The 137,370-nt window shown below is 40.7% G+C and overlaps 1 protein-coding gene and 1 long non-coding RNA gene across 2 annotated transcripts; one reads left to right on the plus strand and one right to left on the minus strand.

The window, feature by feature from the left end:
* Positions 1-9,524: 9,524 nt before the first annotated feature.
* On the minus strand, positions 9,525-121,664 carry ptch2 (patched 2). The gene is made up of 24 exons (XM_063064464.1): positions 121,244-121,664; positions 119,263-119,455; positions 77,308-77,497; positions 76,416-76,485; positions 73,407-73,498; positions 67,049-67,244; positions 66,055-66,176; positions 60,960-61,107; positions 55,632-55,763; positions 55,315-55,470; positions 55,031-55,129; positions 54,269-54,394; positions 50,950-51,068; positions 49,126-49,531; positions 47,668-47,980; positions 36,651-36,793; positions 35,815-35,995; positions 34,049-34,329; positions 29,136-29,273; positions 28,120-28,262; positions 20,518-20,617; positions 17,754-18,029; positions 16,400-16,954; positions 9,525-15,186 (listed from the first exon to the last, which is right to left on the minus strand). Exons 1-23 carry the CDS (start codon positions 121,382-121,384, stop codon positions 16,400-16,402), a joined length of 4,320 nt encoding a protein of 1,439 aa, XP_062920534.1. The 5' UTR covers positions 121,385-121,664; the 3' UTR covers positions 9,525-15,186.
* Positions 21,522-64,368, plus strand: LOC134354945 (uncharacterized). The gene is made up of 3 exons (XR_010019933.1): positions 21,522-21,646; positions 62,685-62,747; positions 64,001-64,368. It is a non-coding gene; the product is annotated as an uncharacterized LOC134354945 (long non-coding RNA).
* Positions 121,665-137,370: the final 15,706 nt, after the last annotated feature.

Genomic DNA, 137,370 nt, shown 5'->3' on the forward strand with positions numbered 1-137,370 from the left:
GTGTAGGGAATTGCATGGTCATGCACTTTGGTAGATGCAATAAAAGCATTGACTCTTTTCTAAGTGTGGAGAAAATTCAAAAATCAGAGGTGCAAAGGGACTTGGGAGTTCTTGTGCAGAGAAAGGTTCCAGCCCAAAACGTTGACTGATCGTTTCCACGGATGCTGCCCGACCTGCTGAGTTCCTCCAGCGTGTTGTGAGTGTTCCCTAATGATTAATTTGCTGGTTGAGTCGGTGGTGAGGAAGGCAAATGTAACATTAGCATTCATTTCGAGAGGACTAGAATATAAATGCAAAGATGCGATGCTGATGTTTTATAAGGCACTGGTCAGACCACACTTTGTGCTTTATGAGCATTTTTGGACCCCTCATCTAAGAAAAGATCTTTTGGCATTGGAGAAGGTCTAGAAGAAGTTCAGGAGAATGATTCCAGGAATGAGAGGGTTAACACATGAGGTGTGTTTGATGGTCCTCGGCCTATACTGGAATTTAGAAGAATGAAGCCGAGATCTCATTGAAACCTCTTTAATATTGAAAGGTCTAGATAGAGTGGATGTGGAAAAGATGTTTCTTATGGTGGGTGTGAGTCTAGGACTAGAGGGCACAGCCTCAGAATAGAGGAATGTCTATTTAGAACAAAGGTGAGAAGTAATTTCTTTAGCCAGATGGTAGTGAAACTGTGGAATTCATTGCCACGGATGGCAGTGGATGCCAAGTCATTGAATATAACTAACGCAGAGGTTGTTAGATTCTTGGTTAATGAGAGAAGGCAGGAGAATGGCACTGAGAGGGATAATGGAATGGCAGAGAAAACTCGATGGGCTGAGTGCCCTCATTCTGCTCCTATGTCTTATGATCATATTCTACAAACCAAGCATCCATTTTGGATGATTTCAATTTCCCCATTTCACCAGGCACACACAAACAGCAAAATAGGAAGGAGCCTTAAGCAGAAAGGATATTTCCCCGAGCACCTGAAGCCTAAGGAAGCTCAGTACTTTTAAGTGTAAAGCAGTCAGTCAATGAGAGAAGTCTTCCTCGTGTTTTGAAGTTCCTTTTAAAACAAATGTTAAGTGTGACAATTCTTACAGAGTAAAAGTTAATATCGCCTTGTCTGATAAAGCAGTGATTTGTAAGTCACGTAAATTCACAAAGAGAACCTGTCAGCCGGTGACAGGTTGGCCAGGTGATGCGTTCTAGTCTCTGTTCGACCATGTGGGCCTCTGGCTGTTCTATTGCCGTGCATAAATGTTAATCATTATTTACGAAAATCCACCCTGGATGGCAGGGCGAGCAAGTGTGTCAAACCCTCCCTTTGTCACGTATCACAATAAGAGCAGAAACAAAGCTGGAAGGAAATGAGGAGCAAAATGAAAGAGTGAAAAAAATAATTACCCAGAGGGAAAATCAGCTAGTTGTCTGAAATCAGGCGCCATTCTTCACAGCATAATAATAGTCACTCAGCCTGGCCACCCAAGTAGTAATGATTGGAGATCAAGTGTCAGTCTTTTTGTCGTCTCTCCCCTGCTTTTGTTTGGAAGCAAATGTTTGAGACTGCAAGCTGGCTCCTTAAAAAAGATTGCAGCACCTAGATTAAACCATCTGCTTTGAAAGAATGTCAAAGCATGTCACTCACAGATCTGTTTGTTGGGTTAAATTATGTGGCAAACTGCATTTGCTTGCCTTGGAAGTTAGAGAGTCACTTCACTGTGTCTGGATGTGTGTGGGAAGGCGGACAAAGTATCCATTTTAAAAAGGTGGATGTCATTGCCATTGCGGGCACGAGGAAACGTGTTCTGCTGCGCAGAATGAGTGTTCGGAGTGATGTTTTCACTGTAATCGGTGAAGCTTGATTCCTAGGGCAGGCATTCTAAGCACTTCGCCAGATTCTGCTGCTTGCTTGGACAAGGGAAACCAATGCTGTAGGAAATGTCAGTCCTGTTCATGCCATACTTTCTCCTCGAACTTTCTGGTCATTCTTTAAAACAAAGAGCTTTCCCATAGATTCCTCAATGTCTCTTGACCATCTCATGCTCATGGTATGAATTAATGCATTATGGAGGGACTTGGAGAGTATCCACTCTGGGCCAAGGAACTTACATCTACCTTTGAAAGTCAGTTCTAATAGTGAAGATATGTTGCGAACAGCACTCAATTTCCTGGGTCAGACTTTTGTATAATTATTCACAGATCCAAAACCAAATTTAGCTAAGTACACTTTGTATTTGATCGGAAAATTCTCTGTGAGTAAAATTCATAGGGAAGATGCAGTTAAGAGGGAAGTGTTCCAATATAGGTGACAGATATTCCTAAATACAAGAGATTCTGTAAATGCTGGAAATCCTGAGTTCCTCCAGTAAAATGCTGGAGGAACTCAGCTTGTCAGGTATCATCTATGGAGTGGAACAAGAAGTTGATGTTTTGGGCAAAGCCTCTTCATCAGGACAGTTATTCCTAAAGTTTTAGGCAAGTTTCAACAAAGATTCTCCATGAAGACAGAACATTAGTATTAATGGTAAGACTCTTGGCGGTGTGGAGGATCAGAGAGATCTTATGGTCCAAGTCAAAACTGCTACACAGGTTGACAGTGCTGCTAAGAAGGCGCACGGTGTGTTGGCATTCATCAACCATGGGATTGAGTTCAAGAACCATGAGGTAATGTTACAGTTGTATAAGACCTTAGTCAGACGCCACTTGGGGTACAGTGTTCAGTTCTGGTCACCTCACTACAGGAAGGATGTGGATACTATAGAAAGAGCGCAGAGGAGATTTACAAGGATGCTGCCTGGATTGGAGAACTTGCCTCATGAGAATAGGCTGAGTGAACTCGGCCTTTTCTCCTTGGAGCGACGGAGTATGAGAGGTGACCTGATAGAGGTGTGCAAGATAATGAGAGGCATTGATCGTGTGGATAGTCAGAGGCTTTTCCCCAGGGCTGAAATGGTTAGCATGAGAGGGCATAGTTTTAAGGTGCTTGGAAGTAGGTACAGAGGAGATGTCAGGGGTAAGTCTTTCACACAGAGAGTGGTGGGTGCGAGGAATGCACTGCCGGTGATCATGGTGGAGGCAGATACAATAGGGTCTTTTAAGAGACTCTTAAATAGGTACTGGAGCTTAGAAAAATGGACAGCTATGCAGTAGGGTAATTCTAGGCAGTTTCTAGAGTAGGTTACATGGTCAGCACAACATTGTGGGCTGAAGGGCCTGTAATGTGCTGTAGATTTCTATGTTCTATGTTCTAACTGATAATCTGCTTTACTTAATAGAACATGTTCACCTACTAGTTAGTATTTAGTGCATGGGCATTTGCATCAAGGTGGCCAATGGTCAAATGGAAAAGGTACAAGAGCTGGGATTGGTCTACTGAGAAGAAGAAAATTGTTTCCTTAGTGTGTCCAAAGAACTTCTTTGCATTGTTCCCACTTGTCACTGAGAGTTCAGCCTAGAATGATTCCAAGCTTCTATGGCTGTGCTTTGTACATTATTCTTGTTCTACAGAGATTATGTTATGTACTTCTTAACTCTGAAATTTCTTAAGGTGAAACAGAGACAGGCATCTGAAAACACTGAAAGATTGAGAGATTAAAAAGAATGACAGACGAGCACGAAGGGAAAGGAAGTTCCTTGAGAGGGCATAAATCATCAGTAACTCATGGAGTCGCTAAGCGCGTGAATTCCTGTTTGCTGAATGTTGCAGGGTGGAACAAGTCATATGCAGTGGTTGTAAAAGGTCACTCCACAAATTTTGTAGCATGCCTAGGGATAGGTGTCGTAGTGGTGCAGGTGTCCTCATGGTGAATGTTGCATCTGTGCGTGTGCATCTGGCCTTCCACTGACCTGGGTCCTCTGACAGCTCTCCTCCGGACAGCTGGGACAGTGCCCACAAATGCAGTTAATGGCAGGTGTGGCCTGTTAAGCTGCACCAGTTGCTGATTACTCAGGGATGTCTTCTTTCATGTGGTACCAACATAAAAACATGGCATGCTGTGAGGGTGTGCTTTTGAGCAGCCATCCTGTATTTCCGAGGCGGAAGATTGACAGCGTTGACAAAAGTCGTTTACCAGCAGGCTGTGGTGCAAAAGTTCATGTGGAGGCTCAGGAACACTGAGATTCTGTCTGCGGTCTTGTTCACTTATCAGCCAACCAATCAGGGGAGGGCAGGCATTTCAATTGACCTTCAGGCCAGGAGCACTTTCTGAAAATAAGCATTCACATTGAATACATAGAAACATAGAAAACATAGAAAACCTACAGCACAATACAGGCCCTTCAGCCCACAAAGCTGTGCTGAGCATGTCCCTACCTTAGAACTACCTAGGCTTTATGCTTAGCTCTCTATTTTTCTAAGCTCCATGTACCCAGGAGTCTCTTAAAAGACCCTAGCATTTCCAACTCCACCACCGCCGCCGGCAGCCCATTCCACGCACTCAGCAACCTCTGAGTGAAAAACTTACCCCTGACATCTCCTCTGTACCTGCTTCCAAGCACCTTAAAACTATGCCCTCTCGTTCTAGGCATTTCAGCCTCTATCAGGTCAACTCTCATCCTCCATCGCTCCAAGGAGAAAAGGCCGAGTTCACTCAACCTATTCTCGTAGGGCATGCTCCCCAATCCAGGCAGCATCCTTGAAAATCTCCTCTGCACCCTTTCTATGGTTTTCACATCCTTCCTGTAGTGAGGCAACCAGAACTGAACACAACACTCCAAGTGGGGTCTGACCAGGGTCCTATATAGCTGTATCATTACCTCGCGGCTCTTAAACTCAATCCCACAATTGATGAAGGACAAAGCACCGTACGCCTTCTAAACTGCAGAGACAACCTGCGCAGCTGCTTTGAGTGTCCTATGGACTCCCTCTGATCCTCTATGCTGCCAAGAGTCTTACCATTAATGCTATATTCTTCCATCATATTTGACCTACCAAAATGAACCACCTCACACTTATCTGGGTTGAACTCCATCTGCCACTTCTCAGCCCAGTTTTGCATCCTATCAATGTCCCTCTGTAACCTCTGACAACCCTCCACACTATCCACAACACCCCCAACCTTTGTGTCATCAGCAAATTTACTAACCCATCCCTCCACTTCCCCATCCAAATCATTTATAAAAATCACAAAGAGTAGGGGTCCCAGAACAGATCCCTGAGGCAGACCACTGGTCACCAAACAGCATGCAGAATATGACCCACCTACAACCACTCTTTGCCTTCTGTGGGCAAGCCAGTTCTTTATCCGCAAAGCAATTTCCTCTTGGATCCCATGCCTCCTTACTTTCTCAATAAGCCATGCATAGGGTACCTTATCAAATGCCTTGCTGAAATCCTTATACACTACATCTACGGCTCTACCTTCATCAATGTGTTTAGTCACCTCCTCAAAAAATTCAGTCAGGCTCGTAAGGCATGACCTGCCTTTGACAAAGCCATGCTGACTATTCCTAATCATATTATACTTCTCCAAATGTTCATAACTCCTGCCTCTCAGGATCTTCTCCATCAACTTACTAACCACTGAAGTAAGACTCACTGGCCTATAATTTCCTGGGCTATCCTGTCATACTTGACTGGTCCTATTCTCTCACGTCTTATCCTCTTGCTCTTCACATAGTTGTAGAATGCCTTGGGGTTTCCCTTAATCCTGTCTGCCAAGGCCTTCTCATGGTCCATTCTGGCTCTCCTAATTTCATTCTTAAGCTCCTTCCTGCTAGTCTTATAATCTTCAAGACTCCTATCATTACCTAGTTTTTGAACCTTTCGTAAACTCTTCTTTTCTTCTTGACTAGATTTACAATAGCCTTTGTACACCATGGATCTTGTACCCTACCATCCTTTCCATGTCTCATTGGAACGTACCTACTCAGAACCCCACGCAAATACCGTCTGAATATTTGCCACATTTCTTCTGTACGTTTCCCTGAGAACATTTGTTTCCAATTTATGCTTCCAAGTTCCTGCCTGATAGCCTCATATTTCCCCTTATTCCGATCAAACGTTTCCCTAACTTGTCTGTCCTATCCTTCTCCAATGCTACGGTAATACATGCATACTGTTGGGTGTAATGGGAAGACATGCTTTGAAAGGCCCAAATCACTTTACCAGCCAAAGATGCACTTACTGTATATGCATAAAAACCATCAACCTATTTGCCACCGAGTCTCTGTTGAAAGCCGGGACCGAAGCATCCAATTGCCAATTTGTTGACAGCAAATAGCTATGTGATAATGATCAGATGATCTATTTCTAGTGATCTTTGCTAAATGTTAAACATCGGCCAACAGCTCCCCTGCATATTGAAACAGTTGCCATTGAACCTTGTATCTCTCCTGAGCCTTTGTTTTCAGACTTCTTGGAAGGACAGTATTTCTATCTGTGTACATCCCCCCCCCCCCCTTTTGCTGCACAGTACAGTGTTCAGTTTCCTAGCTTGAAACTTGAACCTTCAACTATCTGACTCAGGTGAATGCCATAGGCAGTATACAACTGCGAACAGAGGAGAGATGGAATTAACACAGAAACTGCTGGGAAAATCTTATCAGCTTCTGTGGAAATATTTCAGCTCCAGGACCCTTCAGTGGGGTTGAGTGGAAGTGCAACCACCCTATTAATAACCTCTGTCCTTCCTTTCCCTTCCCAGTTTCCCTGGACCTTACAATATGTGATATTTGTGCCTCCCAATTCTAATGAAGGGTTATTGTCCTCCAGAGTCACCTTTGGAGTACTTCGAGAATTTATTTGACTTTCAAAATTTCAGCATCTGCAGTCTTGCAACCAACGTTAAAGTAAATTTATTGTCAAAGTATGTAAATGTCACCCTGAGATTCATTTTCTTCCAGGCATTCACAGTAGAACAAAGAAACACAAAGATTGTCAAATGACCAATGTGTCAAAGAAGGCTAACTGTGCAAATACAAAACAAAATGATGAATAAATACAAACATAGATACATACTACTGAGAACATAAGTTGTAGAGTCCCTGAAAGTGAGTCGATAGTTTGTGGAATCAGTTCAGTGATGGGCTGAGTGAAGTTATCCACTCCGGTTCAGGAGACTGATGGTTCCTGAACCACGATGAATGATTAATAGTAATACCTCATACTGCTGCTTAAGAACTTCAACTGTTGCAGGTGCATGCACACACATATGTGCACACAATCACACACACACACACTCTCTCTCTAAAGGTCACTAAGAGCTACGCACAAGTGTGACTAACTGAATGTTAATCATGTCAATTTATTTTCAGTATATTTTTCCTTCTGCACTGAAGTACCATTGATGTTCTAAGGGTGATGTGTTTGTAGGCTGCATGTCAGCTGTGGGGGGAATGCCAGGAATGACAGCTAATCCTGCAGTACACACTCGACAACTAATAGAATGCTTCCCAGTAATTATCCACTGCAGCTGTGGAGCAGTTCTGGACAACTGGATGGCATGTAGAGGGTATGCGTTGAAAAGGTCACAGGATACCAGATGCAATAACAAAATGCCTGGCAGTGTGCTACAAGCCAATAATCCAATCAGCCAGCAGTGCTATAAACCATTATATTGAAGCTTAAGCAGCTTTGGAATGTCAGCTGGGTCTCAGTATTCTACACTGTATTAAGCTGAACTTAGTAAATACTATTATTAAATACTGTTCATTGTGTTTTGTTAGGCCATGTATATGCATCAGAGGAAACAAACTATCTTGGAACCTTGATGGCCAACTATGTACAGTTATCCATGAAAGTTATTTTAAAAAAATGTCTGTGGCTGTCTGAATGAGTCCTTTAGCAGGATATCTGAAAATTCAAGTATAGGTAGCTCCAGGTGTACTGTTTCTGGCAGTAGATCCATCAAAGACCAGCGCAGGTGCACCTAAAAAACAGTAGGTGATGAAGTGTGGTGATGTCAGAGGTGCTGTCTTTCAGCTGAGGCCTTAAACTGGGGGGCCTCACCTGCCTCTCAGATTGGTCACAGAGGATCCAAGGACAATACCTTAAGAAATGGTGCTCTGCTCCTCACTGAACCTTCAAACGACTTCACAAATTCAAACATTTCATACCTATTTACTGTCAAATTGGTTTCTGGATTTCCTAACTTTACAGCAGTCATCGAACTCAAAAAGTATTTTGAGGGTAGTGTGTTGGTTTGGGATGATTTGAGGACATTAATCATGGTAAATTATTATTATTTTATAGTACATGGCAAATGGATGACTTCCAAACAAACAATTTCACCTGTTTCTCCAGAACATATCGTGAATTGGAGAGATGATATCACTTTTGCCAGGCAGCTCATCAAGTATAAAGCTATTTGTTCCTGGGCTCTGGGCGACAATCCATCAAAGAAAGCACCACTCATGAAGGAGCTCACTGATCAATCAGCTTCTGGTTAAATTTGAAAAACAGATGTTCCATATGTTCTCCCAACATTTCATCCAATCTCACAAATGGAATATGGAAGAGATCACTGACTTTGAGAAGTTAGCACTAATAGAGATTGTCCACATTTCACTCCCAGGTATTGCGTTTTCATTCTGGATTCTGAACCTGAGCTTCACTTTGCCTTCACCCATAACCAACAAAGATCGTCGATGAGACTGCACAGTACAGATCAACTTACAGTGAAGTGCAAGGGAAACGAGACTATAGCTAGAGATCATGGGTTAAGAGTGAAAAGTAAAATGTATAAGGGAAACTTCTTTGCTCAGAGGGTGGTGAGAGTGTGTAATGAACTGCCAGGAGAAGTGGTTGATGCGGGTTCAATTCAACATTTAAATCATATTTGTAAAGGTACATGGATGGGAGAGGTATGGAGGGCTATGGGACGGGTGCAGATCAATGGGACTCGGCCTAATAATAGCTCAGCATGGGCTGGATGAGTTGAATGGCTTGTTTCTGTGCAGTAATATTCTATGATTCTACATAGAGTAATGTATATCTTTGAAGTAATGTGAATGATAGCTTATGACTTGCGAGGTTACAATCAGCATGTGAATTTGGAGATTTCTCCACAGGGCTAGTATAGGCTTAATATGGGTGAAGAAGAGCGCCACCATAGTGTAATGGTTAGCGTGACACTACTATGGCTCAGGAGGTCAGGGTTCAGAGTTCAATTCTGGCATTGTCTGTAAAGAGTTTGTACGTTCTCCCCACGAACTGCATGGGTTTTCTTCCACGGTCCAAAGGTGTATTGGTTAGTAGGTTAATTGATCATTGTAAATTGTCCTGTGATTAGGCTGGTGTTAAATAGTGGGTTGCTGTGCTTGTTTGATGCAGTATCTCTAAATAAATCTCTGAAAATGAATCTTCAAGTGTTCAGAGAATTAAACAATCATGCATGGTTTTCCTTGCTTAGTGGCTGTACCTGAGAAAAGGAGCAGAAGTTTCTCATTCTGATTTGTTATAGAACGTGCAGGAAAATAATTAGAAAATGCCACATGATGTTTAGAAAAATGCTGAATGACCTGTTTTGAAATCTGATGATTCCCCGAACAGTGTAATAAAGCACAAAGGACAACCGCTCGATTAAATGGTTCATGTTTATTTTTATTTTGTTAGTTAATCTCCTATTGTGCTGGAGACTAAACATGGCAGTATTACAGTCACAAGGAGCAGGCTTATTGGTCACAGTGTCCAGATTTCCAATTCATCACCTCATTTAACAGGAATGGGAAGGGTGTGAGGAGCAGTAACAAGATGACAACACAGACAGTAACAGTTTAGTACACATCCTTCACTCTGCAGATGTATACAAGAGGCGTGCCACCAGACCTTAGTAATGAACCCAATTAACAATATATAATATAATAATATATATTTACTCTTTAAAAATATACTTCAGTCAGATGGCTACTTCTGTACAACTACAAAAATAAAAATTTATATAAATAACTTATATGGCATACAATAGTTTAACTGATTACATATACCCAACAACCAAAAAAAGCCCCCATGAACAGATTAGATTTTTTTCATGTGGTGGGTATATTTTTCTTTTCTACTACAGTAACTACCATTTACAAGATTTTATTTCACAGAAAGAAACAAGACATTTTTATTCTACTGGATCCTACAATTAAAAGTTTTTTTTTTCTTCAACCACCCCCTCACGCTTTAGACAGATACAGCATTTATCCACTGACAATTTTTCCCCCCAATTTGAAGCAGCCCCTTTTGCTTCAACACATTTGTAAAAAAAATTCAAGAGAGAAAACAAAAACAAAATTCCCTGCATTTGTTGGAATGGCAGTGATTAGACCAATCACAGTGCTGAATCCTTAAAACTCTGGATCGGCAATTGGATAAAGGATGTAAACACTGAGCTAGCACCAGCAGGCACAGATGAGTATTTCCGTGCTGCAGTTCCTTTAGTAATTGGCAGGATGAAATATTACAGTTAACAAGACTTCTCAGTGCTCCCTCACTCCTATACTTAAATGGAACACAAATTGTTGCTCTCCAGCCACTTGGGAGAAGAGAGTTTGGAATGTTTTCTTACATCATTACTGTAACTGATGATTGAAATTGTACTTGCAGCTCCTTCCCAGTGGTCCTGGTGGCCCTCCACATGATTAGCGAGATACCAGAGCTAGAACATAAGTTTCTCAAACTGGGATCCTTATAATTTGGGGGGTTTTAGGGGCTGTAAACTCACGAATTTGCCATCTCTGCTTCTGGATACACAATGTATCTTCTGTTCCATTCATGCTGAAATTGCCTTTCAGAAGTGGGATGGAAGATTTTGCATTTTCAGGGGACCTTACATGAAGGAACATTTTAAAACCAGATGACTGGAGGAACAGCATAGAAACAGATTTAATATTAATTAATTGAGGACATTGTAAAAATATTTACTATTCTAGAGTTCTAACATAATTAGTTCTTGTGTCTTATTGCAAGAAATATTAAAACTAAGCGAAAGACAATAAATTATTGTTTTGTAAATTCCACCAATCTTTTAAAGTAAATTGAAAACAAGGATGCATTTAAGTGGATAATTTCAGATGGCGAACAAAAAGAAAAGTAGCTATCTGATGGATCAAGTCTATAAGGGGTTTTAATTTTAAAAGTTCATCCAAGTGATAGGGCTGTTGATAAATCGGTAGTTAATAGGTCCAAGTTACCCAACCTGAGGAAAATTATGAAGGTGTGAAACAAAACATGAAAAAAGGATCAATTTAGCAAAATTAACAGAACTGGTCGTGGAAAAAATGTGGGAAACGGAAGCACTCAATTTCATTTAAACTATTAAATAGTCTGCAGTAAAAAAAAAGTGTGAAATTGCTTGGATTTCTTGAATGGAGATAATTAGACAGCCATCTGTAAGCCCATCATTTATTTCAGCAGAACTCAGACCAGTCAGCACAAGTGATCTGTACTTGGAGTTATGGCACAAATTGCAAAATCAATATACTGTGACATCCTACAGATTTCAAATCACGTGAGTCAATGCACGATCCAGAGCAATATGGTTAAATACCTCTGTGACAAACACTGTTTTCTTTTCCATATTGTACAAAAATATAAATATAACACCACCAATAACAACAATCAACACTATTAATTTAAAACACTTCCATTCATTCATTTTACTGGCAATGAATATCCACTCTCTTCAGTCTGGTTAGAAAAAAGAACACTTGGCACTTAAAATGGTTGCAATGAAAATAATGGCTGCATGTTCTGTGAAAATACGCACTGGGGCAAAAATGACAAATGAAAATAATACGAACATTTAGCATCTCATTCTGTTGAAAGACAAAAATGGGCTCCCTTTGAATTACTCAGTCCACCACACACATTATTCCAATACATCACTGCCTTAGGTGGGAGCAATATCATACAAACTGTTGGAATAATCGATTATTACTATTTTTTAAAGCAAACAAGGTTTGGAAGCTTGCATTTTGAACCTTTTTTTTGAACAGGAGAGGAAATTCAGAACAGGTTAAGTCTGACCTGGGAGAGGAGACTATTGTGCACATCTTAGTAACGGGCCTCATTGCAGCATCAAGAGTTGCCTAGAAGGGCTGCAAACTAGATGCACAATTATTTGCACCAGCCTGTGACTGATAAGTTCTTTGAGAAAATGTGAAGCCAAATGTGAAAAGTAACAGAATGGAAATGGAGTGTTGGTGGAAAATTAGTCCCTTTAAGTGTGCTATATTGCAAACATCTCACACTGATGTTGCAAAAACAGAGAAACTGTTTAGATTAAAAATACTCGAATATCTACTAAGATGGGAGTAAGTATGCAGTTTCTCACAGTATAAGAGGAAAGAGAAGATGTTGTTGGGCTATCCAGTGTCACTAGAATGGAAATAAGTGTCCTCTCCGTCTGAGAAGGGAGTCAAAATGCTTACAAATAGTCCAGTTACACAGAATGAAGTGCACAATGCAACGAAATCTCAAACCCGTTGTGATCAATCATAGTTACCATCATGCATGGCTTACTGGTCATAAACTTATAGCACTTCTAGTAATGGCAAAAGCAATGTTAAATATCCTGAAATCACTCACATTCCACTGAATAATGCTGACAGAACAGCCCAAACTCCTGATCCGGAGCAAGAGGAAAAGTGATGGTGCATGGCATTTAAAGCATTTGGAAAAAAAGGTTGAAGTTGTCCTAATTGCTCAAGTAATTAAGGCACTAACTTGCTGAGCTCTTTAGATCATGAGCTGATCGCTAACCATGCTAAATTAGCTGAGACCATGCTGAGACTGTTAAAATGTAACACAGCTCCCCTCGGCTAGCTGAGGGAATTACATGGAATTCACTGCACAGGAACAGGTCACATGGATGAATGTATTTTGCCAGTAGTGACACTCCACAGAAGCTTTGTCCCACTGCATTTCACCTCTCCTATCAAAATATATATATATATTTCCTTTCTCTCACAGGCCAATCATGATGTCCCTTTTAAACTTGTTATTTCTCTTTTTTTACAGTCTTTATTTACTTTGGTAATTTATAATAATTTTATATCTTGCACTCTACTGCTGCCACAAAACAAATTTCATGCCATATAAATCAGTGATAATAAATCTGATTCTGTTAGATATACAGCATATTGTTTCCCTTTATTTATCCAATATGATCACGTTCCATATTTGTATCATTCTCTGGGTTAAAATAATCAAACCCTAATACTGAATTTATTAGTGACTCTCTTGTCTTCATGGTCTCTCATTTTTGACCCTGTCAGAATTGGTAATATTGGTGTGCCTACCCGGATAAACTCTTCCTGTAATTTTATAGGCCTCCATCACTCAGTCTTCCCTTTTCCAGGGAAAAGCCTGTTCAGTGCAAAAATTCTCAAGGGTTTCGTCATCAGATCATTTTTCAGCAATTTTTGTATGTGCATGTCAGATGAAGAAAGACTTAAGTTTAACTGGGATCTCCACATCTAATAGCTTACTGACACTCTTCTGTCACCAGTCATACATGGAAGAATGCCACGTGGAGGGATGTTGAAGGGGACTCGTGGAACTCTAGCTCAGCAAACTGAAGGACAAAGATAACTTAATAATTCTATGTAGAATTGATGCCTATAGAAAGAATCTAATGATATATGATTTAGATCATGAGTTGATCACTAACCATGCTAAATTAGCTGAGACCATGCTAACTTCTAAAACCCTTACTTTTTAAAACATTATGCAGGGTGCCCATTTTGAATTTTAGTCACATCAATGCTTGACATATATTTTTGGGAATTATGTGCACCTATTCTGAGCTGGAGCTGAGAACATTTTAAATATATAGGGAAAAAAATCAATTTTCAGATGAGGTATTTTATTGATTTCCTGCCCTGTCAACCCCTATACTTTTCCCTGCTTGTGCCCTTGTACAATTTTTTTGTATTAATCATTTTGTCAGGTATGAGCTTCGATGCATTGAATCAAATGCCCATGAATTTGCTTTAGGTACAACAGCTCACCATGACTTCCTCTGAGTAGCTTACATATAGTTTCTCACACCGTTAAAAAGCAATGTCAGTTTCTTTGTCTTTCTTTCCTTCCTGAAGTTTTGCCTGCTGTGCTCTTGTTCCATGCAAGTCAACTACCTTTTACCAACTTGTTCATTGGTTTAACATTGGGCTTGGACAAGTTGTTTGCCACGTTGTGCATCATTGCTGAGCTGAATCCTATCTTCTCCTGCTAGGATCCCCAGATAAAAATGAGTACCAAGGACACCAAGTGCTCAGAGAGCTTAGATACTGTTTCTGTTGTACTATCACCAGCCTTGGTTTACATCAACTAACTTAGCAAATGCCAGGGTTGGGTTTGAGACTGTTCTGAACTGTAGGAGGACGGTCACTAAGCCCATCAAGGAAGCCCAGATTCAAATTTCAGCAGGATCAGCCTTAGTGAGCAACCAAAAGAGCCAACAATTAGTAGCAGCCATTTTGTAATGCAAAATAATGGCTGCCTTCAGCATCACATTGCCATTCTTGCTGCCAACATTCTAGTTCTTAGATTATGATTTTGCTCAAATGCCTGTGACACCATCCACTGGAGAAACTAATTCAATGGAAGAAGGGTAAACAAGCATTCTGCATTACGGCAGAAAGGCTGCCTGTAAATATGGTTATTGTTTAATTATTTTACATGAAATTATAGTCGATCCCAAGCATCTGCACGCACAGGCCTGTGAGAAAGACAAGTCACTTCTGTAAACACCACAATCTGCCTGAACTGAAAACAAAATGTCTTTCATGGTGACTAGGTACTTGCATAGAAAGAAAATCCTGAAAGAATAGGGATTCTAATCTATATAAACTTTTAAGTTTTAAAAAGCATAGCAGCAAAATAATCAAGCAATTATCATTTATCTGTACCCAAAGTTACAAAAATTCTCTTCATTGTACACAGTCTACACATCTTACCATTCATTAGAACTCTGACTCTGAATTTTCCGGTGCTTTACACAGTATATAATACAGAAGTATACAGTACATCATTAAATAGGTTTGTTTCATTTTGATTTTTTTTAGTATTAAAATATATTTAAACACCAACTTAATATTTTAATATAAATCTTCCTGTCTCCATCATGAGGTTTATGTACATAGGCAGTTTTACACATTTCTTGAGCCCAGAGGATGTTGGGATATGGGATGGGATGGGATGGGATGGGATGGGATGATGATAAGGAATACAAGCATTCTTTGGTTGCCACATTCATTTGAGGCGACCTGCAGAAAAAAAATAAATTGAATGCTAAGTATATCAGTGATACAAAGTCGAGCAGTAAAGTTATAACGGATACCATTGCTAATACAGTCCTCATTCTACTTAAGTTGTGTCTCTATTATAGTAAAAATAACAAGTACCAGTGAACTCATAGAATGCCATTAAAAACAAAATTCAAAATTTTTGCTCTCGTTTCTCTTGAATTTGGGCAGAATTCTATTTTGGAATCAGGACTTGACATCTAGTTATTCTATACTGTTGAGATTGATGCATAATCATTTTAAATGACTGAACACTTCTGTGCCACCATGGAAAAAGCTGCAATTCAAGACTTTCCTGAGCATCTCCCCCAAGTAGTACTATGAGGACAAGCAGAGTTATCTACCGATGGGCAAACGTAAAAATAAAATACTCACTGGCAAAATCTACATTAGTGAATAAAATTGGTTAGCACTCATATCAATAAATGTGTGCTCCTTGTGGCATAAACTACCTAAATGGTTCAATGAATTTTATAAGTTTGGAATTGAACCATCCTGTGAACAGTCTGAACTGAAAGCAGGTGGGTGCTTATCAGCAAGGCCATTACAAACTGAATTGGAAAGAAGAGAATCTTCTGTAGTTGTTGTTCCTGAATGCAACAGTCTTGAAATAGAGGAAGATTGCATTGAGTTTGAGGATAGAACAGGACTGCCTTTTATTCACAGGAGTTCAGAAGAATAAGAGGGAACCTCTTTGGCACACACACAAGATTCTATGAGGGACTGACAAGGAAGATGATATTGGTTTTCACAATATTGACCAATATTTAATCCCTTTCTGTAATAGTGGCACAGAAGGGAAATTCTGAGTAGTGCCCAGTATACTTTGGACTTGCAGAAAATCTGGAATGTTGGCATCGCCAACACTAAGAAATGTGGTCATATATTGTTTTACATGGGATGATTCTAGTCCCTGTCTCTGAGGCCAATGGAAATGTAGTGTTTGAGTACATGAAGATGGAACAAAAAAAAAATGAGTGGGTGGGAAGCCTGGGAATTTAAAACAAAGCTGGCGCAGAATTTCAAAAATAAACTAACATTGCAGCTTTGAACCTGGGACACTAAAACCTATTTCTCTTTTAGTCATAATTGATATTGATCAATTTTGTTTCAAAATAGGAAATTTTGAGTTCACTTTGTTTACCTTTAAGTTAAAAAACATTTTAAAAATTACCTAATGCCTTCTTGGGGCTTGCATGCTCTTCACTTCACATTCAGCATCCTGAAGTTCAAAATTCTCCTGTTTGGAGTCTATTGTTTCCTCATGATTCACATATGAGGAAGGTATGTGCAATTCCTCTAAACAGTCTGGCTCGCTGTCCTCAAACCCTTCATGTGTGTATCCTTGAAATGTCTGTGATACACTCGGGTGCAGAGAGAGTGTCACTGATGCTGTGGCAGTCACTGTAGTGAAAGGGTTATTGGATCCAGGCATACCAGTGGAGTATGCTGGAAGTGTAGTCCTAGGCTGGTGAGTCCTACTGTTGCGAGACCTATATTGACTCCTACAAGAACTGGCAGGTTGGATAGGTTGAGCATCACTTCTGCTGTGCAGTCCATTGTTAGAGAAATGTTGCCTCCCTTCTCCTGTGATTTTATTTAAGTCTTGAGGTTCTTGCCAGGCTAGCTGAGAACTAACAGAACCAACAGTAGATCGATGTGGTACTTTTGAGTTTAAATTGTTCTTCTTGTATGTCGAATCCTTAACATCTTTGTATGGCTTCACAACCTGTCGAAGAACATTTTAAAAACATTACTTACGCATATTTTTTCTAAGCAAAGTTTTTTTAAAAAATATATTTATTAGACAGATTTGTGAACTAAAAATGATGTAAAAGGTTTATTAGTCTTTAAGAAATTTGTGTTTGCTTAAGTTTAGTCAACAGTTGTAGTGAAGGTAACTAATTTCCAAAACAGCCTTTCAGTGCAGTGTCTATAGGCTGAATTATCATTTTCTAATAATATGAAGGTTAAAGAAATATAATTATTAGTTCAATGGAATTTTTTCTGTTAATTACCAATGAGGAAATTCTAGCCAAAGTCACTCTATCTTTCCTCAGCCTTCAGAAAAAAAAATGGAAGTTAAAGTGTAACTTGCCATTCACTCATTTAGCAATCGAAGATGATGGCTAGATTGGGGAAATTCTCTGTGGACACCAGCAATGCTTTGACCTGCTTTTTCCTCTGGAGGGCAAATATTCCTTCTCTGTTCTCACTTCCCTCCCATAAGACAGGTGTGTCTGATTTTCCATGAGCAATTTAGTGGAGTAGAGTCTTTCGACAGAATGGAGTAATTAATAAATGCAGTACATTTAAATATTTGAATGCAATTGAAGCATACAGTTTTCATATTGGCAATGTTTCAGTTTCTTTCATTCCCAGGTGGGAAGTGTTGAAATGGACTTCTAATAATGTATGTGTTCAGCTCATTATAAAGCCCAGTCCACTTTTATAGCCCATCACTTTTGACTCCTACCAAAAAGCTGGGGAAAACAGAAGATTATTTGAATCACAGAGAAATTACTTACTGTAACTCGCGGGAAGTTAGGGTTATTTCCAGACTCCACCAGTATCTGTGAGCGAGTTGGTGGGATGATGTATGCACTCTGGTCGAAGTGCGGCAGGTCCTCCTCGCTGATCCCAGACACCGTGGTTTCTGAGTAATATTCGGAGTCGGAAGACTCAGGAAACGTGCTCTGCTGCCAAGGAAATGAATGGACATAGAAGCCATGATGGTTCATGGGTGGAGGAATAGGCTCAGGGGAAGGGGTTGGCAATTGACTGCCTCTATCTGCCGGAGTGACCTAAAGGCAAAAACAAAATCAAAGACTCATTGAATAAAAGTGAGTTAACCTCATAAATTAGGCATTCTTATCAACCTTAAGGCAGATCATGGTTTGGGCACTGCCAAGGCCTGGTTTTACCCACACCTATTCCTCCAGTACATTTCCCAGATATATTTTTGCTAACTTTTTCTCTCTGTTATAGTCTTCTTCAGATTCTGGGCAAAGTCTCTGCTCATCCTTGTAATAAAAAAAAATGCCCTGAGAATTTCTAAAACATGGCTACACCCCGAATGCAGTGAAAAGATCTAGTAGGCAGCCTAACTTCCAAGTGTCCACTGTGGGTATGTGGAAATTCTCCAGGCACGACGTTACCCAATGACTGAATTTAGAAAAAAGCAGTATTGAGATTTGCAACCTTACCCTAGCAGTCCATCAAAATCCAAGTGTTCAGTCTCTCTTGGGATATTGGTTTTGTTGTAGACTCCCTGACCACACTAGCCAGGCCACTACCCAGTGACAAAGTCAACCTGACATGGTACATTCATAACAATTTCTGCGGCATTCTGTTACATTCAGAACAATCTGTATTCTGAAATGATTAGAGCAGTAACTACACCATTGGCTTCGTATGGCCTGCGTACACAACAATGGCTAACTAGGAATAACTAACTTAATTGTGAGCGGTTCAGATAAGGTCACAAATGTAGGAGAGTTTGCAGAACCCCAAGACGTGATTTCAGTCTAGTTACTCAGCTGCTCTGCTCGTTCTGCAGACTCACAACAAACATGGATTTGTAACTCATAAAAATGGTCTGCTTCCAATTATATTAATTAGCTTTTCTGGTTGAAGCCCTTGTTACATGAAATTCAGTTTTCAATCCAAAGAATCCAAATCTTGTTAATCAAACATAAACATGCTTCTAAAATTAGTTTGAATTTGTTACCTGGGAAATTCTCAGATGAATTCTGAATAGAACTTACACTTCGAGAGGAAGTACCGGGAATTAAAGGTGGCATTCAGGAGCTAGTCAGGAACACTGTGTTGTGGGAAGTCTACTTCATCTCCGCTTCTTGTTACACTGTGGCCAGTAGCAGGTTTATCAGACTGCAGGAGCTGCTGCAGTGAGGCTTTGTGTATTTGAGAAAAAGGTTTGATGAGGGAATGAGGTAAAGCAAGTTTGTTATAGTAAATGAGGAACTGAAATATTTCTGCGGCTTCTCAATTATTGAAGTAACAACATAAATTAGGACAAGGTATTTTAAATATTAGAGTATCATTGTAAGTATGAATGTGGTGATAAGAGACTAATTCCAGATGGTATAACATACCAGACATCTGCATCAGGTGTAATGCAGAGGAAGAGTGACCGTGGATGCAAATAAAAAAACATAAACCATTCCGTCTGATGTAAACCTGGTAACTGCTCTAAAGGGAGACGTGGGTCACAGTAAAAGTGAGCTTGCATCAAAAGAAGCTCATTTTGTATATGAATTCTCTGTTAGAGAAGGGCTATGTCATCAGAGGGTGCTGTGTGTCAGAAAGCAGTTTAGGACCTGTGCCCTATATCAAAAACTACGTTATATCAGGTGGTGTCATTGTGAGGGAGGCATGCATTCTCTAACTGAGAGATAGCTTTTCAGGCACAAACTAATTCTGGGAGTGTGTGCCTCAATCATTAGGAAGTCAAGCTTCCTGCATTTAACTCTCCATGCACCCAGCCAAATGAAACCTGCTATTACTGATTAGGATAAAGCTTGAGCTGATGCAGAGCAGATGGGAGACATCCAGACCCCTAAGGAAAATGAGCCTTGCATGTTTAATTTGTAGCATTGGTCAGGTCCAACCACCGATCTTCCACATTTGCTCCGTTCTACAACCACTGCAGCTTCGAACAAGAAAATGTGGAATGGAAATGAGCAAAAGGACAAACTAAATGGGGGCGTGGACTATAAGCAAAGTTAAATACTGACACTAAGAGCTACTTAGTACCAATAATGCAGTTGGAATAGAAGTCTGAATATGTACACTGCGGTGGAATTCAGATAGCCTGACCTCACCCACTGCAGGATGGGCTACACCTTACAGAAAGGAAGGATGGGTAAATACGTATGGACCCTGGGAGGCTTGTAGCTTCTGAATCCTGGAGTGAGATAGTTTGACGGCCTCTCTCCACCACCACAGTGCGTGAAACTTAACTAAACCGCCTTCTCTGTTCTGCTGGGGTTCCTCTTCACAAACAAAAGCCAACCTACTCATTAGGCTCAAGTTAAGCCTGTAGTTGAAACCCAATGTTATCATCAACCTGGAAGCACTTGATGTTTACCTGAGAAGGCTTACCAGAAATGCTGGTTTAAAAAGAACCTGAAATGAAGGAATCTACACAAGATACCAAATCTATGACGTCCTCCTCGGAATACGGAACTTAATGTATGCATTTACATGGAGAATGATTCGTTCTATTCCTGGATCAGAGTCGGATCAATTACCCATGGCAAATGAGCTTACCTCGGCTGGGGGTCCAATAACTGACAGCAAAACAGGAAGGAGAACCAGTCCATTAAGGATACCCAATATTGTTAAGATGGTCAAAACAGCAAAGAAATACCTGCAAACAAAGAAGAATGTACAGTGTGAGAAGATCATCCTTGTGGTTTCATTGTATTATTGCAGTTCCATTTTTCCCCAAAGACAAGAGCAAACCATGGATGAATAAAAATGAAGGGCTATGTGGGAGAGAAGGGTTGAATTGATCTTAGAGTATGTTAGAAGATCACTGTGGTCCAAAGGGCTTATACTATGTTCTATACCATCAAATCAAAACCAGTCGATTAATCATTCAAAACGGCAAGTATTGTATATCAAACAGCAAGGTCAAGAATGGAAAGGATGTAGGTGGGAAACTTCAGAGAGTGTAATGGTAGTTTGACCAAGATCATATAATAGTTTTGAGAAGGAAGTAAATCAGAGGACATCAAACCACCGAGAAGCAGCAGGGGAAATTACAAGGGATTTTACAAAGTGGGGTTAAACATATTACTTGCTGGTTGCCCTAATGAGATGAGCTTGGAGGATTTGACAGAAATTAAAGAGACGGAATTTCAAAATAAGGGAAGTGGAGGTGCTGGGGGTATTTCTGGGTTGGTGGAGCTTACGGAATAGGAACTGTTGGTGTGAATGCACTTGCTGACTGTAGTGTGGGTGGCAGTAGTGACATGGGGAGAGGAGAAACGTAACTCTGCTGTGTCTACGGTGATTAAACAGAGGGCTAGTTAAAATATAAATGTTGCTCCAGGAAGCTGTTGGCACTGCTAACAACTCCCTTGATCATACTCCAAGCCCACATCTCCACATTGTGCAATGAGATGGCATATTCCAAGATCAGCAGCAAGCTACATCTCCTGCACTGGAAGTAAATTGGGAAAGGTTGTGAATAATTATGGCCAATTTCCCGTTTCAGGCCTGCTGGTCTGGAGGCATTAATTACAGAGCAAAGGGCCTCCACAAAAACTCCTCACTGTACTTAGAAGGATTAAGACATTTGGCTCAATTTCAAGTGAAATTCCTGAGCAGGAGGCTTAGTCCTATTCCCAATGGCAGACTCATCCATCATTACAGTCGTGGTACTTCCTGCACTGTGAGTATATGCATGTGTGTGAGAAAGCAAGAGGGAGGGAGACTCAGTACTACGCTTCAGAAAATTCCAGTCTCTTCCTTTTACTAATATCCCAGAAAGGGGAATCCAATTGTCACGATTACTCCTTCCCAGTGATGCTCAATTAAAACTACTGTAAACAATGCAGGAAGGAACTAGAACCTTGCTCTGGGAATTCAGATAAACCCTCTGTAAGTGCAGTGGGATGGTGTGCTGTGTTCAACATATCACAGCTAAATATGTATTCAGAAGCCACACGAGAAAACTTGGAGCAAACTTTGAGGCAATCAATGGCAAATTGTCTATTTAAACCACGCCTTAATAGAGCAAGATTAAAAACATCCTTTATTTCCAAATTACTGCAGTAAAAAAGAAAAGTAAATCATTCAATTTCTTCTTCCTTTTAAGCAGCAATAACATCCAGAATAATCTGCTTTTTAGCAATGAGGTTGAGGAATAAACATTGGCCAGGATACTGGAGAGCCGCTGCTTTTCTTCAGAAATGTACCATAGGATCTTTAACATCCACCTGTGAGGCAGGCCAGGGCCATGGTTCAAATTTCATCTGATAGATGAGACCAATGGATACCGTCTGGTGGAATTTTATTTCCCTTTTGTTGTTGGTTTAATATATCTAGTGTCTTGGCAATCATTTAAACTGTGCAGCAATATTTTTTTCCTCTAAAACACAGGGACTGCTGCAGAAAAGAGAGAACTCGGGCACAGCTGTGGAACAGCAGTAACCTTTCTGCTAGTCCTTACTGACTTTCCAGCTTTAAAGCCTTTGAGCCCCATGTGTGCCGAGGAAGGCCAAGTGTTTATCTAACAACATAGTAAGATAAGCAACAATATACATTACTTGGAATTCACAGGAATGGCACGCAACTCCAATGAAGGCCCAGGATCTGTCTCCCCGCCTCATTGAAAACAATTTTTTTTTGGTTTACGAGTTTCCACTGTGGCTTGGTTATGTCTACGTATGTTCTGGAGAGGAAGGTGGGGGTTGGTTTGTATGTTAAAGGGGCCATGGCATCTATTTTGTGGGGAAGAGTCCAGTTGTAACCGCACTTTGAAGCGATTTGGAAGGAAATATGCTGACGGGGTTTCGACAAGTTTGTAAAATTAATTTCACGAGTAACATTTTGTTACAGTCCTCTGAACCCAATCCACAGCCCATTCTTTGTGCCAATCTTCTTCTTACCCTGTTAAAAAATAGTTGTGGTCCTGGCTTGTAAAACTGCTGATGAATCATTTAGCAAGGGATTCTTGCAATGATATTGCTGAAAAGTCAAACTTCAGCCATGCTTTTTTTGGTCCAAACATAACTAACTCTCAATTTGCTGCTCCATCACTGCCAGAAAATTCACTGGGCTGAATATTCTGCATTACTGTCTTGTTTCTTTATCATTGACTTTCTAATAACACTCTCTAAGCAGACTGAGGAAAATGCCTTGCCCTGGCCCGTTTGACCCCTCCACAATTAGCTAATATCACTGTGGGAGGATTGAGGGTGGGGGTGCAGGATCTGCACCTATGATAATGAGGTTCAGTCTGTCAAATTAGCCCCAACACCAAGGCTGCCTTTTGCTGCAAATCATCAGGCAAAGATGCTTCTACTTCCTGGTGACTGCAATTACCAAAATTCAATTTGGTATTTTACAGTAATGAATGAACATGTTGGTTAATCTCCCCCACCAAAAAAAAACTTAATTGCTCTCCCCCCCCACCCCCATGCCCTCCTAGTACAACAATCAGACGAGCAAGCATTTTCTGTTTATTTTACTGAAGCCAACAGTCTGAAAATCAATTGGTTGGCATGTTTTTGCCAGACCTCCAGGTAGGTAGCATGTCAGAATCCCGTTGTTTATGCCTTATGTAATCTTTTCCATTCTGGCGAAAGCTTGTTGAAAAATGCAGAGTTTGTTCAGCTGTTTATGGTGCATGCACCAAAGAAGAAATATTTACAACAATTTCCTTACACTAACCCACGCTATCTGACTGGCTCTCTAAATAAGACCTCCCTGCCTGAAAGTCTACCTTGTGGTTCATTTAGCTCAATGTTTAAAATAAAAAGTCAGCTGGGGCTTTCAAAATAGTATCTCTGTTTCCCATCAGTTTTAAATGATGCAGAGTAGAAATTCCTCCCGTGCATCCACCCTTCTGCCATTTCTCCGTTTTTTCAATTCTTTTCCTTTATACAAGGGTACAAACACAGAAGCAAGAGCCCATTTCAAGTCTGCTTCACCATTCAATATGATTATAGAAGATCTGACAATAGGCTCCACCTTCCTGCTTGATCCCTAAAACATTGGACTCCCCTGTAGACAAAATCATGGCCATCTTAAAGGGTCTGTTCTAATCACCTAAATGGATAGAAAATCTATCCCTTATCCTCTGTGGCTGCTGTAGACTGGAATTGCACCCAGCCTCACAAGTTGATAGGGTAGTTAAGAAGGCTTATGGTGTGTTGGCCCTTATTAGCCAGGGGATTGACGTCAGGAGCTGCAAGGTTATCTTGTAGCTCTATAAAACTCTGGTTAGACTACACTTGGAGTATTGTGTTCAGTTCTGGTCGACTCGTTATAGGAAGGATGTGGAGATTTTGGAGAAGGTGCAGAGGAGGTTTACCAGGACACTGCCCAGATTAGCGAGTGTGTCTTATGAGGAATAGTTGAGTGAGCTAGGGTTTTCTCTTTCGAGTGAAGGAATATGAGAGGCACAGATGGAGTGGACAGCTATTGCCCTTTTCCCCAGGGAGGCAATGTCAATACCAGACGCCATCTTTGCAAGGTGAGTGGAGGAAAGTTAATGGGAGATGTCACAGGTAGGGATGTTTTATACACGGAGGGTGGTGGGTGCACTGCCGGGATGATGGTCGATACAGAGCGACAGTTGAGAGACTCGTAGTCACATGAATGGAGGGTTATGGGTTGTGTAGGAGAAAAGGATTAGATTAATTGTGAAGTAGGGTGAGATAGGTCAGCACGATATCGTAGGCTGAATGGCCGTCCTGTGCTTACGCTTCTATGTGATGTGTTATCAACCTTTGCCCAACATCATGCAATTTAGAAATCATATTGTAAGAGTATGAAACACCTTAGCTTCAAACTTCTTCTCCCCTCCTCATAGATAGCCAACACAGCCCGAGGATTTTAATTGCTTATTAGTATGTATTACATAACTGACCAGCTATTTTACTTGAATGGAACCAATTTGAATTCACAGAATGCAGGGTCTACATAAATGATAACTGATGTGTTATTGAATTTTTTGCTGATTCTAAAAGTACAATAGTAACCACAATTCAAAAGTACTCCATTGTCTGTGGAACATTTTGGGATCTCCTTTCTTTCATGACATATGGATCCCCACAGTGGTGGCCATATGCCAGTGATAGCATGTTCTTATTTATTCGTAAATCAGAAGGTTGTGGAAGTGTGCCCACACTATGGGACTGTACTGAGAAAGTGCTGAGCTGTTGAAGGTGGTAGCATTCAGAGGAGACAGTGCTTTTTTTCTTAAATGGCCGGACAGAAAAAGGAAGCTCGAGGCCATGCTTTGAAAAAGAAATGCTGCAGTGGTGGTGGTGGGGAAGAGGTTGTTCTCCCTGTTTTTCTGGCCTCAAACAACATCCCATCAAATAAAAAGCAAAAACCTGCAGATGCTGCCAGTCTGAAACAAAAAAGAAACAAAAAGTGCTGAAAACACTCAGCAGCTAGACAGTATCCATGAACGGAGAAACAGTCAGCATTTCATGTCTGAGATCCTCCGTCAGAACACTAAAACAGATTGTATCACTTCTGTGTGTAGTGGTTTGCTATGCACAAATTAAGCTGAAATGTTTCAGGCGTAGCCACTGTCTGCAGAACAAATGAAAATCACAGTCTTCAATGGCTGACATTATGAAAGTTGTGCATAAAGGGAAAAATTCTTTTGCTACATGTGCTGTGAATCATAGAAAAGGCAGCTTAAAATGGATGGAGAAGATGACAATTACATTTTCTTTTTATTTGGCATTGGTACTGCTTTATATCTTAAAATCTTAATTGGCATCTCTATTTGGCAAGGCATCTGGAATAGTTTCAACCACTGAAGTGGATATCTGTGACAGTTTCTAGTTTAGACTTGGCTTTAAGGTGCAAAAAATTTTAGCTGCATTCAGATCTCTGCCTTCTCTGTGAACTGCTTCAAAAAGGTAGCTGGATTCTGTCTGAATGACATGGCTTAAGAAAACATTGTCCTGGTAGCAAATAGTAGACGGTAGGAATTGCACTTCAGAAACTCTGGGTGCCCATCATTTCCAGTGGGTTCTGCCAGAGTTCCAGGAATGCCTCAAGGAATTTTGACTCCTGCAAGTCAAACCACTGGGTGGTCTGGAAATCCATCAAGCAAATATCTACAAAGCAGCATTCTTAGGTTGCCAACTTTTCCTTCCTTTCTAGCTGGTATATCGTTCAAGGAAGAATGGAAACACGTGCAGAAATAAAACAAAAAAATAGCTTACCATTCACAATTATACTTTTAATGTTACAGTATGTTTTAATCTCCGCTCAGGGCAATGGTTTGAGATTCCAAACACTTGTCACAACCCATTCTGGAAGGCAATGTGTTCGAGTCTTATTTTTGCCTGGGAACACTTTTTGACTGGATATCTACTCAGTGTCATAGGTTACATCAAAGAAGTGGGATTGACAGCTGAGTATCACCCTTGCAGAGAGCATTGAAAGGCACTTATATCTCTATCACATATGCACATCCAATCCACATCAGACACTGGACCTCAGTGAGTCTACTGAAAGTATTCTGTACAGTCTTTTGCATCATTAAAGTAACGCAGTTTTATTGAAGTTGACACTCAAAGAATATTTACTCTTGAAATTTTAAGTGAAGTGCTGTAGTAGTTTGAATTCTAACATTAGTTTAATTTGTGGCAAATACAGCATCAGTTTCACACACAGGGAGACCATCCAGTCCATCGAGTTAATGTTTGATAACAATCCATTTAGTCCCAGGCCTTCAGTTCTTCCAACAGTTCTTCAGACTTGTTTACTTTCAAATATTTATCAAAATGCTGTATCCAAATGCTTAACCAATTGAAAAGTTGTATTATTACCCTTAGTGTTAGGTTGTAACAGTCTAAGGATAAAGGTTAGTTCAGTGAACAGATCCCTTTAAATTAAGGAACACTTCTTTCTTTGTTCAGAAACTATCTCCAAAGGCACAAATCTCCTCCAGATTAGATTGGCTCCAGGTGACCTACATCACTTTCCAAAAGAGAAAAGCAATGACTGTGTAGATTTGGTAGTAAATTACTGAGAACCAATCTCAACTGGGAAATACTCGTGGCTTTGATGATGGGAGCTAAACATAGAACAGGAGACAGCTGTTTACTTAAAGGAATGACACAATCTCTGGAAAATTTGTCCTTAAATTGTTACAGCACCTCAAACTGATAGAGTATCATAATTTAATAATTATTTTGAAGATTTGAAATTATGATGGGGGCAAGATTTAGTAGAGGCATACTAAAATATGATTGGTTTAGATAGGGTAACTGGGTGAAACCATTGTCAAGCACAGGGGTGAAGGACAAGACATGACAGGCTCCTTCCAATCCTTTCCAACGTTGGTCACCTTACTTCACTGTAGGAAATGATTCTCATTTCTCCCTTTATAAATTTATCAAAAGACATGATTTGAAGTTTGGAGTAATGTTGGGGAAATTCGGAGAAGAGAAAAATAAAGGACAATCACTCATTTTAATACTAGATTTTTACCTTCTGCTGATTAATTTACTAATCTCCCAGATCAAGACCATAAGACCATAAGACATAGGAGCAGAAGTAGGCCATTTGACCCATTGAGTCTACTCCGCCATTCATTCATGGCAGATCCTTTTATCCCCTCCTCAACCCCATTCCCCGATAAGACCATAAGAGTTAGGAGCAGAATTAGGCCATTTGTCCCAAACAAAATTAGGCCATAAGGCCCTCAAGAGCCCCCATTTTCAGCAATATCATTAAAGGGGGCAAAGGATATGACTGATGAAGGCTTATCACTCTGGAAAGTCGCGTTTTGTTTTAGATGAGGTGAGAGAAATTGAATGTATATAAAATGTTTTTCTTTCTTCCCCCATCATAAGAGTAATTATCTAACGTCCTGAATATTGCCACTCAAGAAACATTCTTGCTCTCAGGGAATATCAATGTACATTGGGTGTAACAGCATAAGAAGCAGGATCTTATGTGTAAGGAAGGGTATACAGAATTAGCTAAGTTAGACGGCTGCTGATTCCCTTAACTCACTCTTTTGTTTGGGGCATTGCAGTTAACAACATAAGGTGCAAGGAACAACAGCTTGGAAAGACTGAAAAATAATCTTTAATTTTTCATTCTTTTTCATGCTGAATAATTACAAAGTAAATTCTTGCAGTAAAGTTTGTCCCCAAAACCTACCTAATGATGAAGTCAAATTCAGAACCAGCCAACATCAGGACCCCCAGTAGTGTAGAGATTGCTCCATCGATCACTGGTGCAAACATATGTTCCAGAGCTGCAGCAGAGCGCATATTCTTGTTCCCAATGGCAGTCAGGAAACCCTGATGGGTATAAACATTGCATATTTATATCACTGACCAAAATGTAAAGGTATTAAATATCAACTTAAACTCACCTTTAACGTAATTGAACAATTAACAGGATTTACTATCAAGATGTTATGTTGTCTCTCAGAAAGAAATCACTTATTTTCACTTATTTTATTTCCAATGGCCATCAATATTTTGTTTCAGTCAGGGCTAAAGTATTCAATTTTAAATATGCACAGCCAGTACCAGTTCACATTGACTTGGACAGAAATGTCCCAAGGCACTTCAGAGAACCATTTCCAATAAAAGTCATTTAAAATCAACTCTGAACCAAGGACAAATTTATCAGAAGACATGATTTGAAGTTTGGTCAATGATATTGGTTTGAAGCATGGCCCCTATGGAGGAGGAGGAGATTTTTCAAAAAGGCTAAGAAGTTTAGGGAGGGGTCTATGATCTAGACAGTCGGCAGGAGAAGCTTTGGTTATCAATGATAAGCTTGGGTAGAAAGAAAGAGAGAGACTTGGATTCATCTACAAAATCTGACTATTGAAAAAGTTCTGAGTCTAGCATTGATATGAACTGGTTAGTAGAAGAATCAGAGGAGAGTGGAGGATAATGTCTTTCACCTGAATGGTGATAGGATCTGATCCACTCCCTGAAAGAGTATTGAGGCAGAAACATCATTGAGTGCCCCAGATGTTCCATTGAAGAACCGAAACCTGGGAAGTGGGTTAAAGATTGGGAGCTCTTTTTCTAATAGAACAAACACAATGGGCTGAATGGTTCCTTCAGTATTGCTTTTTTTAAAAAATGATTTTCTACGAGGACTGGCTGCAGATGTTCTGTTGGCAGGCAAGCACAGGACTGCAGTGATCGACTTACCAGAGCTACATGAACAGTGAATTCCACTCCAATTCCAACGGAAGCAATCAGGATCACTACAGGGATTGCACTCAGTTTGATTCCCATTAGTCCCATGATTCCAAACAGCTCGACCGTCATCATAGCCAAAATAAACACCTACAGATAAGTAAGAGAAGTGAAGGTGTCAGACTTGAATGGGCTTACCTCACTAGAAATGCCTTTGCATTAGTATAACCACCAGGCCGGAGTACCTTATTAGCTAGTTACCACATACAGAAAGGGTTGATGAGTGATTTATTGAGGAGTCAATACATGTAGTCATAACTTCCACAAAAAAAAGTTCAAAGTACAATTACAAAAGGGAAGAAATACTAATAGGTTGTACTAGCACAGGCACAAGAAAACAAATGGAAACATATTGTACTGCAATATTGAATCTGGAGGCAAAAGTACTGAAAATCCCACTGTTCAAAAAAATGTCACCTCAGATCAGATCCTTGGCCAGCAGGTATTGAATTTGCTGAAGTTTGGACTTTGCACCATTGATAACCCCTGCCTGACCGCTGCTATTACAATGCAATCCTTTGAAGCCATAAAGAAAATCGACTGCAAAAAGAAGCCACAAGTGTGGACTTTCCCCAAGGTGAGCTGCATATAACTCAAGCAGGAACAAAGTCAGAATCCACTCCCAACTTTAATTGTTCTTCTTTGAGGTAGTAGTTACGTGGCTAGAAGCCAGACCGGGTAAGATGGCAAACCTTATTGAAAAAGATAGGCTTTTATGACAATAGTTTAATTGTTTGTACTTTCTACATAATTATGTGTGCGACAGAATAAATAGATGCCAGCTCATTGCTCCCCCTGCTTTTCAATTGGCTGACACACAGATGATGTCACAGGTGGACGGTAGCAGCTTCCCTGTATTACCTTTTCAACCAATGGCATCACCCAGTGGGACAGACCACAGAGAAAGGTGGCTAGGTAGGTGGGAGGGATAGAAAAAATAATTATGGTATTAACATCTAAATTACATAAAGGCTCTTTGAGTGTTTGAAACGACAAATAGACCCACTTGTTGGCAAGATCGGAAATGTTTCTTGTAAACTTAAGGATTACTTTAAAGGTTAACTTCAAAAAGTGGGAGGAGAAAGGTAGAAAGGTGTTCCTCCTTGGTAAGAAGATGCTGGAGCAAGGGTTTTGTTTATAGTCTGCGCTTTTATCTTCCGCTGTGAGCTATTTAAATGTAAATTCCTGCAGCACCTCCAGCCCAGACCTGGAGAAGATGAGGACAGCAGCAAGCAAGTATTCACTCTGAACCTTGCTGCCAGCATCATCTGTTAGGCATCGGGTTACAGGGGCCTCCTGTGATTCAGTGTTTACAAGGAAAGTCTACCATCTTTAAACCAAGGACAAATGAAGCTTTTCATTCCCTCCACCGCCCCCCCCCCCCACAGAAACATTCCTCCTAACTCTTTGCTCAGTTAGTTTCAGCATTACACATTTGGCTGCCTGAACTTTAGTGAACAGTCAAAACTGTGTGCCTGCAAGATAACTGGTACTCTCTTTTCTTGGCTTTCCTATGCCTAGGGAACGATAAGATTCTTGCTTTGATGTCAGCATGAGGCAGGTTCTGTCACGCATACCCTGTTGTTTGACTAGGGCAGAAGGAATCACTGATAACTCTAAATTCCTTCCAAACTGAATAGGGTTATTATACAGGGATGAGTTTTCACCATGTTACTGTTATAAAGCATATTGCCACTATAGAAACTCAAAATTAATGGGTTATTTAACATATTTTCGAAGGTACGTATTAGCTGGTGCAAAATGTACTGTCAGAAAATAGGAGGGAAAATATCACAAGCAAGATATACGGGTCTCTCTTTCCCAAAGGTATATATCAACTTCAGCTGTGGCAAATTATAGGCTGTTCTCTGTTCCTCGAGGGAAGGATGAAGAGTGAAGGGCAGCACATCCTTCAGCCCTGATGCTAGAACATGCCGACTGCCAGTGACCAACTGAACAAATAAAAGCTTTAGAATTCCACATATGTTGAAGCCTATCAGCACATGAAGTTGAGGAAGTCTTGGGGGTGGGGAGTGGTGAGTGGTGGAGGGGAGAGGAAAGCAGCAGACTCCTGGGTGGTGGCCACTGTGCTAGGACTGAAATGGAGGGTTGGGCTACTGAAATGGCAAATTAATCACAAGTTAATACAACAAAACAAACATTTTTTGAACATTCAAAATCCCTCAATTCGGTAACATTCCTTCTAAGACAACTCCAGCTACTTATTCTCATCCATTTACTGAATACAGCAATAACCATGGGTACTTTCCATAATAGTTTCTGTTGCAATGTCTTTACCTATTTTTGCATTTGTTACTTTACAAAAAGAACTGCATATAATTTGTTTCATTGGTGGTAAAGATTTAGATATTCTGGAAAATATGTGGAAGGTACTATACATTGTTTTAATGTGTACACAGAACAAGAAGAGGTTGACTGATGTGACTTGGGAACTGCAATGTCTTCCATTTACTCGACTGTTTATATTCCCAAAGTAATTTCAAAGATGAGCCAATGTGCAGTAATATTAAGGATTTGTGAAATGCCATTACAGAAGGCCAAAGCACTTCAAATAACTTAAAGTAAAACCAAATACATTTTGCTGAGTAGAGGATTTACAAACATGGTAAGAGGGTGGATAGATGAAGCCAATGTATCAAAACAGGACAAGGCTATTTAATTTCACAGCTGTTTCCTCCTTCTAGATCTTCTAATGCCCTTTCTAATTCTTTGTGAGTCTCTGTTTCATAACATTTTGATATTGTAGACCAGAGTTACAAAGGAACCAACTGGATAACCAAAGGATTTTGGAGGGAAATAGCGATTACTTTTTAATGGCACTATACTTAACCCAAGATCAAGTAAATCTCTTGACTGTGCTTGATTACACTTGAGAAATACCTTTTGTGTATTTTTTCTTTTGTATAGATTATATGCTACAAGGATAGTCAATGTTACTTATTAAGGAAAAAAATTAATTTATATAGTAGTACCTTTCACAACCTCAGGGAACTTATCTAACACTTTAAGTGCAGTACCTTTAATAAAGTGGGCCTGTAGCTGTCAGTTTGGAACATTGTCCCACAAACTGCACCAGCCAGATTATCTGTTGCCTTTAAAGACTTTTTAAGGGATTAATATTTAGATAGGGCAATGGTTAAAAACTCCATTTTCCTCTTTGAAATTTCCACTCAAGGGTCCAGATGGGGCATCAGTTAAAGTCTCGTCCTCAGTCCTGCATTGAAGGAGGCTAGATTTTGAGTTCAGGTCTCTGGCAGGGCTCTTCAGCTTCCTTCTGATTCAGTGCTACCACACAATTGACACATTTGGCTTTGCAAAGTGTTATGCGTTCTACATTTCTTAGAGTAAACTATGCCTGTCGCTTCCTTTTCCAAGTGAATCTTTTTTTTGGCAATTCCCTCCTAAAGCTCGGCTTACTTTTCATGGTACTATTGACTGAGCCTTGGAATAAAGCCTTGTGGTGACCCCCTCCCGCCAAAAGGCCTCCCACCTCTGCTGCCATAGTCTGTCAGCCGTTGATGGATTGATTTATCACATGAAGGTCAAGCCAAGGACTGCTTTTTTCCCCTGAATTCAACAGAAAGGGATGTGAAAGTCCCCTGAGCACTAACTATTTTATCACTGTTTTCTTAAAAAATTACTTCCCACTGTACTCTATAAACCTCAAACAATATCCCCTACAATTTAATTTATTGGCAACTGTCAGCGATTCTTTGGAGACTAGAAAGGTTATGAAAATTAAAGTATCGTGCTGTATTTCTTTAGAATTCATGTTGTCTACTTCTATTCCTTTTTAGAGCATCAGTTGATTTTTTTTAATAAAGCAAAAGAACAAGATACAGCACATGAATAAATTACATAACTTTTCGTCTGGCAACTTGAGATATTCAAATATTAGATGTTGGGTAGATAAAATGTCGGATCATTGTGATTATTGTGTGTGTGTGTGTGTGTGTGTGTGTGTGTGTAGATAAAGTGCTGAGTCATTCTTTTTTATTTTGTATGTGTGAGAGACAGAGACGGAGAGGCAGATAGAGAAAGAAGGGAGACAGAAAGTAAAATTGAGAGAGACAGACAAAAAGAGAGAGGGACAGAGCAAGAAAGAGATGGAGATGTATGTATATGTAGTGTGTGTGTTGAAGCCAATTTAACTTCTCTTTAGAAAGACTTTTAGTATCCTGAAATCATTACTTAAATGTGTTGGAGGGAGGATACAAGTCCTAACTGAATAATCTACAAACCACCGGATCGATATTGCAAATACAATATATTTAAAGTAAAATATTTGCAAAATAGCACTCAACATTACAAAAACTGTTTAAATAGAGTTCGGTATCTTGGTTTTAGCCTTAAACTCAAGGAATCCCCACTGTGTAATTCACCAATAGATTGGATGTGGTGAGTTTTACACAGTCTCCCACAGACCATAACTCAGTTATGCTACTTCCACTTTTAAGTTATGTGGTACCAAAGAAATGGACCCAGTTTTATTCTATATTGAAAACAGTTTGTTTTGCTCACTATTTTGTCCCTTTTACATTGCTTCCCTTTCAGGTATTTTTTATTAACTTGGACATTTCAAGGCAATCGCAGTGGAAGATAATAGTGAGTACTGGGAAGCAGTTGCTTGTGCAGCTCCCTTCTGGGGAAGAGAACAAAAAAAATAACGTACACAAGAAAAAGGAAGTGCATATCCTCGGCCACAACAAACCATTGCTTTTTCATTGTTGCAGGTGCTTGAGAATGTTAGAATTTGAATATGAAAGCAAACTTGAAAAACACTTTTTTTTAGGAATTTGCAGCCCTTGTATCCATCACATTTGTTACTTATGAGAGGCACTTACAATAATGCCAGCAGTCCAGGGATTGAGCAGCAGAAGGGCACAGACCAGGAATGTGCAGGCCAACACAATGCTGATGGTGAGCAGAAACCAGTGTCGCAGGCCAATGTACTGTTCCCAGAACAGGAAAGGGTAGCCATTGGGATAGCTGAGCACGCCCTTCTTGGAGAATTCCTCACAGATTGCCCTGATGCTCTCGATAGCTTCGATGAAATCCGAGGTCTGCTGCAGGCCAGTCAGGTAGAAAGGAAACTGGGCAAACTCGATCATCTCAGCAGCGGGAACTGGGTAAAAAGGCGAGGAGAGAAACTGTTTAGTAGGAGGAAAATTGATGTAGGCAGGACTCTGTAATGTAGACCAATGGACGAGGATTCCCCCTCTTCATTATAGATTACTTGTATAACCCATATTAATATTTTATTGCTTTAAAGGTGGTAACAACATCACCAAGATTCCACGCAGCACCATTTCATAGAGTCATGGAAACGTGATGAACCTGCACTAACTGGAACAGGTGGAGTGAGAGTGCTGTAAAATGGATTTGCTGTCAAAGCTTAGATGTGGCATGTCACATGGAAACAACTGAGCACTGCGGACGTGACATGACCACTTGGTATGGTCACCGGATGCTCAGGTGACCTCCACAATGGGTCAGAGGGTGTGATTGGTTACAACAGGTGCCGGATGAAAATTAGATAAAGAGGTTTTGAAGTACTGCAGTGTGGAGAAGTCTGGCCAGAGGGGAAAATGGAGGTGACAGAATGTGTACTGAAACAGTCAGCAGAACCCTGATGAAACTGCTAGGCTCCAGCTGTGCTCAGGATCCCTTGGGCCTCTTTGTACCACCCTGCTCCATCGTCTGATGAAGTCAGCTTCAGCTTTAAACTTGGGACACAAGAATAATCTGAGGGAGTTTATTCTCCCTCAGCACCAGTTCATTAGCCTAATCACTGCCTGGAGAGTTTTAATGCAAAGGAAGCAGGCTTTTTCCTCTCAGGTTGGGTGAGGTTAGGACCAGAGGTCATGAGTTTAGGGTGACTGGTAAAATATTTAAGGGGTATCTGAGGAGGAACTTCTTTATTCACAGGATGGTGAAAGTGTGGAACTAGCTGGCAGCAGAAGTGGTTAATGCAGGTTCAATTGTAACATTTAAGAGAAGCTTGAATAGGTGCATGGATGAGAGAGGTTTTGGGGGCTGTTGTCCGGGTGCAGGTAGTTGGGACCAAGCAGAACACCAGGTCAGCATGGACTTAAAGGACCTGTTTCTGTAGTGTAATACTCTATGACTCTAAGTACAAGAAAATACAAGTTCGTAATCACATCAGGACAACACTATACCAATGTATTGCTGCCATTTCTCTAGTGGTTTGGCTTCAAAGCAACGATTGCCTGCGCCCGTGTTGAGGCATATGGAGCCTCTTCCTTCCATGGTGATATTATAGACAATGTCAGACTTACTTTAAAATGAATTCCAGCATGCTTAGCAAGAAAGGTGATGATACCGCGTGTGTGCAAAGGCTGTCATTGTTCAATGGACCAAAGACTAACTCTTATCAAAACTAGCCACTGCAACTGGGGAAACTGGAATTACTAATAGGAATAGACACCGAACTGAGCTTGCTTTCAACTCTATTGATGAATTGTCTTTTTTTTTTCATATTCATGTTGGGAGAAGTGCATCACTACATCTCAGTGTTAAATTCTAAACTTTTGAAGCAAATTTCTTTATTCACTTACACACACATTCTGATGCCCTTCTCAGCACTTACTTCTCAAATTCTCTCCAGTTGTGTCGTATCTGTCGTGAATCCACTCAGGGGGGTGAGGGTTGAAGTTAGCCTGAGATGCAGCATAGCCCAGAGGGTCATTGCTAACCCACACCGTGAGATAGAGGTAAAAGACGTCAGGATTTATGATCCCATCCTCATCCACCAATCGTCTTGACGATAGCTATAATAAAAATGAGGACACTGTCATTGCACCTTGCATGGGACATGACAAACTATTGTATCAGCACAAATGAGCACTAATCAATCTAAGAATTTATGAAATGATTGAGCATGAAAATATCGAAGTCTTCATCTCCTGCACAATTTGACATCTCTTACTTCTTATTTCCCTTCTGTCTAAACACTTAAGTGGTGTAGCAGTAATTTCTATCTTATGCTGTGGTAGAATCGGACTTGGGGAGATAACAGCAGCAGAGCATGATGGGTCCTCACCAGCCATGACAACACTGAATGTCATGAGCCCCAACAGGAGCCACACAATCTCCTCCGATAGGAATAAGACTGAAAAACAAAACAAAGCTGATCTGGGAGATGAGAGTCTGAAAAGAAATCTCTCCAACTTCCAAGAGTGTTTCCAGCAAGTTCTGGGAGCTTACCCTGAGCCAAGATTTTTGTTACTTCAGGTATCTGGAATATTACACCCTCCACTTTGTTCTGGGTGTATTCCCTTAGTAACTTCAATCCCATCTATGCCATTTCCTACTTCAGGTATCCCTGTAATATAACTGGGTGACCTGGTGACAAACTTCAGCAGCTGAAGAAAGTAATACTTCTGCCATTTAAGTTCAGCTCATGCGGACAGACCAAAAACAAACCTGGTTATAGTTGAAGGGTTCCTTCTTGTTTCCTGTCTGTATGAGTAATTTATAGGCAAGGATACCATCTTCTGAACCGTTACGATAACTCTCCCTCGTGATTTTCCCTGTCCGCCAGTCTTCGTCGAATGCAGCCTGTAGCCCTGAGCGAGCAAGACATTTGCTATGAGAGGGGTCCGCAATGCAGTTCTACAACTTCTTAGAAATCTTTTAATCTTTTGAAGAACTGAACATTGTGCAAGAGAAATATGGTCCATCAAACATCTCCAGATGAGCATTCTTTACCTTATTATTGTCAAAACAATATCGATAAACCCTTCCAACTATAATGAAGCTTTTGAAATGAAATTGCCACCAGGTCAAGTATAGGGGTTTATAAAAGTTAACAGGTACAGGAGATTTTCCTCACATTGCTACCAGTACATCAGATAGCAGCAATAAATTATTGCAGGGTAGATTTCAATGATTCCTCGTCACCAGTTGTACAGTAATCTGGCCTAATCAATCACTCATCCATTATATAATAGGCTTAATTGTAATATCACAATTTCAGGCAAGCAAAAGCTAGTCAAATTCTATAAAGGGGAGATGTGGTCCACTCCACTGGATTATGGCTCTAAAGGCAAAAGTCTATCTATAACTTTCACTTTCAATTCATCTGCACCCTTGATTTGTCTTCCTGTCCTGCACTAACTTTAATGGAAGTAACTACAAGCATAAGCTCTCACTGAGAAATCTTCCAAGGCATTGCTTAATATGATCCATGCGATTTTCTGGCACGAGTGTTAGAATGAAGATTTATAGAAGATTATTTTTATTTGTCGCATGTACATCGAAACATCAAAACATACAGTGAACCGCATCATTTGCATCAAATCAAAATCAGCAAGGATTGTGCTTGGGGCAGCTCACAGTGTAGGCAACTTGTCCAAAGGCAACATGGCATGCCCACAACTCACTAACCCTAACCATACAGCTTTGGAATGTGGGAGGAAACCAGAGCACCTGGAGGAAATGAACTCAGTTATGGGGAGAATGCACAAGCTCCTTATAATGTGTCATTGCTGCCACTATAATGTGATACACTAACCGCTATGCCACCCCAATGACACTAATGGGTCAAATTTGAAAGAAAGTATCAAACTTAGTTACTGTGGCTCATGCAAGAACAGACTTATAATGCCGACTCACCTGTAATACACTAATTATACGACTGGGGCAATTAAAGAAATCTTTATATAGGCATCCGTTAAGTCTCGTGAGACCATGGATTTGCGCCTTGGAAGGTTTCCAGGGAGCAGGCCTGGGCAAGGTTGTATGGAAGACCAGCAGTTGCCCAAGCTGCAAGTCTCCCCTCTCCACGACACCGATGTTGTCCAAAGGAAGGGCATTAGGACCCATGCAGCTTGGCACCTGGTGTCGTCGCAGAGCACTGTGTGGTTAAGTGCCTTGCTCAAGGACACACACGCTACCTCAGCCAAGGCTCGAACCAGCGACCTTCAAATCACTAGACGAACGCCTTAACCACTTGGCTACGTGCCAACACTAATCTATTTTACGCAAATCTGATGCTTCAGTCATCCTGCTCCCCCCACCTCACCAGCCGTTACTGATAGTGATGCTTGCTATTGAAATGGCAAAGTCATGCTCCCCCAGTCCTTGACATCCTTCGGCAAAAATCACACTGCTGTTGGAACTGAGTAGGTCAGGCAGCATCTGTGGAGGAAGAAGGATCAGGGGGATGGTTAATGTTCAGACCGCCCATTCGTCTGCCTCCACAGATGCTGCATGACACGCTGAGTTCCTCCTGTTCTTTTTTGCTTCAGTTTACAGCATCTGCAGTCTCTTCTATCTCCTCTGACGTCCTTCACTCTGACAAGCATCAAGGTTTGCCCTATTTTTCAAAAGAATGGCTCAAAGAAAACTTCTCTGAACAATTCAATTGTTCCTGCCATTTAGTGGTTTAGAAAGAAATCCATTTCAAAACTTTGATTTACATCACTGAAAATAAACCACAATTAAGACCCGGGAATGCATGGAGTATATTAAAGGGCACAGTTTGCAAGATTTTTTAAAAAGTTTTAGAATGTTCAATGATATCCTGTGTGGTCTAACAAAAAAGGATATACGGTTTTTCAAATCGCATCAGTCTGTTCAATCTGTTATGGCTGTGACAGATGCATTTTTTTAAAACCAGTTAACTCCATCTGGTAAAGCCTTTGAACATTTCAGTATCTTTATTTCACTTTTATTTTGCATCTGGGTGTTTGTTTCCTCCTGCTAGTTCTATTGATCTGTGTCTCTAAGGCTCCTTGAGTGATAAAATCTTTACACCCACTGACTTAGAGCTTGCTGAGTCAAGGTGAATTGTTTCACCAAAACTGTAGAATTAAACGGTACCATCAGAGGCTCTGCACAATTTGGTGCTAACAGCATTGTTGAATAGTCATGCTGTATATGAGTGACACGATTACTAGAACAGAAAGAGTAGGGTGTTCAAGCTGTGTAAAAAAAATTAAATATCTTCTGTTGTCATGAGCTTATCCTACAGGTAAATCTCCAGAGATGTGGCAATCGTTCTGCTGACTGTGAAGCAAGAGGTATACTTAAACAAAAAAACTGATCTCTGCATGAAAAATGAACAGAGATGGATGTTATATTTTATTCCTTATGAAGATAGTCTTTCAGCCAAATACATTTACCTATTACGGTTAAATAATGGGCTGTATAATGTATACACGAGGAAATCTGCAGATGCTGGAATTTCAAGCAACACACATACAAGTTGCTGGTGAACGCAGCAGGCCAGGCAGCATCTCTAGGAAGGGATACAGTCGACGTTTCGGGCCGAGACCCTTCGACAGGACAGACGAAGGGTCCTGGTCGGCCCGAAACGTCGACTGTACCTCTTCCTAGAGATGCTGCCTGGCCTGCCGGGTTCACCAGCAACTTTTATGTGTGTTGCTGTATAATGTGTACACACTTTGATCATAAATAGACGTTGAACTTAAATTATATATTTTTATTTAATTTGGAGATATAGCAGGGTAACGGGCCTTGCCACCAAACAAACCCACAAGGCCCAATTATACCCATGTGACCAGTTGACCTACTACTCTATACATCTTTGGAATATGGATGGAGATGGGAGAGGAAATCCATGTGGCCATGGGCAGAACATATGAACTCCTTACGGACAGCAGCAGAAGATGAAGCCCAACCACTGGCACTGTAATAGAATCATACTACCATGCCGCAAGAAAATTCAAGGAGACCCCAATGAGGATTACTTGGAAGAACTGAGAATGGGGATGGGATGATTCTAGAGACCCTCAAAGATTTGCCTTTTTTTTTGATGCAGAGCTGCACAGATTCACTTAGGAAACATTGTCCGGTGTCTGTCAACGACATAGGTTCAAAAACCATTGTTGGTAAGACCCTTGGGAGCTTTGGGTCAAGGGTTTCAAGGACTGAAGATTTCTAGCTGCCAGAAACTTCAAATACTAAGTACACTCGGTGACTATCTGAGCTGACAGAAGCTGTACAGAATGAGCATATCTTTCTGCAAAATGGAAAAAGTGGAATTTCCCGGTGGCTAACCATTTTAATTTCTATCCTCATTCCCACTCTGACATGTCAGTCCACGGCCTTCTCTATTGCCATGATGAGGCCACTCTAGTGGGGAGGAGCAACACTCTATATTCCATTTAGGTAGCCACCAAACTGATGGCGTGAACATCAATATCTTCTTCCACTAATTTTTTCTCTCCTCCTTTCCCTATTCTATTCCCCACTCTACCCTCTTATCTCTTCTCCTCACCTACCTATCATCTCCCCCTCATGCCCTTCCTCCTTCCCTTTCTCTCATGGCCCACTTTTCTCTCCTATCAGATTCCTACTTCTTCAGCCCTTTGCCTTTTCCATCTATCACCTCCCAGCTTCTTACTTCATCCCTCCCACCTGGATTCACCCATCGCCTTCCAGCTAACCTCCTTCTCCTCTCCCACCTTTTTATTCTCGTATTTTAGACCATAAAATATAGGAGCAGAATTAGGTCATTAGGCCCATCGAGTCTTCTGCACCATTTCATCATGACTGATCCAATTTTCCTCTCCACCCCAATCTCTTGCCTTCTCCCCATATCCCTTCATGCCCTGATCAATCAAGAATCTATTATACTTAAAGATTTGGTCTCCACAGCTGCCTGCGGCAAAGAATCCCAGATTCACTACTCTCTGGCTAAAGAAATTCCTCCTCATTTCCGTTCTAAAAGGACACCCCTCTATTCTGAAGCTGTGACCTCTAGTCTTAGATTCTCCCATCATAGGAAACATGCTCTCCATGTCCACTCTTCACTCTTCCCTCTCAGTCCTGATGAAGAGTCTCAACACGAAACATTGACTGTTTATTCATTTCCATAGGTGCTACCTGACCTACCGAACTCCTCCAGAATTTTGTATACATTGCTTCAGATTTCCAGCATCTGAAGACCTTCTCATGTTCAGGCCTAAAGTCTGTAGGCAGGTATAATGCAGAAAAGTACCTTGTAAGGAGAACATGCATATATGTTGCAGAGAGCGAGAGAGGAGAGAGAGAAAGAAGAGGGAGAAAGAGATAGATAAAAATCAGGGTTGTTGTACAGTGCCACTTGGAAAACAATACCAATTCACATGAAGGAAGCTTTGAAAAAAAGTTATTATAAAAGAATCCTAATCTTCAGCCTTGTAAAGAGATGCCAATGAGTGTCTTTAGTTACAGGGCTAAGGTAGGGTAACGCTCCGAACTCATGCATGGTCTCGGTAGAGTGTTGGCTGTTTGGCAGAGAAACTCTGCTGAAATGTAAACACACCTTGTCATTCAATCTCACAAATGCAATCAACCCAAACCCTCAAGGCATGAGGATGTAATACGAGTCGATTTACTCGGAAAAGAAAAAAGCGTTGTTGTATTTCCTGCTTTGCTTTCCCCTTCCCTCCCCCCCCCCACCCACACCCCTCCAATTCAACCCTGAAGGGAATTTAAGTCTTCAGAAAACATTTGTGTACTCCATGCTCAGGAGAGCTGGGAGGCAGCTGTGTATTCACTGATGAATGTCTCAGAACAAAGCTGTTTACTGGGAACAGAGGGCACCACCAAGTCCACACAGGGAAAGTTTCAGGACAAAGCAGGAGCTGACACATTTTTAGCAGTAGGTCACATGGAAAAATATTAAGAACACATCAAAAAGACATTAAAGAGGAAAGGGAAGGGCTGTACTAGATACGTAGCATTTAGATTTATCAACAGTTATCAGCAAGCATATTACAGCAGTGTCGTTTGCGAGGGATTTGTTCATTCTCAGTTGTAGCAGACTTCAAACTGAGATGCAAGATTTTATCCACAGGTATTCACATCCACAGGTATTTCCAATCAACACAAGAGAACAGCATTCTTAATGCTGCAGTTTCTGTGACGACACAAGAGACTGCACATGCTGGAACCAGGAGCAATAATCTGTTGGAGGAACTCAGTGGGTCTGGCATCATCTGAGGAAGAAAACGAATTGCCGATGTTTCAGATCAAACCTCTGCACCAGGATCGAGCGCAGGTCTTACAACCAGAGTCATGAACAATTCCTGAGTTCCTCCAGCAGATTGTCCAGTTGCTCCAATTTCTCTGTGATGCTTGCATTTAAAAGTAAGGCATCTGCACCTATTGCTACTGAGTGCATCTCTATAGAAGCAAAGAATTTGTTTCAAAAGGCAAAATATCGTTGGATTTGAAAAATACCAGACCAGTCTCTGTGGTGACATGAGTTGTTACTTTCCTTTGCAGCACAAGGGTGTCAACAATAGGTTAAAAAATGTTCGTTCCCTTCCTCAGTAAAATTAGTATCCGTACGGTACTTTCACAGAGTCCTACAGAACAGAAACAAGTTCCTCACCCCACTGAGACTGTACCAGCCATCAAGCTCCCAATACTCAAAACCTACACCAGTCTCATTTCACTCTATTCACAATTACATTAGCAGCATCCAGATTCTGTTAATTACCTTCGTACTTAGTCATTTTACAATGTTCAATTAACCTACCTACCTGCACATCCAGAAGAAACCAGCACATTTACAGACAGAGAGAACAGGCAAACTCTGCATAGACAGCTTTGCCCAGAACTGAATCCAGGTTTCTGGAATCAGCCGCTCTGCTGGCTGTGGCCCTGTGTCTTACCCAGCCCCTCAGATAAGCCGCTCTGCCACTCTAAAATCAACCATGAATGTTGAAGTCAAAGGTTCAAAGGCTCATTTTATTATCAAAGTATGTATGCAGAATACAACAATGAAATTTGTCTTCTCCAGCTAGCCATGCAATACAGAAAACCATGTAAGTAGTTGAAAGAAAGACATCAATTCCCCTTCCACACAAGAAGAAAAAAGATACAAAAACTAAAATGCTTTTGTATGGAATATTGAAAGAAAGTATTAGTAAGGGTCCTCCGCCAGATCCACGCTTTCATCAAACGACTGTCAGTAAGGGTGCTCTCTCTGCGCTTTCTTTCAGGGAGGATGTGGACCAATTGAAAGTGCATTGAAAATGATAAAGCCAAGATTCAGAGATTAAACTTTAGTAAAACTTTTTTAAAAATTATCACTAAATCAAATGAATACCCAAATCATAGATTTAAGGACAATATTGGAGCATGGTACTTCTAACAGAAATGGTAACTTGTTTAAATGAAATTTTAAAATTAAAATAAATTTTTCTATGATATAAATACTCAGTGATTACTTGATAGTGGTTGTGCACTCAAAGTTTGAAGTGTATTTTGGATGTTGCTTCAATTTCAAATCTTTTAAGTACATCTGAAAGTTTGGATTTAAGTCTTCCGCATTTGGTGATCAAGAAACGTATGGAATCCAGTGCAAATTTACATAGTGCATCTGACCTACTCTACAGACATTGGGCTCCTTCATCTTCATGATGTCATTACTCAATAACATACGCCAACCACCAATTTGCTTAGATAGTGAGTCACGGCTGTTTATCATTACAATTGAAACTGAAATGAAACACTACCCACATATAGAAAACACCATTTCCTGTTAAGGTGAAAGGTGGACTTGTGCTAATTGGAAGTTCTCTCATGCTGGGGGTGCTCCTTTCTCCGGGTTTATTCTCTTTAGGTAGGTGTGCCCAAACGTTCTTTTTCTTGGAAAGTATATTCCTAAGTCCTTCCTTACGACCTGGTCCAGCACCAACTCTCTGATAACTGTTTCTCCAATTCCAACTTCTGGTGCATTCCCACACTTCCTCCTGCCCTCCAGTGGCCTCCAAATTTGAAGTCCCATAATTCCTTCCATAAATGTCTCTCTCCCTCCTCCCCCCCCCCCAACACTTTAAGAAACATATTACCACTAGCTTGTTTTACCCAGGTTCTTTGTCTGAGCCTAACAGTGCAAAAGTTTCCTCCTGTGAATCACCTTGGTACACTTTAGTATGATAGAAATTGCAAGCTCTTGCTGTTGATCTGGGATAAACAGAAAACTTTGGGAAGCAGTAAATGCTATGTCATTACTCTATCACAGTGCCACTGGAATGGGTGTTCGTCATAGAAAGAGCACATTTTCCCTTTCAGTCCTGCTTTCATTCAACATTTGTGCACCTTTCATCCTAAATCCTGTTTCTCGCTTAGTATGCTTGTATGTTTACCTCATCCATATTAGGTGCTTTGACATTAAGCTTACTGACTCTCGAAGAGAAGGCCTTTTTATGTTTCTAACAAGCTACACGCTTTCTAACACTGCAGGAGATCATAGCAGGTAAATAAGTCCTTTCAGTTCACAAGGACCATGAAAGTGTAAGCCTCTGTTGCTGCCTGTAAAGGTAAGTTAGGCAATTTATCCAAGAGACAAAGAAACAGATTCAGTTTTATAACATGGTTTTTCCACCATATTCATCCCTTTTTCACATTTATTCATCAAAAATGATCCTGCAGTCTGAGTTTGTCAGACCACCCATACGGCTGTGTGTTCAGTTAGTCAATCATTGTTTCAACAGCATTGCTAACATAAGCACTCAATGCTACTGCAGTACTATTTAATCATTCTAGATTTTTCATAATTAAAGGAATGTCAAAATAAAGGCCTTTTGCTTTTCATTATCTACATTCAGATTCCTATTGCAATAAAAATATTATTGGAGTCAGAAAAATCTAGAAATAGCAGCTTAGTAGCACTGAAACTCTTCAAGTTATGCACACAAATGAGTCTTGCTAATTATTACCATAACTGAAGCCTTCTTTGTGGAATCATGATGTAATTCCCTTGTCATTTGTGCCTGCCTCAATCTTTTTAAAACAACACACATTACATGGAAAACGTACATTTCCAAAGTTTGAGACACAGCAGATCAAGTGTAAGCCTCAGAACAAACAATATGCATTCAAATAGAAAACATTCCAGACGCTTGAAGGGGCAAGGTGGAGAAATAGAAATGATTGAGGCGAGATGATATTATTTTTAAACTACTTGCAGGAGAACTTGGGGGGGGGGGGAGGTCAGAAATGGAACAAAAGTAATGCAGAACTGATTGACGGACAAGGTAGCATTTTGCAAGATAACTTTCTGGCATTTTTCTTATAAGGTGTTTAAGGTGTAAGCATTCAATCAGCCAACAAATGCAATAACTTCAGAGAATTAGCAATATTGGTTAGATTTTAAAGGCGATGTGTAATTGTCCCTACAGCTTTAGCTCATCCATGCAGTACGACTTAACTGGGATCTAACAGGTTGAGAGACAATAATGAGTATTAATATGGGGCTGGGGGGGAAACCATTGCAGAGTATTGGAAAAAGCTGCGGAAATTTACAAACTCAACCAGCTCTATTATGGGCACTAGCCTCCCCAGCATTAATGACATCTTCAAAAGGCAACACACACTAAATGCTGGAGGAATTCAGCAAGTCAGACTGAATCCATGGAAATGAACAGTTGGTGATTCGGGCTGAGACCCCTCTTCATGGAGGGAACGATCGTGTGGAATGTGGAGAGGCAGAGAGAGGTAAAGAAGTGTTTGGTGGTAGGAGCCCTTCGGAGGTGGCGGAGGTTGTGGAGGACAATGTGTTGGACATGCAGGCTGATGGGATGGTGGGTGAGGATAAGAAGAAAGGTATTACTGGTGGCTGGAAAATGGGGTGATCGCAGACATGGAGGAGATGTGTGGAGGGAGGGCGAACCCCATTCTTTGAGCAAGGAGGACACCTCTAATATCTGGAAAGTATAGCTTCATTCTGATGTGGTGGAGATGAAGGAACTGAGAACAGGTGACAGGTTGGGAAGAGGTATAATCAAGATAGCTGTGGGAAAGGTAGGTTTATAAAAGATGTTGGTTGATAGTTAGTATCCAGAGATGGAGACAGAGGTGTCAGAAATGGACCAAGTGAAGTTAAGGGCGAGTGGAAGTTGATGAAATTGACGAGCTCGGTATGAGTGCAGGAAGCAGCACCAATGTAGCAGAGGAAGAGTTGGGAAGTGTTATTGGGGTTACTTGGGACATGGACAATTTTACATAGCCAGTGAAAAGGTAGGCATAGCTGGGGCCCATGGCTACCTGTCAAGTCTGCAGAAAGTGGGAGTAGCTGAAGGTAAAATTGTTGGGGGGGGGGGAAACCAGTTCTTCCGGATGGAGGAGGATGATGATGGAGGGGAACTGATTGGTTCTTTCATTGCAAAAGAAGCAGCGAGCTCTTCCTTAAGGTTTCTTGATGAGGGATGAAAGTGTTTTGGGACCGATCCTTCTGCTGATTCTGAAAAATTTCTGAGGCATTGGTTCAAGTAAGCAAGTTAGGTGGTGATTAACCTTTCTGTTACAAGGTAATCTTTAGCAGGAAGGCTGACATCTTCTGCTTAACGTGAATCAGAAACTGAGTGTGCGCGTGTCTCTAACTGCAATGAGAAATTGCAAGTTTAACTGCACTAGGATCACTGATGATCATCTCCTTTGACTTTATGTGATCTTTCAACACGGTAGTGTCGAAAAAGCCCTCTGTCACAAGCAGGAAAGCTGCTGTTATTTTATCAGTTCACCAACAAGATATGGACGTATGACTGAAACCAGAGCAAATTTTTTTGACAAGAAAAATGACCAAAAATGAAATTAAATGTGTGGTTCTGAGTATTCAATATAGCTAGCTGAAATCATGAAAATAATTAACATCCTGATTGGCAAGTTATTTCCAGATTCCTTGCATCACTAAGAGAGCATCACTAACCCTTCAGTAATATTTCTTTAATACTCATTCAAGAGATGTGGCTACACTAGCTCAGCCGGCTTTTAATTGCCCATTTCTTGTCACCCTTAAGGTGGTGGTGGGGAGCTGGCTTCATGAACTACTGTAATATACTCTGGCATTCCTTACACAACAACCACCTACATGTAAAGTTATGATTTCCGTTCTGCCTCTGTTTCAGCTACATGAGAAAGGACAAGGCGTCAAACAATTCATATAGTCTCTAGCTTATTTGCTACGAAACTTCACAGGGTTCAAATAGTTCAGTCTAATACATACCTGATAGCTGTGGTCTGCTACAAGAAAAAGACTCGCATTTCCATGTCTCTCAGAAACATCTCAGTATACTTTACATGCTATGAATTACTTTGAAGTACAGAGACAGTCACTTTGTATATATCAGGCCCCAAAATTTACATTCCTGGGCTATTCTTCAGAACCCCAGACCCCACTTCAAGTACCCCAAGCCATGTTGAAATTAACAGATGTTGAATTCAAAAGCTCATGTCATAAAACAAATTATGGTAGAGGATATACGAACAAGAAGATTAGGAGCAGATTATTATATTGTGGTGCAGTTTCTTTAACCCTAAACCACTAATGGAGGCCTGTTTTAAGTTTCTGAATTTCACCTTCAGATCCCCAAGCTAAGTGGTATTTTGTACTGAGATGACATTATGCATGCAAACACACTTAACTGCTCACTGTTAAATGGTGAACAAAAAATATGAAAGAGAGGTTTTGTAATCTTACCTCTTAGCCAGTCCTGAATATAATGCAACCACATTTTTGGCAACAGTTTATTCTCTTCACGAACAATATATTTGATACTATCGAAACTCCTGTGCAGATCATAAAGCAGCTTCTGGGATGCAGCATAATCAAACCCCCCCATGGAGACGATGTACATGTTGTAGAAGGAAAAATACTTGAATTGGGCTTCAATAAAATTGTACTCCTTGGTTTCACGAGGCACAATGTCTGTAAGGTACAGCCCATCATGAACCATGGTAGTTCCATAAAGGCTCATCCCAAGCAAGGCCATGAAGAGGATTAACACGACAATCTAGGTTGTAAAAGTAAAATCATAAGTGAACAAGTCTGTCGCACTTCAGATCAGAGTACAATACAAGGCATTTATCCAGAGCGATAAGGCTTTAGTGGTTTTTTTTGGGGGGGTGGAGTTTTCCTGTAAATTCTCACATTGTTGCTAGAGAATTTCAGCAGGGGACCTCATTGAAAGGACTAGATAGAGTGGACATGGATAGGATGTTTCCTATATTGGGGGAGTCTCGGACCAGAGGGCAGAGCCTCAACCAATATAAAGATGTCCCTTTACAACAGAGATGAGGTGGAATTTCCTTAGTGAGAGGCTGATGAATCTGTGGAATTCCTTGCCACAGATGGTTGTGGAGGCCAAGTCATTGGTATATTTAAATCAGAGTTTGACAGGTTCTTGATTAGAAAAGGCGGCAAAGGTTACGGGGCGAAGGCAGAAGAATGGGGTTGGGAGGGATAATAAATCCGCCATGGTGGAATGGCGGAACAGACACGATGGGCTGAATGGCCCGGTTCTGCTTGTGTGTCCTATGGGCCTATGTTTCTTTCTACCGTCCCATTGTGAAGCAGACAAACCAGGCTACAGAGCCAAGCAAGTATGGATAGTAACCAGGATTATGATCTGAAAATCCAAGTCATAATACACTAGAATTCTTTCTTCTTTAGGAAAGCAGCAAGTCTACCATGCCCAGGAGACCTCAGGAACACAGGAAAGGAGGGAATGAGATTTACAATCAAGGATAGAAATCAAGAGGTCACGGATAGTAGGGTATAAAAACATGTGCTGTGATCTGCCCAAGTGACTGATGCAGGGTTTCAACTTGAAATGCTGACAACTCCTTCTCCCCCACCCTCATCCACAATGCTGCTCAACCTGCGGAGATCCTCCGGCAGATTATATTCTGCTTCAGATTCCACCATTCTGCACTCTTCTGCCTCCATGGTTGTCCTAGAAGAGGACTAATTTTCTCAGCACAGCGTATGATGTCAGTGCCAGTCAAGGAAGTGTGACTCATACTGGGGAAGGGTTCTGTTAATTTTCAAACAACCAGAAAACAGTTATAAACTGTTACTCAATCTGAGTTCAAGTGATCAGAGTTCATATTTCTTGGCCATAACCTTTAAAGGACAAAATAGTTGAAAATTACTTACTTTTGATTCAGTCCTCAGAAGAAGTGGAGCGTACTTGTCCCGTGCAAAATCAGTCAAATTCCATTTGACGAAGGGTATTTGAACACAGTTCCTGCAGACCTTTGCCTCATCCACCTGGGCCAGTAGGTCCCGAGTTGAGCTGGTGGGGTCCATTCCCTGGGAGCCAATGTGCTCGGCTGGAGGTACGATGACTGAAGGAGTTGAAGAGATCTGAGATGTTGGAGAAAGGATGGTGACAATGTGTTGGCCAGTGGGATCGCACTGGGTAAATGCCTGAACCGTGGTGGTGATCTGGGTGCTGTGGGTATATGTTGGCCCTCCATTCAGAGAAGGGTGAAAGTTATGGATATCGTTCACATCTGCAAACTCTTGTGGTTGGACCCGTATTACTCTCGTTGAACAGAGGCTGAAAAACAAAATATACAGTGTAATCCATTCTACATTGATAGCATTATATATTGTTATGTGCATTACAATGCTGAATAGTAATAGTTAATATAGCAAAATTAACTATCATGATGATCAACTTTTATTCCAGTTAACAAAAATTAACCACAGTAATTTTATGAAAAATTTTCATTGATCATCAAAAAATATAAGTAGTAATCACTAATCGTTACTATCTACTGAATTAAATCCTGAAGTCAAATTATGGCCTTGAAATCACTCCCACATATCCCTTTCATGGCTGAAAGCAGCTTTGTTCCATGTTTAACCCTTCTTGGGAAAGTAACAGATGTTATGGTGGATGCCAGTGTCTAAAACATTTCATGTGGTTGATTCATGATGGTGTCCAGACCATGGGATTATTCAGCTACACACCATCTCCTGTTTTAAAACTCAGATATACAATGTATCCCAAGATATTTACCAATCAGATGCTATGAGAACTTTCCACATTGAATGGTCTTTCCTTCTCCAATAGTTTTTTCAATGTTCAAAGATTCAAAGTGCATTTGTTATCAACAAATGTTTAAATTATACAAACCTGAGATTTGGTTGCTTAATAGGCAGTTGCAAAGCAAGGATAGAGTTAAAGACCAACCCCCAGTGTCCACAGAGAAAGAAAAAAAAACAAATCATGCAAACAAAGGAAACAAACAAACAACAACACTCCAAACCAAACTGAATTCCCAGAGTAGCTTGAAGCAGGCCCAAAGCCTTGGTATTCAGTTTATCATATTGGCAGGGCAAGTCGCTGCATAGTTCACAGACAAGAAGCACAGCAGCCTGGGGCATACTCTCAGCCTTAGGGTCCTGGAGAGAGGAGTCCCCAGACTATCTGGGTCAGCGCTCAAATTGTCCAAACCTCGCACAAGGAACCAGGCCCTGAATTGGACCCCAGCCTAGATCTCACTGCCGGAGAAGCAGTTTTCAACCTCTCCAAATCAGCTCGGCACTTAGAGTGATCCACCCTCGCACCCAGGTAAGTTGGATGGGCATTGAAAGCTTCTCCCCTCCAAATCGTTCACTCCATCCAGCAAGGCTCCAACTCCAAGTGTGTCAATTTTGCAGTGCACCAGCAGGACACATGTCTAGGTAGTGCTACCTTAAACCAGAAGTTGGTAGGATCTTACTCGGAGGTGAATCTGGTGAAAATCTGTTTCAGGGAACGGTGGCAAGTGAATTGGCAGCAGATCATATATTGTATAAGTTGGGTCACAGGAAAAGAAATGGAAGAAAAGAAACAATTGGCCCACATCTAATGATGACCTTTGACTGGTTTCACCTCTGCTTTGTATTGACAAATAATGGCAGAAATCCTCGCATTGTCCTTATCTTTGTGACCAAACCCAGGGACTCTATTAGAAGAGCAAATCTCACCTGGAAAAACAGCAGAAAATATCCAGCCTTTTGTCTTCCCGTCGATGAAGATCCAAGCTTAAGATGGCAGGAAAGATGAGGAGCACCATCGCAAAGTTAAAAACCACAACTATTGCAGCCTGCAAGGGGCAAGGAATAGAGAAGTTAATATTATTGTATCATTACCCAGATTTGGAAATCTACAGAATTATTACTTTTAAAAATCCACAAAGGAGAGACTAGGATGAGGGAATTGGCTTTTATTAATGATAAAGTCAACAGCCCACCATGAATACTTTTTGTTCTGCTGTAATACTTGGAGGAGAGGTACCTCTTACATAATATCTGTCATTCTTTATTGGCTTTTAACTTCCCAAATATGATTCTACATCATCAAATGCATGCGTTACTGTTTGCTTTCTGCTTTCTTCTTATGTTAATGAACTCCTGCACTGTCTTGTCAGACTGCCTACCAGTTTAGCATGCCCCTTTAAGATCTGAAAGAAACATAGTTGAAAATCTATAGCTTCACTGTAGGCCCCAGGCCTCGGGCAAAGAACAGCAGTTTCTGATTTCTAACCAAGATATTTCCAGCTTTAAGTGAGCTGTACTACAACTCCAGTTCCAGACCTCACCAAAGCCCTGTATTTAGCCAAGGAAAATATTAAATCTCTTAAGGATTCGATGCAAGAAACCCCTCCTCCCTTAAATATGCCCCCTCTGATTCCTTTCCTCTACATTAACATTAACGTGAAAGACTCCTAAAGTCACAGTAGTCTGATGTAAGAGAATATGGAGGGGGTGAAGTTGCCCAAGGCAGCCATTATAATATATTATTATCTCCCAGACCACCCAGTGAGTCCAAGAAGATCATATTGCTGGAACTGACATGTAGCTGATACAGCCCATCATTTATTGCCAACTACACTGGCTGTGCAAATTGAAGGCCTGCTTCCAGGCCAGTCTAGTGTTCTTCCCTGTCAGGTTTTTGGTGCTTAATGCTCTTTGTATTGCTTTCAATCAACATCTCCGGGCTTTGCCAAGTACAGTAGGCCAATGGGACCCTTTTCAGCAAATCAGCATTCAGCATGTTCGTTTGCTCGTTATGTGCCATGTCGTATAACGTTGGTCTATCTATCACCATGCTGGCAAATTTTTCTACGTTAGTGGTTTGCCATTGCTTTCTTCTGGGCAGTGTCTTTACAAAACTGGTAACCCCATTAACAGTTTTTTTTTAAGTGTGTCGTACCAGACATTCAGCCATTCTTGTCTGGCACTTGGTGTCAGAATTAACCGGGTCACATTATGAACGTTCCTGACTCGACCCTTGTATTTTTTATGAGGCCAAGTGGCTAGCTCGACACTGAACCCGGCACGGATGGAAAGTGTGATCGGGGGTGGCCCGACCTGGATTCGAACACAGGAACCTTCGCTCCAGAGTCTGGTGCTGATCTCACTGCGCCACCAGCCGGCCAAGCCCATTACCAGTACTGTTCAGAGATTGTCTGCCTGGCATCAGTGGTCACATAACCAGGACTTGTGATCTGCACCAGCTGCTCATATGACCATCCACCACCTACTCCCATGGCTCTCGTGACCCTGACCTTGCGGGGGAGGTAGAGGAGGCGAAGCAGGTGCTACGCCTTGCCCAAGGGTGACCTGCAGGCTAATGTTGAGAAGCAGCCCCTTACACCCCCTTTGGTAGACGTTATCTCCACCCTGCCACACGTATTCAACATGTAAATAAGAACAATGTTTTCCGGAGGGCAAAGGAGAGAAAAACAATCGCTGCTCGGTGGAAATTAAATGTTTTTGTAATGTTATTTTCTTTAGCTCTTACGCCCCAATAAAAATAACCATTTTATAAATGGACTGGGGCGTCCATTTACTGATCCCTCCCATCTCATGACTGTAATCCTACTCTCTGTGCACCCCTGCTCTTAAACAGAAAAATAAATTAGTCATCATTCAATTTCAATAACAATTCTAAAAAGATGTGTTTGGGTATGGAACAATTTATTCGAAACATGTAAGACAGGAGGAAGTATGACTTGCCATCTCTCTAAAATTGCATCTGCATTCAGATTTAAAATGCAAATTAGAAATGTTTTGCATCTCTCTCACATCTGAACCTGTTCCCCCCACTTCAAATATAGCTCAAGTTTTTCTAAATGGTAACAGTTTCTTCCTCTGTGCTTACTGCCTGAGAGATTATAACATGATTATGACTGTCACATCAATTGTGGATGACATGTTGATACTCTGGGTAAATTTTTGTTGAGATTAATTGGAAAGGTGTCTGAGGACAGGCAGGCCTAAATGGGAGGGGGCAATTAACGTGCAAATACTGGGGAGCTCAAGGCCACGTTTCAGGATTTGGTGGAAAGGTTTACCACTATTATCATCCCATCTTTTCTTTTGAAATGGTATCCTTTTCAAGCATAAAGAGAGGAGGACTTGAGGAGGAATTTCTGAAGCCAGAGGGTGGTGAATCTGTGGAACTCATCGCCACAGATGGCTTGGAGGCCAAGTCACTGGGGATATTTAAAGCAGAGGTTAATAGGTTCTTGATTAGTAAGGCGTTAAAGGTTCAGGGAGAAGACGGGAAAATGCAGTGGAGAGGGATAATAAATCAGCATGATGGAATGGTGGAGCAGACTTGATGGGCTGAATGGCCTAAATCTGCTCCTATGTCTCATGGTCATATAAAGTTATATTTAAAAAAAGCACTTACACAATTTTCTACATTTGAGACCACCAGTGCAGGTCACAACTTACTAGCGGTATTAGAAAGGTGTCTACTGGATAACAAGTAAATTATCATTCTCAGGAGTCAAATCGTATGTTTTATAAGGGGCGACAAGTTAAAAGGGGAAAAGCTGCATGCAAAATTTGGTTTCCATAATTGCCTTTCAAGTCTATAAAATAATTCAATGTCGATGACATCCTAAGTCAAGTGGTCCTGATCCCATCCTTACAAAATTCTATTTTTTTTATTTTATTGCAAAATGTTCTGATCAGTTCATCACACTTCAGAAGCCAAACTCTACTCTGCCACACTTCTAAAGAAGAGCTACACTGTTGTTCAGCAGACTGCTAAGCCCCTCTGTGGCTGACATCTGCAGGTAGCAAGAGAGAAGGTGCAGGTAAATTCAAAGAAGCATGTAACACCTGGAGCAAAGGAATTTACAGCCCTTAATCCACCCTCATCCAGTCTGCCCGGACCCCTCCCATGCCCCTCTGCCACTTTCCAACTCAAACATTTTGCAAACTTCTTTGAGAATGTTCAACCGAGGTATTAAGCGATGCATTCTCCAGCCACTTTACATGATTCACTTACCTGTAAGGAAAATGCACGAAGTGCGGGGATGGGAATCAGAGCAGCCATCGAGAAAGCAATCATGTTATTAATGGATGTGAGAGCAACACTGGTTCCAGTCCTTCTCAGACATTCACCTGTTCTGTCCTTTAGCACAAAACCAAACATAGTAAATGGCTATGGAAATAATTCACATTACCAAGGTCAATTGTGGGTATAACTGAGCAAGGCAAACAAAGGTATCATTGCATACCAACTCAAACATGATTTTTATTATAACCGGTCTCAAACTTAACCAAATCATCATTAATGATAGAAGTTTATCCACCTGAATTGATAACTTTCTCTCTACCTTTGCTGTCTGTCTTGCCACTTCTAATTTATACTATGGATTTTCCATTTCCAGAAGAAAGTCTCTGTTGGTTTTCTGTTGGCTGTGGAATCCACTACCAATCCCTGTGTGAGCTACCTTATTTCTCTATGATTAAACCGTTGGTGGGAACACACATTTTGTGTACTCAGCACATTTATATTAAAATTGCATGGAAAGGCATGCATCAAAAATTGACGGTGCTAACATTTTGCCAAAAGTAGCTTAAAAGGAGCTCTTGACTACTTGTGATGGATTGTGAGTTATCAAACTAATTCAAACTTATTGACAAAGAAGCACGTTCTATCAGGTTGGTGGAAGTTTCTTTTGTAATCTTCCCCTGATTATTTCAGTGTAGTAATTAGAAAGAAGTAGCCATTGGATTCTAGTTTTAAGTAGAAATTAGTCTTTACCTTGAAAGGAATGTTCTTATTTTGACCTGTCTCAGTGAATGCATGAGCCAAGAGAAACATGTCATCAACACCAATACCCAGGGCCAGAAATGGTAGTACCTAGTTTCAGGAGATATAAAGAAATTATTAATATTTGAAATTTGCTATTACAGTCAAAGCCTATACCACGCCAAATTCACAGGCAAAAGCCATTGATTTTTCTCTACTGCCTCAATTCCAGTATATTCCATTGAGAAATATTCAATTGCGGGGAAGGAGTAGACTTGTAGATCAGAATTAAGTACCTGAGTTGTTGCAGCATTGAACGAGATGCCCAGAAGGGAGCACAGCCCCAGTCCTGAAGCTACTGACAATGCCACCAACAGGACTCCAGCTAGACCCACAGCTCCTTGGGATTTGGAGCAGTCCCACCTCAGCATGGTCACGCAAGCATATGCCAACTAATGGGAATTAAAGAAAAAAAAATATTTATCAACATATATCAATACAGTAGAAATAGAAACAGAAAATTTCTGTTTCTTTTGTTAAGAATTTGCATTGAGAGGCAACCGAAAATGATGTTAACTCGAAACAGAAATATTGAAGATAGAAACAGACTCACCATTAGCAAGTACCCTCCAGCGACACGGAGGGCACTGACATCAGAAAAAGATTTCATGATGTCATTGAGGGTGGTGGTGGAAAAGGCATGGATATTTTGTGTGGAGTTCTGAGGCAGGGACTGGTGAGCCACCTACAACAAGAAGAAATATAATTTTTAAAAAAACATTAACATTACTGGCTCACTGGAAATGTACATTCAAAAGTATGACGCATATATTTTCAGGTCTTCAGCATCAGAATGAGATTCAGGTATATTATCACTGACATATATTGAGAAATTTGTAGTTTTGTGGAAAAAGTACGGGACGAAGACTAACAATTCCTGAGTTACAATGAATAAATAAACAAACAGTGCAGACTAGGGATGGTGGGGATCATTCAGAAATCCAATGGCAGAGGCGAAAAAGCTGCTCCTAAAAAGATTGAGTGTGCATCTTTAGGCTCAGTCTAGGATTCCCTAGTAAAAATATGCAACTGATCTGATGAAGCATACAGGGTTAGATTTGGTTTCTACCCTGTGGTGAATTGTTTGACCTAAACTAAGAAAATAGTTGATATTTTACAATTGATTTCAAAGGACACAAACAAAATGCTGGAGGAGCTCAGCAGGCCAGGCGGTATCTATGGAAAAAAGTACAGTCGACATTTTGGGCCGAGACCCTGAGGCCTGAAACATCGACTGTACTTTTCTCCATAGATGCTATCTGCCCTGCTGAGTTCTTCAAGCATCTTGTGTGTGTTGCTTGGATTTCCAGCATCTGCAGACTTTCACTTGTTTGTGATCGATTTCAACAATCTCAGTTTGAAAAAGGGAGAACAAAAATAAATCACTATGAGTTCACGTGTCACTGTGTGGAGAATAATTGAGGACAAAGCTAACACTGTTTCCCCGAAAGGAGGAACTGCCAATATTTTTTTACTTGGGTCCTGAAGACCCAAAGCCCATTCGTGGCATCCTTACTAATTGTCGTGACAGCTTAAACAAACCATGAATCACACTACTCTAAATGACCCAATAACCCACTGGGCATTAAATTCACCAGTAAAATGTAACAGGAAACCATTCTTATTGGATACAAATGATAACTCCTAGGTTAAAATGAATAAATTGTGAAAGGAGGCAGACTCTAAAACATGCCCAAACAACAATTATTTTAAAGAATTAATGTTGTTGACCTACTTGGTCACAAATATGAGCTTGAAATCACACTACTGAAGCATTTGCTACTAAACAACAGATAAGTATATTCCTATATTTTATTTGCGTAATGTTTAAAAAAATAGAATCTGATACTAGGTAACCTTGAGGACAAATATTCATAATTCCATCATTTACAGTAAATAGCCCTAGTTAAGCGAGGCATGCTGACTCATGACATTAGACTACCACTGTAGGTTATTTGTTTATCTCCTGGGTAAAAGGTGGTCAAAACTTGACAGAAGAGGCCTTCAGAGGCCAGTCTGCATGACTCAGTTCCATTGGCCTGGTGTAAGATACTACGGAGACTAATAATATAAGTAAACCATGCGAGAGTGTGGGGGTGTGGTAGGGAAGAGGATAATGCACCCAGGGGGTTGAATTTTTCACTAAAATTGACACACACATTTGTAGCAGATTTAAAGGAAAACAATATGTGAAACAATTGAATAAAGTTCAGACTGCTAACTAGTTATAAAACATGTCTGCTAATTAATTATAAAACAATGTGGAAAAAGTAACTCTTCAACAATTTAAGGCAATTTGAATATAAATCTGGAATAGTTAAATAAAAATATCAGTGTATTCTACATTCCCAAGAGATCTGTGTTGTCACAAGGGTTGAATAAATTTGAGGTACATCTTGAAGCTATCCAATTTTTCTGATTGGGTTTATTCAAATGCAAACTCTTTGTGAGTTTTTTCATACATTTTAAACATGTACGAAATACATTATTTTTTGATCCTTGACAGCTTAGAGTAATGGCTGCAGATGCCAAAGATCACTATGGTCAAAGGTCAGGTGAGATCACATGGCCTCTGGAGCACAGCAAAGGTCCCGTCATTCACCACCTAAGCTGCCACAGCCAAAGGGACTGCAACCTTGGGAATCAGTGAAACATCTTCCACATTTGCTATTCAACCCAACACAACCCAATTCCCTTTTCAGGCAAGCTTCACATTGGCCTCAGGTCTTCTTGTAATCAGCATCTGGGTGTCAGTTATCACCAAACAGCTTGTTCCCATAACTCTCCATCTGTCAGAAGCCCAGAATCCGTCTCCTTGTACACTACAGCTGCAGACTGATGAAAATCAGCCTGATAAGTAATTTCAGCATTTACAAGAACAATTCTCCCTCTCACATTGGAATGAATCCAATTGAAAATAAAGAGAAAAGTGTGTTTGTTTTCTTCATACAGTATATTTTAAAAATCCTTAGTTTTTCCCACAAAACAAAACCCTGAAATTCTCTAGGAGGCACTTAAAGTACTGAACCAAACTGCTTGCAAAATCTTGTACACTCAGTAGAAACATTTATTTTCCTAAGTGTGCTGAACACAGTGCAACTAATGGTTAAGGCCAACTCCTGGTAATCTGATGTATCTCTGATAAAAATGGACATAACTTGCAATATGCCTCATTTTATGTTGATAAAAGCCCAGGCATTAAGTATAACCTCAGAAAAATCCATATTTTGCTCAGGACCTGTTTCCTCGATGTAGTTTAAACCTCAGTCTGGCATTCATCGAACTACCGCTTACAATTTCTTCCTTTTCTCATTTTTGGGAGAACTTCCACTTAAATGCATGGACTTGTAATTGAACATGAATCTAGTGACCATGTAATACATTACCGAGATGGTTGTGTGTGTGTGTGTGTGTGTGTGTGTGTGTTCATGCATGGTGTATCATCATGTGTGTTCATGAACATGTGTGTCTGAATGCGAATGCATATCAGTGTATATATGTTCCATGATTCTATCTTCACCTGTCTTTAACATTCATACATTTTTTCCGTAAAGATTATTGAATAAGAATCAGGACTGTAAACTCAAGGCTTATTTCTGCACCTTGACATGCCTCTCAAACTTCAAAATCATTCTTGCTCTTTTTTTAAAAAACCATGCTTTTGGTCACTACCTCTAACCTCTGTTTGAGTCACTGTTCAAATCTCTTTGTAAATTACCTTGCAAAATTAATTGGCACAAATGCATGTTTATTTTTGTTGTAAGGTGGTTCTAACTAGCTAAGTGTGAGCATTAAAACTCAAACCATCCTGCTTGTAAAATTTCAGACACACATCACACCTAGCCAATTAAACTAGTGTGGAGAACTTACATTTTCAGCTTAGGTCATGTCCAGCCCTTTGGACCATAGCTTCTCAACTCAGGTTTTCCAATGTGACAGAATACCCCCAATATTGATCATGAAGAATCCAGCTGGTGATATTGAAGAGGGACCAATCATTCTTTACAATGATCTCTTTGGCTCTACTAAAAATGAAGAAGCCATGGATTTTGAATCACAGAACTTCAAATGCTTCCTCAAATTTCTGCCATGGATGGTACTGAGGCAATCAGTCTCAGAACTCCACTACGAGTTCAATTCTGTCCTGTGGTACTGTGTGTGTGTGGAGTGTGCACAGACGCATAGATTTCCACTCACGTCACAGATACATAAACACAAGAGATTCTGCAGATGCTGGAAATCCACAGCGACACACACAAAATGCTGGAGGAACTCAGCATCTACGGAAATGAATAAACAGTCAACATTTTGGACCGAGTCCCTTCATCAGGACAGAGGGTCTCGGCTCGAAACATTGTCTGTTTATTCATTTGCAGGAATCCCTCCTGACCTGCTGAGTTCCTCCAGCATTTTGTGAGCATTGTTCACAGAAGCATGCTGGTTAGTAAGCAAATAGTTACAATAAACTGCGTCTAGTGTCAAAGGTAACGGGGAATTAAGGACGGGAATGTGATTGATGGAATTTTTCTGAGAACCAGCATTGACTCAAGGCCCTACATCTACTCAGCAGGACTGAGGGAAAACTTTGTCCTTCTCACCCTGAACCCAGTTTAGTTTCACTGTGGATCTCTGCCGTTTAACAGATCACTCCTAAATTCTCTCTCCATTCAACTTGCCAAGAATTTTAATATATAAAATGAATTTCTGCTCACTGTCCTTTCCCAAAATGAACCACCTCATACTTCTCTGCCCTTTCTCTTTTTGTCCTCACACAATGCCTTTATTGTTTGCCAAGTCTTCAATAAGATTCCTTTGTCTTTCTTCACTGTGAAACTATTCATTTTACTGGAAAACCAAAGTCCTTCCAGCATAGGAAACAGCATCACCTCCAGCACAGTAATCTACAGCATGCTCCTGCCACCCTGCTCCGTTCCACTGCATTTCCTGTAACTCCACCATCTCTTCACCTCAATAGACATCTTCTTAATAGATCAATAACTTCAAGTTATTCTTTACAAATAACCCCTGATTTCCTTGCAAACTTATTGGTATACCTGAAATATTTTTGATATCTATTTAACCATTCTGAGTCAATTACATACGAAGCAATGGACAGGTGGTAAAAGAAATTTATCATCTAGTCCAGCAAACCCAAGTCCACAAGAGAAATGATTGAATATTTAATAAGTATCATATAAAATATAAGATTAGTCTATAGAATTAACGATGTATTGTACTTTGGTTCCTTATTATATCAACTGGTTTGGCCATCATCTAAGATATCTATATGACTGATCGAGCAACACATCAAAAGAGCGACTGCCATGATACACTATCAATCTGTGATCTATCGTGTGCTTTACACTGCCTCATCATCACTGGCGGTTTAAAAAGCTTATCAAATAACAGGTCAGATACTCCACTAATGATAGGTTCAGCATTTGCTGTTCAAAAACTTAAATTACTAGCTTTATTTGTGTCCCTTTCATAGCTGGACATAAAACTGACATTCTAAGGGCAACAGGTTTTCATGCTGCTGGTAAGTAATGTTCAAAGAGTTAATCTTTAACATCTTTTGCTGTTAACAACTTAAAGCTAGTGAAGGGCAGTAGCTAGTTCAGTGGTACTATAATTACCCATTCATGTGGTGGGCGGTGCAGATAAATAATCAATCTGTTACACTGAGCTAACTGTAGAGCAAGCCTGTAATGTACAGTTCATGCTTTATCACTGACAAAGAGCTCACCTGTTGAGCCCTTTCACCTCTTCTGCTAATACAGGTAAGTTCCTTACTTGCAGAATTAATTCATTATCCATTCCTCACATTAAATTCCATTTCATGCAAAAGAAAAGTCACATTAAAGATGGCAATTGTCAATACCTCAACAAACTTTCGTTGCCAGTTTTCCAAAATGGCTGTTGCCTTCTCCAAGTTCCAGTTGATATCGTGGATTTCATAATCATCCTTATAATGTTCATAAAGTTGCTTGGGGCTCATCAGCAGATACATGGTCTGTAAAGCTTCAGCACTTGAGTGAGGAGGAAAACATATACAATTGATTTATAAAAGAAGCACTTGAATTTTTATAGTTCCTTTTCATACAGGCTGCAAAAATCTTCTCCTGCCAGTTGAGTATTTCTGCAGGGCTGTTTTGGATTTTAATGAGGGAAGGTGTCCAAATATCATAGGATGTTTAAAATCAAGACGTCATCAGTTCAGTAAGTGTGTATTGTGCCTTTATTAATGAAATTGTTTCTACTTCAAACCCAGAATATGCTCAAAAATCAAAGGACTGCATTGCATTTGGTAAGAACACATCAGTGACATGGTGGCACTGAGCACTGGAGCTCAAACATGCCAGTTATAGAACTTTGGCATCCGGAGCTGGCCTTCATGCTCTTGGATAAAGGGGAGAAATCAGCCAGTATTGCTCGTACTGCCTCATGTGAGAACTATGCAAGTGTGGCTATCAGACGAGGGGAATGTCAGGTTCAGCTGTAAACAAGATCATGCTGGAGCCCTGAAATAAACACATTTCAGAGTCCAGACCACACAGCACCCACACAAAACAAAAACAGATTCAACGTATTAAACACAAGAGTTTCTGCAGATGCTGGAATTCCAGAGCAACACACTCAAAATGCTGGAGGAACTCAGAACTCAGCAGGTCAGGCAGCATCAATGGAAATGAATAAAAAGTCGATGTTTCAGGCAGAGACCCTTCTTCTGGACCAGAAAGGAAGGAGGAATACACCAGAAACGGTCATATTAAATTGAAGATTTGTCAGTATGAGCGATTCTGGCATTTTCTTTTTTAGAAAATCGGGCTTAGCTCCGATGCCTTTCACAGTTGAACTATTCATTGAGTAGTAGTAGTATAAAATTTGTTGCTTGTCTGATCATCGACCGTCAAGAACCTATGACTGTGAAGAAAGACATTCAGCCTTTTGTGCCTGTGCTTTGGAGGGTTGTTTGGAAGAATTTACATCAAAGTCAATGAACACAAGATAGGAAATTTCCAATTAATCTGAAATTAAATGGTGTTTGTGAAAGATGCACACAAAGCACTGCAAAAGGCCCAGAGACTTGATATAATCAATAACCATTTCTCTAACTCTACCCTGGATGGTGTAGGTCCTCATTGATGATATGGTGAGGAAGATGGACACTCTTGGAAGAGTAAACACTGCCAGTTCCTGTTACAGTAGCTCTGTAGTTGTATAGGTGACTGGTTATGTTTAATTCCAGTGTTAACATGTGAATAATGGCCACTGGGAGGAGCTAACGAAGGGTGTCAGTGTCCCAAATCTTGTTCCAGTACAGAGGAAAGAGGTGTGTAAGAAAAATTAGCAAGGAAAAACAATGAAAGAGAAGAGACTAATGAAGGGATATGGCATGTTTATCTCTATTGCTGGGGGCATTGAGTATCAGCATAGGTACGGTGTCACTGTACAAAACTTTGGTTGGGCTGCACTTGGAGTATTGCGTGCAGAAAATTGTGGATGCTTTAGAAACGGTACAGAAGGGATCTACCAGGATGTTGCCTGGATTCAAGAATATGACCTGTAAAGAGAAGTTGGACAACCTTGTCTTTTTTTTTCTCAGGAGCATCAAGAGCTGAGGAGATACCTGATGGATGTTTATAATATCATGGGAGGCAGAGATAAGGTAAGCTGTCAGATTCTTTTTCCCAGGGCAGACATGGTGAATATCAGAGGACATACACTAAAGGTGAGAGGGGGAAAGATTAAAGGAGATGTGTAGGGCAAGATTTTCTTCTTGCTGGTTTTTAAACATACAGTGTGGTTGGAGCCTGTGGTTGCCAGGGTAGGGGTGGAAGTAGATGCAGTAATGGTGTTTAAGAGGCTTTTCGATAGACACATGAATATGCAGGGATTGGAAGGATATTGACCACGTGATAAAAGGTGCCTTGTAGTTTTTTATCTGCATGAACAACACTTTCTCTGTAACGGTACACGATTCTGCATTCTGTTTTTTTGCTTTTCCCTTGTACTAGCTTTATGTGAAGAAATGATCTCTATGGATGGCATGCAAAACAAAGTTTTCACTGCACTTCAGTACACATAATACTAAACTCCTCTACACAATTTACACGTGGGTAGAAGAGATTTAGTTTAACGTGGCATTGTGTTCCGTATGGACACTGTGATCTGAAGGGCTCATTCCTGTGCTATGTTCTACAGACTTGTATCAACACCGACCTGCATAGGATTAGAAAAATATTTAGAGTAGCTTGTGTTATTTGCTCTAGAGATAGTTAAATAATATTTTCTTCGGGCCGAGATCTGACTCACTGTAATTTCTTCTTCTTGAGAAGTTTTCTACTAGTGTCTGTTTTCACTGGTCCACATGTCATTCAGTCAGAATCTCGAGTTCTCAGCCTGAAACTTTAGAGCTGGGTCAGGTGACCTATCATTGCCTTTAGCACTAGGGTTTATCTGACCATTTAAAACTCCTCCCAACACCTTAACAATACCACAATTTTATGACCCTTCATCAGGGAGATTTCACGCAAGTTTAGTCACAGGTGCAAATTCAAATCTGTGTTTTCAGCTACTGGGCAGCCTTCTGGTTGGCACCCTGACAATCAGAGCTCAGACAGTGCAACCAGGATATAATAAATCATATCACAAAGTAGTGTTTCCAGGTCTTTCATGGTCTGTTTAAAGGGACTGCACCACATCCATGGAGATTTCCCAGGTCATGTTCTGGGCACAGCACCAACTCTGTTGTAATCCCACTCATTTTACATTGATTTCAAACAGAGAGAAAAAAAAGACACAAAAATACTGGGATTGTGTAACATTCCATTCATTCTTACATGACTTAGACTGTTTCTTTTTTACAATTTGAAGTGATCTGTGTTATTTTCTCCTCTCTTTTGGTTCCTGTCTTTCCAGAGCCACACACATGCTCCCCAGGAATGACGTGGAGACAGACAGGGAGATCAGCTGCCAGCTTTCGCCACTGCCTTCGCAGGAAGGTGCAAAGCAGTAACCCTGAAAAGGACTTAATTAGTCCGGGAAAGTAGGAAGCTCTCATGATTGTAACAGCAGCTGCAACCAGTAAATGACGACCACTGACGCATTCGATGTTACCACACAACTAAAGCCACCTGTTCCTTTCCCTCTTCTCTATTAAATAAAACACGATGCTTCATTTAATCAATAACGGAAACTAAGCAATATTATGGATGATTAGAATTTGCATTACCTTAAAGGTGAAGTACTTAAACTAAAAATATCACTGTTGCTATATTTTACTTTAACCGCAGTGTGTTTTATTAAAATATTATATTAACATCCTTGCCACCTTCTGGAATATTTCTTGTGTGAAGCTAAACAAGTTAAACTGCTGAGCACATAGGCGAACTAATAGTGGAGTTTACTGCAAATACTTGGCAAGGCAGGCAGCCTTTTTGATGAAGTACAGGAACATTTTTAGGTGACTGGTTTTAAAATCATCAGTTCATGAACCCAAGACTTTGCCATCTCTCTCCGTCTACAGATGCCGCCTGAAAATTTCCAGTGCTTTCTGTTTCTATTTTCAGGATCCACATAATGAACTGAAGAAAAAAACAGTCAATGACCTGAAGCACCCAGTGTTCCTTCAGAAATATTACCTGACCTGTTAAATACCATTATTTTGTATGCAACACTGCAATATTTTGCATTATTATTTCAGTGGAGACTAGACAAATATTAGAATGTGAATCAGTTGAATTAATATGGATATAGTTATGAGATCCATTGTTCATCCAAATTAATTGCAGAGATGATAAAAGCTTTCTTAATCGCAAAGGGTAAAATTCAGCGCTCATTCTCAGTACCAGAGAGTATCTACAACACCTGCCAATGACAGAGAAAATAAATAACCTTCCTTAAACCCAATGAAGATTAATAAATGTTCTTGCTCGCAATGGAGATGCTAAAATGAGAAAGGTTTCTAGTGGAGTTGATAGTATTTTTATAAAAATCTCCTTTCCTTCAGCCCAGAAACCTTGGGAGATCTCAGAGAAACATGAGTGGATGCAACGGTATCAGGGTCCTGACCCAACCATTGAAATGACTCATTCACACAGCTTTACACCTTAGGGTTTCTGCTCTCTGCATAAGAACCAGTAGTGGAGTGAAGGTTCCTGGACTTCCAGATCCGAAATCCTTGTCACCTTAGGGGCTACCACACTTGTTCCTACACCTTTTCTCTTCTTACTACCATCCAGGTACCTAAACATCCTTTTCAGGTGAGGCAGAGATTCATATGCACCTCCTCCAACCTGCTCTACTGCATTTGGTGTTCATAATGTGGCCTCCTCTACACTGGTGAAACCAAATGTAGATGACGCAATGATTTTGCAAAGCAACTGCACTCTGTCCACAATGGCCATCGTGAGCTTCCAGTAGCACATCACTTCCTCTCACCTTTCTAATCCTACACTGACCTGTCCTCGGCCTTTTCCAAAGCCATGCTGAGGTCAAACGCATACAAGAAGAATGACACCTCATATTCCACTTGGGCAGCCGATAACTTAATGGTATTAACACTGAATTTTCCAATTTCAGATAACCCACTCCCTGTGATCTTTCCCATTCCCAAAAGTCCACTTCAGGTCTCTTTCCCTTATTTAAGTGTCTCCATTCCTCCCACTTTCATATCTAAACTTATCACCGTCCCCAACCTGGTTCCATCGACCCATGATCCCTTCTATTTCCATCTATCACCTAACAACCTCTGTATCTATCCTTCCCCCTTTTCCTCCCAGCTCCATCTACATAATTTTGTTTACTCTGCTTAGTTACATCCCATTACATTAGCCTCTTAAGAGAGAAAAAAAGAAAGAAACTTTGACCTAAACATTGGAATGAATTCAATTTTGTTCGAGACTTCAGGAAGCATAACTTATTCTCTCCCCCCAACCCCATACCTTTAACTTTTCTTTTTCTTCTTCTCTTACCTCAGCAATATGTTCTGGGAATTTTTCTTCACACCACCCAAAATCAACTCTTCTTGCCAATGCATAAACCTCTTTGAGAATCCATGGCAACCACCAGTTAACTCAGTGGAAATATTAGGAGCCTGTAACAATATAAAATCTTAAATTATTTTATTTAATAGCATCACAGTGACCTTTAAATTTGCCCAAATGCAGGTTCCACACTTCAGTGCAGTTCCTTGAGAAAAGGAGCATCAATGGTTCTCAGAAAAATAATGATCAAGTTATTAGAACCTTTACTATCAAGTTATTTTGTATAGGTTTGAGTGGACCTGTATGTCCAAAAAAGCATTTCATGTACTGGACGAACCAGACGGAAGGAACCAACTTTACATAGAACTGTTAAAACTTGGGTAGTTTGTTTCAGCAACCATACCCTTCAGAAATGAGGCTTATCATTGAAAAAGATTGATCTCAGTCATGTGTAGATTCAAACTCAATGACCTAGAATTAACTTTCGAGTAAAAGTTCATCTGGTCCAAAAATATAGCTGCCCTAATAAACAAGGAAACTGTCTGATGAACACTGGCATGCCCAAGAATGAAAATATTCCTCAACTGTGTTGACAGAAAACAATTGGGCAAACAGAGCTCTTTTACATTTAAAGATTGGGTGTTGAGGCTCGCATGAAAATTCCCATATTACTCTGAGCAAAAGGACAAGTGCTCAAATTGCTGAGGCCCAAAATTTACCTAAAGGTTAAAATATCAGAAATAAACTACCAATCAATGGGGAACTCAAAAGAAAGTTGCAGAAAATAGCAGGCGGTGGAAATCTGAAATTAAAATGGACAATGATAGATAAACTCAGGTCAGCCAGCATCTGTGGAAAGCGGAACAGAGTTCTGATTAATGATCTTCCAGCTGAAATGTTGTCTCAGGTTCTTTTCCTACAGATGAGTTCTGACCAGCTGAGCGTTTCAGCAGTTAATGAGACACATTGACAAAGGGCTTACCTCCAGTGATCTTTTGTTTCGGGCAGTCATGGGGCACTCAGAGTCATCTGGTTGTAAGCATAGCCTGTCCATGTAGGCATGTCCTACTTGTGCCTTCTCTAGCATCTCCCTGAATCCTTCCAAAGACGTAAACTGCCCCAGTTCATCCAGGAGCTGCACTGGGTCCAGGTTCATCCACTGAATATCCGGCTTTCCTCTGCTGAAGGAAATGTATATTAATTTTTTGCTGGCAAGATTTTTGTTTTCATATCTCCAGCTGATACCAATGAAATGCTGTTCTGGGTTTGTCTGTAACCAATAGCCTGTAAACCAGCCTAACGAGCTGTGCATTAACTGTATTATGATGTGGCTTGAACTCTTTTTCACTGGAGTTCGATAGAGTGGGTCATGGGCAAGTTGTTGTTGCATCCACAGCAACAGGGTGTAAGTTGAAAATCCAGTCTGGACTGGTATTTACAGTCAACTTAGATGGTTCTTATTAAAACCAGTAGATGGAGTACTGCACTAGAGGTCAGATAATAGTTAATAATTACTCATTGCAAATATATCACTATTAGTATTGCAAAAGTTTAGCAATATTCATTGTTATAAAACTAGGTTCTCCACAGGTGAAAAACACAACTACTCTCTTTAATGACCAGCTAGAGTCATAGAATACTACAGCACAGAAACAGGCCCTTTGTCTCATCCAGACACACCAAACCATTAATCTGCCTCATCCCATTGGCCTGCACCTGGACCATAGTCCGTACCCCTCCCATTCATGTACCTATCTAAATATCTTTTAAATGTTGAAATCAAACCCGCATCCACCACTTTCAATGGCAACTTGTTGCATACTCTCACCACCCACTGAGTGAAGAAGTTCCCCCGCTCCCCATGGGTTCACCCTTAACCCATGACCTCTAATTGTAGTCTCACCAAACCTCTGGAAAAATCCTGCTTGCATTTACCCTATCTATACCCCTCATAATTTTGTATACCTCTATCAATTCTCCCATCAATCTTCTACAGTCTAGGGAATAAGGTCCTAACTCATCCAACCTTTCCCTATAACTCAGATCCTCAACTCCCAGCAACATCCTTGTAAATTTTCTCCGCATTCTTTCAATCTTACTTATGTCTTGCCTGTAACCTGCCTCTCTAACCCCATTTCACTCCACTTGACTAGTAGAAAAGTGCTGAATCTTTGAGTCGGCAAGGGCAGTTTTGTACTAGAGACAACCAAAATGTCATTTATACCCAGCTGTTAAATATAAACATGATGCTCTTCAACCAACCTTAGCAAGAGAGAGTTGATGGAACACAGAGCTCTAATGACCCAAGTAAACTGCATTTCTACATGTTTGAACCATTGATTACAGAAGGTTGCTGAAATGTCTCTTAATTATAAAAGTCAGTACATTTCAAAAGTACTCTGTTGGCTGTTAAATGCTTTTGGATATCTTGTAAGGACATAAAAGGTAGCATATAAATACATTTTATAAATTTCTTTTCAACTAAGGCATAAATATTCTATAATGAGGATCCCACTCTCATGCAAACTTTATTGCTGGTTTCAGAATATGTTGCCAGATGTTATAAGAACTTTGCCAAGTTTCTTCAAAGATTCTTTGAACAACTAAAGTTGCTTTTGAAACTTTTTTCAATTTCATGAGGCAGATGCCACTTACAGAAGGAGTTTCAATATCAAGCACCTTTGTTACATGCATCCCAGTCAGAACCTCTTAAATATCTTTTCATGCTGTATCGTATTTTAATTTTATGTATTGCTTTATATGTAATGTATATCAGTGAGTGCTGGGTATGTTGGAGCAGTTGCAAAGCAAGATGATGTATGACAAAGGAATTATTACTAACCTGGTGAACCTCTGTATTTTATTTTATCTGTTGTCATTTCAACTGTGGGTGTTAATTCGTAACACCCCTACTGTCAAATTTAGCAGAAACTGTTAATGATATTCCAGTTATAGTTTCAATTAAAAAATACTACTGCCCAAAAAAATCCCCAACAAAAATAGACATTGCAGAAAGAAATACTATTGACAATCATAAATCTTGCTTACTGTTCACATTGCAGTGGGGCTACTGATGACAAGACTCCCTCTTTATGAAAGTGATAATATCTGTTTAAGTTACTGTGCATGACTTCCTCTGTCCACTACTTGTAGTGAAATCAAAAACACATGTATGAAGAATGCATGTATAACTTGGCTACAAATGATAAACAGAAGACTTTTCCTCCCCATGTCACCAAATTCTTCTGATCACTGTGTGCTTCCATTGCAAAACTCTTCTAGGGATGTTCTTAGGGGAGAAAGTAATTCTGCAGGTAACTTCTGTCAAAGGGAACTGTTTACCCTGAAAGGAGACAGCCTCCAGTCATGTTCTAAAGATTCTAATTACAAGTCATTGAAACAGTCCAATATTTCATGCAATTTCACCAAAGCTAAATATGAAATGGCCAAAAAAAATGAGGAGGCCATGAATATGAATATTCTTTAAAAAAAGTGTTTCCTTAATGTCAGTTTGTCCTCTGTTTTCAAAAAAAAATTACAAAACAGAATGGGGCAGTCTGCCAGCAAGAACTTCCAATTGACTATATTTATCCATGGAGGTACCTTCTCCTTTAAGCTTCTATCGTTGCCAGATGCAGAGTAAAAGACCATGTATTATCCCATTATGCAGGAACAAAGTGAGGGAAAGCCTGACCAGGCCGCGGTGCCCACTCACATTTCTTAACTTTGTGCAGTGAGACATGACAATTACTGGGGAACTCTAAAATGTCTTGATATTACTGGTCTTTGGCCTGTTCTGGGCCATTTTGAACTCCTGTAATGAAGGCAAGGAAAAGACTCGCTCCATATCTGTTGACATTTTTGGGATAGTCATCGAGGTAAGCTGTGAATTGTCATACAAAGCCATCTACAAGGGAGGGGAGCAGACCCTTTGATGATGCTTTAAGAAGGAGTCCTAACTAAATTTTTTCTCTACCAGCGAGTTTTATTTTAGAGCAAATAAAGCTAAAGAATATCTGGAATACAATGACAAGATAAACTAAGCAAAAACTGAAGAGAAGCACAGCTAAACTGAAAATGAATCACAATGATACACAAATTAATGGAGCCATAACTCACTATAAAAAATTATACACCAGAAATATTAATGCACCAATTAACTAGTAGCAGGTGAAGTAATTGTATTTGTGTGTACTAATATTTCACACTACACAGAATCACCCAGCAGAAGACAGGCATAACAATTTGCTGAAAAATAAATTATTGTACAAAGGATTTTGATACCTGATGTAGCAAACTAATAGAATTGTGTTCCCACATTAGTGTTTCTTTAAAGATGGGATTAGTGTCCTTCAGTTTAAGACCTCAAACTCTGCTGCAATTAGGTGATGTTTTAATAAACCCATTTTCTTCAGCTAGCACTCTCCACCTGCACTTATCCAGGCTATGTGTCAGGCCCGATCAAATTAATTTTTCATTAAAGGTCTTTCCTCTAAATAATCAGATTACGCCTCACAAACAGAGCCCTGCGATCTCCAACACTGGCTGCCGCTCTAGATTGTGTCTCTCCCCCCTCCCCCATTGTGCTCATTCCACCTCCCACTCTCCGTGTAACAGCTCTCTTCTCAGCCACATTAAATCATTAATCTCTTCATCTGTAAAATATCCTTTTGTACGGTTTTCTCCCGTCACCACAAAGAGTGTCTTTTTTTTCTCTCCCTTTTCTTCTCATTTCAGTGCATTTCAATACCCGCTGCTGCCAGCTCATCACCATTTGGGAGCCAAGCAGAAAACTGGACTCAAGAAAGCGGGATGGAAGAGGTTCCGACATAGACCCGACTCCCTCCTCCCCAGCCTGCCTCTTACCACCTCGACAAGACCTAATAAATTCCTTCAGAACTGTCAGGTCTCCTTCAGCTACTGTACTAGATGTGGACGACAGAGTATAGGGAATTTGGGAGGGGAAGTTTGCTGGTGGGGTTAGAGGAATGAAAATGTGTGGTTCAATTTATCTTTATAACTTCTAACTTTTTGCTCGTGTGACTCAAGAAGATAACACAGTATAGGCAGCATGCCTAAGACATTTGCACAGTACTGTAGTAATTTAATGTATTGCACTGCACTGTACTGCTGCTACAAAAAATTCAACATTTCATAACATGTGAGTGATGATAAACTTGATTCTGATATGGGTCTCTATTGTGGACTGACAGTGGGAAGGGGGCAGGGTGAGGAGAATCATAGTCAGGATAAGGCTCAAGGAGAGGGGAGTGGGAAGCACCAGAGAGACATTCTGTAATGATTAATAAACCAATTGTTTGGAATCAAATGACCTTGCCTGGTGTCTCAGGGCTGGGTGTGTCCGCACCACACATCCCTGGCACTCCTTCTCTGCCACCTGTCTCACACCCTCCCGCTGCGCTCCACCCTCGCCACTCCCAACATCCTGTGCTCCTCCAGACTAACAAGCTCGCTCTCTGCTCCACCTTGACAAGTACAATACTGTGCAAAAGACTTAGGCACCCTGGCTATATATGTGTGCCTATGACTTTACTCCGTACTGTACAAATGTTACTTTGATATATTATCAAATAATGGACACCAGGAAGTGACTATTAAGTACATAAATGCTGAAAAGCTTCCAAACTATCGTCAAGTAATTGAAGTCAGGGAACAATCTTGAAAATGTTTTTAATCATCTGTTTTCATTTAATAGTATATAGTAAGCTACACACTTGAAAGGAGTGTTTTATTGTGGCTGCAAGTGGCTGTCAACAGATGCAGACTGGTGGCAGATTTCAACTCCTTAATGTGCGATGATGTCTGCACAAGAGCAGCAACACCTTTGACATCACTGGCACAGATTTAAAGATCAGGGACAAAATAGGACAACAGGATAAGTCTGTGATTCTGCGAGGTTATAGAGACACAGGGGACTGAATTTAATGTCTTTTTTCCACAAGATGTGCAAGACTGCAAAGAATCTATAACACATGGCAGTAATATGCTATTGGTCATTAATAATCCAACTTATCGGTGTCAGCCATATGTCCGTAAGAAAAGTTCTATTAAAGCGTTTTATCAGATACTTGTTAATCAAAGGACTCTGCTGTCATTTAATGATATCTCTTGAGTTTAAAAGTACTAGCTAAACTGAAAGCCGAGTTCCATGCAATGTAGCAATCGAAATGTTCTGTAATTATTGGCACTGCCTTATTTTCTTCAGTTCTTTTTTAAGTCTCCTTCAATAGATTTATCATAAACAAAGCCTACCAATGATTTTGACTCTCACAACCCCGACCTCCCCCAACTCTTCCAGTTGAAATGCGAGTGCACGGAACATCTCGAATAGAAGACGAGGAGAAAAAGTCCAATTCTGTCAGAATGACACTCCAATAATTCATGAGCAAGGGATCGCATGAAGCAGGCTCTTTCTGATTCCCACATACCAGCAACCCCTTCTACTGCAACCAAAGAGAGGCTCCTTTATCTCCTATTTCTTGCTTGACTGAGCCTGCTCAAGCCCTTTTGTTTTTGTATGTTTGAGAATAGATTGCCAGCCTTTGTTTTCCTTCTCTGTCTCTGTCTCTCTCTCTCTCTCTCTCTCTCCCACTCTCCTTCTCCTCTCTCTCTCTCCCACTCTCTCCTCTCTCTCACTCTCTCTCTTTCTCTCCCACTCTCCCTTCTCTCTCACTCACATATTTCAAACTGACTGAACTGAAGTGGAAGCTGACAGCACAAACAGGGTTTACTCGGCACTGAAGGCTGGGAAGGGGGTGGGGTGAGGTTGTTGGAAGAGATGAAATTGGCAAAGTTCTGTGGATCAGAGTGAGTGAGAGAACCAGCTTAAAAGACGCTAAACACTGAAAACGTCACACGTACATGGTAATTTAAATTTTTTTTAAAAATTAGAAAGAATAAGAGTCAGTGTCAGTTTAGCACTGACAGAGTAAACACAAAAAAAGCTGTGGAAAATCTTTCAAGGACGGAATGCTGTCAAGTGAGCTGATTTTAATCGAAAGAGGGTTTTTTTTCTTCTCAGGGGCATTTTTAAATAGAATGAATAATGTGTACATTTTATTTGTTGGGCAACTTGCAGCAATAAGGTTCAGATTAGCATGAGAATAACTTCAGTTACCGTCTGTTGACAAAGAATTCCCAAGGGTCTCTCTGCTCTGCCTGACAAGTAACCACTTCGCAGAGGAAGAATGCAAGCTATTGTTCAGCCCCTCACCACTTCAATTCAGACCAAAAACTTGGGAGAAATGTCCAGTGTGTCATTTTTAGAGGACAGATCCCTAAAACCCCAGAAACATAATAATTAACACAGCCGTACTTACGGTAGGTAGGCAGAACCTCCTTGAAGCTTGGCACCATCCCAGAAGCAGTCCAAGGGAGTTAAAATAACACAGGGAAATAGCTTCTCAATCATCTAGGTGGTGGAGGCAAAGCAAGGGAACAAATTTGGTTACATTTTATCCTAAACAAGGCTAAAGAAGAAAATTGGAAACAAATGATTCCCTAATTTTATTTTCTGCTGATTTTCTTTAACTGAAACCCACTACTGAGTTGGATATTTTTGGTGAAGGGAATGTGGGTGCAATAAAGATATTACCAAGTCCACTATGCCAGTGCATGTACGTATGCACTGTTACCCAGGCCTTTTGTGGCACTATCACTTTATCAAATTTCTCAATAAGTTGCAATGTTACAGCTGAAAAAGTACCAGGGTACCAATGCAAACCTTAGCAGGTGAATGGTGAGGCTGAAGGTAAGAGGCGCCCTGACCGGCCCAATTTAGAACAGGGTGACTCATCTGAAGGAACACATTCCTAGGACAATGATAATCTTTCCATGAAGAAAGGGCCTCAGCCCGAAACATTTATAGATGCTGCCTGACCTGCTGAGTTTCTCCAGCATTGTGTGTGTGTGTGTGTGTGTGTGTGTGTGTTACTCTGGATTTCTAGCATCTGCTAAACCTCTTGTGCTTATGATCATCTTTCCATCCCTCGTCCAAAATTATCATCGTTCATGTGCAGTCCTTCCAACAGGCAATTCCGTCATAAGATCCTTCAAAGTAGAACCTGATTGTGTCCTCACCGATGTTAACAAGAACGTGACACTCAGTAAGGGAGTATCAAGAGCACTACAGGCTGGCATTCCACATCTTAGTCCAGATATGTTAAAGTGAATTGAAGCATCATCACCAACACTCTGACTAACATCAGCTCAATCCAAATTAGCCAGAGACAGAGTTAGTGCCCTTCTTGATTAGAGAGGCTTGATAATGCACCCAGCAGCGTATTTACCTATCAGGGGAGTTTATTTTTGTTGGCAGAGTTATTTATATTCAGAGGAGCAAAAGAGTTAATAATTGAGTTTTCCACCTTTCTCTGTCAGGCTGGAAAGGAGCAGGTACCGAAGACACCTTGCAGCCTCTGCTCACCTCGTCTTCCCCACACACTGGTTTCCACTCAGGTCTGCAAGCTCCCACTCGTAACTTGCCCGAGTCCACCCATGTTGGCAACCAGACTGATGGCTCTTACGATGGTGTGGATCTCAGGCAGTCAACCAGAAAAATATAAATAAGGCCATTACGTTCCCTTGCATCACAACAAGAGAATTGGCAAATAAAAAGTACAACTGCAAAGAGGTAAAATCACTGACGGAAAGTTTCTTCCCTTAACTAGTCAATTCCTGGTCCATATGTTACTCTTAAATCAGGGGCATTCCCTAGAATAAAAAGATCCAGGTAGCAAAAACAAACGGTTTCCACTTCCATTAAGCATTTGATTTTTATGCATGCTGAATTTCACCCTCTAGTTTAAACTACAAATCAGAGAAGTAAAACAAACAGGGAGGAGGTAAGTAATGACAGAAATGAGCCATCTCTATTTAACAGTGAGTTTTGAGTTTAGTAGAAACTCTATGGCTGAGCATCAAATCTAAATGTAGCAGGCCACAATAAATTTTGCTTCTCAATTAATCATTTAACTTGTATAGTTTAATGCTTTGCATTTACCGTCACAGTCCGGGCTACATTGATTTATAACTTGCTCTTGCGTGTCTGATTGGGGGGAGGGGGTATTGGTCAGGAGGGAGAACAGAAAACTGAGGAAATAACTAATGAAGGTGTGTGCCAAACATCTTCTTCCAGCCAGAGCTTATAGAGGTTAGGTTGGCAGAAACCACACTGAACTCCAAAACCATTAGCCAGCTATAAATCAGGACAGCCTGTCATCAGCCTCCTGCCTCTGCATCTTGATCATACTGGCTGGCTTTGAAATCCTGACAGCAACATGCAAGTTCCATTGAACACAATACCATAGTGTCATATCATGCCAGGATCTCCACATGGGAGCATTATATTTTTTTAAAAGTGTGCATTGCTCCCATCATCAGATTAAATTAACTCTTTGGCCCTTCAGGAGATTACTGGCCTAAGGTGGGAACATGAAGGACAGGTCTGTTAACAAGGTACTTCGGTTAAATTTAGAGATTTATTTACATTGCTAATATTGTTAAGGCAGTAAATGTCTTCCAGAATGTTTCAGAGAACAGATCTAGAGTGCAGCTGATCTTGCCTAAATTGCCCAATCAGCATTTTTGGATGACTGCTATATTGACCTCAGCACCCTTGATTTAGAATAGTGATTGTAAACCCACAGTTTCAGTCCTGACCCATTGCATTACCTGGCGACCTCAACTGGAAGCACAGGTACGTGAGGAAATCTAGAAGATGGAAAAATCGAATTCCTTGGTAATTCCCCCGGTGATGATGACCCATTTTAATAATGACAAGATTGATTTATGAATCCTGGTGTTTTGGATAATGTACTCAGCAGAGAGACAACAGCATTACAGACGAGAAGGGGAAAAATGAGTGAGACTGTATGAAAGGTAAGTTACTAACCAATGTTTAGATAGTAAATGCAGGGACTGGTTGGTAAATCTTTTATCATTGACTCACATTGATAATTCCAGCCTTCAATGATTAATTCTACTTTAATTACTATGTAAATATTGCTCTAACAGTTTGGATGCTGGGGTGCTTCTTTTTACTTGGGCTAACACTCCATTGTTTCCTCATCACTTTAAAATAACACTGATGATCTCAATCAGGGTGAAAGGATTTTTTACCTCAGCTTTAACCCATTCAGAGATTTAGCACACAACAAAAGCACTGTGCGCGTTTTTGAACTGGAGCTGAGAAAGCCATGAAACTGAAATTCAATGGTTCGTTGGATGTGATGCCAATTCAACGATTACCAGACAAATTAAAAACAGAAAGTTTCAGAGAGTAAAGAATCACTCCCGAGATAGTAAAATATAACTTTTGCTGTACTCACTCGCTCGATCATTCCATTCTCAATAATAGGCACTCCAGATTTGTAACAGATTTTGTTTAAATCCCAGGACCTGAAAGAAAGGTTAAAGGCCAATGACCTGGTTAAACAGTACACTGACAGAGGCAGCAATGCTAATTACCGAGTGCATACACATACACATTTATTTACCGCTCTGCATGCCTGATCATGAAGAACTTCATTTAAATGTTTTGTAGATAATATTTGCCCACTAGCCTTCGCCGCCCCCCCCCCAAACTAAAATCTAGGAAGCTAGACAAGCTGTCATTTGTTATTAGATAATGATCTGAAGCAAAACAGAGAGACTGAGAGGGAGGAATATCACTTCTTGCTATGAATCAGTCAGATGAAGCAATAAAAACTCAGGCCAGGCCATTTCCTATCTGTGGATCTCAAAATGGTTACAAGCTACCTTCATCATCAATGGTAGCAGTTAATGGGCGATATAAGTTTGATTGTCCCTATAAATGACAGATTTGGAGGAGGGGTGGGAGAAGCTTAAGCGCAGAAGGGCTGGAATGGATGGGGGAGCTTGTTTACAAGATTAACACTGCTGGCTTTAATAGCAGATAAGGTGGATTCAGACAGGGTCTATTTCAGCTCAATGAAGCTTACAGAAAGGATGATGTTACCTTGATATTGCTGCAGCAGGAAGGGTCCCAAATTTTACGACCACATACTCAAAAGCCTTGGGCATAATGGGATCTCCACGTGCTGATCTGGGTACTTGTACTATCCAGATAGGAAGATGAATGCTTTGGCAATACTTTAAAATGAGCTACCGCAGTTAAACCAGGCCAGCTGAGAGTCTGTTTCCCCTGGTTGTCTAAAACTCAAACCTTAGGTCAATAAGTGATAGTAATAGCATTCTTACTTTCCATAGAGCGAGACTTGTACTTTGCTGGCTGCCAGGGCAGCTTCCAGGTGTTGGAGCAATGCCTCCTGAGTAAGGATATTCTCCGCTTCATTCTTCGAGGTTTGAATCAGCATCTGTGTGGTGAAGATCGTCTCCTCGCCCAGTTTCTCCCGTGTGTATGTTAACTCTTGACTCACCCGGCTTCCCACTGCAGAGAAACATGGAAAGAACATTTAAAGTGCATTGTTAAACAGGGCATCTAACACGTAATTACTGTGACAATACACCTTAGGAACTTGTTCAGCAAGAGGTCTGATCAATCAGTTCTGTCGACAACCACCAATTCTGGTTTGTGGTATTTGCTACGATCAGCACGGTGTACTCATTATTAAAAAGTACTCTGTACTTTTGGAGCTGTGATTTAATTCAGTTTGAGCTAATGGAAGTCCCCTCTGTAAGAATCTTAAGCCAAATGATTTGAATGATAAGGCAATCTTGAATTAATTCCCAATAGGCAAGATTCAACCAAAGGGACAATCCCTCACAGAGGTCATGCCAATGGGAAATGGAATACTGCGTAACTTGAAAACTTCTACTCAATTTGGAATTAAGGCACATTTTGTGGAAAGCTGTTTGAAGAATTTTATCCTGCATTTATCTCAAGAGTTGATAAGTTAAATTCAGACACTCAAAGTGGGAAAAAAAATCCACTCCATAATGTTAATTATTTTTGTCTTTTTGAGTTTAAAATCCCTCTTCTTTAAATCATGCAAGTTTTAAATGATACCAGTGCCATTTAAAGTCTCGACAAGCTGATTTTACACAACGGCTGCTTATGCTCACAGTCTTGTAGCCCGGCCCACAGCTAGCAGCAGCACTTGCGGATTTCCAGTCTGAAATGACCTCTGGACATCTCCAGCTGACTCAGGGTAGGAGTTAAATCCCTTACGTCCAAGTGGTTCATTATTCAAATCATTCACTAAAAGCATTTCATTATATTTCTCTTTCATTTAATTTACCCTCAAAGATAAAATATTTCATTCGCTATCTTAAGTTTGAATATTTTAAAGCATTGTTCTTCCCTTCAGACACTCTTAAATATGCATAATAATAATAATCATAATAATAGGCATCCTTTAGTCTGGTGAGACCATGGATTTGCGCCTTGGAAGGTTTCCAGGTCGCAGGCCTGGGCAAGGTTGTATGGAAGACCGGCAGTTGCCTGTGCTGCAAGTCTCCCCTCTCAGTGACACCGATGTTGCCCAAGGGAAGGGCACTAGGGCCGATACAGCTTGGCACCGGTGTCGTCGCAGAGTAAGGTGTGGTCAAGTGCCTTGCTCAAGGGCACAACACGCTGCCTCAGCTGAGGGTCGAACTAGCGACCTTCAGATCACTAGACTGACGCCTTAACCACTTGGCCACGCGCCAACAATCATGATCAACACATACAGTATTAATAACTATCATACAGTTGTTTACACTATAGTTCACTTCCAGCTCAGTTGGTTCTTCCTTTCCTCTGGATCAATCAGAGAAAGTCAAATGAGATGGAAAAAGAAGGACAGGAAAAAGATAGATGAAGGGTTTTGGCCCGAAACATCGATTCTTTATTCGTTTCCGTAGATACTACCCGACCTGCTGAATTCATCCAAAATTTTGTATGTATTATTCTGGATTTCCAGCATCTGCAGTAACTCTTGTGTTTAGAATATTCAAATGCAATTTCCAGAAGAAGGAAAGAAGTATTTGTCTTGTCCTAGATTTGTAGACTTGGACCAGTAACCTCCCACAGTGCATGATCTTTGCCAGACATGAGGTGATGCCCTTTACTGTTCTGTGTACCAGGTTTTCAAACCCAAGATATTAAATGGATGATCAAAAATTAAGCACAGTGTGCCTTTAAAACAAGAACAGTCCCAGCCTTGATTACAGTAATGGGCTGTCACTTCACTCATAAAAATTTACACTGAGACAGTGCAGCCTCTCTTGGCCTGGAGTACATAATACATTTCCTGGCTTGTATGGTGCATGCCTCTCACTTTCATTCCCCGATAACTAACCCAGTTCCCACTTCCCCACAGTACGGCTCCATTTCCTACATGCTTTAGTCGACAACACGTTCCAAATTGAAAGGCTGGCAGACGTCCAATGTGAGGTAAACCAGCATCATACAGCAAGACCACAAACAGGGAGCATTATAAAGCATTATTTTTAATATCCTGACAGATGCTGAGTTCCCTCCCCTTGCTGTGGGTAGTCAAACACCTCTGTCTGCTTGGTTCTTTTGATTGATACTTGTGCTACTAGGGGGTGGCAAGGCCTACTCAAAGAACATCTATGTCAAAGCCTAAACAAAACTTTCCATTTATAAAGCAGCATTCAGTTATTCTAGAGAAAAAAAAAGTCACTTTACTTTTTTTGAAGCAGATTTTTGAAGGTGTAATTGGAGGGACATTTCTAACGAGAGCTCATCAATCCAGCTCACCCCGTAGTGTGTTGTACTTGAAGGAAGAATAGGTCAGAGAGTTAATGCAGCCTTATCTCTACTGCCTACTCCCTTTTGAGTAGGTCTTCCTGCACAAATTGCAGCATTAGCAGATTTATACTTTTATATTTTCCCCCATAAAGAGCAAACTTGCAGAGACATCAAATTGCAACTCAATTGCTGCTCTAATGCAGGAGTTGATACTGAAGCTCACTTTTGCAGTTTGTGATGTTACACAGAAGAGAATAAAACTTTAAATTCATCATAAGTTTCCCCTTTAAGGCCTAAAACCAAAACGCTATTACATTTTGTCCAATGCCTCGCAGCAAGAGTATATTAACAAGATGAATGGGTGGTTTTCTACACTAATATCCTTGAATATTTGCTAATGCTAGGATTTTGCTAGGCTCTGCATTGTCTGTCAAAGCAACTCAAATGCTCATAAATTCAGTACTCTGTCACTTCATTAAAGACAGGGGAAAGAAAAGCTTTAAACTTGGACAAGTAATGTCACTTTTCAAAAGGCCAGCTTGCTTCTGAACCAGTGGCAAGTGTCCAAATATTGCTTTGCAATTTCCTCACAGGGGAGCCATTCGACTTCAGCCACTGATTTCTCTCCATTGAAGAATCAGTGGGGTGTGGGGGGTGTGTGGAGCGTGGAATTGGATGGAGAGGCAATCTCAAAGGCAAAGGTTTTAGCAGATAGTTAGACACTAACTCTAGGCTAGAGCAGATCTGGTTCACCCCTTCATTTGGGGAGCCTATACGGCACTGAAGGAAATGAAAAGCCGTATCAAATAAATTTGTAGAAATGTTTGCTGAAATTAACTTGCAACTTTTAGTCGAAACAGAAATGAGTATGAGCCATATCAAGCCCAATGAAATACAGACTATCTTATTGAAGCCTTTAGTGTGATGATGATCTGCATAAAGCCCATCTTAATTTTGTTGGAAGTGCTGGAAATAATGGATGCACCATGTTGCATTTCTGATCAAAAACAGTAACCAACTGGAAACAGAAACAGAGTAAAATCTTTTCCATTTCCAAATCAGCAATGTGATTTAAAGTCCATAGCCTTTAAGTGTCCTCAAATTCCAGAATGTAATCCACCAAGCCAAACACAACAAAGCAAGAAAAATAACGTTCTGAAAAGCCACACATTAAAGGAGACAGTGTCGTTTGATGAGGCCCTGTGATGATAACAAACTTTTGATCCTTCTTTAACATAGCCAAAGCACCAAGTTTGTATGGAGTCATTTCCCAGTTAACACAGGCATTAACTGTCTATTGCACATTTGAAGAGTGACTGTGACACTCTCACCCTTTTAAGACCTCTTCATCAGGGAGCCTATTAAAGATGAAAGCTCTAATTACTAACCTGCCTGTCTGTGAGGGGAAGAACATAGGCACATGAGAGTGTAAAATGGAGTTTGGATAGGAAACACTGTTTTCCTAACCTGGCTGCCATTTTCACACCTAGATTATCAGAACAGCGAAGCTCTCCCACAATAGATACATTGTTCAGCAATATCGGTAATTTAGAAATGCAAGTTGCCACTACAGTAAACACTCTAGTATTAATGTATCAAAATTCTCACACAATTAGCAAAAATTGTTATTATCAAAATAAACTAAAATAGTGAAGATTATTTACAAAAGAACTATGTAAAGATTTTTTAGTTTATTTACATTTTTACATTAACACTGTGCAGTTATAGGCCAATTAGCAGCAACATAGAGAAACATAGATAAAGTGGACAGAGAGTATCTGTTTCCCAGGGTTAAAATGTCTCATACCAGAGGACATGCAGTGAAGGTGAGGAGTAAGGTTTTTACTCAAAAGAATTGTGGGTGCCTGGAATACACTGTGGGTATGGCGGTCGGGGCAAATAAATCAGAGGCTTTTAAGAGACATTTGGATAGGTACATGGATATAAGGAGGATGGTTGGATATGGAAATGGTGTAGGTAGGAGAGATTAGTGTCTGCATGTTTTTGATTTGCTTTTTAGTTGGTTTGGCACAACATTGTGGGCCGAATGGCCTGTTTCTGTGCTGTACTCTTCTATATTCTACGTTTAACATCCTCTTTGAAGATTTAGGACTTGGTGTAATGGTCAGCACTGCAATTTGGTTGATTCATTTTTGAAGTGTAACACGTTGTTATTTAAAATGGTGACATATAGATGACATATAGTGACATCTCTCTTTCTCTCTGGCTATCCATCCCATAGGATGATGATGGTTCCTTTCAGTCAGTTAGTGGGGTTGACCCCTCTCCTCAGAAAGGAACAGCGTGTGCGTGAATGGATTTTAGGTGAGTAGGGGGTTGCACAGGTCCAGACCCACCCTCTCGACATCCCCTCTCTGATCCAGCGGCATGATGAGGTCCAAGACGGCTGGGGGAAGTTCTGTTGCAGTGAATGGCCAGACCAAGCTTCGATGCAGGGGATGCCCTTTCCGTGCTTCACGGCACTTGTTTGCTAGATGGCCGTTAACCTTACGAGAGGGTTCATCTGCCCTTTGACAGGTCTTGTTCTTCATCCTGCAGGGTGTCTAGCCACCCTCCTCACCAGGCAAGCTTGGTGGGGGAGCCAGTTTAGTCGCCAAGCACCCAACCATGCGACAGGTAGCACTGGGTTACATGGTACCAGTAGCACTCAGACGAGTGACCTGACTACAGTGACATATAGAGATGACATATAGTTCAATTTATCAGTTTAAAGTGCTAGCAACATGACCTACAGTAGTCTGAGCAATTCTCATGCAATCAGTATAATCATGTGACCTACAACCACCCTGAACCCACTCTCTCCCCATGGTTCAAAGCATACTGCATTAATAAAGCACAGGCCTGCTTTAAGTTTGCATTCTACAAAAGGAATTTCATTATCAATATCTCTATTTAACTTGGAAAAGTTGCCACAATCAGTATTTGGGTAGGTTGCCAACTGCAGTGTGACTTCCATCTGCTAACATCTCAAACCCCACCACCACAGATAACCCCCCACACTCACAATTCATGTGCCCAAGGCTGGGAAGTTACACTCGGAGATCTGTGGCAACCGCACACATTGCACTCTCGCCGTTTCTTAGAACTCTATACTTAAAAGAAATTACATATGTCTTTGCCAAAGTTGGATAAAGTTAAAGTTTGTCTTTAATTCCATATTTTTGTTTAAGTTAGCGGAAAGGATGGGTTTAAACTGTGAACTTAAACCATGATTGAAATGACCCACTGGCCAGAAAAACCTTTTCAAATTGTGTCCTTTTAGTAGCTTTGAAAACTGCAAACAAACAAAATGTGGACTGTCCCTATAATTATAGGATTGGCGAACTAAATTACAGTTATTTGCTATCTCCTGTTCTTCCAGCTGGACCACCCGGAATATCCAAACATAAGATTTGGCTGACACGGCATCTCGTCATACCCAAATGCCTTGGCAATATCCAATTTAAAAACCAACAGAGGGATGAAAAGCTGCTTCTTTCTTCTAGTAGCTTTGTTCCTGCAACTACATGCTATTTTCCCAATGCTTAGTTTATGATGCCATTAAGACAAGTCCAGTTCCTCCTCTTTGTCTAACAGGCATTATTACATAACAAAACAGAAGCTCGCCCGGCCAAGCAAGCGCTCAAGGAATAAATTAACACAATAGTTAGACTCGCTTCTCAATGTTGTGCCTTTCCAAATTTAATCTCAAAGGAGAACATCATTTCCTTGCAGGGGATACAAACCTGGGGTTCACAGACCCCATTGTTTTGGTCCATGGCATAAAAAAGATTGGGATCCCCTGCTATGGTAATAGCACTGTGACACATATGCTTTAACTGAAAAAGCCACAAATCTTTGCCTAGAGAGCAAGCGGCCAGTTCCAGCATGTCATAACACCATAATATCCTTGAAGAACAAATTTCCTTCATCTCTTTAAATCCCTAACTATAATAACATTAACTCCTTGGCTTTGTAGAATCTAACCACCATTCAAGACCTCTGTCTTAATTTGATAAATGCCCACTAACCCCGACTCCAGCTCTGAACTTTATCTGAAGTCCATTGAAAATAAAGGCAAACATCAAGATGAAAGAAAACCAGAGAAAAATTGCATGATTATGAAGATGTTCTCCCTACACAAAAATATAAGGAAACAGAAAATCTATATTCAGCAATAAAATGCAGGCATATTCTTTAACTTTCAATATACTGTATCCTTGTGGATGAAATGTATTCAGTGATGGAATGAGAGCCAGAGTATGGAGAGAAATGAGCATCTGGAAGAAACTCGCATCAAGTAACAGGAAGGGTAGGCAAAAGAGGAACAGTTTGCCGTTTAATATTCATAATTATAAATTATGTAAGGAATAACAGGTGCTTCTAGATGTTTCCAAGAAAAATGGTTATTTTGGAATGATTATCATGCTCTGATCTAGTCAAGGAAATGAGATGGTGTGTGCACAAAGTAATGGTTACCTGAGGATGTTTGGAAGCATTACAGTAATGTAATTGAGGGGTTGAAGCCCAAAGAATAAAGTTCTTAAGTAAATTTGGGTGATACATGTGGGTGGTTTCCATTCAGAATAGTTTTTTTTACTCATACTGATTCTCAAACTACATAGCCTGTGCAAAGAAGCCGCACTAAATGACAATCTCAAGCGTGTAGTCCACGCAATCTACATCTGTCAGACAAACACTGACTCATACTTCCAATTCATTTCCTTTGAAGAATGACTGTATCTTTAATAGGCATCTTCTGTTCTTTTGCTTACTCAAATATTTTATATCCAACTGAATAAAGGTTTTAGATAAACTCTTCTGTGATCCAATACTGTCTCGAATTCGCCTGACATTTTCAACACTTGGATACAAACTCACCCTTATTCACTTCTGTGAATTTTGCTCTTACCTGGGGGACCTGAACAGTTTTTATTCTTTTAAATTATTTCACAATCTCAACTTCTAAGCATTACATTTTCAGTTGTGAGGAGAAATACATAGATCGTAGACTCCTTCCAAACGTCCCCATCACCTCACCAGTTGTCAGAGACTGTCATTATGTACATGTCCTGTAATTTCTATCTTCCTTCCATTATCTCACCTCAATCCTCCTCACAAAGATATCACAATTTATACCTTGTACTCATATTGGTAACCACTGGACAAAGCATGAAAAGGCACAGCAAGGCTAAATACCATGACTTGGGTACTAGCACCATAATCTTTAGTATCACCATGAAAATCTCCGAAACCGTAAAACAACCAGCAGCTGAACAAACTGCTGTTAGCCAAGCAAACAGGGTTCAATACAAACATTACGTCCACCTGGTATGCAATCAGAAAGGAAGGAAATTGGCTTGTTGAAGATGCAGTCTATTATTCAATCCATAAGAGTTCTGCTATTGTTTTAAAAAGCTACAATTTTGGGTGTTTTTGTAAAGTGGAATATGCTTCAACTCGCTTTTTGAGGGTAATTAACAGCACCGCCAACTGAGTTACAACAGCAGTGTTTTGATGTCAGCAAAGCCCTTGACAGCAATAATTACCTTGTATCTTTCTGCCAGCCATTTTTACTCTCTTCCTTGATACATGGGCTACAAACAGATCTTTTCCCTTTCCCCTTTCCCCTTTTAACACATTCCAGTCAGGCACTTGAAGCAGATTTGACTTCCCATTTCTGATTCACACAATTGGTTAAGTCAATGGTATCAATGTTAGAACGGAATACCAAAAAGTCTTCATCTAGTGATTTCTTTGGGATTTAGTGAGGTTGACACTCTAACCACAGCTGTGCTCAAGCCTCAGTGGCACTAAGCCAAGGTAAATACACAAGGTAGCATCTTTACTTTATCTACAGACAAATGAGATGCACTGGGAAAAATCAAACTGAATTATTAGATTTTTTTTCATTCAGCTGATTGATGCTGAATCTGAATTCAGTTCTAAAATCTATTTCTTTGGGTTGAAATTCTGATTCATCCCCACACCCGTTCTTTATAACTGATAATATTAAAAAAAATTTTAAAACACAATTTTAGTAGTTTCTTCACTGACTTTTCTTTTTATTTTCCACTGAATATACAAATGTTCATTAAATGGGCAAGCTTCATTACCATTCCAGTTCACAGAACAGCTGTCATAGTTGCACAGCAGAAGACCTGGGAGGTTGGTTCTGCCAAAAGTCCCATTCCTTCCTGCGGGTAAGCACTTAGCCTCTGCTCTGCACTTTCTCTGTACAGAAGACTGACAGAGGTTACCTGGCACCCTATCAATCCCTACACAGGACAGCAGTGCAGCAACCCTGCTATTTTTCTTGCCTGCCTCATTTTCTATGGATTTGTAGGTGGTTTGTTTTACACTGGAGCCATACAATGAGATGAGATTCAACTCAAAACCAGTTCATTTCCAGACAAACAAAATTGGACCCAAACTCTCAAGTCAATAAGCACTTTGTACAAACAGTGAGAGGAAAATAGATAGTAACAACATTTCTCCGGGGATCAGCAATGACCTGATTCAATGTTCCTTTATCAAGGTAGATTTTTTTTCAAAACCCTCATGGCTTGAACGTATGCAAGTATTTTCATATATAATATATACATGTTATATTTAAGACCTAGCCTGTTGATTCTTGGGATTATTGTCCTCAATAGTCCCCCGTCCTAAGTTAGTTAAATTTGTGGATGGATCCCATGTCATCGGGATTTTAGTTTCTTCATAAAGATTCCTTGGGGCTCATGAAGGTCAGCCAATAGCGTAGTGGTTCACACAACAGTTTACGGTACAGGTGACCCGAGTTATACTGCTTCAGCTGCCTGTAAGGAACTTGTATGTTCACCCCGTGACTGCGCCGGTTTCCTCCAGGTGCTCTGGTTTCCACCCACAGCCCAAAGACATACCAGTTGGAGGGTTAATTGGTCATTCTAAATTGTCCCGTGATTAGGCTAGGATTAAATCCAGGGGTTTCTGGGTGGCGTGGCTCGAGGGGCTGGAAGAGCCTATTTGATGCTGTCTCTCAATAAATAAATAAAGTACATCTCTTCTTCCCTCTCCAGTGGTTGTGCAGGACAATCCTGGTTCCATTTACAGATACGTGGAGGAGATGAAGCTGCATTTAAAGTACATTGATGGGTGGATTCAGCAACTTCCAAAGTCCTAATTCGTCAGCAAAGCCAGAAGTAATTTATAGCTAAACTGATTCCTGTTTTATTTTATGCAATTATCTGACTTTCAACAAGATTCCTGCTGCTTGCATGGGGGGGGGGGGCGGGGGGGGCGGTGGTGGAGAAAGAGCTTTAGGTTCTAACTTTTTTTGTCGCTCATTCTTTTGGGGTTCTTCTGTTTTTCGTGGATGTCTGCGAAGACAAGTAATTCTGATTTATATTGTATACATTCTCTGATAATACACGGAACCATTTAACAAATAAGCATGCAGTTCCTTATAGCTTGTTATCCTTACAGCCAGACTGCTACTGTCTTTCACAATAGAGTTGCCATCAGAGTACACTTCGTATTCTTCCTTTCTGCACTGATCCAGTTTGAGCAGTAGCACCATGTAATACAGTTTACTTCAGTGCTGTACAGTTGGAAATTCATGGAGTCAAATGCAATCAAGTAAGTTCCTGGTCACCTTGTATCACTCCAGAAATGCACAACAGGCAGGACTGGGTACTAACCAAGATAAATCCCATAATTGTCATCTGTCCCTTAGGGTCCTACCAACTGTACTGATCTTGACTCCCAAAGCATGGGTACACTGACAGCCTGACACCCTAAGTTCTACGTCTCCACTAACAACACCAAACCATCCCCTACGTTGGTCTATGCCCCGATGTTTACCTGCTACCTGAATTATTCCACATCTGGCCCCAACCAACTCCAGTTCAAATCACAAACCACATCCCAAACAGGTTTCCAACTTATCTCACCCCCTACCTGACTCGACTGATGCAAGTCTTTCTGAAATCTGGCCCTGTGACCAGAGTGGTCTTTGTAGAGCCATGCAACGACCAAGATAAGCCAATATTGATGAACCACAATTATAGCTGAAGTCTTTTGAAAGGGACAGAAATTTGATTGATCAAGTAAAAGCTTATAATAATTGAAACACTTTGCCATAAACCTGTTATATTTAAAAGGGTTATACAAGAAAAGAAACAGTTGAATCTTATTATACATATTAAGATGAAATGATGACACATACACTGGCAGTTTGGCCCAATGATTGGGTTCACTTGAGCAGTAGCCTTAATTTCACCAACCTATTCTGGTTACTGTATGCCCTTTTGCCACTTCCCTCCATATTTATCTAATTTTTCCCAGACGTTTACACAGTGCCTAGTCAATTGTGAGCTCTGATCCTCTATCTAAAAAGATTTGTCCAACTGCTTGTTCTCAATCTCTTGCACTTAATCGCACACTGATGTTCCTTTCAGTGCAAAGTGGAGGCGAGTTCCTAGAAATTCACCTTGGCCAGTAGCACCAGTCACACAATATAGTGAATCTGTAGAATTCTCTGCCCAATGAAACAGTGGAGGCTACCTCAGTATAAATACATTTAAGACAAGGTGGGATAGACTTTTGCATAGTAGGGGAATTAAGGGTTATGGGGAAAAAGCAGGTAGATGGAGCTGAGTTTACGGACAGATCAGCCATGATCTTATTGAATGGCAGGGCAGGCTCGATGGGCCTGATGGCCGACTCCTGCTCCTATTTCTTATGTTCTTATATTTCTGAGTGGACTCTGCTTCTGAAGGAGTATATAACATGCAGCTGTCAATCATTATAGTGTCCTAGTAACCAAGGACAAATCTCTTCCATTGTCTATTTTTATTAATGCTGCTCTATTCTTTCACAATTTTAAACACCTCTAGCTATGTGTAATTTCCTCTGCTCCAATGTAAACAGCAAGGGATGTTTAAGTGTTCCTTCATGTTTGCATTACTACACACCAGGCAATGAACCCCTGGTGTACTGCCAGAAATTAATTTAAAGAATTGGCAGCAATCTTGAAACATTATTAAGGAAACTGAAGGTATCGTAAGTTGTACGTTTGATTAGGAGTGTGATGTTGGCCTGCAACAGTTTTCAGAGAGAGCTACTTTAAAAAACAGGTGTCCGGTTTCTTTCCCTCTTCTTTCCAGTCCTGAAGAAGAGTTTCAGCCTGAAACATCAACTCTTTGTTTCTTTCAGTAGATGCCCTGCTAAATTCCTCCAGCATTTTGTGTGCATTACAAACTGGGTCTCCTTGAAGAACCCCCTAAGACAACAATTTCTTCTCAAATACTTACCCGAAATGGTCACGTAAAACCTCAATAATCACCAGCTGTCTGTATGTAGCTATTGGGTGATACAACATTCTAACACCCAAAACATGTGTAACAAATGAAATCGTGCATCAGCGGATAATTCACTCTCTCTGATAAGCAATCTAAAATTCATCACTGAAACTGATCATTCTGCAGTGGTGACACTGGTAGCTGAGAATTTTTTTTTTGTTAAGAGCCTTACTCAGTTTTTTCTTTTCCTTCTCTTCACAGTGAACAGGGAAAATAAACTACACCTGCTGAATCCTAATGTTCATGTTGCTGAGAAATGTTGTGGTTGAGTCAGGAATTCTATAAACGTTAGGTTAAAACAGCCAACTGGCAGATCTTTGTATCTCAGCTCAGCTGAAGCTTTCATTCAGCAATTCAACTTAAATAAAAGCAACAGAAAACATTTAACAAAAGTGTTACTTTATACAACACTGATTAGACTTCTAATATGTTGTGATGAAGTCTCGATGTGGGGAAACTGCAGATGCTGCACATAATTGCTATTTTAGTGATTTGTATCATTATTTTGTTTTCTGTAGAAGCTGTTAATTCTGCACTTGTCACAGGAGTAAATAGCTTGCATTTTCAGATTTCTAAACCTGTACTCAAATTTCTGCAGTACCACGACAATCTGATCTTGTCTTCAGAACCTAAGATGCAGGGCAAAGTATCTTGAACCTTAGGGGACACTTTCACTCATCAGTGCAATTCTAAACCAAATATCCCAAGGGAAATATGCCTGCAAATCCCTCTATAAAGTGAAAGTATAATAAAATCAAGTGAACAATATTGAAATCAAAGCATCAATTATGAAGATTCAGTCTTTTTGTACAGTTAATACAAATGCCAATGGTTACCCAAAACATATTCCATTCTTTGCTATGCTAATTTCTTAAATAACTTGACAATAACTTTATTACAGCAGAAAGCTGCCAGTGTAACAGAATGAGGAACAAGAAAAATCATATAACAGTTTAAGCATATTACCACAAGTCTGTGATATTTAAAAAGGGCTGTGCAAAAGAACAGAAAACAGAATCTTAATATATATATGAAGATCAAATGCAAGCAAAAGTCCCCTTCATTGTGGTCTTCAACTCCTCCCTACAAGTAACCATGCATGATTCCTTACATACAAAATGCAGAAAACCGCTTGTTTCCAGGGGTTTTTGAATGCTGAACTATGTGGCAAGGGTTGAAGACAGAAGGGCAACTTTTCTACGGGGAAGTATTGAGCTGTCTGCTTTCCCTCGTTTCTCTCATACATCCTTACTGAGAGGAAAGATTATCAGGAATTTGTGGATGGGTGGAATTGTCAACTTGAATTTTCAACTAAATGCTCTGAGGGAAAACATTATTATTTACAAGAAGTGACACTGCTACCATATTTTCTAGACCAAACCCAATTGACTTCTACCTGTCCTAATCCAACCATAACCGCATACTATAAACTGCTAGAATTCAGATTTGGTTATCAAATTCCACCCCAAAGAGAAGAATCAGTAGAAATTCCAGTCCACCGTAAACCATATTCCAATTACTTGTGTCTTTCTTTAGTACTATTCCAGCTGACCACCACCACACTGTTACATTATCATTTCCCCAATAGCAATTTCATAATTGCTTTTGGCTTCCAAACTCCGAAGATCCTTGATACTAAACTGTATCAATTTCAAGCTATTTTATCACATTCCTGATTCATTACAGCAGTACAAGTGAAAACAAATTCAAATGCACTGTTCAAAAGAGAGCTGATTACAGAAAGGAAGGAGAGCGCAGGACCAGCGAGAGGGAGTGCAGGGCCTGGGAGAGGGTGCACAGGACCAGAGAGAGGGAGCGCAGGACCTGGCAGAGGGAGCGCAGGACCCGGGAGAGGGAGCGCAGGACCAGCGAGAGGGAGCGCAGGACCAGCGAGAGGGAGCGCAGGACCAGCGAGAGGGAGCGCAGGACCCGGCAGAGGGAGCGCAGGACCCGGGAGAGGGAGCGCAGGACCCGGGAGAGGGAGTGCAGGACCCGGGAGAGGGTGCGCAGGACCCGGGAGAGGGAGCGCAGGACCCGGGAGAGGGAGTGCAGGACCCGGGAGAGGGTGCGCAGGACCTGGGAGAGACTGCAAGCAAATGGGGCTAACTTGATGACTCATATCAGCCATTTTACACAATCAACTAGAGTCGAAGTTACTCCTGGAATATCAAAGCACGAGGCCTTTTGCACTCAGTGACAGCACCAGTACTGACTGTGATTCCTTAGATTAGAATGACAAATGAGAGGAATTACCAAAGGAAAATCAACAAATAGTTCTGATGTATCAAAAAGTGTAAAATATACATTGTCATAAATGAGTCCCACTCCCTGGTAAATTGGCCAGCACTGTGTTATCACAGGTTGAATCCAGCAAGGCCATCAAGACTGTACCAGCTCTATGTAAGAGTATTCTGGCTCATTCACATTCATGTCCTTTCCTCAGAGTCCTGCAAATTCTTTCAGATAGCTATCCAGTTCCCTGTTGAACACAATCGTATATGTTTCCACTCTTACCCTGTGGTTTCCAGACCCTATCTGTATATGACTTTTTGTTCTTTTGCAAGCACCTTTGTTTCACGTCCCCTGTGTCTTTGTCTTACACCCTAAGGTCTCAGTCCACTGTGCTCATTTTAACAGTGCCCACCTGACAAGAACATTCCAAGTGAGGCCAGTGTTTCATTCTTCCACTCTAGGTCTGTCATCCCCTCCTTCTCTCCCTCTTTTTGACGCCTGGGGTTTTAGCAACATATTTGGTTCTACTCCTTGTGAGCACTTCCCAAATGTAATAATCATTTCCTCCAAGAGGACCACACCTTGTCGTGGTTTGGAGGCTTGCGTGCCTCAGTGACCCAGAGAGCTATGCTGGCTGGAGTCAGGGCTTTACGCTTTGGCTCTTGGTAGGGTCACCATGCCAAACTGGTCAAAGGGTAGAGGACAGATTAAGAGTAGTCCATCAACCCTTCAGGTTCAGGGTTAACAATCCTGACCGGTATAACTAAATTTTTACGGAAACAGCAAAGAAGAATCCTTCTACATCTGAGTGCGATGGTAGTCCTGTGTCCCTACCAGGGACTTGCACGACTGACAGTAGTGAAAACCAAGAGGAAGCTACTGACACGATGAAGGAAGCCCTGAACAGCATCAGAGATGGTGGACCTTCACCGCTGCCCTAAACACCAGCGTTGTAACAGGCAGTAAGTAATAATCGTTCGCTAAGATAAATCATAAGGCAGTTAAAAAAGTTCAAGAAATTTCTTTTCAGAATCCATTCATTATTCCTCAATTCATATTCATTGTCAATTTTTAATAACTTGTCTGGACAGTGAGGAAACCTGACAGAAGTTGATGAAATAAGGTGAGAGGCAGTTTGGATGCAGAACATAATTAAAAGCAGAGTTAGGGAGGGCCAACGTGGCCTATTTCTAAGCTGACCATTTGTGGAAATGGGACAGCTATCAAAATCTGCTGAGCTCACAAGCTCATGTGAAATGCAAACAGAGACTTGGACGGGCAAAGTGCAGCAAATATTCCACAACGGGCTGGGGTGTCACGAGAAGCAGCCACTCTTCGTGCCAAAAGGCACACTTTAAACCTCAGCTTTATTCTCAGCACTGCCACCTTCACTCCCCGACGCAAGATTTCGACAATTTTTTTCCTACCACTGATGCTGCTCGACCCGCTGAGCTCCTCCAGCGGAATGTGTGTTGTTCCAGCTTCCGGCATCTGCCGCCTCTTGTGGCTCCGTGCATTATCTGCAGTTCGGCCTTAAGGAGGATGCAGTTCAAAAAACTACCACCTTCAACATTAGGCTGGGGGCTGGGCTGAATTGGCAGTGTAAAAGGAGGGAACTGGGGTCATGAGAGGAAGGCTACTGAAGCTCTTTTTTCGCAATGGGGTGTTGGCAGTAGGAATCTCCACAGCATTTCTATCTGCTTAACTGACGCGGATAGCCCAAAAACGAACAGATTCCCCAAGGAACATTCAGACCAATGACCTTTCCTGAAGGATTAATTATCATAAACAGTGAAAGTTTGTTGAGGGATAATCTGGAGTTAATTACCATTCAAGTTATTGGAGGGTAATCAGGCCCATTCACTACATTACACTGGATTCAGTCACCACTCACCCCTCTTGGAGTTACAACTTTCCGAGTACATTTACACACCTCTCTCTCATACTGGGGTACAGAAAATTTGTTGCTGAAGTTACCCTAACATCACCATGCTCAGGCAATATCAATTCATAGAAGGGCTTTGATTTTAAAACTCTGCATCTATTTCAATTGGTGATTTAAAAAAAGCATGTCTCCGTTAATACAGCCGCATCCTGAAAGAGAGAGAGAGAAAAAATGACATGCCCTGCACTCAGGCTTTTCTTCCAATCATACCACGTACATGGCTAAGGCCACCTTCAAAGTGTTGTGGGTAGGATTAGCTGGATTACGGCTCCACTGAAAAGACCCATGCTGCTTTGGAGGAAGTCTCACTTTGGACTAGTTGAAAGAGACTTTTTTTTATACCTGTCCAAGCTACTCCTGCCTTCTATTATAAGAGGAAAGGGGGAGGGGAGAGGGAGACACAAGCCCCAAAGGCCCATAAGTGCTCTCCAGCCAAGTGCTGTCACAACATGTATTGGTCAGAATGTTTTCTTTGTTTTACATCATTGTTCAGTCAGGACCTTTCCCAGAACCACCTTCTGCATGCTTTAATGGGTCCTAATATTGTGGATGATGGGAGAGGGGTTGCAGAAGGTGGGGGGGTTAGAACAGGGAGTGAGAGTGTGGGAGTGTGTGTGTGTGTGTGTGTGTGTGTGTGTGTGTGTGTGTGTGTGTGTGTGAGAGAGAGAGAGAGTGTACATGCACGTGTATTTGTGTGTGCGTGTGTATGTGTGTGTGTGTGAGAGAGAGAGAGAGGCCTGCAGGAGAAGCTTTGTTGAAAATAAATCTTTCCATTGCCTGAATCGAGTAGCAGATGTGTGCTCCACCCCAGGCCCAATAGGCTGGGCTCATCAAGCCTCCCCTGAATGAATGCACGGCTTTGTCACCACTATGAATGTCCATCAGAGATGTTCTGTAACAAACAGGGGGAGAAAAAGAATTCTCTACAACAAAAGCTGGAGACCAAAGCCCCCACGTAAAAAAAAATAGACCAAGGAAAGTGGGTGGAGAAGAGAAGGTCGGGTCTGGGGAAGGTGGGGGAGGGGAGGACGTATTGATCATATTGAAAATGATTAAGATCCTTATAAGATTAGGAAGAGAAGGGAAGGAAGGCATTGCGTAATTAAGGGTGGAGGAAAGTGCTGCCATCCAGTCCGTTTTACAAGCCCGAGCTCTCAAAATGATCTGGTTTTAGCCGATTCACACTTCGACCCTAGCTGGGTTGGGGACAGTGTGACCGAAAGAGGTACAGCTGGGAACTATTGAGCCCTGAGATTCCTGTCAGCCTTGACATAAATTTCCACTGGTGCTGGCATTTACGCAGTTGGCATTTCCATATGTATAGGCTTGCCTGTACTAATTATGCTAATCATCTCCTCTGTTGGCTCCTGTGAAAAATGGCCACATTAAGCACTCCACTGCCTGTTAATGCGGCTTAATGTGTGGCTGAGATATACATTCATCCGGCTCTGAAAGGCAAAATTTTTCCACATTGCTGACTTCATTCATGGAAAAAAATGAATTTGTTGAACTCAGTTAAGTCCTCCATACTCAGGCAAGTGAAATGTTGCCTAAAATAAAATGTTACTGTTGATCTTTCTTTCCCATTATCTTTCTTTTTTAACAAGCTGCTCCAATAACTGAGGAAATATGCCTTAAAATAATTGCTTTATGCCAGGCACTCTTATAGGTCTTCAAATAGCCAGGGCTATGTACTAGGAAGGAAAACACCGCTGCTATGCTCTATCCCCACATCCCCGTCCACCTTATCACCTCAGCCACAGACCACCAGCTCACCCACCTCTGCCTCAAGCCAACTCACACACTCCTAGAAGTAGGCCAGGCCTTGCTTGAAGCCTGTCTTCCTTTCTAAACCCCACCCCCCACATGAGGTAAAAATTGTCAAGATTCAGAATAAAAGAGATCATTACAGGGAGTGAGGAGTTCTTTGAGAAGGCACACATCTTAAAATGAAAACTTCCATTAAAAATAAACAGCCTTCAGGACAATTCGACAGCTACAACAAGTATCAGTCAGCGGCTGGCAAGTTTCACTGAAAATTCAGGACAAATGTGGGAAGCATCTTCCTGCTTCTGGATGGACAGGGCTGATGCAGCTAAGAATGGGAGGCAGGGGGTGTGAAGAGAAGGATACGTCAAACAATCCAAGCAATAACAGAGTTGTCGTCCCACCCACACACACACAGGCAGACAACAGTCTCAGTCAGAAGGCAACAGTTGACCTCAGGCAGACCAGCATGCAGCATCTTCCCAACATATACAGTGCTGTCCGGATTTCATTAGTGAACAGGACTCCTCCTATACGTGCAAGCAGCCACAAATACTGACACCATCTCTTACAGTGGTTCACGGCAACCCAATAGCTTCAAAATATTCTGCCCCTCCATCTTGAAATTATCTCACCTATGGACTCCTGTTCATCTCACACATGCAACCATATCTTCCAGCAGATCAACCTAGCTCAAGAAGGTTGCACCAGCTGATGTTACCAACTTTACACATGTTGCCACAAAGACTGATAACCTAAACCTTGACACATGGCTTTTATGATCTAGTGCAGGGGTTCCCAACCAGACCCCTCGGACAATGGTAAGGGTCCGAGGTACAAAAAGGGTTGGGAACCCTTGATTCCAGTGTGAGATCCCAAGGCTGAGAGTTATGCTCATGTATTCTTTCCTTATTTATACTTTAGGTGACAGCAGAAAGCCGGCAATAACTGCTGAGAATACACCAATTGAGTAGCACCAATGCAAAGAAGTCCTTATATCATATTTTCTTACACACAGAAAGAGGCCATTTCAGCCCTCCAAGTCCATGCTGGCTCACAGAGGTACTCCCATTCCCCATTAATTTTTCCAGCTAACATAGTGCTTAGAACAACCACTTTACAGCCTCACTGATCACGCAGTGGGGTTTGATTCTCGCCGCTGTCTCTGAGGCGTTTGTATGTTCTCTCCTTGACCACGTCAGTTTCTTCCAGGAGCTCCAGCTTCCTCCCACATTCCAAAGACATACAGATAGGGTTGGAGAGACTTGGGCATGTAATGTTGGTGCCAGACATGTGGTGACACCTGCGAGCTGCCCCCTGCATAACTCCTAGACTGCATTGCTCATCAATGTTAAACGATGCGTTTCACCGTACGTTTCGCCGTGCGTGTGAGAAATAAATCAAAGCTTTATATAAATCGCAACCAAACCTTTGCATCAGCTCCCCAAGGTTCTGGCACTCACCTGGACACTGGGGACCATTTACATTTGCCAACCTGCATGCCTTTGGGGTGTGTAAGAGAAAATCAAAGCAGCTGGGAGGAACAAATGCTGTCACAGGGAGAACCTACAAACTCAGCACAGACTGCACCAGATGTCAGGACTGAAGTAACAGTTTAATTAGCTGTGCCACAGAGAAAACTACATACTTCCTTCCTTGCACCCTTAACTCCTGGTGGAGTCGTCGGGGCGCCGTCATGACAAGCTTTGCACCAGTCTGTTCCATCTGTCGCGGTTGTGTGCCAGAGCCTAGGTCACCGCAAATGTTTTCCCTGTCCATTCTCTAATGTTGCCCGTCCATCTTTTCCTCGGTCTACCTTGCCTTCTTTTCCCATCCACAGTTCCTTGTAGAACAGTCTTTGCAAGGCCACCAGATCTTGTTATGTGGCCGTACCACCTCAGCTTTCTTTTCTTCACCGTTGTGAGAAGGTCTTCATGGTGGCCAACGTGGTGCTGGATGGTCTTGTGGACCAGCTCGTTTGCGATGTGGTCCAAGTATGAGATGCCCAAGTACTGCATACAGTAGATCGTAAATTAGATAATATCCCTTACTCACTAAGGAAGTAAAACTCTCCACCAATGAATGCAATTAAACCGCTAACAAAATCTAAACTATATCTTTAATCCGGTTTAATATGCAACCCACCAATTATTAAAGGAACTCTTTAAGAATGAGCAAAAGTACATCACAACAGTAATAAATATCATATGGTACAAAATGCTTTAATCTTAATTGTTCAACTTGATGGTCAAATTTATACCTGTTATTACTCAGATAATGTTAGGGTCTAAGTTTCAGTTACTTCAGAGAAAACATCAATTAGTTGTATACTTTTACTTTATTGCCTTTCAACCAGATTTTCTAGGTGCTCTCTTCTAAGCAGAAATGACCCCTATCACCACTGGCACCAATCACTTTCAGAACACACAAAGGAATCACTCCCTTGAAACCCCTCACTGCACCTCTATCAGGAGCCTCAAGGCTGTTGCTTCTTTTGTTTATACTTACTGCTACTAAGGTATGCAGTTCTGCAGCAACAGTTTATTTGTGTAGCTGGTGCCCCCGCAGTTCATGGGCCATGGCTGCAGCCTGTGTTAATAATACCAGCATGAATTATACTTCCTGGTTGAGTTGTTAGAGGGACCCGTGTCTTTACCTCAAATGAGAATTAGAATAAATTCGACTATGGTGGTACAAAGCAGACTCACTTTGTCTGAGGTGTTCCACGGAGGATCAGCCCACAACACACCCTCCTGTCCCTCACACCCAACTTGTGAAGTAAACTGGCAAACCACCAATGGAAATGAAAGAGGACCAGCAACATCATCCCGTCATGAGATCTCGGGCTGCTTAGCAAGAGGCTGAATGTCTGTGAACCCCTGTAACTCTCACACATGAGAAAAGCTGAGATGAGGTCAGGGAGAGACAGGCACAGGGACCAGCACCCACCACCCCAAAACCCCTGGGTTCACAGCCTAGTTCAGGATTTGGAACCAAGTATTACAATGTGCACTCAATAAAAATGGCACAGCTTTACCAAGAGTACATGGAGGTCTGTCAGACATGACCCTCAGATTTAATGGGCATCGTTAAAATTCCTATGCAAAAATGATTGATCAAGATTCCCTGACTGGCTCTCTTATTGAAGATCCTTGTGGGTAATGTTATACTGTAATTGGAAGGAGAAAGGAATTGTTTGAGAGGTGCAGTGGTATAACTGTTTGCAAACATCTGGACAAATAAACTATTTGTTGATTTCCGACTTGCAGGGCTGAACGAAACAAGTGGACAGGAGCCAAAAAAAAGCACCTGAGTGGGCCGCTCCATTTTCCTCCACCTTCCATTCCACCCACATGAGGCACTCCCTCATTAATCTTGGAGATTCCAATGAAGGTCAATGCTGGGGAACTCATGGAATTTTAGAGACATTGGCCTGGAGAGGTAGGGCAAAAATCTATAACTCCAATTCTGCCACCTATGCAGGGCCTCATAACGAATAGAGACAAAACAGGGACTTTGAGTATGCTGCTGTCATACATCCCATAACACCATAAGATAAAGGAGCAAAATTAGGCCATTTGGCCCATTGAATCTGCTCCACCATTTCATCATGGTTGATCTAATTTTCCTCTCAGCTCCAGTCTCCAGCCTTCTTCCCCACATCTCTTCATGCACTGACCAATCAAGAATCTATCAACTGCCTTACGTCAGCCCACACCCATTAAAAGTAGATTTCTAGGTTTAAATCCAATCTAAGTGCATAACCTAGGCTCATAATTAAATGATGTGCTAAGGAAATATGGTCTCATTCCAAGATGCAGCCTTTTGAATGATGTGCTAAGTCTCAGAGTGTCTATGTGTTACTGTGCAGATAAAAGGACTCGAACAGGGAGATGGCCTTATCCTCAACCATCGCATATTAACCAACTATTCCCTTGCTATCTTTTGTGGGATAATGCTACAATTAGATTAGCTGCCAGAATTACCTAATAATAACTGGTTACAGTTCATGTGAACTGCTAGGTTACTTCCTGATGGAGAGTGGAGATATAGCCAGGTCCTTGCATCCTGGCTTAGCTCCGTACCTCAGCTCCTAGTTTCACCATCCGTGAGTCATCACCTAAAACCAGAGGGCAGAACAAGTCTTCTGAAATGTCAGGTGGTCAAAACGCAGAGAGAAGTATCCAAGAGAGAGCAGTGTGGACAAGATCTGTGCCTTGTACTTTGCTTCCAAAATTTAGTTACGCTGAAGTCAACGGAACACAATTTCAGAAGCAAAGTACAGACCAGGACTGCTGCTAAGTTATGAGTTTAGCACTACTGAGAGAGGGTAATTTTTTGCTGAAGAGCACATGGGGATGTACCCAGTTCTCTGTTATGTTTCTGATCTGTGGAGCAGTAGTAAATAAAATCTATTGCCACTGCTACTTCCCTTTCACACTTGAGAATGACCTTTAAATAGAGCAGGGCACAAGAATAAATGGAAAGTGTCCCTGTCACCTGTAATATATCATGTGATTTGTGGCCATTGCTAATGTGCTTATTGGGTACAAGTTTAAATTCCGTTACTGTTTAGACTTTTTTTAAACTGTGATTTGAATCTGGTTGTAGTCTACCTAAAGAGATATTTCCTGTATTTTTACCACTGTTAGAATACAAACATTCTGTATCTTGCAATAAGGTTGCTACGCTGTTTAAAAAAACACTCAAAGTCACCTCATCTTTCTGAAACATTGTTTTTGGTTTTATATTAAGGGGAAACTATTATAGGAGCGGGAAAGTGAAATGCAGCCTTGTAGCTACCAAATATTTACCCAACATAGACCTATTGAACTCAGACTTAGGGAAAAATGCCATATAGCAGATTTTTGGCAGAGAACTGCAACTCGCAGCTTTTTATGGAAAAGTGCTCCCTATGTTTGTCCTGCATCTTACAGCTATAGTTTTAAATTTAAATCTTTTCTAGAAATAGTTACTGAGGGAGTGTAGTGATTGGAAATACAATCTATCAGGTGAGATGTTCAATTTAAGCCCCATCTGTTTTCTCGACTCCGTGTAAGAGATCTAATGACTCTATTGCGACTTTAGTATCCTGACCAATATTTATCAAATAACATCTAAAAACAGTCACTTTTTACAATTCTATCCGTAGAAGTTTCCTGGAATAGCTGCTTTATTTCTTATATTTCAATGGTGGCTAAACATTGAAAGTATTTACTTAGCTGTAGAGCACCTAGGGATGTCCCAGGACTGTGAAAGATGCTAGATAAAAGCAAGTCTTGTAGTCAAATCCTGTAAAATTTTAAACTCCTCAAGCAGATCACCTCTTGATCTTCCATAATTAAGGAAATACAACCTACTGACTCTTTATATTAAAGCTAGCCTGAAAAGACAGACAGACAGACAGATATAGTGGTTAAGGCATTTGACTAGCGATCTGAAGGTCGTGAGTTCGAGCCCCAGCCGAGGCAGCGTGTTGTGTCCTTGAGCAAGGCACTTAACCACACATTGCTCTGTGATGACACTGGTGCCAAGCTGTATGGGTCCTAATGCCCTCCCCTTAGACAACATCGGTGTCGTGGAGAGGGGAGACTTGCAGCATGGGCAACTGCCGGTCTTCCATACAACCTTGCCCAGGCCCGCGCCTTGGACAGTGAAGACTTTCCAGGTGCAGATCCATGGTCTCGCAAGACTAACAGATGCCTTAATTAAATTAATACATATACACACACATATAAAATAATTCCTTTATGGATACTATGCATGACGTAACAATATTAATCATCTACTTCAAGGGTAATTGAGAAAAATAAGTCTCAGGTCTAGAAATTCTAGTTCACCAAGTGTACGGATGAGATAGAGCAGAGCAGATTAACAAAAAGGTTACACCTGGTTGGTCCAGTCAGATTTAATGCAAGAGCAATCCAGCTTTAATTTTCCCCATGGCACTGACCACTCCCATTTCCCAGCAATTTCTTTCCCTTCAAGTGCTTTTCCAGTTCATTTCTAAATACTACAATTGAAACTGGTGTTTATCAGCCAATCACAACCACTGGCAGTGAATTCCAAATCCTAACAACTAAGTTGTAGTGGAAGTTTATCCTCAAGTGAATTCTGCTTCTTTTTCAAACTATCTTCATTCAATGTCCTCTGGCTCTTGACCCTTCAGCCAATGTAAATAGCTTCTCATTACCTCATCTGTCTAGACCTTTAATGATTTGAAATACCTCTGCCTCTGCTTTCTTGATCCCAGGAAGCACAATCTCTACTTCCCCTATCTATGCATGCAATTAAGACCTAATCTTAGGAATCATTTCAGTGAACATCCATTGTACTCTTTCATATATTCCCATAAGCTTGGTGTCCAGAACAGAACACGGTACTCCAGGTGTGACAAACAATGTTTTAAGAAGCTTCATCACGAATTCCTTGTTCCTACAATCTCTGTTTTTACTTATATCCAGAATCCCATAGGTATTTTAATTGCTTTCTCAACCTAGCTTGCCATTTTCAACAGTTTAAGCAATATTTATCACAACACCTCTCTGTTAGAATCACAGTCTTAGTTTGGCTCTCCTCATTCTTCCTAACACCTCATTGTCTCTCAGCTAGTGACTGACCATTCTACCAGATTGTCTTTCTCATGAAGTACATTACGTATCCATTCTTGCAAATCACCATACTTCCATGGCTTGTGTCATTTGCACATTTGATCATTCTGCCCTGTACACTCAAGTCTAAGACATTAATCTATATTAAGAAAAGCACTGGCTCTTGGGAATATCACTGCATACTTCCCTCTAGTCTAAAAAACTACTAACTCTGTTTCCTGTCACTCAGCCAAATTTCTATCCCATACTACAGCAGCACCTCCTATTTCCAGGGCTTAAATCTGCTGCCAACTACAGTTTAATTGAGACTGCAATACTACAAATTTCTGTTTCAAGCAAGCGCCATTTTGGGTCTTGGTAAAGCAGTGGGGAGGGAATCAGGGTCTGGAGCTGGATTTGCAAGAATGGGTGGCAGGATGGAGATACATCTCTACCAAAGGAGGTCTAAGGTGCTCCACACGTCCGTTAGCCTGCTGGTCACCCTTAGGCAAGGTGTAGCACCTGTTTAGCTCCCCGCCCCCCAAAATCAGGGTTACGTGAAGCCATGAGAGCAGTTGGTGGATGGTCATGTGAGCAGCTGGTGCATATCCTGGTTATGTGGCCACTGATATGTCTGAAACATATTGATAATGGTTGGGGTCACCCATCTTGTAAAGACACTGCCCAGAAGGAGGCAATGACAAAAAAAAAATTGCCAGGAACAAAATCACCTCATGGGAAGACCATGATTGCCTATGTTATACGGCACAGCACATAGCGAGCGAACTACCATAACAGAGAAGGGGGTAAAAGAGTCCCACTTTAAAATTTCTGTCAGACAGAAGAGAACTTAAAGTATTGTGAGGAACTTTTTGAGGGGGGGGCATAGAGGTAGGAATTGGTGGAACAAGTAAATGGATGGGGGGAAGAGAAGGATATCTAGAGTGCCAGATAGGCAAAAATTAACGTTAAGGGTCTGATGTGGTGAGTAGTGAATGAGGCAAAAGGAAGGTAGTGTTCTGGTCCATCACATTTTGGGGGAGGGGATAGCAGGGTGAGGGTGGGGGCAGTTAAAGGTAAGAAGAGGAGAACTGTGAAGCACGTGTGTGGGAGTTACCTGACAAGTGTTACAATGCAGCACTGGGTTATTAATTCCAGTTGAACCAGAAGTGGCCAGTGACAGCACATGCTCCCACAACCAGTTAAACTAATTTTTCCCCAAACTAAGGGTTCCATCAGGTGCACAAGGTGAGGTGAATCACTCAAGAAGGTAACAAGTCAGACTGGCCTGGCCCAAATCGAAATGATCTGAAAATGTTTATTATTTGTGCTTCACTGTGAGTAAAGCCAATATGCATTCACTTAATGCCAAACATATGAATACGTATTATTTCCTTCCCCCTTCCTCTATTCCCCACTCTACTTCTTCTCACCTGCCTATTACTTCCCCCGGGTCCCCTCCTCCTTCCCTTGCTTCTTTAGTCCACTCTCCTCTCCTATTAAATTCCTTATTCTCCAGCCCTGGACCTTTCCTACCCGCCCGGCCTAACCCATCGTAATCCAGCTTGCCTCGTTCCCCTTGCCACACCTTTCTATTCTGGCATCATCCCCCTTTCTGAAGCAGGGTCTCAGCCTGAAACGTCGATTGTTTATTCATTTCCATAGATTCTGCCTGACCTGCTGAGTTCCTCTAGTATCTTGTGTGTGTTGCAAGAGTATTACTCAATCAGCATTTTAGGTCCTTATTTGTTCTCCAACCTGTTATCACTTTATATTATAAAATGCAGACACTGAACCTTCAAGTTATCAATTGTAAATCATTCCTAAATGATACTTATTTTAAGGCATTTGTAGGCTAATGTAGCATTTTATTAGTAGGAATTTATCCAGTAGGTATATTTATAGCTTGTGATTTGTTGCAATCTTTAGTGCAACATCTCATGTAAGGTGTATACTATTCCCTGATTTCACTACTTTCAGCTAAGTCATAATCATTCCATGACCAATTTAATTTTTAATAATATCCACTGCAACAGTTTAAGGGATGGAACATCATTGGGACAACATCTATTTTGATTTCTTTCAGAAAAAAATTATAAAATAATGTTTTTTAAATAAATGCATCATGTAGATTTGGGATTTATATTAATAATTTGCTCATTATTATAATTCTAAATCATTTCAAGTCATGCAATTTTACTACTTTGAAAATTTTAATATGGTTGAACAACTCTGACATTACAGCATCAATGTTTTCTTCAGAAAAGTTGTCAGGGAGTTACTTTATTCAATTAGTTGTCATAAAATTGTTTATATTGATGCTGATATGAACAGAAATTCAATATTATATTTTCCTCATTTGTTTGTTACAATCAAAAGAGACAACATTAATAAATTAAGTACTTAGAGGGAGATAATACAGTGTTACCTAAAATAAAAAGTTTATTTCATTCTCACCCCCACCCCACACCCAAATCTCCTACACAGAGCACAGAATATTTTTGATATAACACTTCTCAAATGAATAGATAATTCTGACCACTTTGGGCTTGCATCAGCCTTTTTGTCAATCAAAAAACTCCTACTTTATTTTAAACTACTTTAATTTGCAAATCTAATACGAAACAAGTCACCCTTCGAACTGGGCTTCAGTGCAGTTAGCTCCTCATCCAGCCTTCTCTTTTCTTCTCCCTAACAATGGTCCCTTGGCTCTATTATTCCCTCCATCCAAACCTTTCAATGCTTCAGCTCAGATGGCCAGCAATTTTTTCCCAGTCAATGGTTTTTCCAATAAGCTATTTACATATTCCCCTTTTTTGCCAAAAAGCCACATATTGAAACCAAAGTTTGTTTTCCCTCGGTCTTTCCTAAATCCTTACTGAAACAAATGCTGTCAATACTTTACCACCTGCATAAGAATTTTTATTTCTTATACATGCAATTATTATTATTCAAAGTCTCAATGTTATTTGTTAAATTGCCCTGAAGAAAATGCCAATGCATAATTATTGGTCCATGTGTGTTTTTACATGAACTCAAATAGAATAAAGCAGATTACCTGACAACATTAATAGTTGCAACCGAAACAAGACTTGACCTAAAGTGTAATGAAATCACCTCAAAAGACTACAGCAGTACATCTGGTGAGAAAGTGACAGGTACATAGATGGGATACTGAGAAGTGATGTTATTACTGCTTCACGGATATTCATACTGGTGTTCTCAATAATTGAAGAACAGATCTTCTGAGCAGTGGATTCCTGATTCCCTCCCTGTAGATCTGAAGATGCAGTGATTTTTCCTTCAAATCACCCACTTAACGCCGCCTGGACAATGTGAGGCACGTTTAATTGCTTGCTATAACTATACATTCCTCATCTGCTAAAATTCCCAATCCTGACCTGACAATGCCTCTTAAAATTATTTTGTAAATTCATATGGCTTTTGTTTTGCTGCTTTAGTTACAATGTACAGTGGATTCTGGTTAATTGGGACGCATCAGGACCCTTTGGCCCAATTAAGTGGCTACACCTGTTAGCTGAAATTTCATGGAAATAGTTAAAAAAAAGAAACTTCCATTTTAACTGAGTAACAAATTATGTACTTAGATAAAATACCAAACAAATTAGAACATTACCAATACTACTACTTTACTATAAAACTGTGTTAGTTCCTAATAGCTATCAGAGGAATTTATGCTGTGTTCTTTTGATTGACTGTAAATGAACAAAATCAGCATAGACACCTAGTGCAGATAGTGGACTGCCTTCACACAATGATTTTGATGATTACATCCTCCTAGTCTTCATTTTCACTGAAATATTGAAGATCATTGTCAATACCTTCAAATCCTTCGTAGTTCCTATTTGTTGAAGTAGTGAAATCATTTCATTTTCACACTGGGTCATTTCTGGCATCTCTAGGCCTCAATGCTTGAAACTGCAGTGACCGAAACAGTTCTGAATTGTCTTCTTGCTTATTTTGCACTAACTACCAGTATCAAAAATCATTGCTTTTGAACACAAATGCACACAAACGGCGCTATTTAAACTGTTCGGTCTAAGGCCACGCAAATGCACGCAACTGATGCTAATTAGAAACCGCTTGCAATAGTCCCCTGCTTTAATTAAGCACCATAATGTCCCAGATAAACAAAGGGAATCTCAGCTATTTTCTCAATTAGTTTTAGGTCTTAAATAAGAGTTGTTCCAAATAAGCAGCCGCCCCAACTACCCGAAGGGCCAATTATTCTAAAATTATGGCTAAAATAGATTGACAGAAATTAAGTTGTAGACCTCCCATTCCTAAACAGGGAATTCTGCAGGAATACCAATAATGACCGTGGAAGACACAGAAAGGATGAGCTAGATCCCTCCAAGAGCAGAACTGCTTGACAAAACATCAGTAAGCTGATCACTGAAATCAGCTTTCTGTTACTTCTGTTAGGGAGGAAGTAATTGAGCCTGAAGACCAACACTCAATGATTCAGGAACAGCTTCATCCCCTCTGCCATCAAACTTCTGAACAGTTCATGAACACTATCTAAATTTTTCTTCTATTTGCACTATTTTTAATGTATAGGAGTTTTATGTCTTTGCACCATATGCTGCCAGGAAACAACGCATTTCATGCCATTCAAGACAATGATGATAAACCGGACCTGATTCTGAAAAGGACAGTAAACATACTGGCAGAAATGGTCAAGTTGCATGTCCCATCCTGGTTAAGAGGCTTCAGTGAGAAGCAGTATGCCTCCAACTACTTACCTCATTAACTGCAAATAGAATTTTACGTGCAGCAATGCATCAAAGACAATAATTAAGTGAAAACACCTGTAAGCATAATTCTGAACAATTATTCATTATATCCATTAACATTGATTACAGCTTGTTTCATCCTTAACTTCAAATTCCCAGAAAACAGAGAAGTCCCGACAACTTCTTATTCATAAGGACGAGCAGAGTTAACAGACAAAAGTCTGGTGATCTTTGCATGGGACCAGCTTACAGAGGTTTACCTAAAATTAGTGGGTGAATAAGTCATTTAAATATTAGAATCCAAAATGAAAAGCAAAGGTTGGTGGAATGTTGAAAATTTGCCAGATTTGCGGTTTGTGCTTCACGAATGTGCCATTTGGGCCTATCTGTCTGAAAAACTGAGGGAAACTATAGTAATACAAGACCACCATTGCTGAATTAGTCCGTGTATTGTGTAAAGTTGTTTCACTTCATAAGAATGTGCATGACGGGAATGTGCATTTTGGCCAAATTCAGCTGTAATCAGCGCTAGATATCACTAACAAAGGTCACATGGATGGCGAGTGTGAGAAAAATACTGCCAATCAGAGTCTCTTCTGAGATTGGGGGGGGGGGTAAGTTTATTGTGCCAATTACCACTGTTCTGCATTTAATCTAATATACCTCCCGATATAAATTGCGCAATGAACATTCAAATACTCAGAACTTTCATCATCTGGTTAGAAGATGAGCCTCTTCAATTTTTGTCAGAAATACAGAACTAAAATACAGATGAAGCTTGAAATTTGAAATCAAAGCAAAACATTCTGGAAATACTCAACAGGTCAGGTGGAACCTGTAATGAGAGAAACAGTTAATGTTTCATGTTGGTGGCCTTTTCTTCTAGTGAAAAATCACTGATCTGTAGCAATGACTTTGTTTTTCCTTCCACAGACACCGTCTGACCTGCTGAAAACACCCAGCATTTACTGTATCTTTAACCCTTAACTTGTCCAGAGAGCTTACCTTAAAATTTGATTTTATAACCTAGTATGGCATCTCTTCTAATAACATCTTCTGGCATCTTGAGTTGGTAGTCACATTCATTATGAACTTAATTTCAAAATGTCTCATTTATTTGAAGGAATTTCGTCACTAATGAGGGTTAAGGTAACTCAATACTGTGTTAGAACCTCTCGTCAGTCAGGCTACTACCCCCAAAACCTACTTAAAGCTTCTTGGATTTGCAGCATCTTCAAAGCTTTAACTCCTGGGTTCTCTTCTTCCAGTCAATGAAAAGAGAAAACAGTGAATGAGAAGGGGATGAAACAGAAAGTCATTTAACTTTTACTTCCCTTCTTCGCTTAATATTTTCTTCACTTATCAGGCAGAAAACAAAAGACGGGCCAAAGAAATATTCAGAATGAAAGATAAAGCCTGAGGAAAAATAAATTCAAATATAGAGGAACAAGAAGGCGTAAGCAGATTGAAGCTGGGAGAGAACAGCTTGGATGATGAAGTTTTTCACATGGAAAGAGGCGTTATGCCATGAAGTGCACAAAGTATTACTGCACTAAGGTGGCACAGTGTCTCCATAAGGCCAGAAAGTCTAATTCTTAAACTAACAAGGGCTGAGGTCACTCAGCGTATAATTGTTTGGTTAAGGAATTTTGAAGCTTGGCAGGTGGTTGTCATTTTGAAGCTGTAATTCAGAAGTATGTCAGATTAAAAGGGAGTGACAGGTGGCGTGTGGCATGTGTACACTGGCTGTATTATTTGTTTTATGCTAACTTAACCACAGGTACACATGTACCACAAGAAATGCAAGTTTAGCATAGATTTTTTAATGATGCAGTTTCTAATCACAAGACACTCTATTAAGAAGTTCTCCGACCTGTCGGAGTGGTATCCATTTTGAAAAGTGGAACACTGATATTTTTTTAATGCTTAAGGCGTAAAAGACTAGAGACCTAGTGCCAGGAAATGAGTGTGAATAGGTACTTGAAGGTTGGCATGGATGGGGAGGGCTGAGCTCAGTGACTCTTTCCCTTTTCAACCATATGCATAGCCAAACCATGTACATGAAGTACTCAATACAAAATCTACAAAGCCCTGACAGGAGAGAACTGCAGTCTTTATGTTTTCTACACTTTCCAGTTTGTCTTTCTGCATGACAATGAACTATGGGCGATTTTTTTTATGATATGGATGGTCCTCCAACTCTCAGGAATAAAGCCTCTAATACAGAAACATTATGGATAATTATATGGACTGCCAGGGAGTTTGATGCCAATGCACCAGACAAATTAATAAATATTTATTGCACCGAATATTTTTTATTATATACTCTCAACAACAAAAACTTATTAGGCCAAAAATTTCCAAATTCTCCTCTAAATGGGCACGTCCTTTCATCCTCCCCTCTGCTACACCATAGGTAACGCAGTTCGGGAAACTTTGTCAAAAATTCCTCTCCGCTTCCCAAATCTCTCCAAAAGGCCCCTAGAAATAGTTAAAATGAACTGAAAGCCTTTGTTCACAAAATTGGCTGTAAAATTATTAGTAATTTAATCAAATTGCAATCAAGCCGGTTGTTTTATTTCACTCTACGAAGAAAGGATATCTATATAAGAACTAATTGCTGTTTTCCTCATTCACGGAAATAGCTTTAGATAAAATTAAATAAATGTACATACATTAACAGGACTTTATTACAGTTCATTGGCTAACTGGAAAAAAATATAAAACACGTTGGGCACCTGAATACTTTGAAAATATTTTATTAAATTAAAATAACAATGAAACATGGCTATTCTAGAACCAAGGAGACGAACCAAAGGGTTAGTTGACCAATTAAGAGACTGAACTGTTGAGCTTTTCTTTCACAAAGTCTCATGTGCTTGTGTGTGAACTTTTAGTTGAATCCAATTAGGAAGAACCTGTCAAAAGGCATTAGGAATGTCTCTAAGGTTGATGCTGAATTGTGACATGTAACTCATCCAAATTTGCAGCACATCTTGGATCTGTTGGGGAGCCTCATTTCTTGTGCACAAGATAGGTAGGACCTTCACCAATTATAAGCTATCAACATAGCTTATATATTTTACAAAATTGTAAAAGGGGTAATATAAAATAAACAAGCCTGAAAGTAAAGAGGGAGGACTATTTGATTACGGATCATTTATCAAACACAGGCTGAAGAAGAATACATTCCCACAATGATAACCCATATTTTCTCTTTGATTTATGCTGCTTTGATTTTACTATTTTGGTTTGGTATGATAATCCAAAATTGTTGTAGCACAAATCATGTTCTGAAACAACACACACATTCAAATCAAAGTGATGTGCACTGCCCATCATGGCATCAGACCACAAGACCCTACGGAGGGTCACTGGGGTTTCCCTCTCTTCTATTTGTGGCATTTACCAGGCGTGTTGCAGACGAAGGGCCCAAAGCATTGCTGAGAATCCCTACCACCCCTCCCACAACCCCTTTGACCTACTGCCATCAGGAAGGAGGTACAGAAGCATCAGGATTAGGACTGCCAGTCTGTGTAACAGCTTCTTCCCTGAGGCTGTGAGACTCCTGTGTACTCTGAGGTCTCGTCACTGGGACAGCAAGCTGCTTACTGCACTCTTTACTTTGTACCTGTGGTGCACTTTCCTACATGCATTTTGAATTATATTTTATTCACTTATTTATAATATAATATTTTTGGTTTATGTGCTGTGTGTGATACATGTTGTGTGGATGTACTGTGGTCTAGAGGAACATTTCATTTAGTTGTATAAACAGTACATACAGTCAAATGTCAATAAACTTGGACTTGACAAGGCCTGTAAGCAAACAAGGAGCTCCAAACATGGAATGACAATTCCTTTCCAAACTGCATAGTTCAAATGCAAAGAATGACACTGTGCATCAAAATAAAGTCAAACAATTCATTGCTCAGGTAACATAAACCTCTATTTGCAATTACTTGTGCCATTAATGTTATTTAATAAGTCATATGTCATATTTTATATGATGAATGTTTGACTTACCTATGCTGAAATCATTGCCTTACGTTTTATCTCAACGTTTTGTCCTCTATTCAACATAGAACTCATGGATGATTCAATAGAGTATCAAATAGGCATGCTAAAGTAAAATTTAAATGGGATTCAGTCCTTCTAAAACCTGTTGCCACATATACTTTGAAAACATTTAACAAACTTGAAAACTAAAACCCATAGAATACAAAGTGACAGGAGATTTCCTTAACATTCACTTAATATGTTTGCCCTCAAAAAAATCTTACATTGTGCAGCAGTGTGAATGCTGCAAGAGAATACACAATACACTGAGGTCTCCTGGGCACGTATTCAACAAAAACTACGGGTTACTTTCCAGACAGATTGTAATCAACTCAAAGATTTGCCCAGGGTCCTTTCAACACTGCTTAACAGAAAAGTGCAGTATTTGTGAGAAACTGGCTGGTGAACCACTTAAACATGATTCGGATAGGAACTTTTGAACAAGCCATGGGGGATTGCTGGGGCTCTAACACAACCAGCTCAACCCTCCATTTTTTTTTAAATGTAAAGTGTCAACTCTTTCATATAGTTTGTACTCAGAAGCTGAATTTCAAATATTTACATAGATAAGGTGGTTCAGAAAAAAAAAGACTCATTAGACACTAGAGAATAGAATACTACAGCACAGTACAGGACCTTCAGCCCTCGATGTTGTGCTGACCCATATATTCCTAAAAAGAAAGTACTAAACCCACACTACCCCGTAACCCTCTATTTGTCTTTCATCCATGTGCCTGTCCAAGAGGCTCTTAAATACCCCTAAAGTTTCAGCCTCCACCACCATCCCTGACAAGTCATTCCAGGCACCCATAACCCTCTGTATAAAAAATTTACCCCTGATGTCTCCCCTAAACTTCCCTCCCTTAACTTTGTACATATGCCCTCTGGTGTTTGCTATTCGTGCCCTGGGAAACAGGTACTGGCTATCCACCCTATCTATGCCTCTCATAACCTTGTAGACCTCTATCAAGTCCCCTCTCATCCTTTGACGCTTCACAGAGAAAAGTCCCAGCTCTACTAACCTTGCCTCATAAGACTAGTTTTCCAATCCAGGCAACATCCTGGTAAATCTCCTCTGCACCCTCTCCATAGCTTCCACATCCTTCCTATAATGAGGTGACCAGAATTGAACACAATACTCTAAGTGTGGTCTCACCAGAGATTTGTAGATTTGCAACATGACTTCTCTACTCTTGAACTCAATCCCCCTATTAATGAAGTCTAGCATCCCATAGGCCTTCTTAACTATCCTATCAACCTATGCAGTGACCTTGAGGGATGTATGGATTTGAACCCCAAAGTCCCTCTGTTCATCCACACTCTTAAGTAACCAACCATTAACCCTGTACTCAGCCTTCTGGTTTGTCCTTCCAAAATGCATCACCTTACACTTATCCGGATTGAACTCCATCTGCCACTTTTCTGCCCAACTCTGCATCCTGTCTATATCCTCTTGTAACCTTCAACAACCTACAGCTCCATCCACAATTCCTCCAATCTTCGGGTCATCCACAAACTTACTCACCCATCCTTCCGCCTCTTCATCCAGGTCATTTATAAAAATGACAAAGAGCAGGGGTCCCAGCACAGATCCTTGCGGCACTCCACTAGTCACCGACCTCCAGGCAGAATACAGGCAGAGGCACTACTACCCTCTGCTTTCTTCCTGTAAGCCAATTTTTTAATCCAAACAGCCAAGGTTCCATTGATCCCATGCTTCATGACTTTCTAGATGAGTCTCTTGTGGGGTGACCTTGTCAAATGCCTTGCTAAAATCCATGTAGACCACATCTACCACCCTACCCTCATCAATTTCTTTTGTTACCTCTTCAAAAAACTCAATTAGGCTCGTGAGGCACAACTTTCCCTTCGCAAAGCCATGTTGACTATCCTTGAGTAGACTGTACTTCTCCAAATGCTCGTAGACTGAAATGTAAAAGTTTCAAATTATTTCACTCCTTGTCATTGCCTGTTAGCATGTCCAAATGTATTTGACCCACAAACTGGAGTCATCCTCCACTTTCCACATAACAGACTATATAGTGAGACACATGCAAAGGCAATCAGAAACTTAGCAGAAGAGAAACTGTGGCAAGATCCAAAATAAGAACAAAAACAGAACTGAGACAAGTAGGTATTCAAATATAAAGCATATTAACTAACATACTGATAAACCCCAATAATGGCGTATTATGTAATTCACCTAATTCTTTTTCATCAATAGCATGGGCAAGGAATTAAGTTATACCGTTGATTAATTATTATTATAAGACACAGGAGCTGAACTAGGCCATTCAGCCCATCAGGTCTGCACTGCCATTCCATCATGGCTGATTTATTATCCCTATCAACCCCATTCTCCTGCCTTCTCCCCAGAACCTTTGATCTTTGCTAATCAACAACCTATCAATCTCCGCCTTCAATATACCCAATGACTTAGCCTCCACAACTGTCTGCGGCAAAGAATTCCACAGATTCACCACCTCTGGCTAAAGAAATTACTCTCATCACTGTGACACTGTACTCAAAATTCCTGTTGTCCTATACACATCATTAACCCTTTAACATTCCTTTATAACGTATTTACTAATTTCAAGATGATATTACCCCAGGATACAGTACTGGTCTTCCTGACGTATTTTTCCACTAAATGCACATCCACCGAAACTCAGCAACAAGCATGTAGCACCTTAATGCTGTTACATTTCTAGAGAGGTTCTGGAAAATTAAACAATTATAGAGAGCATAAAATGAATAAGCTATCATCAATCAACCTTTCTTATACGACAGCACAAAAGTTAAACACTTTTGCAGGTCTGACCAAGAATGGTGGAATGCGGCTCCTCCAGACAGTTTTCTTGTGTCAGCTGCACAAAGGAGGAGACACTGACCATGAAGGACACCATGCGTTTATTCTGAGCAAAGGGGAATCTGCAAGTAGGTGAATTGCTGGAGAATTGAAGGGCCTGTTCTAGCAGTAAACTCATAAATCTCATTTGTAAGAGGAATCACCACGAAAACTTTATCAAACTGCCTGAAGAACAGTTCAGGAGCAACCTGGTACTTTTAAAATTCCGATGCAGTAGAGCAAAGGAAATAAAAACAAATTGTTAATTTGTTACCGGTAGCTCATAAGCAAGTTGTCTAATGAAATCTTATATGCCCAACCTTGTTAAGGAGCAAGGAAAAAGGATTTTTAAAAAATGAGGAAATCAAGCTTTTACAGGGCATTTTTAAAGTAAATGCAAACCACAATGTTATTTTTGAAAAATTCTACCAGTGTTCCTTAAAGGGTTAACGTAAGTTGTGCCGTCTTGCAAATGCAGCTTATTAAACAAAAAGATGCAGTGCTTTAGAACATAAAAGTAAGAACAGCTGCTCTTCCCCATGGTGTTGTTTCTAGAGAGGAAAAAAAAACTTTTTTTTGAAAAAAGCAAGATGAAAGAATTAGGAGAGGTATCAGACTCTTCTTTATTCTTTTTCCAACTGCTGTGGAAATCTTGTGTGCAAACAGGTGGGTAAACTTTAATGGCATTCAGGTTTCGTAAGAGAGGTTCCCTTTATTGTTGAATGGAGTCCAGGAACAGTCTAGGACCACACACACACACACATACACACACACATACATAACTCCATGCTGGGTCAATAGCTCAAAATGGCGTAAATTTCACACACTACATCTGCTCCCGGGAGCAAGACTGCAGAAACTTTTCGGGGGAATGGTGGGGAGTCAAGAGCAGGTTTATAAAGGTTTGGAGTGTGAAAACTAAATTGAACACATGGCCCTGAACTGCCTGAATTAGAGGGAGATGGGAGAGTCGTAGGAAGCACGGCACACAGGAGAAGGAAGAAAGTCATGGAGAGAGACAAAAAAAACCTCAAAGGTAGCAATTACCATACAACTGTTAAAATAAAAACAGCAATGTGGGGGAGACTGGAAAAATAAGAAAGGAGGAGCTCGGTTAAGAGACAGAAGAAGGACAGATAAGTGCGTTCACAGTTAAAGTAGACAAATTGGTTGTGTAATAAATAGCAGCTTGAAACGGCTGAAATTGAAGTCTGCGATAAACCACTCACTACTACACTCTGAAGCTATGCTACATTTCTACCAGTAGATGACTATGTTATTGTAAATTGCATTTGGAAACATAAGCTGCTGAACATGGCTGCTTCAAGGCTGACTTAACCCTTTAAAGTCAACAACAGAATGTCTGTATCCAAATGCAATTTTCTTCCAACATTGAAAATTGTGTTTTCTTTTTTTATTTTAGGAATTTAATTTATTAACAAGTATTTGATAATTTCAGAAACATGAGCTGTCTTATAGGTTACACTAGAGGAATTTACTTATTACAAGGCAGGAGGAGGCCAATCAGCTAATTGAATCCATTCTGGCTCTCAGCTAAAGACACGATGAGTCCCATTTCCCCTCTTAATTCCTCATAGAGCTGCAGTTTACCATTACATATCCTTCAATTCCGTTTTGATTTCTTAGAGCAACCTTAGCAACCTTTTCCCCCACTAATCTTTCTGCAACTATACTCTCTCAAATGCCCCTCAATTCCCTGACCACCAACAGCAGGGGTAATTTACATTAACCAATTAACCTACCAGTAAGCATGTCTTTGGGAGGTGGGAAGAAACTGGAGCACCTGCAGTCACAGGGAGAACGTGGAAACTCCATGCAGGCTGCACCTAGAGTCAGGATCCAACTTGGAGCAGCTCTAATAACAATTGCACCAGCATGCCATAAAAATTTCATTAACTCTTTAATTATTTCATCCATGCTAAAAGCTAAGCATCTGGAGAATTGAGATAAAATTGTTTCAAAATTAAAAAGAGCTATCAACTTCTTTCAAAATAAAATTCCTTATGCTAAATTGATATCACAATGCATTATCAATGGGATTGTGCATGGTTATTGGGCCACCTTATCAATAACCAGGCCATACAATGTATGAGATAAGAGATAAAATATTAATTAAAAGCTTAACACCAATAATAACATTGATATTTGTAATTATCATTGGAGGGTGGCCAAGTGGTTAAGGTGTTCGTCTAGTGATTCGAAGGTCGCTAGTTCGAGCCTTGGCTGAGGCAGCATGTTGTGTCCTTGAGCAAGACACTTAACCACACATTGCTCTGCGACGACACCAGTGCCAAGCTGTATGGGTCCTAATGCCCTTCTCTTGGACAACATTGGTGGCGTGGAGAGGGGAGACTTGCAGCATGGGCAACTGCTGGTCTTCCATACAACCTTGCCCAGGCCTGCGCCCTGGAAACCTTCCAAGGTGCAAATCCATGGTCTCATGAGACTAACGGATGCCTATTATTGTAATTATTTATCTATTGATTCAGGCTGGTGCTTAAATTAGAATTAGAAAATTGAAAATAGAGGGATAACGCTCAGAAACAGGCCCTTTGACCCACTGAGTAAATTGAACATTTTTGGAATTCATAAAGAAACTGGAACACACAGGGAAACCCCACATAGTCACAGAGAAATTGCACAGACTCTACACAGCTAGCAATGAAGATCAGGATTAAACCTGGATCTCTAGAACTGTGAGGGGGCAAGGAAAAACCCAGTTTCTGCAGACCATTGGGTTTAACATCACTGGTGGAGGTTGCCTAGAAATGACAATCAGGAACAGAATTAGCAGTCACTTAGACAAGTGTACATTGACTACCAAAAGTCAGTATACATTTGTTAAAGGCAAATCATGACTAACTAAAGAGTTTTTAAATTGAGTAACAGAGAGGATCGATGAAGAAAATGTAGTTGATGTGGTATACATAGACTTTCAAAAGACAACTGGTAGTGTGATACATAAAAAGTTTATCTAAATTAGCCATGGAATGTGTTGACTACTGCAGTATGGGTAGAAAACTGGCCAAATTACAGGAAACAGCAATTGTGAAGTTTTTTTTTGGACTGGATAGAAGTGTACAGAGGAGTTCATCTGCTTTTCTTCATATACATTAATCATTTAGACTTGAGTATACAGGGTATAATTTCCAAGTTTGCCAATGATGCAAAATTTGGAAGCATAGTGAACTTTGCCTGGCCAATTGGTTAAGGCATTCGTCTGGTGATTTGAAGGTCGCTGGTTCGAGCCTCGGCTGAGGCAGCGTGTGTGTCCTTGAGCAAGGCACGTAACTACACATTGCTCTGCGATGACACTGGTGCCAAGCTGTATGGGTCCTAACGCCCTTCCATTGGACAACATTGGTGGCGTGGAGAGGGGAGACTTGCAGCATGGGCAACTGCTGGTCTTGTGGGATCTGAGAGATCTGGAAATATATGTGTACATTTCATTAAAAGTTGCAGGACAGATTGAAAGAGTAGTAAAAAATAGGATCTGGGGTCTTAAATCCAGTCAGGGTACAGGAATTAGGTAAAAAGTCATGATATTTATTAAAGATTAATTAAGCACCCCAAAATGGAGTAAAGTGGCACATTTTAGAAAAGATATGATGGCTTGGGAGAGAGTCCAAAAGTGATTTACTCAAGTAAAGTAACTCCAGGAAGTAAGAAAGGCCCTAGCAGTATGAATAAAACATTTGCTGATTGGAGGAGATAGGACTTCCCAAATCCACAACTCTACCAACAAGAAGGATAATGGTAACAGGCAGATGAGAACCCCACCAAATGCAGATTCCCCTCCAAGTCACATGCCATCCTGACCTGGAAATACACTGGTATCCTGTCACAATTCTAAATGCTGGAAGAGCCAATCCAACAGTATTGTGGAAGTACCATCTCCAGAAGGGCGGCATTGGTTCAAGAAGTCTGTTCACTAACACTTCTCAACAGCAATTAGGGCTGCACGATAAATGCTGACCGTGCCAGCCGTGCCCAGATCCCCAAAAGTAAAGGACGTCATTACGTGTATAGAGGACAGAAGCTGGGATTTTTCTCCCTGTAACACAGAAGTTGTGAGAAGATCTCATGGAGATATTTAAAATCATTAAGGGGTCAGACAGTATTAACAAGAAGAAGCTACTCCTATTATTGCACCAGTCAGGGACCAAGGGATGTAGAAATTATCTGACTTTCTTTAAACTCAATGGGCAGGATCAATGGTATATTGCCAGGGGCGTTGACTGAGAAAGTTTCAACTGTGCTACCCAAATGGGAGCTGGATATGTATCTAAAAAAATGCTACAGGCAGAAGATGAATGAGTGGGAATAACTAGATGCCTCTCATATAGAGCTAGTATGTTCTTGAGGGACTGAAAGGCCTCCTCTGAGCTCTAAGTATTCTGTGACTTTTCTCATTGTGCCCTGCTGTTCTAATACCCCTTGCTGCTCCCTGCATTGGCAGTTGCAGTGCGGACACCATCTGGAGTACACCCACAACCTGGAATAATGACGGGAATTACAACATAGGGGCTCTTTGCTAGGAAGCCAGTTAAAGGGTTTTAATGGGGCTTGAACATTTACATCTTCAGATTTCTGGATAACCGATAATTTCCTCTCTCTCTCCTTCAAGTACATGGAGTCAGGGAACTACTCTTGGACAACTGTTCAACTCATAAAGTTTAAACAATGCCGTGCAAATACAAGGAGTAAACAGAACCAGTAGAGTGACAATTCACCACAGAGCACATTTATTTCACAATGATTTTCAGTTCCCATTTCTAAAGTAGTATGATCAGTTGACTCACAAATATAAATTTGAGGAAATATTACTCCATAACTCATATCTATTTCAAACCGAAATAATGTACACAAGTCCTTGTATTAATTCAACTAGCGTAATGCAAAAACCTTAACATGTTCTGTTTTCTGATAAACAACCAGGAAAATATATCTGTATATAAAAAAATTTGCTGACTTCCAAGGTAATATTGGCAATGCAATGGAAAAGCAATCAGAATGAGTACGGTTGCTGAGTTCCTCCAGTATTTTGTGTGTGTGTGAAGCTGAGAATGAGACTGGAATAAATGAGGTTATGGAGAGTGGAAAAAAAACATTTCTAGGAAGTTTGAACTTTTTGCATAATTAGGTTTGTCTAAAATGTTTGACAACCAATGTGGTCTCTAACTTCATAGAGAGAACATGACCAAAAATTTGTGCATGACAAGGTCCCAAAAAAACAAATAATGTGTTGTTCTGCAAACAGACACAAAATGCTGGAGAAACTCAGCAGGCCAGGCAGCATCTATGGAAAAAAGTACAGTCGACGTTTCAGGACAAAGGGTTTTGACCCGAAACATCGACTGTACTTTTTTCCCTAGATGCTGCCTGCCCTGCTGAGTTCTTCCAGCATTTTGTATGTGGTATTCAGATTTCCAGCATCTGCAGATTTTCTCATTTGTAATCTGTTGTTCTGGTGGTATTTGTTGGCTATATGTAGACCTGGACAAAAAGAGCAACTTCCCTGCATGTTCTTGGGATAATGCTGAAGGACCTTTCATAAACACCTGAGAGGATGGAAGGAACCTTGGTTCAGTATTGCTAATGAAGGATTGATATACTTTGGAATAAACTATCAATGTATTTTTTGATGAGTAAACAGAGGATGCACATTGTAAATAGTTTTTTAGCATCTGCAATAAAAAGATTCATCATTAGGGGAATTTGTCCTTAAGCACACACTACACACTTCAAAGAATTGCAGCAAAGAGTTTGGATCTAAAATAGAAGTGGTACTCGATGATAAAATTAGACAACAAAGGTCACCTTAAAAACAAGGTTTGAGTAGAGTCAAGGGTTTCATTACCAATAGGTGGATTATAGTAAACCCAACTCTATGAACCTTTATGTGTTTTTCCTTTGTGTGTTCTCATTTGTTCTTACCTTCCACCCAAAGCTGCTCGATGTCAGTCTCAATGCTTGCAACTCTGAGGCCAACAGCAAAAGTTCCAAAGACCAATAGACCAATGAAGAGGATCTTGCCACAATGCCGTTGGATTCTGCAGCCCAGCCTGAAGAGCAGGGCCTGGAAATGGGCTCGCAGCCACAGTGGAGCCCAGCGCCCCTCTGCCCTACCCTAAGGTGAAAAGACAAGAGCATTAGACCCAGCAGCAACTGGAAGAGAAAAGCTGAACAAGGATGGAGTGAGAGGATGGCAATGGACAGGAAACAGTAGGCGATGAGATGAAAGGAATGATAGAAGCAAGGGAAGGATGACAAGAGAGAAATCATGAGAACAGGGTAAGGCAGAGAGGGAACTTATATCAAGGTGGGAGAGAGAATGTGATGGCAAATTTTGCATATGCAGAAATGGAAGAGAGGGAAGCAAGTGGAGGAGAGACAATGGGAAAATGGCAAAATAGATAAGAGAGCAAAGCTACCAAGAGAATGGATACAAAAACAAAAAGGGATGTGTGCACAACTTTATGGATAAAATACAAAAAGCATAGAAAGCAAAAATAGTGGAGGACCGGAGAAGAGGTACGTATAGAAAAATGAAGCTAAAGGCAGTGAATGGATAAAGGGGAGAACATGTTATACCAGAACTGGCAAACAGCAAGGAAAGTTAACCTCAGAGATAATAATTGATTTGGTGTAGCAACAAGAGAAAAGCAAATGTAGAATGAAATAGTTACTATTAATGAAGAGATGTAGTTTAGGAAAAGCTAAAAAAATACTGCTGGTACTTTAAAATAGATGCTTAGAAAATCTAACAAAGTTCAATTTCTCTTGATGCCATCTGCATCATTTCCCTTTTTAGTTCCTCTCATCACAATCTCATTCTGCTTTTCTTTCACTTGATTCATTTTCAGATTTCGTCCTTCAGCATTTTCCACCACACCACGAATCTTCCGGTATCCTTTCCAATCTACTATTTCTTCTCGATCTATCATTTCGTTTCACTCCCGCTTTGCCCCTCCCTTGCCTTATTTTGTTAATGTCACACTCAGCAGTTTTAGTCAGGTGTAGATTCTTTCTTGCATCCTTTACCATCACTTTCTGCTCGCCCCCTTCATCACCCTCTTCTCTCCATCAGCCCGGCCATTCTCACTGCGTATTCTGTCCATTTGCTTCTGAGCATTTTTATCACTCTTCGTCTTTTTTTTGGTCATCTTTGCTTCCCGTCAACTCTGGACATACGTAGATTGGCGGCACTCTAAAATTGTCAAGCTCCGCTTTACATCTGCTCCGTCTCTGCAAACTCCTCTCTCATTCGCCTCTCCCACCTTCCCCGACACACACTCCGTCACATATTCTGCGACGAGTTATCTCCATGTAGTTCAGTTAAAGAAAACCTGACACCCTTCCCTGGTTTCGACTTCAGCGATCACGGTGCCAAATTTCTAGTTAAAAAGCTCCCTGGACCCGCAACATCCCAACATCCCGGGTCAGTGGCACACTCAGGGATAACGGCGTGCTGAGGGCGCAGAAGAACACACCTGTGTACACCTTCTCACTCGTATATCGTGTCCACACATACCACAGAGGTAGGCACAAACACATTGCGCGCACTAAACGTACCACCATCTCGTAAACCCCAGGCGGGGTATTCACCAACATCTGTATGGACTGTTATACCGGAGACATGCTTTATCAATGTTCTATGAAGAGAGTTTTTGAAAATATTGACAACTACTGTTATTCTTAAAGCATCGCACCACAATTCTTTCGGCTGGGAAACGTGCAGTTTCTAAATTAAAGACAACAATCTAGCATTAAACAAACGTCCGACTCAGAAACACCCCCAGCTCTTATTAATACAGCAATTTCAAAAACAACTTCCAGAAGTCCTGCCGACTTCCTGGTGTTATCACGGGAGGAGAGAGTTAACAAGCACAATATTCTTTTTTTTCTCTTTTTGCACCTTAGAGATCTGTTTCAATGCGAAAGCAGCGTGGCAGTAACTGGGTCTCCGCAGCAGATCCGAGCAAGCGGCCGGGGCTCGATGACTGTACCTCGGGGGCAGTGCTCCACCGTCCCGGGCAAGGTTAGAAACCGAAGCCATGTCGCTGGAAACCAGTCGCGGATCGTTTGGTTCAACAACAACAACAGTAATAATTCCCCAAAAGTGACAAGAATAACAGCTGGAGAGTCCCTAGTCTCTTCCTGAGCGAAAGCCTGATATTTCCATCCCAACATTTCGCGCAGAAATCCTCAAGGATCTTGACTCTACATCCACGTGTAGTTTTCTCCCTCTCGCTCGCTCGCTCGCTCCTTTTACTCGTCCCTCTAACACCATGGAATAAAAAAAACTCTTTCAGCTCAATCTTTACTTCTGTCCCCGATCTCAGGCATCCAACATTTGGAGAGAAAAACCCGCCTCCAGCCCATCAAAAAGAGTTGATGGAAAGTCCTCTCGACCGGATTCCCATTGGCTAAGGAAGAAGCAAATTACTTAGCAAACATCTACTATTATTAGCTGCTAAGCAACAGCTCACCAAAGTGGACGGACCACCCAGACTGCTGAAGCATCAATGGGAGGTAGCAAAAACTGCATACAAGATCTCTGCGGATCTTTCCAAACCCTTGAATATTTTTTGTAAAAAAAAACAAGTTTCCCAACTGATACACGAAGTTGACAGCTAAATAGGACCATATATAGTTTAGATATATGTACACATAATGGTTTTTGTCCTGGCAAATACAGTTTGTTAAATAGTTTTTTTCAAACTTTAAAATTGAAAGTAGTGGGAACGGCAGTTCTCGCTCTCTCTCACACGCACACGCACACACAGAGCCACACATAGGTCTGTGTATGTGTATTTATATTAGGTATGTATGCATGTATATAAAACGTCGTGAATTGCCTCGTGAGGTACCCGGGCCCCTTTAGCCCAACAAACGCAGGGGAGGTCCCAGATGAATTCTGGAGACTGCATAAATAAACCAAGGGCAACTAGATCTGAATAAATGTTCTGCAGAAATCTGGCATTGCTAATGCTGGTAATAAAGTGGAGTGAAATGAATGAGGTAAACGTGTAGTGAAACTGCATCCAAACATTAACAAGGCTGGGGAGCTAAATATTTTATAACCTGGGGAATAAGAAGATGATAATGTGGAGGGGAAAGAACAAGTGACCTTAATCATTTGCAGTAATGCAATTAAAACAAGTAAACAACATATGCAAATATAGGTCGCTTTCTTTTGAGACTCTATTATAATTCATAAATATCAGTCCCCCATAGCATTATCCAACCCGGCTATCAGATTGCGTAAATAAAGCTCGCATAGGGAGTGCAAATTAAAAAGGCGTTAAAGATTCCCAAATCAGTTGGCATTTTTGACTTGCGGCTTTATAATTAGGCTTACACGAGTGTGTACGCTTATATAGTTTTACATAAATGTGTGCGTTGTGACTTCAGAAAATGTTGTTTTCGTTGCAGCCAGCAGCTGCAGCGTGTTTTTCCTTCCCTGAAGGTTGTTTACCAAGCGGCTAAAATCCTGTGGAAACCCTGACTGCCTCCTTCGACAAAAGCATGTGTATATGTTAACATTACTAGTGTCCTACATTACCTTAAAGGACACGCAGCGTGCCACCCACCAGCACTGATAGGATTAATTATGATAATTTATTTCTTTTCCCCTTTGTCGATCTAATGAATAGTCTTCTTTAAGATTTTTAACGTCTTTTGTTTGTCTTTTAAGGATGCATTGTAGGATTGCAGATAGCAGGTGGTTATTCCAATCCCGCCTTTGTCTCTATTGGAGGCTTGACGGAGCTTCGGCCGGACGTGGGTTTACTCCTAACTTGCTTCAGCACAATCCACAGCCGTGTTAAAATGTAGCTGCAGAAGGAGCAGTATTGTAAAATCTTGTCCTCCGTGAGTCGGTTTCGCACACCCTGTTAAATGTTGTCCATTTCTTACCCCCAACCTGTGTAACCAGTCAGCGAAATGTTTTACAATGCGAGATATGTGTAACAATCTTTTCAATATTCCTAGATATTTCACGACTCTTCACCCCTATGTTTGCAGCCTTCTTGAAAAGCGCCGCTTTAAACAGCGTATAATCCTGAGCTGCTTCTATGATTCCAATAAAACCTAAAATACAGCAACCCGTTTCCTTTTTTTTAACCATATTTTTCTTTTAGATCACAAGCTACATTATATTAAAGAAAGCTGTAGGCAGCTACAGGTTTAACAGAGACATATAAACTACACGCGTTGCCCCGCTCCGAATGGTGTCCAATTAACCTTTATAATAAATGTGAGACCCAGACTGAGTTCAACCGCACAGTCGCCCGTTTGTGTGGCTGAGGGGCCCTGATTCGGCTATACGGCGCCCTCTGCGGGGCATTGCCTGAGACGAGCGAGACAAGGTATCCACGGCCCAGGGATGGTCCCAGCGGATCAGGGGCAGCTAGGAATTCCCGAAACTACAGATGTTACATGGTAATTTGCAGACTTTAAATTGCTGGTGGAATATCAGATTGAATTGGCGTGGAGTGAAATTAGGTTATGAGGTTACTTGGCGGAATCCTTGCAAGAGGAGATCGAGGCTGGTGCGAAGTGGCGTTTGGTACGAACGCTGGAATTTACTGGGGCAAATATTGTTAGCCAAGTACATAAGGGAAGTCGAATATAAGTCACAGAGTAATAAAGGCCTGATAAAGGGTTTCGGTCTGAAACGTCGACTGCTTATTCCTCTCCATAGGTGCTGCCTGGCTTGCTAAGATCCTCCAGCCTTTTGTGTACACTGTACAGTATATCGCAATGGAAACAGGCTTTTCGGCCCAACTCGTCTATGCTGACTACGAAGCCTACTTAGCTAATTCAGTTTGCCCTCATTTGGCCCATATCCCAGTCTAAACCTCTCCTATCCATGTACTGCTGTTATTGTACCTGCCTCAACCACTTCCTCTGGCAGCTTGTTTCAAACACACACTACACTCTACATTAAACATGTGTCCCTCAGGGTCTAAATCTCACCTTAAATAGACAGTTTTTAGTTCCCCTTCCATGGGAACAAAGACCATGCATGTTTACTTGACCTATGACTCACATGTTTTTGTTCACCATGATAACTTCACCCATCAATCTCTTACATTCTGCAGAATGAAGTCATAGTTTGTTCGAGCTATCCCTATAACTCGCGTTCAAGTCCTGGCAGGATCCTTGTGAAACTTCTCTGGACTCTTTCCAGTTTAAGATTGTCTTTTCCTATAACAGGGTGACCAAAACTGTACACAGTACACCAAGCGCAGCACACCTATGTCTGTACAACTTCAATGTAATGTCACATCACAGTGCTCGGATTAACAAAGGGCAATTTGCCCAAAGCCGCCGTCACCTCTCTGCCCAATTGGGATGCTGCTTCAGGCGAACTATGTGCTTGCTCTTCAAGGTTTCTGTGTTCCAAGACATTCCAAGGGATTGGCCGTTCACTGTATTAATGGGAGATTTTAATTTCCTTGGTATTGACTGGACCATCCAGAGTGCTAAAGGCTTGAATGGGGTGGAATTTGTGAAATGTTTCCTGAGTCAATATATAGAGGGCCATACTGAGGAAGATTCGGTACTAGACCTCTTTTTGGAAAACCAGGCAGGGAAATTTACAGAAGATGCAGTCAGGGAGCATTCTGGCCTTAGAAACCATAACCCTATTAGTTTTAAAATGGTGAAAGAAGAGGATAGGACAGGTCCACTGGTTAGGGTCCTAAACAGAAGCAGGGCTAATTTTGGTGAAATTAGACAGGATCTAGCAGAGGTCTATTGGGTGAACCTGTTTAAAAAGAAAGCAAGTGGGAAACTTTTGAGAGTGTGATATCAAGTGTTCAGGGGCAGCCTGTTCCTGTTATGGTGAAGGGTAAACCTGGCAAGTTTAGTGAACCTTGGAAATATCAAGGCTCTAGTCAAGAAAAAGAAAGAAGCATACATTGGGTTTAGGAGATAGGATCAAATGAATCCCTTGATGGGCAAAGAGAGGGTATGAGATGGATATGGCAGGTGAGGTTAAGGAAAATCCCACAATGTTCTGGAGCCATATTAGGAGTAAAAGGGCAGCTAGGAAGAGAATAAGTTCCTTAGAGAGCAGCAGTGCTGCCTGTGTCTTGAACCACAGGAGATGGCTGGGATTTTTGATGAAACTTCTCTTTGGTATTTATTGAGTAGAACATCATGATTGCTGAAGACATGTTTGCACCGTCGTTAGCCACTGGAGGAATTCCTGAAGACTGGGAGGTGGCTAATGCTATTTTGTTTAAGAAGGGTAGCAGGACAAACCAGGGAGCTACAACCTGGTCGGCCTGTATTAGTGGTGGGGAAGTTACTGGAGAGAGTTTGGATAGACAATCTAATTAGAAGGAGTCACCATAGCTTTGTGCATGGAAAGTTGTGCTTGAAAAATCTCCTAGAGGTTTTGGAAGTAATCAAAAATATAGATGGAGGGAGGGCAGTGGATATTGTCTATTTGGACCTGAACAAAGCCTTTAACAAGGTCTTGCATGGCAGGCCAGCTTGCAAGTTACATCCCATGGACTCCATAGGGAGATAGTTTGGTGGATTCAAAATTGGCTTGGAGGACGGAAGCAGAGAATGGTTGTGGAAGCTTGTTTCTTGGAATGGAGACCAGTGACGAGTGGTGTGCTGCAGGGGTCAATGTTGGAATTCCTGTTATTCGCTATTTATAGAAATAAGGTGGACCCAAATGCACAAGGCTTGATCAGTAAGTTTGTCGATGACATAAAATTAGTGATAGTGAAGAAGATTATTGTAGATTACAATGGGATCTTGAATAGTTAGGGAAGTGGGATGAGGATTGGCAAATGGATTTCAATATAGATAAGTGTGAGGTGATGCATATTGGAAAGTCAAAGGAGCATAGGAGTGGTAGAGTACTAGAGAGTTTAAAGAAACAGAGGAACTCACCAATACAAATGCACAATTTGTTGAAAGTGGCATCACAGGTAGACAGAGAGGTGAAAATGGTGTGTAGTATGCTGGCCTTTATCAGTCAGAGCAATGAGTATCAGTGATGGGACATTAGGTTGCAGTTGTATAAGTTGTTTCTGAGGCTGTTTCTGGATGTGGTACAGTTCCGGTCACCCTATTATAGGAAAGATGTGATTAAACTGGAAAAAAGTGCCAAAAAGCTTTATGAGGATGTGTGCCAGGACCAGAGAGCCTGGTGTGAAGAGTTTGGCTGGGCTAGGTCTTTATTCCTTGGGGAATGAGCAGTGACTTTACAGAAATGTTTTAAGATTATGAGAGGCATAGGTAAGGTAGATGGTAACAGTCTTCTCTGCAGGATGGCAGTCCAAAACTAGGGGACAAAGGATTAAGGTGAGAGGGGAAATATTTAAAGTGGACCTGAATGGCAACTTCTGCACGCAGAGTGTGGTGAGACTATGGAATGAGCTGCGAGAGGAACTCGCTGAGTGAAGTGCAATGGTATAATTTTAGAAGCACTTGGCGAGGTACATGGAGAGGTGGAGCTTCGGAGATATGGGCTAAATGCCAAAAGTCGATTCTAGCTGGAATGGCATCATGTTCAGTATGGACTCACTGGACCGAAAGGCCTGTATCCATGCTATATTGCTCTTTGACCTTACGACTCTAAATCCTACATCAGCAGGATTATTATAGAGTATTATTATGATAGCGGGGTTCAATTAGTGTATTCAGTGAGGTTTTATTTTTCCTTTTCTCGATTTAGAGTTTCAGCATGGTCATTGGCACTTCCAGCTCAAGGAGTGTGCGCCACCCATCTACACCCATGTGACTAATTAACCTAGTAACCCCTACTTCTTTGGAATGTGGGAGGAAACAGGAGTGCCCAGGGGAAACCCATGAGGTCATGGGGAGAACGTACAAACTCCTTACAGACAGTGGTGGAAGTGTGTTATACTAACCATTATGCTGTCATGTTGCCCCCAAGTAACCCATTTACATTTTAACAGAGACATACACCCTAAATACATTGCCACGATAAGGCTGGCAGAGTTAATGGAAGACTTACCAGGGTAGAGTATATGAATCTTTGGAAATGCATGGAGCTTCCCATGCAAAAACAATGTGGGAGCTCCTTCACCGAAAGGAATAACGCTGTACAAGGAGGTAGCTCATCACCAATGTTCCCTCTGTAATGACCGGTGTGCACAAAAATCTTCTGCTGTGCCATTTTTTGCCCAGTGACAACAACATGTGTGCACTGAATTTTATATATGGAGGTATTCATTTTAACAGCTCCAAAATACTGTCGACAAGAACTTTGTTCTCCTCTGGGTTTGATTGTTTTTTGCTCTCGTTCATCTGCACTCTCATAAAACATATGTAGCAAGCCTGTAGTGGGTAAGGATTTTCTCGCCGGAGCTGTTGCACACTGTCCGTATGTGATTGGTTTGCTTAATGATACTTTAAAAAATCAAGTTTCAAAATATCACTCCACTTCTTCCCACTGGCAAATTCTCCAGCAACTTTGCTATCGCGACAATACACGTAGGTAACTCTGGTTTCTGTATTGTACACAAATATATCTCATAGCTGCATGCTCCTGACCTCATGAGCTTTCAGTGCAGCAGTTTCTACTGTTTCATTTGGCCGTTCCAATTTAAATGAACTCGCTGTTCTTTTGCACTTCATGCCTTTTGCTTCTTTGGAATTTGACATAGTGAATCAATAACTTCTTCAATAAAAATAGTATTAATAAGGCAGTTCTAAAATCTGCAGACAAATCATTGCAAGTTCCACGGTGTCAACACTGTCCACATCAGAAACCGGAAAACGAAATGTAATTGTGTACGATTGTGAAATGTACTTAACATGCCAATGAGGTAGAGGGTGACAACCTTTTGTACACAGAAGCAAAAGGTTTGCGTGAATGCACATGTGCACATCTTCGAGGGAACATTGCTCATCACCATCTTCGTAAAGGCAGTTAGGAATAGACTGTAAATTAAAGAATATAAGAAATGGTTGTTTGGGCACAGATGGTGGGGTTTGTCAGTCAAGGCAGGACTGTGCACTGTTTGAAAGGTTTAGGAGAGCACTAACCTGCAAATGTCAAGGCAGAATTGTTGACTGGATCTTTAATGGGATGGTACCCTACATTCTTCAGAAGAGATCTAGATATTACAAGCTCCTGCTTCACGAGAAGTTTTGGAGACTTGTCAAGCCTCATTTATTACAATTAACAATGACTTAAATTGTTTAAAAATCTAATCTATTTCGAATTATGCCTTTCTAACAAATAAGCAGTTCCATATGTTTTAATATGTTTGCAATCTGCTCGTTCTTACTAATCAAACTCTGTTCCTTCCTGACACTTAAAGTTAAAGCCCGAACAAATGGATGAAATAGAAACCCAGATCAAGGTAATAAGTGATGACATTCAAAAAGCAATCTACAAGTAGCATAAAACTAGGTTTTTAAAAATAATTTACATAACATAATTATGTATTTTTAAAACTGCAGGGATTTTTGATTAAACAGACTGTGTTACCTCACCAAAATACCAAATGGTATGATACGGTGCATTGCAATAATGTGTAAACTTTATTGAATTTACTCTACTAGTTTAAAATGGAAAGAGTCATTGCTAACAGATCTATCCCTGAACTATGTTCTCAATGACCAACCCGCAGGAATTTATCTGGCCTTGATCTCTCATGACATGGATGGATGGTCCTAAACCACTTCCGGACAGGCATCGGCCAGGATGGGGATATTGCAACAATGTGCAAATATGGGATGATTCAGACTTTGTTCCTTAACATAGTATTGCCCTTCCATTTGCTCACACAACTATGCTCCACTGCCACTTCTCCACCCACCCTGCAAATGTGAAAAATAGTAACTGTGTAGTTTGGATTGCTGGAGAATAATTCCAGAATACAAAATTATTTTCATTGAAGACTTGATTGAATTTGTCCTTCTCCTTTAAGTACACTTAGCTGCACAATTATTATTAGTATTCCCTTATTTCCTCAAAAGTCTTTGTATCGTCTTCAGAATTGTAACCACAGTGGCATTTGTAGTTCACTGTTTCTGTAGGTTCAGTAGCATTATGGTTCTCTTCCAGCAGATAAATCATCTCCTGTGGGTTCTGAGGTGACTGATGAGGTCCATGTGGTACCTGCAGCCTCTGCCACAGGTGAGCAGGTGCTCAGCAGGGTGGATGGATGGAGGTAGCACATTCCTTTCCATTTTTGCAAGGCTTCCTTTTGCTCCAAAAGGGACTCAAGGTCCTCAGAGGTATCCAACACACTCCTTCTCCAGTTGGATTGATGTTGGATGCAGGGATTTCTACAAGTGCTACATTTTCAGGCTGATATCATCCCTGAATTGTTTCCTCTGTCCTCCTCTTGTTATGATCTCTTCAGTCCTCACCTCTGTGGTGTTTTTTATAGGTGATTGCAAATGCCAATTTGTACCTCTTTATTTTTCAAGTATTTTGCTCTGTGGTTGTACTGTATGCTTTGGCTATGATCCTATTAGGTGAAACTTAAATATTCCAAGTCGAAGGCAACCAACCTTAAGGTAAATGCAACATTAAGCAAATACTTTTAATCCATCACTGAGAAAGCCAACTTTCATTAATTACACAATGTAGTGTTCTTGTGCCTCTGATTAGAATCAAAAGTCTCATCAGAAAGTTTAATAGCTCTTAAATTTGTATGAAGGAGTTTCACCATTGACTAAAATGTGCTTTAGTCCCAACTAAACAAATATTAAAGATGATGGTATCACCTGTCAGGTATATGGGCATAGCTATTTTTTAAATATACCTCATAAAATCACAGACTTGTACAGTGCAGAAATAGGCTCTTTCAGTCCTATTCGTCCATGCTGAGCAAGATGTCTGTCATGGCTGCATTAGGCCTGCGTTTATCTGCTCCTATCCTATCTGGCCAAACATTTGGAAAGCATACTAATAGTGTTGCCTCCATCACCTCTGGCAGCTAATTCCAGATATTCACCACCCCCCAAAAACTCACTCTAAAGGTCTCTTCTAAATTTCTCCCCTCTTACTTTAAACGTGCCCTCTAGTTCTAGATTCCCCTGCCCTGGGAAAAAGATTCTTAACATATACTTGATCTACCCATTTCATAAACTTCCATAAGGTCACCCATAAGCCTCCAGTAAGAAAAAAACCAGCCTTGCAAAATATGCAATATTATTTCATAACTACAGCCCTCCATTCCAGGCAACATACTGGTGAATTTTCTGGACTCTGTGTGGCTACCACATTCTTCCTGTAGTATGGCAACCAGAACTATGCACAGTGCTCATAAAATGCCGGAGGAACTCAGCAGGCCAGGCAACATCTGTGGAAAAGAGTACAGTCAACGTTTCGGACCGAGACTCTTCAGCATTTCCTCCAGCATTTTGTGCATGTTGCTTGGATTTCCAGCATCTGCAGATTTCCTCTTGTCTATGCGCAGTGCTCCAAGTTTGGTCTAACCAATGTTTTGTACAGCTACACATGAGTGAATGTCACTCCAAATAAATGGCAAATTGTGACCAAATGTAATTCTTCTTATTGATTCTAACTACATTTTGGGAATTCAGTGCATTTTATAAATGCAAAGTTTCTTCCTGTTTGCTGCAACTGAAGTTCTGGAGCTGCAGCAGGGTTAGTATGGCGTAACTTCCACTCATTCTGCCTCTGTTAAGAACGAGCAGAGATATAAAAGAATTTGATTAAGTACAGAGTAATGCATATGTGGGAGTGATTACAAGGCTGAAGGCTTAAGGAAATGTTTTTATTCTTTGAGTTTCATGCTGTCTGGAAGGGGTCAATTCCGTTAATAATTTTCAACCAAAGCCTCAAAGGAATATTCCCTACAGTGCCAGTGTGATAGTTCTATTTCCCACATCTGTCATTCTTGTGGCTTCACTGAGTAACACTGGTAATTGATGCCAAATAGAGCTTAACTATGGGCATTTAGGTCTATGGACCTGTGCCTACTAGGATTGAAACTACTACAGACTCATTTAGCTAACAATCACTTACAGGCCGCAAAGATTATCATCCGTCAGTCTGGGGTCGATTATAACCCAAACCCTAGAGATGAAAGAACAATTTTTTAAAAAGTACTTTAAAAAGAAACATCAAGAAGAAAATTAATAGTAACTCCTGCAAAGTGAAATGTGGCTTTTTGTAGATGGAAACATGAAAACCTTATGGTAAATTAAGCTTTAAATAAACACTATCAATCCAACACTGACAAATGTTCCCTTAAGATCCCATTTTCAGTAATTACACGAAAAATACACGCTGCATTGTTACATCATAAAAGAATAATTAAGCACAATACTTTTTAAATGTTATAATTCTCTCATGTTAAATTTATCTTCATCTGCCTAGATACTCTCCCATTATCACAGTGAGATGAATAGGTTTTTGATGCAGCTGTTGAGTTAATCTTGGGCTGGTGGTGCATCTTTATCAGACTCTTCTCTATTCTTGCCTCTGAGGAAATGTTGTTTGTTTACTCTGTGCTATACTGACAACTAATATCAGAGAAATGATCACTTTGAATTTGCATGTTAATACCATCCTAGGGATTTCTTTGAGACATTAATATGTCCTTTCCCTGCATCACCAGTCTTGTACTGAAATATTTTAGAAATTAACTAGAGCTATTTATTCTTGTAATTGGAGGCTGACTCACTCTTAGTTGTAACATGCTAATTAAAGTCAGAACACTACTCAAACTCGATTGTATTATAAATGATAACGCCAGAAATGTTGCCTACAAAAAAAAACTCAAATAAGGCAATTGCAAAATCAACATTACAGGAATATAAGAATAAAAATAAACAAATTAACGCCTTGTTCCAACTTTCAATGACATCATGGCTAATTCATGACAGCTCCATTTTTAACCCATATTCCTTAATATCTTTGATTAGCAATAATCCATCAATCTCAGATTTAAAATCAACATTTGACCTGAAGCAAGTTCCAGACTTCTGCAAAACGCTGTGAGTGGAAGTGTTTCATACTTCATTCCTAAAAGACCTGTCTATAATTTTTAGACTAGGCCCACTAGTCCTAAACTTTTGAAATAGTGGAACTATTTTTTCTCTCACTATTTAATTGTTCCTCTTTATACAGTATCTTGAAAATTGAATAGTTGTTGTCCAAACACATATTGCAGGATGTAATCTATTAATCCAGTCTGTAGAGTACATACCAATTATTTGCATTCCCTTCCTCTGTTCTGCCAATTGCATAATCTGGTCAATAATTTGCCTTCAGTTTCAAGACCAGCGTCTTTAGCCATCACGCTAAATTTTTCTGCTTGAAGAATAAAAGATTATCACCCAGAAATGTTTTACTCTATGTAATACTCAGGCCAAAAGAGAGTCCTAGAGTGGTGCAATTTCCCTCCTGTGGGTTGCCATGACTTTAGATGTGTTCTCTGAATAGGTTAATTGTTTAATTAACCTATTGTTTAACAGGTCACTAGCAAACATTATCAAAATTCGGATGTGAAGAATGAAAATTTGAGTAAATTTTCAGGAAGCTACTCACTCTTATGGAATAATACAGCAAAAGAGCTTTGGTAGGTGTGTGGTAATCTCCACAAAGAATTTGATCTGTCAAGATTTCTGAAGAATGTCAAAAGCTACAGGTAGATATGTACATACTGGTAAGTGTAATTCAATAGTTCAAAACTCAATGCTCTGTAAATTTCTGATCTTCCTCTCCGGTTTAAGATGGTATTGGTGAGGCCCAGCTCACTGGCGGCAAACAAAATGAAAAGTACAACTATATAACACATTTTCCTGTAAAATTTATGGTAAATGATCACTGTAAACAATGGTGAGGTGAGCAAAGGCAAGGCTGAGTTGAAGGTCGAAGCGTACGAGTGCGAGGTGAAGTCAAGACGCGGTTGAGGCACGGTTGAGGAACGTTCAAGGCGAAGTCGGGATGAGGCGAACAGAGTAAATTCAGAACGGAGGAGAGGCAGATTTGAGCCCTGTCTATCTAAGCCAAGAGCGAGATTTGATTGATCTAAATGCCAGGCCGATTTGGAAAGGTCGGGTAAGGGCTGAAATGTGGCAGCAGGTTCCAAACCCAAAGCGTATAGAGTCTACATGACTTGGGTCCTAGTGTGAGAAATTACCTGATGTCTGGATGATTTAAATGCCAGGCCAGATGGATTGAAAAGGCAGGGTGTTGGGACAAGAGGCAAGGGTCGGGCTGGTTTTGCTCACTACTCTGCATCGTTTATTTGGTTCTGCGCTAAACTGATGCTGAGCCTGTGGCCTGGCCCAGCCACTCTGGACTTCGTGTCTGAGGGCTCCATAACGTTTACTCGGCTCTGCGCTGAACTGAGGCTGAGGTTGCGGCCTGTTCCGGGCTTCATGTCTATGGACTCACTTTTGTTCTGAATGCTATTTGCTTACTTTTGTTTGCTCAATTTTTTTTCTCTCACTGCACATTGGGTGTTTTGATGGATTTTTTTTAAAATGGGTTCTTTTAGGTTTCTTTGTTTTGTGGCTGTCTGTAAAGAGATGACTCGCAAGGTTGTATAATGTATACATACTTTGATACTGTACTTTTATCTTACTGAAAATAAGTCTGGAATACAATTTTGCTCCTAGTTCTAGCGCAGATATATATGGTATAGTTTGAAGATATTATTTTGTAAATTGATGGCTTATATCGACTGAGAGTTGCATACCACTGCATTGGAAAGAGTGCAAGTTGTGGAGTGGTCCATGGTACCCCAACGTTTGAAACTGCCATAATGTATGATGTTAAATCTTTCAGCAGATTTAGACTAAGTCCTTAGCATATGAAACATTTTTAAGTACCTTGTTGAACATTCTGGAAGGGTTCTACTGGATTTCCAATATCATTCTACAAGCGATTAGCCAATCATTCAAAGGAATTGAAAATAGCAGTTTCCTGATGTCCAGATCTTCTCCACCAGTTCTATGTTGTGCAAGGAACACTGATCATTTATATGCTGGCTTGATAATCGCTTTTTTCAGAGGCAGGTTCTTTGGACTACTTAACATAAGGCTTTTCTTTTATTGAGTTATTTACTTAGTTCCACACTTGCGCTCTTTAATTAAAGCCTGACTTTCCCTCTGCTTTTTCCAAGTATTTATCCAATTACTTTTGACAGCTATTGTTGATGTTTGGATCACCAAGTAATGAATTCGAAATAAAATTTTTGGATACTGTCCAGTTAAGACCATAAGACATAGGAGCAGAAATAGGCCATTTGGCCCATCAAGTCTGCTCCCAAATTTGATCGTAGATTGAGAGACTTATTTCCCGTTCAACCCCTTTCTTCCGCCTTCTTCCCAAAACCTTTGACACCCTTATTAATCAAGAACCTGTTTTAAATATGCCCAGAAAAAGATCTTCACTTTAAATATACCCAATGACTTCACCTCCACAGCCGTTTGTGGTAGTGAATTCCACAGATTCACCCTACCTTTTGGTTAAAGAAATTCCTGCTCATCTCTATTCTAAACAGGTGTTCTTTTATTCTGAGGTGATACTCGAATTTATTCAATAACTCTGCCTCCATAGCTCTACAGCTGTCTGGGATAAATTCACACCAGACTACTAGGGGTGTTGTTTCCCCTCTTTGTTTAATTACCAATGCAGATTTACTGAGTAACTTCACATCCTCACCACCTTTCATTGCCCATTATCACAGAGCTTGAGGCCAAGTCCCTGCTGATTCCTCAACAGCTGATGCAGAGATTGTTGGACCCTGATATTTTTGCAACCAAAAGGTTTTTCAGAAGTCAAGAATAAGGCCTGAACTGTTTTGCTAATGACTGGTTTGTTAATTATTACAAGAGCAAAGAATAAGCAAGGTATGAGACAAAGAAAAGAAAAAAGTTTAAAAGTAGTGTGGTCTTCTCATACTGGACTATTGATAACAGAAATTCTATTAATAACCATTAACCAATGAGATAGCCAGTTTCAAATAATATGACACCAGCCACTGGAACCAAGAAGTTTCCAGAGAAATACAGAGGGAACTGTAACCACTGGAAAACTCAGTGAACAATTACATATATATAGGTGATTATATAAAAATACAAACAAGCATAACAAAGTTAAACTAAAAGAAAATAACAATTCTACACTCCAATCCAACAAGGTCCAGTGACACTGGCCTTCTGCATCCAGGTACCCAGGGTGAGTGTGATAAGGGACCAGGCCCAGCATGGTCGATCGATTAATTTCTAATTTCATCCTATTGATAACAGTTACACAGAATTTCAATAAATGCAGCCGTTTGCACTGATTTAACTTCCGTGAACGGTAAACGTAAGAAAGTGTGCAGATGCTGGAAATCCAAAGCAACACACACAAAATGCTGGATGAACTCAGCTGGTCAGGCTGCATCCATGGAAGTGAACAGCTGGTCAATGTTTCAGGCCGAGACCCCTTCTTCAGGACTGAGAAGGAAAGGGGAAGATGCCAGAATAAAAAGTTGGAGGGGGGGGGGGTTGAGGAGGCTAGCTGGAAGGTGATAGTTGCAGCCAGGTGGGTGGGAAAAGCCAAGGGCTGGAGAAGATAGGTCAGGAGTGGACCATAAGAGAACAGGAAGGATGAGACCCAGAGAGAATAGGAAGGTGAGAAGAGGTAAAAGGTCAGAGTGGGGAATAGAAGAGGGGGGGGGAATTTGTTTACCAAAACGAGAAATCAATATTCATGCCATCAGGTTGGAGGCTAAGCAGATGAAATATGAGGTGTTGCCCCTCCACCCTGAGGGTGGCTTCATCTTGGCACAAGAGGAGGCCATTAACTGAGATGTTGGAACGGGAATGGGAATTGGAATTAAAAGGATTGGTCACCGGGAAGTTCTGCTTGTTGCGGATGGTGTGGAGGTGCTCGACAAAGTGGTCCCCCAGTTTATGATGGGTCTCACCAATGTAGAGGAGGCTGCATCAGTAGCACTGGACACAATAGACAACCCCAGAAGATTCGCAGGTGAAGTGTTGCCTCACTTGGAAGGTCTGTTTGGGGCCTGAATGGAGGTGAGGGGGGAGGTGTATGGGCAGGTGTAGCACTTGGGTGGCTTTCAGGGATAAATGCCAGGAGGGAGATTAATGAGGAGGGACAAATGGACAAGGGAATCACAGAGCAAGTGATAACTGAAACAATCCTTCCCAGGCAACATCTGATTAAACTCCTTGCATCTTCTCCAGTGAATTCACATTTTTTCAAAAAACTTCAAAGTAACTTCATTATTGAAGTATGTTTATCTCACCATATACTACTCTGACATTCATTTTCTTGCAGACATTCGCAGTAGAACAAAGAAATACAATAGGATCAATGAAAAACTACACACAATCAATGAATAACAAATGACCAATGTGCAAGAGAAGACAAACTGCAAATTCAAAAAAAAAAGAGTAATAATACAGTGGCTTCTGGTTAACTGGGCCATCAGTTAATTAGGCAGCCGCTTATTTGAGACAACTCTTACTTGAGAAGAAAAACTGATCGAGAAAATAACTGGGATTCTCTGTGTTTATTTTGGACACTATACCTCTTAATTGGGCCAGGAGACCGTTGCCGAACAGTTTCTAACTAGTGTCAGTTGTATATTTGTGTTCAAAAAGCAGTGATTTTTGCCACTAATAGTTGGTGAGAAATAAACAGTAGGACAATTCAGAACTGTTTTGCTCACTGCAGTTTCAAGCATTCAGACTTGGAGAAGCCAGAAACAGCTGGGAGTGAAAATGAAACAATTTGACTACTTCAAAAGTTAGGAACTACAAAGAATTTGAAGGTATTGGTAATTACCTTGAATGTTACAATGAAAATGAAGATTTGAAGGATGCAATCAGCGAAAACATTGTATGAAGGCAGTTCATTATCTGCATTAGGAATCTATACTGATTTTGTTCATTTATAGTCAATCAAAAGAACACGGCAGTGTATACTGGGTGAATTCCTTCACTGATAACTTTTATAACTAATACACTATTTTATAGTACTGTAGTAGTGTTCTAATGTGCTCTGTATTTTATTTAAGTATACAGTTCATGACTGAG

The sequence above is a fragment of the Mobula hypostoma genome, chromosome 12 (genome assembly GCF_963921235.1).
Source record: "Mobula hypostoma chromosome 12, sMobHyp1.1, whole genome shotgun sequence".
Taxonomy (NCBI): Eukaryota; Metazoa; Chordata; class Chondrichthyes; order Myliobatiformes; family Myliobatidae; genus Mobula; species Mobula hypostoma.

Coding starts and splice junctions, on each gene's coding strand:
- ptch2 (XM_063064464.1), bottom strand. CDS start 121,384: ATGGCTTCGGTTTCTAACCTTGCCCGGGACGGTGGAGCACTGCCCCCG. Junction 73,499..76,415: donor AGAATGGAATGATCGAGCGA/GTGAGTACAGCA, acceptor TCCACCACCTAG/ATGATTGAGAAGCTATTTCC. Junction 61,108..66,054: donor TCCCAGAACATATTGCTGAG/GTAAGAGAAGAA, acceptor TCCTCACTCAAG/TGCTGAAGCTTTACAGACCA.